The 144179-nt window shown below is 42.4% G+C and overlaps 3 protein-coding genes across 3 annotated transcripts; all 3 read right to left on the reverse strand.

Moving 5' to 3' along the window:
- Positions 1 to 16470: 16470 nt before the first annotated feature.
- Positions 16471 to 25442, reverse strand: RBP2 (retinol binding protein 2). The gene is made up of 4 exons (XM_033150237.1): positions 25287 to 25442; positions 23037 to 23215; positions 19842 to 19943; positions 16471 to 16612 (listed from the first exon to the last, which is right to left on the reverse strand). Exons 1-4 carry the CDS (start codon positions 25357 to 25359, stop codon positions 16559 to 16561), a joined length of 408 nt encoding a protein of 135 aa, XP_033006128.1. The 5' UTR covers positions 25360 to 25442; the 3' UTR covers positions 16471 to 16558.
- Positions 25443 to 50711: 25269 nt separating this feature from the next.
- On the reverse strand, positions 50712 to 87530 carry RBP1 (retinol binding protein 1). The gene is made up of 4 exons (XM_033150238.1): positions 87388 to 87530; positions 86183 to 86361; positions 60950 to 61051; positions 50712 to 51023 (listed from the first exon to the last, which is right to left on the reverse strand). The coding sequence occupies exons 1-4, from the start codon at positions 87458 to 87460 to the stop codon at positions 50970 to 50972; spliced, it is 408 nt and encodes a 135-aa protein (XP_033006129.1). The 5' UTR covers positions 87461 to 87530; the 3' UTR covers positions 50712 to 50969.
- Positions 87531 to 97495: 9965 nt separating this feature from the next.
- Positions 97496 to 119557, reverse strand: NMNAT3 (nicotinamide nucleotide adenylyltransferase 3). Its single transcript, XM_033150236.1, has 4 exons — positions 119419 to 119557; positions 108446 to 108629; positions 102771 to 102880; positions 97496 to 97955 (listed from the first exon to the last, which is right to left on the reverse strand). The coding sequence occupies exons 1-4, from the start codon at positions 119525 to 119527 to the stop codon at positions 97546 to 97548; spliced, it is 813 nt and encodes a 270-aa protein (XP_033006127.1). The 5' UTR covers positions 119528 to 119557; the 3' UTR covers positions 97496 to 97545.
- Positions 119558 to 144179: the final 24622 nt, after the last annotated feature.

Below are 144179 nucleotides of genomic sequence, written 5' to 3' on the forward strand. Positions count from 1 at the left end.
AGGGTGGAAGGTATTAAGTGAGGGTGAAAGGTTGTTTTCTCCTCCTCCAGAGAAGCGGACACGGAGCAATGGATTCAAACTACAAGAAAGAAGATTCCACCTAAACATTAGGAAGAACTTCCTGACAGTGAGAGCTGTTCGGTAGTGGAATTTGCTACCAAGGAGTGTGGTGGAGTCTCCTTCTTTGGAGGTCTTTAAGTGGAGGCTTGACAGCCATCTGTCAGGAATGCTTTGATGGTGTTTCCTGCTTGGCAGGGGGTTGGACTGGATGGCCCTTGTGGTCTCTTCCAACTCTATGATTCTATGATTCTAAGTTGTTCAAAAGCCGAAGATCAAGGATCTGATAGCACAGAGTGGAGCCCCCTTCACGTGAGAGCTGCCCCAGGTGAGAGAGGGAGTGTGGGAGCTCTTGCTAAGGCCATTTGCTTCAGTTGGTTAAAGTCCCCCTTTTTCCTCTCCCCATGCAATTGTTGAACAGATTCTTGGGCTGGGTATTGTTACAAGGGGTTGAGAGAGCCATTGCTGTTCTTGATACTATTGTTGTATCTTTAGTTTTAGATCTTACGTGGAAATTGTTTTCCATTTGGTTGTGTACTTTTTGATGTGTTTTATTGTTTTTGACTTCTGTTATGTTTGTAATTATGTAAATCTTGCCATGTTGTAATCCTCCTGAGCATAGTTTCAACTATGGAAAGGTGACATACAAATAAAATGATGATGATGATGAATCAGAAATTCTGCTTTTTGTCCCTGCTGCAGTATAGGCTTGTTTTACATTGGAATTGTGATTTATTTATTTTTTTAAAATGTTATTTATCACCTTGTTTATATGGATTTTTATTTTATTCCACTATTCCCTGCTTTAGGATTAAACGTTTTGAAAGTTTGTATGAGGAGTTTCCATTTCTTTCAATTCTATAGCAGTTTTAGCTTTCTGTGTGTTTTAAATTATGACTGTTTTTTTTAGTGATCATTTTATTGTTTTATCTTTTCTGTAAACCGCTTTGAGGGCTTTTTCTGCAATCAAGCAGTATGTGAATTTTATGAAATGAATGAATGAATGAATGAATGAATAATAATAAAATACTCAGTGAAGATCAGGTTATCAATACTTATAAATAAATAAAAACAATGAAAGTATCATCACCAGAATTCACTGCTTGTTGGTGGTCATGAAAATGATCATAGGAGCAGGTGGACTCTGACAAACAGTACTGTGTTCACATGTAAACCTGGGACAGAATGGGAACTGGGGGGCATGGACAATGAGTGGCCTAAACTCTTGGCAGTCTTTTTTGTGTGGGTAGATTTAGCTGCCATCATAGGTACACATATGATGATAAGTACACTTATCATCAGGGGTTTTGGGCTGGGTGTTCATTAGTATGCAGATGATACCCAGCTCTAGTGTGGTGTAGAGAGCCAGTGTGGTGTAGTGGTTAAGAGCGGCAGACTTGTAATCTGGGGAACCGGGTTCATGTCTCCGCTCTCCACATGCAGTTGCTGGGTGACCTTGGACTAGTCACACTTCTTTGAAGTCTCTCAGCCCCACTCACCTCACAGAGTTTTTGTTGTGGGGAGGAAGGGAAAGGAGAATGTTAGGCGCTTTGAGACTCCTTCGGGTAGTGAAAAGCGGGATATCAAATCCAAACTCTTCTTCTTCTTCTAACTCTCTTTTAAATCAGAACCAGTGAAGGCGGTGAAGATCCTGTGTTGTGCTGGAGGCGGTTGGAAGATGGATGGCGGCTCACAGATTGAGGTTGAATCCTGACAAGACAGAAGTACTGTTTTTGGGCGATGGGGCGAGCGGGTGTGGGGGACTCCCTGGTCCTGAATGTGCCCCTGAAGGACCAGGTCCGCAGCCTGGGATCATTTTGGACTCGCAGATGTCCATGGAGGCGCAGGTCAATTCTGTGTCCAGGGCAGCTGTCTACCAGCTCCATCTGGTACGCTGCGGGCTGAGACCCTACCTGCCCGCAGACTGTCTCGCCAGAGTGGTGCATGCTGTAGTTATCTCCCGCTTGGACTACTGCAATGCGCTCTACGTGGGGCTACCTTTGAAGGTGACTCAGAAACTGCAATCCAGAATGCGGCAGCTAGACTGGTGACTGGAAGTGGCCGCCGGGACCATATAACACCGGTCCTGAGAGACCTGCATTGGCTCCCAGTACATTTCCGAGCACAATCAAAGTGTTGGTGCTGACCTTTAAAGCCCTAAACGGTCTCAGTCCTGTATACCTGAAGGAGTGTCTCCACCCCCATCATTCTGCCCGGACACTGAGATTCAGCACCAAGGGCCTTCCGTCTGTTCCCTCACTGTAAGAAGTGAGGTTACAGGGAACCAGGCAGAGGGCCTTCTCGGTAGTGTGCCTGCCCTGTGGAATGCGCTTGCATCAGATGTCAAGGAAATAAGAACTATCCTACTTTTAAAAGACATCTGAAGGCAGCCCTGTTTAGGGAAGTTTTTAATGTTTAATGCTGTTTATTTTTTTAATATCGATTGGGAGCTGCCCAGAGTGGTGAAGAAACCCAGCCAGATGGGTGGAGTTGTATGTATGTATGTATGTATGTATGTATAAATATCATCATCATCAGCCCCAGCCATCATGGTCAATGATTAGAGTTGATGGGGCTGTAGCACAACAACCTCTGCAGAGACACAGCCACGGGTTCCCCATTCTTGAATTAAAGATTCAATGTCCTCTTATTATAGCCTTGGTCTTCTGTCTTTTATTTGTTATGTTCTGCCTGCTTTGATATATAACCACTGTGGCTCAATTGAATGGTGGACAGAATTTGCACACCCAAACTTTAACCCCAGTAGTCACTTGTGTTGGTCCAAATACTCTTGCATTTATCTACCGTAGATGTGTCGTGCATTTCTGAAAACATTTAAAGACTCAGTGAGTGGTGTGTTTCTGTGCACACCAACAGAGTAAATTTAAATCAGCCTCCTTAATTTCTGATACAGTTTGGGGCCATAATGCCATATGCATTTGTGTTATCAAGGTAGCATTTTAGAGTTACAGGACCATTTCATAGGATTTGCCCACAAACTAAAAGTACATATATTCTGCCACTAGGTGGCATATAGACTCTGTAAACTGTTCTAAAATGATCTCATCAGGAAACTTTCCTTGATTGGATTCACTTTTAAGTCATTCAAATTAGTTCAGTAAGTCCACTTATACTATTCATGTTTCTCGTCATTTTACTTGCTCTATAAAGCCTTCTTTAAACATAAAAAATGAGTTTTAATACTCTATGGGCAGAACTCAATACACTTCTTTTCTATTTAAAGAAACTTCATCACTGTAAATGGGTGTATTTTGATATAGTTAAAGTAGAATTAATACTTCCTAAGCCTCATCTTTCAAAACGTTTGCACACCCTTGCTCATAAGTGTGATACCAAACAACATTGCATCCTTTGCTTGCCCAATGTCCAGTTGTCTATGTAGAAATGACTCTTCAACAAAGCTGAGAGATGAATCCATGTATGGCAATTGCATTCCACAATCAAAATGCAAGTTGGAAAAATGAGAATAACTAGCCACATAGCTTCACTTTCAGCACCTTAACCAGCAGGAGATGAAGCTCTCCAAACTGCACCCCAAGCTTCTGCCACCATAAAGCTTGTATCCAGCATAACTCTGCCCACACAACATGGTCCATTCCATCTCCTTCCCCTAAAAAAGGTAAGGTAAAGGACCCCTGACAGTTAAGTCCAGTCGCAGACGACTCTGGGGTTGTGGCACTCATCTTGCTTTACAGGCCGAGGCGGCCACCGTTTGTCTGCAGACAGTTTTTCCGAGTCATGCGGTCAGCATGACTAAGCCGCTTCTGGCGCAACAGAACACTGAAACCAGAGCAGCGCACAGAAATGCCGTTTACCTACAACAGGAGCTCACCCCATTGTGGGGATTCGAACCGCCGACCTTCTGATCAGCAAGCCCAAGAGGCTCAGTGGTTTAGACCACAGCACCACCCACGTCCCTCCTCCTTCCCCTACACCCCCCCTAATGTATCTGGAGCTGATTTTAAAGCATGGAGGGGAAAGGTAAGGAAGAGGCGGTTCCATTGCACACATCTCTGTTGCATTAGTGGAGGTGGGAGGTTGGACAAAGCCTTAAGTCTTTTATATATTTATAAAGATACTGTCTTCATTAAAAAAAATCCCTGAATCTCGGGACCTTAGCAATACCCCATACACGGCATATTGTGATTGACACCTGGGTGGTCCCATCTACTCATCAAAGTTGGTCTACAGGAGAGTTGGGGACATACGGATTTGGCCTACCTGCCAGCCAGATGCATCTCTCCCCCCCCCACCCCCCATTGTACATCCTTGAATCGGAGCCTCTGAAAAGGGTGAAAAGTCGGTTTGAATCTGAAGCAATAATTCCTAGTTGAATGTTCTTTTATGTAAGCTACATTTGACATATAATATTCCCCCAAAGTATGGCTTGTTAACCCAAACTACTTTGAGACATTTGAGTATTAGCTTGGCTCAATAATTTCCTGTACACCTTCCAGACTCTTGTCTGTTATAGCACCCTTGAATTAGCTGACCTTTGCATTTACTGGCATTTATTGTGCAGATGACAACTTCCCTGTGTGCTCGTTTTAGCAGAGATTTTTGGCCAGTGAATATTTTGCACACCCTTTAGAATTTAGCATTTCTTCAACAAAGTATAATAAAAGTGCAACTATTCTTTCTTTCCTTTCCTTAAGATAGTTTGTCGCCCTCATCTCCTGGGAAGCATAGGAGTATGCTGAATTATCTTGTCTTCAATTGTTCTAAATAGAACCTGATTAATAAGAGGGAATTTCAAATAATTAAAGAAAAAAAAAACCCTTCTCTGCACATGAGATGTACCTGCAATCAGTGCTTAGAGATTAACTGCAGTCTATACTGTAATCAGAAATGGAAGGAGCCGGAGTTCATTAAATTGTGCTTCTTCCAGTTTGAATGGCAAAAATTTCTATCCTTATACATCAAGTTCCAAACAGAACAGAATAAACAGAAGTCCTTGTCATAGGCAGAAACCTGATTTTGTGTGTGTGTCTGTGTGCTACTTGAGGGGGACAAGAGACGCAGGCAGATTTTTAGGGGGGAAAGACAAAATCAGGAAGAAATGTGACTGCAGCCATTACAAATCCCGTGAGGTAAGCACATTGTGTGTGGTTTCTATCCCCTTTGAGCTTCCAACTTGTGGAATGTGACTGTCTGAACCAGAGAGCTTTCCCCCCCCCTCCCAATCCATGGAAGCTCCTGACACATTTTGGAGCACTGGAAAAATCAGGGTTCCAAAATGCACAGGTACAAAGAAGCATAGAAAACTGCCTTATCCCAAGACCTTATCTCAACTGCCTTAACCCAACAGCCCATCTAGTTCAGTATTTTATACACTGACTGGTTTTCTCCAGGTTTTCAGTCAGGAGTCTGTCCCAGCCCAATCTGGAGATGCCAGGAGTTGAAACTGGAGACCTTTTGCATGCTCTTCCCCTGAGCTCCATGAGCGCAAGAGGCTCTCCACTGCGGAGAGTCACCTTCCATAAGCTGAAAGGTGATAAAAAACATGCCTAGAGAGTGCAGTGAGCATCCTTGCCCCCATTGCTTCCCTTCACATGTTTATTTCCCAGCATTTGTAACACCTGCATAGGGGTTACAAGAAGCAGGAGATGTTGGAGCAGCAAGAGGAGAGCAGGAGGAGCATTACAGAAGCCAGGAACAGAAGGGAATAAAGACGAAACGATCAGCTGTACTCAGATCAGTTAAAAACAAACAAACGCAACAGTGCTGGAGAAAAGGCGCAGCGAGTGACAAGTTCTTGGTGGTGGCAATTTCACTGGTGAAGATGGGTGACAGCCATCTTTGAGAAGACGAAATAGAGACCTACATGGGTGGTGGATGTTGGACAAAGCTGAAAGGCAATGGGCACGCTGACTTCAGAGGTCCCTGAAACAAAGAACAGGAGTCTGAAGAAAGAAAGATGAAACTCTGGAGTGGAAGGGCAATAAGATATAAATGCATGGCCAGGTGGGCAAAATGAGGAAAAGTTTGGAATAACAGTACACTTGGGAAGGGGAAGGAAGGAAGGAAGGAAAAATGCCTGTGTGACTGGCCCATCAGGTTTTATGCACATCCTAGTCTTCCTTTGGACTCACATTTGGGGATTTATAATAGCGCATATTATCTGTATTCAAAGCAGTGGAGAGACCTATACCCCACAAGTCTCTTCTGCAGAAAACTGTTATGTTGTTTAGCGACTTCTGATTTGCTAACATTTTAACTAAATATTCATGTTTTCCATAGATTCAGTTCAGCCATCAAGAAAAGCAAATTGCTAATGCTTTTAGGGAACCCATTAGTGACAAACAGCAATCTATGTTTTTTAAGGAAGGGAAGCTGTTATTTTAGAGAGCGGAGGCTGTCTGTGCCATTTTTATCCTCTAACAGCAGAAATTCATTTTCCAGGTGTGTTTGCTGAATATTTTACCAGCATTTGCTTCTCAAAGAGGTCAGGGAACTTACAGGAGTAAAATGGCTTGCCATTTATTTTATTGTATATTTTTTTAAAAAAAACATGTAAGTTAAATGCCTGGATATCTTGGACTAATATCTTGCACTAGTAAGGAAAGAAATATTTTGCTGTGACTCATTAGTGGTTACTAGCCCCAGTGGCTATCCCTCTGAATGCTACTTGTTAGGAATTACTAGTGGGAAGAGTGCTGTCATACTCCTGCTTGTGGATTTCCCCTAGACATCTGGTTGGCCCCTGTGAGAGCAGGATGCCAAACTAGATTGGCCACAAACCTGATCCAGCAAACTATTACATTCTTATCAAGCAGAGTGTCTGTCACGCAATGAAAGCCACCTGTCAGGAATATCCTTGAAGAGATCAGAGGTGACCCTGAGGTATGCCAACCTAACTTATTTCAATAGCAGGTGATCATGAGTTCGGATCTCAGTTTAAGGGCAGGGTTACGTAAATGAACAAATGAATGAACAGTGGACCAAATTAATTATATAGACCTTTGGTCAATGAAGGCGAAAATGAGAGGTGAATTGAAACAAAGCCAGCAGGAGATGAGGACCGAAGTCCACAAGACAGCAGTGTAAGTAGAAGACACCAAACACATATGCAAAACGAATCTGATGCCCCCCCCCCAGATGCTTAGGGCTACAACTTCCATCAACCCATCAAACTGATTTTGACTACAATTCTCACCAGGTCCCATCAGCATAGCCATGCTTGCTGGAGCTGATGGGAGATGTAGGCCAAAACAGCTGGAAGGATGAACAGCTGGACGGATCAGCCAGCAGACTCTTTTTATGTTCATCCTTCCATCTAGTCCATGAGATTGGCAAAGGCCACCCTAAATCTTACAGTGTTTTCAATTACTATAAGCAAAGGGCTGGCAGTGCAAACAGAAGCTGGTTATAGTTGTTAAAGATTGACATTGGGTTTTGTGCAAGCAACCAAGAAATGGCATTTTTTTGGGGGGGACCACTGCTCTTGGCTGTGTTGTTGTCATACTAACTGATCAACTGGATACAACTAAAGTTTATCAGGCTTCCAGGTACCATAGTCTTTCTTAAGTCCAGCCAAGGAAGTTGTATTTCCTGACACAAGGAAAAAAAAACATGCTACCAAGTACTTTTCCTCCTGTGGCCATGCACTGGAGAGACATGTTTAATGTATTATCCAGATAGGTGAAATGAATAATGCATTGAAAGCCCTGGAGAGGAAATCCTATATCAGAGAGGCCCTCTAGTCACATTTTATTGCCGGATAATCTTTATCCCCATTGCTTCTCCAGGGAAAATAATATATACCTGGGAAGAGAAGCTTCGTTTACTTATTACTGTTCCCTTCTCTGAGTATTACACTTGCTAAGAAAAACAGATGGAAGAGTCTTGAGAAAAAAACAGCGGGGGGGGGGGGTAAGTATTAATGCTGAGTTGAGGTGTGCAAAAGGGGATTAACGGTTTAAATTGTGAAACTTGCTAAGGCAGGGGAACAAAAAAGATGGAAATGCGTTACAGAAGAGCAATTAAGGAAGACGGATAGATCAGATAGCCCTTGGCTGTAAAAACTGAAGACATTTTACACTGAATTGCTATCATAGGTGAAAAGAAGCACCCCAAAGGCAATACTATGGGATTAAACTGGTAAAGACCCTGTTTAACCTTCATGTCTCATTTTCATTTCCTCCAGTCAAAAATAGGGCTTCTGAGAACAGCATGCTTGACAGAGTTTACCCTAGTTGTTCATAAAGTCTTAAATGGGCAATTTTAGGTTGGACTAGGAGTATAAAGTATAACAAAATGGAAATGGCTAAATAAACAACAGAAAGCCTCATCCTGGGGTTGAAGAACCTTTTCTCCACTGAAGGCCACATTCCCTCAGGGCCAGAGTCACCCCACAGTCTTACTTTCTCTCTAAGGGACATCAACAAGTCACAATATTTCTCTCTCTCAAATCCACACCTTTCATTTAAAACACATGGCTTCCTTCAAAGAATCCTAGGAATTGTGGTTTATGCTTTGCAGAGCTGCAATTCCTAGCACCCTTTGCAAACTACAGTTGCTGGTGTTCTTTGGAGAAACCATGTACTTTAAGTGTATAGCATGTCTACAGTCCATGGGTGTGGACTGCTAATGGTCCTAAGGTCTTTCTCTTTTTGTCACATCCACCTCACCCATACACCCATACACCCACACACACCCCTCCAGCCATTCACAAGCAAATACATTTACACAGAAAGAGAGAGAGAGAGAGAGGGGAGAGAGAGAGAGTGCCTCAGAACATTAGCTGTATAAAAAGTTGCAGGATTTCAGCAGGACCATTACAGGATATGAACTGATTAGAAGTGAAGCAAGGTGATGACACCCACCCCACCCACCCCAAAAAATCTTACAGGCACAAGTAGTATTGAAAGTGAGGTCACATATGACTGCCCCAGTAGCATAATAGGCACAACTTATCATGGGTGCACAATAAAAAAGGACGTCTGGAGGAGGCCTGATTGTAAATTGTTAGCCGTAGTGATGTTCCACACATTAAATGAAGGCAAAGCCAGGTTTACTACCACAGCTGCTGTCAGCTCTCTGGCACACATATGCTACTCTCAACCCTGCCATGTGGGAATCCCTTGCGGACAAGCATAGTGCCTGGAGACAGACAGTCGGGTTTGTGAATCCATTGCAATGACCAGAGGAAGAATGACCGCCGGGAGGAGTGCAGGAGAAGAAACACCATCGTGCATCTGCAGCATCACAACCGGATGCCTTCAAATGCCCCAGCTGCAGCAAAACATGCCTCTCCTGCTTCAGTCTCTACAGCCACAGCAAGCGCTGCAACCCTTCTAACAGTTTGACTTCACCCCCAAAGGTGTCTCCTGAGATGGATGGATGCCAACAACTCCACACAGGTGTTTTTTGCATGGAATCCCATTTACACTTTTTAAAGTAAGCACATATTCTATTTTATGTGTACACCTTTAAAATTTGATGCTTCAAGCAACTTAGCTGTTGGCTGGATTGATTAGGCATCACAACCTCTGCCCTTCCACCTCTACTTTTTCACCTTCCCTTCCCTTCCAAACTCTGCAATATTTCTTTCCAGATGAATTACTGCCGTCTTAAACTGAATTTGGTGGAGACAGAGCCTTCCATCTTCCTTCTTCTTTCTTTGCCCTTCCTCTCCAGTTACATCCACTAATTCCATTATTTTCTTCAACTTTCAAGTGTACCACATAAAAATTTACATAAACTCTAATCAGAGGCATAGCTAGGGGGTGGGGTGCAGCACTTACTGTGGGGCCTGGCCTGCAGCATGCCCGAGCCACACATCTCTCCTGGGAGTAACATGATGGCTCGGGTGCCTGCAGGCTCCGCACTGCCCAAAATGGAAGCGTGGGGTTTGCGTCTGCCTGCCACTTCCCCCTCAGCCACCCTACAGCTGAGGGGAAGGAGGCGGAGGCAGACTCCGTGGAGGCTCTGAGCAGTGTGTCCTGCCCTGGCTTGGCCCGTCCCCTGGGGAACTTGCCCCACACCCATGGGTAGCTCATCCCACCACCGGGGCACAGGGTGTGAAACCGCCCCAGGTGCCCGAGCGTCTGGCTACGCCGCTATCTCTAATCCAGATCAATGTAACCTTCTACTGATTTCTATTTCAGTGTATCTGAAATAGACTTCTATTTCAGTGTATCTGAAGAAGTGTGCATGCACACGAAAGCTCATACCAAGAACAAACTTAGTTGGTCTCTAAGGTGCTACCAGAAGGATTTTTTTATTTTTTTTATTTTGTTTCTTCTCTTCTACTGATTGTTTTTTAGCATCTCTCCAGAATACATCCATTCCTTTCTAAACCTATTGCTTAAATTTTCATTCATGGCTATACTTTCCTCTTATCCAGAATGGCTGGCTATGGTCATATCTATAGTCTGAGCATGTCTATCACAAATCCTCTTCCCACATTGCAATGGATAGTGTGTTTGAGGGAGGCAAACAGCTTTGGTTGTTTCTGTTGTCCCAATTTATTTTATTTATTTTTCCCCTGTGGAACCACTGCTTTCCAGTTAGCTGTTGATAGCACAGCTTCTATGCCTGTGCACGTTCAGCATAACCTATGAAAAAGCCCGCAGAAGCTGCTTTGTTCTAAGCCAGACTGTTGGAACATATAGACCAGTATTCTGACTGGGTGTAGCTTTGCAAGCTTTCAGTGTACTTTGTTATTTGTAACTGGATATTCCTGGGATTGAATTCGGGATTTTTCGCAAGCAAAATGTTATTTCACAGTTGGCATTATTTTGTGACATCACAGGGCCCTATAGCTTTTCTGATTATTCCGCCATCTTCCCTCTCATGTATTAGTCTCTGAGTGTAATCAGTCACGGTGCAACACAAGATCTAATTATAGCAAGTAGGAAGTGGGGGAAATAATTGACAAAAATTTTGCAGCTCTCAAAATGCATGTCTGGTTAATTTTCCTTTAATCTCATTTTCACAAAATGATTCCACCTCATCTTCCAGTCTTCAGATCTGCATAACAAGTGCAATCAAGAAGACCAAAATTAATAACCATCCCCACCGCTACCCGTCCAATCACTCACAAATTAAATGTGAAAAGAGCCTCTTCTGCTGTGTATGTGTGGGAGCAGGGAGGAAGGAAGAGGACCCAACCCTGCATTAAAAACGTAAGTGCATCTGTTGTCCTATTAATCTCTCTGCATTACAGCTAAATGTGAACTTGCCAATTAGAGCAGAAACAAATATTGTAATTAAATTGCTTCCTCTCTCTGTGTGTATTAGAGTAGTCTTTCTCAAACTTTATGAACTGGGGCCCTCTTAAAAACTTTCCCGACTCCCTTGCCCCTGCCACCCAGCTCCCGACCATGTGAAAAAGATACAGACACCATCCTGGCATATAGTTGTGTGATGAATAGAAAGTGTATGTAAAGATCTGTGAAACATGAGAGGAAGAAGAACAAGTTCTCTCTGGTTATTCTCCTGAAACCATTCTGAAGGATATATCGTAATAAGAAAGCAGTCTCCACCACAAATCCACACCCAATTAGTGACGCAGAAGTGTAGTTTTTCTCATTCTAGAAGAGTTCATGCTCATCCTCAACATGCTGCTTTCAATCTGGATTGAGTCTAGATCCTGTTGTCCACATTGGTGGGTGTGCTTACTTGAATAAATGTACACACTGCAGGGTGATGCAGAATCGATTTGCAACAAGCTTTTGTTTTTGGAATGAAACCAATTTCTCAAGATGCACTTTTCAGGGGTAAAAATATATATACAATAGATCTAGATTTATGTGCGGATTGTGTAGGTGGGAAAGCAAGTACTCAGTCTCCATTGAAACTAGAATAAAATGTTGGGTGTCTGCTGCCCAATGTGAATTGATGGGGGTTGTCCGCCAGAAGTAATTCAATCCATGCAAAATCTTGAAAGCTGGGAAAGAAGGGATCCACAGCTGCTCTCTCTGTAGAACTTTGCACTTTGTAGAACATGGATTGCCAGTATTTTGGGACCAATGCACACATTTGCAAACCTAAGCTGGAATCCAACATGGCAGCCTGCTTTCACCCACCTGATGTGGCCTCACCACTCACCTGTGGTTGCTGACGCAGGGGTTGAAGACTTGTTATACAGTATAGACATTGTTCTCCATGCCATAGCCCAAGTCCATATGTTATTCTTGGAGCCTTATTTGCCCCTACGGGTTCCCATGGTTGCGCCCGGTGAGAAAACATGGAAGCAGAAAAGACCTGAGGCTGCTGGCTTCAGAGAGAGAAAGATTTATTTTCTGCATGCAGAGGTACCTCGGTGTTTAGATAGCCAAGCAAGTACAAAACTAGCCAATTTCCAGACAGTTCTTATAGACAGTTCTCTGCCTCTGCCTCTTGTACATCCTTGTCCATTTAAGGAACATTTCCTGTTGTACATTTCCTGTTGTACATATAAGGCAAAAGGACATATAAGGCAAAAGGACTTTTAGCCCTGAGTTGGTTCATGCGCACTCCAGCAAGGCCATCCTATCTCTGACCTAGGCAACAGTTCCTCTCTGTACAAGGACAGTTACTCTCTGTGTTATCTCCAGACACTTAGTAAGGCAAAGCTTGCAGATCAAAGTTCACAGCTTTTACAGAGATGTTTCATACAGAAAAGCTTAAAAAGTTCTTTTATACTTCTGGACTAACAATACATTCAGGTAAATATATACAGGTTAGCTAATTAACTCCTTCCATTCCTGCTATGAAATATAGGTTCCCCGCCTCTCAAATTTCTATAAGGCTTCACAGCCAAGCTCCCAGAACAATTAACAATAAGAAGAAAAATGTTTCCAGTGTACAGTAACAAGAAACTTGTGTTTAGAGCCCACAGGAGAACCAGAGCTGGATAAAAATGTGGCAAGATGGATGTCCCATTGGAGGCAATAGCTATAGACTGCAGCTGGGGAGGATCAGGGTGGAAAGTGGACTTCATTGAGTTGTATGTGGGTCATCTCCTGCATATACCATGCAAGGTGATGGATCAGATAAATGATAAGTGAAATGATACATTCACTATGTATCTATGCCACTGGGCAGAGGTTTATTCTTTACACAAATTGCCAGCATGGGGTTCTGATTTGGGTTGGGGCCTTAACATGGCATGAGTGCATGAGAGTGCATAAGAGACTTTAACTCCCGTGCCACCCTGAACAAGCCTCCTGCACCTGCAATTTGCATTGGTAAAAACTTTCCATTTGCTTAAATGGGAGCAAATGTTTGCAATGCATCTTGGGTTCCCCCAGCACTGATTAGCATACAGCAGAAGTGTTAAAAGTGTTAAAAGTCCATCATGCTCTATAGTCCTGATCAGGACTGCTGCCCTCCATGCTGGCAATTTTCTAACCAAACTTGCCCTTAAGGGCACAGATACGTAGATACCACATTGTGTAGTTTGGATCCCTGATTCACATAATATTGCACTATCAAGGTGTTAAGAGGCTCTGAGTGAATGCTCTCTGATTTATTGGTCAGAACTCACCCCCGCCTTCACCCACCTGAATGCTAATGTTTCTCCTGCTGCGAGGAAGATAGCGGACTTTGTGGTACCGGTAGTTTAGTAGGAAATGGAACATAATGAGCATTGTTGAAATCACCCAGTACTGTTGCAAATTGCAACATAATACATTACCTTACATGTGTTTCCTTTTCAGAACATGCAGGTCTAAAGGACTGAGTTCATGAATAAAATACATTATGATGAATTTGGAAGTTTAAAATTTGTGTGTGCATGGGGTATGTGATTTTGTTTTATTCTGCACCATTTTTCAAGCGGCTAGTTTCCTCCCTCCCTCCCCCTCTTTCTTTCTTTCTTTCTTTCTTTCTTTCTTTCTTTCTTTCTTTCTTTCTTTCTTTCTTTCTTTCTTTCTTTCTGTTCTTGTGTGATCTTGGCATGTATGCATTGCTGACAATGTCAAGAGGGCTTGATGCGAAACCTGTGTCTCATAGCCACAGCCGCATGTTTCACACAGTCTTGTTCTTTCTTTCTTTCTTTCTTTCTTTCTTTCTTTCTTTCTTTCTTTCTTTCTTTCTTCCTACAGTCTTGTCTTTCTTTCTTTCTTTCTTTCTTTCTTTCTTTCTTTCTTTCTTTATTTCTTAAGTCTTGTCTTTCTTTCTTTCTCTTTCTTTCTTTCTTTCTTTCTTCATTTCATTTCTTTCTGTTTTGTGTGATCTTGGCATGTATGCTGGCAATGTCAAGAGGGCCTGTGTGAAACATGTGGTCTCATAGCCACAGCCGCATTCTGTTTGTCACACAGTCTTGACGGTTTATATACTAGGCATTAGGATCAGAATTGTGCCCACTGACCCTATCCCGGCACCATTTTCCACACGTGGATCATTTCTGTGCATTGAGCTATCAAAAGGTTACAGCAGATATAAGAAACTACTGTACACAAGGGAACCTTGTGGGTGGGGCCACTGATATGCATCCTGCATAATTTTTGACGCTGTGGGTTCAGGTTGAGCTGTTGTTGCCCAAGCAACAGGAAAAAGGAAGCCTCCTTCCTGTCCAGGAGAAGTCAGTGACTATTGACTAACTAATGACTCACATATCAGTCAGAGGCCTAAAAACCACAAGCCGCCTACGCCGATGATGCAACATGCAGTTGAGCAGCCAACTGCACAGCACCCAGAATTTCCCAGTTTGAGCCCCGATAGCTCTTGACAGGGAAATAGGGTTTCTACAACTTAAAATGGCCTCGTGCCCAATTGATTGCTCACCCTACTATTTCTTTAGGTCCTGAAATAAAGTCTTGAAATAAACTTTCCCAAAGTGTCTGCAAGCAGAAAAGATGGAAGGATCTGTCCATTTCAGTTCTCATTCTTTCAATCTTAAATCCAGTTCTCCATGTCTCTGCAGCAGCTTGCATTAAACAACAACAACTTCATGAAAAATCACCAGTATTTTAGTGTGGATTTTCCCTAACAAACATCTTTTCGTATGCATTTTTGCAAGCCTCTCCCCCTAAAAAAGAAAGAAAGAAACTACTGTACAGATCTAGGGGCTTAATGTGCCCCTTCAGACCTCTCTGTATCACCCTTGTAATGCTCCAAAATCCACACACATTGTTGACCATGCTCTGCACTCTCATAATGTGCTTTTGCCTGGCTGTAATGTGTTCTTGGGCTGCTATCAGGACCAGGCTGCCCATGAGGCAGCTACCTCAGGAATCCCATGAGACTTCTGGTGGGATCTCTCAAGAGTTCCACAAGTTCTCATGAGCTCAACTGGAAGCTACTGCTGCATTACCTTGGTAAGCAAGGCTTCAGTGGTGGGGCAGCGGTGAAGCAGGGGCAGCAGGAGCAGCAGGGAAGTGGCACCTTCCCACCCACCTCAGGCAGCAAAGCAAGATAGGCCTGGGCCATGCCTGACTGTGTCCCATCCATCCCCTTGCTTTGCTGGATGGAGGATGAACAGGCATGTGTAAAACTTCTAACTCTGCATGACTGGAATGTGGCCTCCTGTACAAAGGTACATTACTGGTATGCAGCCCCTGGGAGGTTGTCCATGAGGGAATGTAGCCCTGGCTTGGAGAAAGGGTTCCCCACCACTGGGTTACAGACTCTTCGGCCACCACAGCAGAGCTTACACTCGCATTTTGTGAAAAGTGGAATTCGGCTCAAGAAGTCTTGAGACAGGCAATACAGTACTGACCCCTGACAAGAGTACCCATATGGTACATGTGCTTTAGGACACCTCTTGGCCACATCAGCCCTACCTGTAAATGTTATTGTGTAAATTTAGACAATATTAAGTATACACATCAAATTTAGTTCCTTTATTTAGCCTCGGACAGCAGTTGAGATATAGTTGAAGCCATGATACCCTCCCTGATGTGAAACACTCTGAGAGGCATGAGTTAAACCTCTTGCTAAGCCTGTTGAATATCTGTGGGGTGGGTTTTCAGAGACCCCTTTCTGAGGAACACAAACTAGAAACAAATTAGGTTTGTTCAGAGAACTTTCCTGATGGCTGCAATCTTCCTTTCCTAAATTTAAATTAGTGATCTAGCTATTAGTGGCTTTGAGTCTCATTCCCAGCCCACTGAGACATTTTGTTGCCTGAAACTAGAGTCCTGGTGACCCATAGCTAAGTGAGTTAGAAAAAGTACAGTGAACACAGGCTTTGTCCTCATCATCATTGAAATGTATATTAGACTGTCATGGAGTGATAGCCATTGTCAAGGTAAGTGTGCTTATTTCTTACATCGCTGCTGGAGGACATTTTGTCTTTGGTGCTGAAATGTTTTTGCCAAGGTTTACGTGGGGGGGACAATTAAGAAGAACAAGACATACATTATTTAACTTTGGAAAGCAAGAGCTCTTTAAAAAAAACAACGTAGGAGAGTGTTTGATGCTACTATAAGAAGCTTCCCACTCATTGAACTGAACAGCAGATCTCTGGCAGTGTCAAGGTTTTATTTATTTAATTCAGCAAAGAATATAATAATTACACAATGTGCAGCTGGATGGGATTCAGATACATTTAATTCTTCTTCTTAAAGACTTGATGGCACACCTGGTCTTCGCATGTCAGCTCCTACAACATTAAAAACCATCGGTAAGCACAGACAATTCCCTTCCAGACTTGCAGAGAAAACAGCCAAGCCACAGCATTAACCGTGAGGCTGGGCTATTAAAAGGGAAAAAGCAGCGTATTTTATATAACCAATCAGCCAGCAAGCACTACAGGTTGCAGTAATTAAATTCTGACACTTGAATTGACTTTTACAAAGGATAAAAATGGGGAAATGGATAGGAATTGCTCTGTAACTGTGGGATGTTGCATTGTCTATTATTAACCAACATACTGTAATTTATTAAACTCACTGAAGCAATAAGGAAATTGCAAAAGGAGAGAAGGAAAAGCTTTGAAGGTAACAGGAGGTAAGTATAACACTTTGTCAGTTGGCTTCCCAACACAATGTGGATCTTTGCTCAGAATGTTACACCAACCCTAACAAATCTGGCCAATGAGATTACTGGACAATTCTGAATTTGTTTCATAACAATATAAAGCAGGTCTGGCACAGAGCAGGATAAAATTCTGGTTTCTGCAGGGATGAAATCAACCCAGTGGTAATTTTATTCATCTTATTGACCTTCTTTTGCTAAAAGTGAAGCCAGAATTTTATGATCGTGAAAAGAATAGAAATGAGTAGGTAGCTTCCTATTGTAAGTCTGTGAAATTAATCCCTCATCCCTTTAGACTGGCCTCTCAGAGTTTGCAAATAGTCAGTTTTGTATTAAAGTGAGCTATGCAGGCTTGGATAGTGAAAATGTAAACAGAGGTAGAATGTTGCAAAAAATAGCAGCGGGATTTTTTTAATTCTAAACATAATTTGCAAAGGAGAGATTATATATATATATGAGAGAGAGGGGGGATTTTTTTCTTTTTTCAGTTAAGTTCATATGGATAAGCTACTACCCTATGGTTCTTCATCTGTAAAATGGGGATAATAATCTATTGTGCAAAGCTGTTATCAGGGTGAAAGGGAAAGTACCTCAAGCTAATGAATCATAATTTAATTTAATTTAATTTCGAATACCATCTCCTTCACCCCTGCGGTTGGGAGAAAATTGTGATGTGTCATGAGGTTCTGCAATGTTGATGAAGGCTGCCAAATTCTGTTTTTAAATGGAATCCATCAGCAGATTTTTCAGTCCACCTGTGATAAAACTTTGACTAAGGGACTAACTGGAATCTGGTGAGTGTCCACCATTTAGTATTGTTAAGCGTTTGTGGGTGCCTTGACTCCCCTAAATCCCTGTGTCTAGTAAGCATTGGATTATTAAGATGGACTATTAAGATGGGCTGCCAGACGTTGAATTTAACAGTGTCAAAATACAGGCCAAGGCAGTTTCTCTGTGCTCGGGAAATCACCTGGAAGAAAAGCTATTGTGGAGAACAAAAGAAAGGTAAGGGGTGATTAACAAAGCAGATACTCTGTGCCGGAGGGTAGATGAGCGTGAGCCCCTCCTTCCACTGAGAGACAAGGTGTCAGTCTGTTAAACACAGCAAGCTAAGCATAGGGACAAAAAGCCATGTTTGATCTCTTTGGATCCAGCAGTGGGAGAAACAGAACCCTCTTGGAGCGTAATGCATTGACCTCTCCATCATAGGCTCAGGTTGTACATGTGTGTAAACAAGCCATATATCATAAAGACGCCACAGTTTCTACTGTGCCTCATTTCCAAAGGAAACACAAACACTAGGTAAGTGTCTGCAGTACAGGAATCTTGCACCACTCGGAGATTGGGGTTACATGTAACAGAAGAGCCCTGGTGGATCAGACCAAAGGATAATCTAATGGAGTACCCTGTTGCCATATTAAACTACAGGTACTAGAACCATATCAAGCTACTAGAACTTATTGGAATGTACCGGAACTCAAGCGATCTGGTTACAAGGTTTGTTGAATCTGGATTCCAGAGGATGTTTCAAATGTTTTAGGGATCAGGGTGTGTAAAAGTGCTGCTTCTAAACTTGCTCCGGAACGGAACAGAATAGTGGGACTTAGAGGGAAGCGGAAGGGCATCCTTTGGGTGGGTGATTCAGAAGTCTACCTAAGAGGTTTGCAAGCCTATCTATCCCTCAGGACTCCCCTGAGCCCATAACTCCTTTTCATCCCCTTCCCTTCATCCCAGACAAAACTTCCAATTAGCTTGGCTTTGCACTTCCTTGAGTGTGTTTTGCCTGGCTAGAATGTGTCCTCGGACTTTGATAATGCTTCTTGTTGAGAGGTGTGTGTGTGTGTGTGTGTGTGTAAAGCCTACTGTAAAAAGATAAAATTAACATTTGCTGCTCCACGAGCTTCTGCTTCTCCCCCAGCCCCTAGCAGTGGCATATGGCCCCCAGAAGGTTTTCATATAAGGGTATGTGCCCCTTCAGCTGGAAAAAAAATCCCATTGCACTAATTTTCAATTAAATGTGTTTAGAATGGGGATATGGAAAGTGTTTGAGAAAATTATTAACTCATCAAGCCATCCTGTTCTACATGGAGAAGATGTGCAAAGCCATTAGGGATTATGCAGCTAGATCCATATCAGAGGAAGTAAACATGCAGGTTTATTTCCAAAAGCTATGTGTGTTTGTCTGCTGAAGATCTCCATCTCCTTTGCCTGTTCATTTACTTCACTGAGGCTTGTGCCTGTAAAGAGCTTTGAAAACTGAATTGGAATGCTTTGGTTCACCCAAGTCTGCCTGTTCACTTTCCCGATTGTTCTTTCGAGTCCTCTTAATATGTAAACTCTCATTTATTTTTTTCCATACTTCACTGACTGCTTATTTTCTTTACAGGCCCCTGTAGCCCCACTTAAGCTTACTACATGTCAGGCTTGGACTTCATTTACTAACCCAGCTGTATGAACTCAGCTTTTCCAGTGGCACTAAATTATATGCTTTAGAGATTGTATATACCGGATGCCTGATGGTTATTCTGAGAGCAATTTTCTGACCTGCTTTTCTGCATCATTCTTCTTACAACCCCCTAAGAACATCTTTTCTGTAGGTAAATAATACTCCTGATAGCTTCAAATTAGGTGGAAGCAAATATATGCCTTTGTTCATTATGGCAATGATATGCTAGGAAGGGAAGCCAGACTCAGAATAGTCAACATGGGCAGCGGCTCTCTGGGGTTCCCAGCCCCCTGGAGACACCAGGGATTGAACCTGGTACCTGCTGCATGGAAAACTACAGCCCTTTCCCCCCAAGTTACTGAATTTTCCTGCTATTGGTATATCTTTCATGAATGATTTTGGCTCTTACCAGATGCAGATTGTCTCCTTCAATCCAGTGTTTCCAGCCTCTGTTATTCTTTTCACCTTTCTGGACACAGATTAGTTTATCACCATCCCAGGTCACCAGCGTCTGCAGGGATCAAATGATAAAGTTCAGCAACATGGTAGAAACGTGTGTGGCTAAAAACAAATCGGAATAAACTGGAGTCAAGGTGACATAATGGCAGCATAGAGTTGGTGGGGGGGGGAGGGAGAGGGAACACATAACAATCAAATGCCACCGCCCTCCCCTCTCTCCCAGCTCCCCAAATTTAAGCAGAAAGCCTATAGTGTCACTAAAAGTGTTTTATGTTTTCAATTCCCAGCTATTTCTCCTGACACAATGATCCATAATATACGCACAAAAGAAGATAATTAAATAAAGTGAATTTATGACAGGATTTGTCTCCAGAAAGGGGAGCACAGATATGAAATTTGCATTATTCCGTTCTCCCTCAGCAGAAAGCCACAAACGCACTGTAAAGCACAGCAGCAGGAAAAGCCGTGGATCATTTTAACAGCTACAACATTAACACACATGCACACGCACCTCTGTTGTAGATGTGTGTGTGTGTGTGGGGGGTTATCGGGAGGGAAGAGATTGTTCACAGCAGCTTGGGTTCAAAGCTTTCGCATAGGAGCATCTTCTAATATGTAAATGGTCCCCAAATTTATTTTCAGGCTAACCAAAACAGGTGTTTACTGCTAGAATAATGCTGGGGAAAGGGGAACAGAAAGGAAATGGAAGGAATGGTTGAGTCAACCTTATCATGGTCAAACTACTATAAAAGACAGCGCTTTGTGTGTGAACTAGAGGCATCTTGGAGCCACTCCTCAGCTGGAAGTGCAATAAGAAGAATGGGGATGCCCTGATCACAGCTACTGTATTAGTGCAGGCACACACCAGAGGAGTTCTTTGAATTATAGTCTCTTTCTTCCATTTGAGTGCTGCTTCACTACAATTGTGATCGGGAGAAAAATATGACCTCTGTACATTCTGCGGCTGTCTGGCAACATCCCACATTCTCTGCGCTGAAAAGGACAGATTGCAAAAGAACAGCTCTCTTTAAAAATAATTAATTCCTGAGCCTCCTGCAAAAACAGCATTGTGTCGGTGGGGGAATATCGGGCAGAAATCATCTTGATAAGAAATCAGATAGAATTATAAAAGAAATAAGATGCCTTTTTCTACTCTCCGTCAGATAACAACAGTGACGATAGGAGAAAATTGAGGTTATTGAAAGTTCAGGGAACAGGCAGTTTTCTACCCGAGACAGGACTGGTAAAGGATAGCTTTGACAGAGGTATAAGGAGCATGCTGTGATGTCAGGGCGTGAAAAGGTCACAGATAATAGGAAAGATGTTGGCTACGAGCAGCATGCTCCTCCACATTATCTTGGGGAGGGGAGAGGAAATGATTTGGCTATTGTAATGCTTGCCATTCTATTTTAGCTTTGTAGATACCAAATGATGTAGGCACAGATTAGGTTACAATCAGGAATAAAATGTAATCAAATTGGAGGAGAGGGAAGCTACCCGCTGAAAAGCAGCTATATGGGAAAAGAGACCTCGCCTTGAGAGTTCCCTCACGGAGAGCTCAATTCAATGGATGGAAATGAATTTAAATAAAAATTGTCTCAGAATCAGACCAATATCTTCTGAGAGACAGATCAATGCAATTATCATCCCTCAAGGGAAATCCAGAGAGTCCCCCCCCCCCAAGGAGAGTGGTCAGATCTTATTGCTGGGAAAACAGTAGCAACAACAACAAAACACAGGAACTAACTTTTCCATAATAGCAGAGCCAGCCCACCCATGAGGCATACTGAGGCAGCTGCCTCAGGCTGTGGAATCCCGTGGGATGGTATTCCCTGCCTTGCCCCTGCCACCACCTGAGAAGTGAGGAGAGGTGATAATGGCTGCTTCTGGCAAGATCTCATGGAACTCGTGTGATCCTGGCAAGTGAGGCTTCAGAGGGAATGTTAGGGCAGCAGGGCGGCAGCACCTTCCCATTTCACCTCAGGTGGCAAAACTAGACGTTCCAACCCTGCATAATAGGTCAAGATAGACATAACTATCTCACAGCTTGGTAAATGATGAATAAACCTATGGGCATTTCTATTATTATTATTATTATTATTATTAACCAGTTACAATTTTGACAGCACTGCTTGTCTTCCATATTATAATTTTCTCCTTAGAACCAGAAGCAATGGAGGAACTAGGGAGAACTTCGGGTGAAGACATCCTCTCCCCTCTCTAAAACCGTGACTTGAAACACAGAGGGGTGTGTGTGTTTGACCTCACTGGATTTTAAGCCACTAAAGTGAACATACTCATACCCTCCAGCTGTGGAATGGTCCTTCCTACTCAGGAAGGGCCATTGGACTCCACTAGACAGGAAAGCATATAAAAGTCTTCCAAGAGCATTCATGCATGAGCCACAAGGTCTTCTTGGCTTTTGATGTGCAGGCACCTCAACGTTCTGGCTCAGCTCCTGGCTCACAAATTTGGCCCACCACTGACTATGATGCAGCCCTAACTAGGAAAACAGCTTGCATCAGGCTCATTTGACTCCTGGGACTCAGCTATACAGCTGCAAATAAAATGTTTTAAGTGTGTCTTAATTGTGATATACAATGTGACACTAGAGGACAATGGTGAGCTTTATGGAAAATTCAATGCATTTTTAAAAATGCTTTAAAAAAAAGCATTTTCAGAACGGTTTTAATGTGTGAATAGATTGGACTCTGGTTAAAAAGTTCTCCAGAAACAGGGAGCTACAGGGGGCTAGCATAAACTCACATGAAAAAAAAAATGTGCCGCCACAGGTAGAATGGTCATATGCAGTGGCTCAGCAGTTGCTTCCACCAGAAAGCGGGATTTGCTATAGCCTGTGAGGAGTCCAGAGGTGCCAGCGGGGGATATATAAGTATCTGGTGGAACCATGAGGAGCTGAAAAAATAATTCTGTCTTGCTGTCAACGAGCTGAAAAACTGTCATGATTTACATATGGAATAAATAGTTGCAACAGGAAAACATCCACGTTTTGAAATGCAAATAGCGGCTTCTTTATAAATAAACATTTCTTTAACATTTATAATTTGCTTTCAACCTGTTTTCTTGAATGTCAGGTGCTGGTGTTGACTGCTGTGTAAATGGAAAGCAAATCATAAGTTTCTACCTTCACCACTCGGTCGTCAAGCCCCTTGGTGTGCTCTTCAAATTCCTCTCCTATGGTGTAATTCACTTCATAGTTCCTGAAAGTGCTCAGCGTTTTCGTCTTGAAATGGTTTCCCTCTTGAATAATTTCTTTCGTTTGTGTCAGGTGGTTTGCAATCTTTCTCGTAGCAAGGCCAATGCCTGCAGACACACCAATAAATATGTTAACAATGGGCCTGATTAACTTCAAACATACATTTATAAACAATAAAGTAATGTCTGCCCAATAGGACTTTCTGCTTGGGGGGGGGGGAGAGTATTACATCCTGGGCCATATGATACTGCCAGTATACAACTACCGGTATCAGAGTCCATCAGTACTGTTTACATAATGGAACTTTCCATCTCTTCTTTCCGCATGTGTAGCCCATCTGCTTTGCAGGGTTGGAGAGTCCCCATAACAGATTTAGAGGGTGCAAAGGGGGAGAAGGGGGGAAGGTTCCTTTGCACAAGTGGCAATCCTTGTGCTGATGGAACACATTACAGTCGTACCTCAGAACATAGCTGTCAACTTTTTCCTTTTTTTAAGGGAAATTCCCTTATTCCGAATAGGATTCCTCGCAAGAAAAGGGGAAAGTTGACAGCTATGCCTCAGAAGTCAAATGGAATCCGTTCCAAAATGTTTGGAAACCAAGGCACTTTTGGAACTTCCTGCAGCCAATCAGAAGCCACGGAACTGGCTTTGGATGTTTGGGTTCCAAAGAACGTTCACAAACCGGAACACTCACTTCCGAGTTTGTGGCGTTTGGGAGCCAAACCGTTTGACTCGCAAGGCATTCATCAACCAAGGTACAGCTGTACTTAGCACTGCTGTGGAAAGATCACTCACCTGAATTGCACTTCTGCACAAGTTTAACTGTTTAACAGGATTGTAATCTAAGGCAGTTCTCTGAACACTTATCAAGAAGTAACTCACTTTGGCAGAAAGCTGGTAGATATATAGATATAGATATAGATATAGATATAGATATAGATATAGATATAGATATAGATATAGATATATTTAGGGTGTTATTCAACTAAATTTTACTTAGAGTAGACCACTTAAAATTAATGAACATGATTGTGTTAGGTCTATTATTTTCTGCTCTGAGTAAAACTTAGTTGAATACCATCCTCAGTGACTAACAGTGCAACCCTAAGTATGTCTACTCAGAAGTAAGGCCTGTTGAATTCAATGGGACTTATTCCCAGGTCCCTATAGGACTTTTTCTACACCGCAACTGTTCAATGCTATTTTTCTATTTTTATCTGACTAGCAATCTTGGCCATTGGACTGCTGGCTTGTGGCCAGATTCGCTGCATGAGCAAATATCGCCACAGAACAGGGTGTCCTGACTGCTGAGATGCTGCAGGGACATCCTGGCAGGATGACAGGTGGTAGTATAAACATTTAAGATCTAGGTGCAACATGCTGCTTACATTATTTTAACATGGTCTCAGTGACTGGTGGGGAGTGGGGGGGTCAGAAGTCCCTCTTGTACTTAGGAAGAATAGTGTGGCTAATGATCCATAAGTACAATTAAAACAACCTTCTTTGCTTGAACAACCCACCTGATGCTGACCAGGAGTTAAATAAAATACAGGGACAACTGTGGCACATTTAGGGCCATTTTTATGCTGTTAATGCAGAGATGGCCTAGCTGGGGAGGGGGAGATATTTTCCAGAGGCACCACCTGTCTTTCAGGTTGTTGATTATGGCACCAAATTGGGAGCACAGAGAGCTTCTTATAAACATTACCATACAAGATTCAAGCTGCAGCCCTATGCACACTTTCCTGGGAGCAAGACTTAGTCATCCTTACCTTACTACTCAGTAGATGTGCATAGGATTGTACTGTAAAGGTTTTCTGACCCATTTGCAGTTTTCTGACCCATTTGCAGTTTGCAAACCACCTGTGCCTTTCAGCTATAGAATGCCTGTTCAATGATCTCTCATATATAGCATAGGCGTTGAAATATGACCGACAAATTCTTTTGTACGGGAGAAAGAGAGAAGAAAACCTCCAAAGAGAAATGTTTTAGATAAAACGTACTTGCTAGGAAGCATATTCCACTGTATTCACTGGGCTTACTTCAATATATATCTGCTTAGAAATGGCTTGCTATAAAGGCAAAAGTTAATGTTGAATTAAATCTTATTCGCTTATTTTTATATTAAATGTAGAACAAAGTATCCCACCAATTCAAAATTCTCATTTTTATATTTACCTAAAGCAACCATGTAACCTTCGAAGTTGTCATTGGATACCATCACCCACGTTCCAGTGTAATCAACAGGCATTGTGGCTAGGATTTAAATCCAGGGATGGCTCAGATATGGAACTTGGAAAGGAGAAAGAGCTTACTGTAATTCTGTCCTTTTTATATTTCTTTGGGTGAAGTTTACAGTTTCCAAGATAATAAAGTCTAAGGGTCAGCGAGATAACCTAAACAGAACGTTCCCTGCATTACCAAGGTTCAAGAGGACAAAGCAGAGGCAGCAAACAGATTTCAGAGGTTAGAAGTCAGAGAGAAAATGATGTTGCAATGACCTTTGTAAAATATAAAAGAAGAGAAGAGAAACATTGATGGGAGCACAACTCTGGAAGATGGACTACATAATAGCATGTTATATGAACGTGATTGTGTGTATGTGTGTGCTTATTCAGAATTTCCTTAACTCCTGTTTACATTCTGTGGATGTTCTGGATGTATGAAGAATCCAACATTTACTTTTAATAGAAATGTTCATGATGCTGTGTCATCCAAACAGAAAGAAAGACACACAAATCACATAAAGGACAAGAAAAGATCTTCTGCAAGTTGAAGGCTGATTGTAACAAAGGCACAACCAGCCATTCCCTGCCTGTTTTGAGCTCCAAGTCACCACTTGTGCAAATGTTTAGTGCTGGGATAGTCAATGTGATGCCCTCCAGATGTTGTCAGACATGGTAGGAAATTAAAATGCTGGTTCCTGCCTGGGAATGATCAGCGCATTGATGCTGCCTGTTACTGCCACCACCAATGTAGGAGGTGGTCCATTCCTTCCCTAGGGTAGCTGGGGAAATGAACTACCGGTAGTAGGAGGGACGAAAGAGGCATCTGTACTGTTGAGCCCTAGCAGGGTGTTTGGGCTACAGCAGCTGTCCAAGGAGGCCTGGTGCTGAAATAGCCCCTACTACTGCTCACCAGCACCAATCCTAGGACATTATGGTCCAGACTGAAGTAGCAACCCCAATTATAGAAAAGCTAGATACAAATATATTGGTTGTATTTCCATTCTGCTTTCCACTGAAGTGAATCCCAATACAGCTTACAAGAGATAAATAACAACAGCTGCAGCACTGAACAAAAGCTGTTGCAATGCCTGGGCCATTATGAGCTGACCCCACTAAGTCAGATAATAAAATTAGGAACTCCACAAGAAAACAGTTATAAGTAATTGTAGTCTATACAAAAATATGAACAAAACAGCCAGAAAGTACCGTAGTCTAAAAGTTGCTGCCTTCACCCATACTCCACCACACCTGCTATCTCAAATATCAATTACTCCACTCAATTCAATGAAACACACTGCCCCACACAACTCTACCTGGCATGCTGCTGACTTATGACTGCAAATCGCTTGCTTATAAATTTGTGATTCCTCTGCTAGGCTTTTATGGACCCCTGTGTGAGCAGCTTGCAGTTCCTTTGGTGTGATAATGTTGGCGTTGTGGCCAGTGATCCACACAAACACAAGGTGTAATATTTGAATTTTAATGTCTCATGCATCTAGTCTTGTTCTTTACAGATCTGTAGTCAAAGAAGCTGGCCAAGTGACCCAATATCGCATGTTCAGGTGCTTTCTTGCCAAGTTGCTTTCCTTATTACTATAATAACTCCATCCAACAACAAAACCCTGGAAGCATTTGCTTTGTCACTTTACAGCAGGGCTCAGTAGCTTCCTTTCGGATGGAGATACCGCTGAGGTCAGCTTCAGGTTTCATTAAAGTGACTCCTTGCTATCACAGGTCTCCAGATACAATGCTATTTTCTTTCTGCTTGCAGCTGCAGACATACTGAAGGAGGGCAGGGGGAGCTTATCTCATATGATGTAGGCACTTGTCAGGAGGCCTCTGAAAACAAATTGTAACATACTAAAAGCAATACGGGGAGCTACTTTCATGGCATTTTGAAGTAAGCGAAGATGCAGGAGAACTTAATAAACCCCTGGGTAACTTTTTATTTCATTGAAACTAAGAAGAAGAAGAAGAAGAGTTTGGATTTGATATCCCGCTTTTCACTACCCGAAGGAGTCTCAAAGCGGCTAACATTCTCCTTTCCCTTCCTCCCCCACAACAAACACTCTGTGAGGTGAGTGGGGCTGAGAGACTTCAGAGAAGTGTGACTAGCCCAAGGTCACCCAGCAGCTGCATGTGGAGGAGCGGAGACACGAACTCGGTTCCCCAGATTACGAGTCTACCACTCTTAACCACAACACCACACTGGCTCTAAGTGATACTTGATTATGAATCCCATGACATTATGTGGAATTGCCCTGCTTTCCTTGGGGGCTTAAAGAAGTATTTGGCCCTGCTAACCAAAAGATCTGTTGCCAAATACATGGGAAGCAAAAAAAGTGGAGTTGAATGTCACCCTCTGAAGTCAGAGGAAATGTGGCATTCTCCTGCTGTCCCACACTTTCTCCATCCTAAATCCAGAGATTCCCTATGCAATTGGTGTAGCTTTCCTGTTCAGATTTTCAAAGCATAGGGAATCTCCAGATCTAGAAAACACAAAGTGTGGGACAGCAATAGTTGGAGGAGGCTGCTGCATGGACCAGGGGTAATGAAAAGGAGGCGTGGGCGTTCAGAATCCACATTAAGTTGAGATATGGATGGCCCTCTGTCATATTTATTAATGTCAGTGGGGCTACCCTGAGTAAAATTCAGTTGCATATACCACCCATGTGAAAGCTGGGCACACTGGATATGCTCAGCAAAGGGAAAGTTAGAGAGACACGTCAGTGTTTACACATACACGAAAACACGAAGCATCATTGCATATTTTACAGGCAAATTAACAAGTCGGAAAAATACCCTGACAATTAACATTAGCAAGAAAATGAGACAGAGCCAGTTGAAACGGGGGGATTTTAAAGCAAAGGCTGGATGAAATTCTTGCAAGGATGCTTTTGGGACGACGCTTTCTGCTTTTGCAAAAAGGCTTGTACTGTCCCAGAGTCCCATTCCAGTTTTTATTTTGCAGTTAGTTTCCTCACAAGTGAATCAGAAATTTTCATAGAGGGATTTTCTTCATTCATACCCTGTATGTAATTGTTCTTAATTGCTAATTTGTAGCTGTTTTCCTTCGAGGTGTGTGGGTTTCTTTTTCTTTTTCTTTTTTGTTTTTCAAAAAGATGAGCTCTATTTCAGGAATTCCCTACACATGTATTTACTCAACACTAGCACCAGCTCCTTTGTGCCTTCTGAAGCATAGGTATAATTAGACACATTGCATTATATTCCACCCAAGAACAATGTACACAGAGAATTACTGAAAATATGGAGTATTGACTTTAACAGACGGCTCTACTGAGATTTTACAGCAAAGGGTTGCAAGGGCCTACGAAGAGACACCGCAGCTCAAGGGTCAATACTATGATAGGCAATAATGCCTCCATCAGATTCAAAAGTCAGCCTAAATTGCACAGACCCCCCACAGACTCCAGAGGCTCTGTCATTGCAGATGCTGCTAACACAATATTATTTCAGGGCTTCACTGGAAATACTTTATTTTGCAGGTCATTGATCCAACAGAGTCCTAGTGGTGTGTTGGGGCAGTGAACTGACAACTAAAATGATCTGTGGGGTTGGTGCGGTCACAAGTTCACGTGCTACAAGACCTCCTTTGGCATTTTTGATAGAAAGCTCTTGCTGGGAAGCCATTTCTAAGTGGGGGGGGGGATTATTATTGCTGTGCATTTGTCTATATATGCTTACAAAGTTGCAGTGGGCAAGTTCCAGTCATTTCACTGAGTTTCATATATGCTCTGCACTTAGGATCTTCCCGTTACTCTTTAGACTGTCAAAAGAAGAAGAAGAAGAAGAAGAAGAAGAAGAAGAAGAAGAAGAAGAAGAAGAAGAAGAAGAAGCCACCTGCAAGCAAATTTGCAATTTTGTTGGTGATGATTCATTAACTCCTGCTTAAGTTCCTCACAGGGAACACTTGTTGATGTCAATGGGACCTCTCTATGTAGAAAAACTGCAGGCCGGGCCCTGTGGTTATTTTCCGTTTTCTAAGCATGGTGTTAAAATTTAACTCCAAATTCATAGCTTTATTATACTTCAGAGTCAGCTACAGCTATCTCAGTATAATAAATCATTGTTCATTAGATAGAGAAGGAGCACAGTGTCTGCACACGAGCAGTCGTGTGGTGTGGTGGTGCTGTTCCACTGCTCTCCTGACAACAGGGTCACTATGCTTCCAAGGCAGGGGAGGAGTGAGGTTGGGGCTAGATGAGCAATCTGGCAGAACCAACCTGCACCCCCTGCCAGTGTGTCCACGCAGCCCCAGCCTTGCCACCTTCCTTTCTTCCCTTTCCCCAGAGCATATCAGCTGTGGAGCAGAGGCATTGATCCTGTGGGGTGCAGAGTGCTTATCTACAAGTGCGCCTTCCCCACAAGGAAGCTGAATGTGAAGGAAGGCCTTGAAGCATTGAACCTTCCACTCTCGTGGGGGGAGGTCAAGATGCCGTATCCCCCTTCCCCACTCCCATCTGGACCCAAGACAGATCAGGGGAGCTGTGCCTAGCCCTAATGTACAGAATAACTTCTCAACCCTTGATTCTAGATTCAGGTAGGTAGCAGTCGAAATAAAATAATAATAATAATAAATTGTCCAGTAGCACCTTATAGACCAACTAAGTTTGTTCTGGTATAAGTTTATACCAGGACAAACTTAGTTAGCATATAAGGTGCTACTGGACAATTTTATTTTTTATTTTTATTTTTTATTTCCCCAATCCTTGTCCACCCTCAAATCTGGTTGCATGCAACTAGAGCAATGTGCAAACAGGCCATGAGCAGCTGAGCAACCTGTGCATGTTTGAAAAAGAACTGGTGGAGAACAAGCCAACTTAACAGAGGCAGCTGGAAAAAGAAGGCAGTTGCTGTCTGGACAGCAGATTCAGGCTTTAGCTTTAAGTTCTGCCAGTCTGGCATATTTTCCCGAGCGCTTGAGCCCCCTTTAAGAGAGAAAGCATAAAAATCCATTTTGAAATCAATCTTTTGAAAATAAAATGGCTGGCTTCCTGCCACCAGCGGCTACTAACTCATCTGATCAATGCCTCTGTGTCTCTAGTCAATTCCTTGCCATCCTTTCCCCATTGCCATTAATCCCTCTCTTGCTGACTTCAAACTTCATTCTCATGTAATACTTCGGAGGAAACAGAAGTAAAACTCAAATGAAGCAGTGCATCATTTGGGAAAAGGAAGATGCCATTTAGAAATAAATTGCATGTCCTGGTAACGATGGAGAGCAGGAATGAATAGCCCATTGGTCAGTTTTGGTTACAGACAACATGGTTTGTCCTGGCTGTACCAGTTTTTTATGACTGGTGTTTGCAAAACCTGGAGTACTGACAGGGGTTTATTAGCAGTCGTGGAGTTAGGTAATTTTAGACTCTGGACTTCATTGTCTTCCTCTCCCTTTGGATTGTAATGTGTTACTTGACTTACTTTAAAATGTGGTAATCCAGCATTGCTACATTTGAGGGTCTTCCTGCTCATTCTGGATGAATTCCGACCTGTCCTGGTGGCACAACATTCTTTTCTTCTTAATGATAGGCATAGGTAGCATGCAGCCTCTTTCTTTCATTGGCTCCTTCCATTGGTATTTTGTTGAAATTGTGTTCATGCAGACAGTGGGAAAGTGAGGAATCAAAGGCACGTTGTGCATTGCCATGGATCTGCATGTTGCACCGAGAGATGATCAAAGAGACTCCTTTGGGTGGAAGGAGGGGATAGAATCTTAATAAATAAAATGGAAGAGACAGTTGTAAAAAAAAACCCCACAGTCTTCTTGTGGGTTTGTACTGGTTTGATTCCTTGGCCAGACTGCCTCCAGATTAATATCTGATGCCACCATTAATAAATCCAAATAAAAACATCAAGCTTTCACGCACTGTTTGGATTCCCTCCCCACTTTTGCAGAAATCAGACATTAATATCTATATTGTTCTAATTGTATTTATTCTGTGGCAAAGTTTTCTAATTGCTGCTGCCAGTTTATATCTTCATCAGATAAAGGTTACAATATTCAGACATTGAACTGCACAACTGATGGATTGCTTTTGAACGGGAAGATTCCATAGAAAGCAATATGGTTCTTTCACCCTCCTCCTACCTCTATGACAAGCATAATTTAACTAAAAGGATATATATGCCATTAAGCTTTCTCATGCCTGACCAATGAGAATGCTGTAATGTCATTTATTACCAGTTCCCATCCATTACAGGAACGTTTTGGAGAATGGATTTTGTCAAACGCTTTACAGAAAAGTATTGCCTTAAAATAAAAAACCCCCACAAAAAACTCATCGGGAAATCATTGTAAAAGTGCACTAACATTCTAGGCTTCTGTGGATGTATTTCATATAAATAATATCTATTGGCATAAAATACACTTGCATAAGCTGAAAATACTAGACAGGGTTTTTTTGTTTTTGTTTTTTTACAATGACCCTATGCCAGCTTTCCCCAAACAGATACCCTTCAGGTGTTTTGGACTACAGCTCTCAGCATCCCTGACCAATAGCCATACTGGCTGGGGATGATTGGAACTGGGAGATCTGCAGGGCAGCAATTTGCGCAAGTCAGCCATATACTCTGGTCTTTGTAAGCATACCTCACAATAGTAGTCTGCATGAGGTCGTAAATGGCTTATGAACTCAGCTTCCTCCCATTGCAACCTAGCAGAATGCACCATCGTCATGCTCTGACCCAAAAGGCCAACAAGTCAAGAGAGATGTCTAGCTTTTTTCACATGCCCAGATTATGTAGAATCCACACTTGTGGAGGTCTTGCGCCAGCCCCAAACCCATGTAGCAGACTCAGCACATATCTCCTCCAGCATGCTTATGAATTGGGAGTGTGTGCAGGTTTGTCTGTGTAATCCTGTTTTCTGAAGTGCTTCCAGTTGTTCATGCAGAGCCTACTTGCACACATTTGTACGAACGTAGGGTCCAGCCAATGTGCCTAGGTCACAATAAAATGCATTGTGGATATGGCATGAGGGTGACAGTCTCCTCCCCTGCCCTACATGCATGGATTGCAAATAAGTTCTGAAAAGACACATGCATTTGGGAATCTGCTGTTCTGGGGTTCTTGAGAGGTTGCCCTCCATATGTTCACCTGTACATACCTAGGTCTTTTGAAACCTTACAATGAACATACATAGGTTGAGATTGTGGCTTGCTGTTGAAATACCTCACCTCCCCATTCACTGTGACTGGCACCCGCACAAGATATATTAAAAGCACATTTAGTGTGCATTTAAAGTGCATGGCTTCCCCCAAAGAATCCCAGGAACTGTAGTTTGTTAAGGGTGTTCAGAAGTTTTCCTCTGTGAGGGTTAAACTACAGTCCACAGGATTCTTTGGGAAGAGGTCATGGGCATTAAATGTGCTTTAAACATATGGTGTGACTGTGAGAGGCTCATGTGCAAAGGGCAATAACTACCATGATTCCAGAATTAATTGTACTACTCGTGTTTAGTAATGAAAACTCTACATCTAAAGTGTTGCGGTCATGTCTGGGCACTGCTGTCCAGAAGGATGGTGCAGCTGTAAACAAATGGGGATCGTTGATGGTAAATTGGAAATGCTGCATCAATGCCTTGATTCTTATTTCTGAAATGTGCACACTATCCAATAAAAGCCGTACCATTAAGGATAATGGAACTTAGTGTGAAGAAGACAATATGTTCATACACCACTTAAACCAGTTCTGAATAGATCCATCAGGATGGATTCCAGGTTCTGCAGCTGTGATTTTAAGATATGAAATAGACAGGGATGAATGGGTAACTGGCACATATATCCCAATCCTATTGATCAGGAATTGTTCCTCAATCGTGGCTTTGTGCCCTGTGATGAGGAACAGTTGGGACCACTTTGACCATCTCTAAGCAGCACCTGCAAAAGGAAATAAGAATGGTGCTGGCAATATGCTGGTAAACAGTCTTGTTCTCCCCTGCCATGCTGCCATGCTGCCAGGTTTTTGTTTTTTATGTTCCGTGAATTCTCCATTAATATTTTTCTGCAGCCACTGGCAAAGGAAGAGGGGGGCTGGGGGAGCGCACCGCCCCCGGCACCATGATCCATCATGGCTGCCCCCCCTCACTGGGCACCATGCCCCCGCAGGTGGCACACCACGCCCCCAAGATGCACGCCAGCCACACTCCTGTCTGTGCTCCGCCACTGTCTGCAGCCTGCTACCAGCCCCAAATTCTTCAGTAGTCTTGTTTGTTGTCCTGGGTGTTTCTGGATCAGTAGCGTAGTGGCAAATTCAGAAGTGCACAGTCCCTTCCTGATAGTAACAACCACACCCTCTTCTAACATTGCACAGCATTCTAAGATTGTAGAATAATCTTGAAATGATACAGCAATAATTATAAGGGGTGCATTGCAATTATCAATGCAGATCTCCATGTGTTTCCTTTCAGTTAGATCTACTATTTTCTGTGGAAATGATTTGGGGTGCTCTAATATGGTGGCGCTGTGGTCCAAACCACAGAGCCTAGGGCTTACCGATCAGAAGGTCGGAGGTTCGAATCCCCGCAACAGGGTGAGCTACTGTTGTTCAGTCCCAGCTCCTGCCAACCTAGCAGTTCGAAAGCACGTCAAAGTGCAAGTAGATAAATAGGTACCGCTCCGGCAGGAAGATAAACGGCGTTTCTGTGCACTGCTCTGGTTCACCAGTAGCGGCTTAGTCATGCTGGCCACATGACCCGGAAGCTGTCTGCGGACAAACGCCGGCTCCCTCGGCCTATAGAGCGAGATGAGCGCCGCAACCCCAGAGTCGTCCGCGACTGGACCTAATGGTCAGGGGTCCCTTTACCTTTACCTTTAATATGGTCTTTCAGAGTAATGTGAGCTCCTTGAAGTTCCATTGTACATAACACTACATACCAGTATCTTGAACCTGAAGCACTTTGTTTAGCTTTGGAGCATACAGAACAACATTCAAGTGTTTTTTCCATGCACCTTCCCCAGAGTGATCCTAGGAGTCAATCCTCAGTGACTGACTCACATCCTTTCACCCTGATTGGCCCTAATCAGCACAAAGGGTGAACAGAATCAATAGATAAAAGTTCCCCTTTCATGCTGATTGAGTGGCTCTAAGCCACTGGAAGCAGGGACCTGCCTGGGACCCTGCTGCAAAAATAGTAATAGGTCTTTGACTTCTCACAACTCCACAACTTGCCACCTCTATCCTGGACACTGGCCTACCTTGTCTGTGGCATGAATAAACCCACATTGATCCTTCAAAGATGTATTCTGTTCATGCACATAAATCAGGCATAGGCAAACTCAGCCCTCCAGATGTTTTGAGACTACAATTCCCATCATCCCTGGCCACTGATCGTGTTAGCTAGGGATGATGGGAGTTGTAGTCCCAAAACATCTGGAGGGCCGAGTTTGCCTATGCCTGACATAGATACACACATTCATTTATGTCCACACGAAGAGGGGAAATGGGGGTTATGGTCAATGGCAATGTCCCTGCTGCTGCATATTCTTGGATCTTGTTTCCATGAAATGTATGCACATAAAACCGAACATGTGCAGTCTCCTTTGTGCATGACGTTGGAAGATGGGCAATACAAACAGGAGCCAATGCTCATTTGGCTATACATGTATAGGCACCATGCAAGCGTAAGCCTAGAACGCACAGTGGGTATAAGTGGTGCCAGCAGATGTGACACCAATTAGTCCCCTCCATGTGTTTATTGCCTGTATAAAAGGTTCCAATACTTGCTTCAAAGCAAAACATGGCCACAGCGCTTATTCTCTTTTTGCTGCTACATTAACCAGAGTTTCCCTTTGCTGGACATGCTTTTTAATAGGTTGAAATGAATTCAGCACAATTACTTTAGTGGAATGAAGGTCAAAACTACAACTTAAGCTGGCAATCGCTTCACCTTGAATACCATCATTAAATGCTGCAATCAGTGTTGCCGGTGTCAAAGGGCAAAAAAAAAGATGTGGAGGAAAGCAAAGGAGTGCTCTAAATGATCCTGGGTCTCTTTTATGTCGCCAATCAGATTGGAAAGTCATTCATTCCTTTGTAGGTTTAAGCCGCTATCTTTCTTTGAATCCTGTTGCACCTTCCTCATGCCCAGTGAGTAAAGGTTAAGTTGCTACGTGGCAGCTCAACTATCTCAGGCGCTATTTCATTATTCTCAAGCCTCTGCAATGGTTCTTAGCGAAGGTGTGGCCTGTGTTGATAGAGAGGGCTTGTGCACCAAGTTCAGCTACTATGCAAAGATAACCACCCACCCATAAGGTGATTTAAATGATCCTCATAAATTGAGAAATTCCCTGTGTTGTGCTATGCCATGGTGTGGCAGGAGAGGAACGAACCATGTACGATCCTTACACATTCTGTTTAACTGGTTGCTTCTTGGCTTGCAGAAACTATACTTTGGCCTTTCACCCAAAGGGGCAAACTATGGGCCAGATCCAATGAACTAGTCCTACCAGTGGAAGCCTGCACATGGACTTGTGCTTGTTTAACAGAGATTTCCCTCCCTCTCCTCCCAGGTTGCCCACCAAAGTGGCTCAGAGTGGCGTTGGGGCTGGAGAACCCAGGAACAGCATGCAGTGGGAGGAGAGGTCAGGCAAGCGGAAATGGTTTGTGGATTGTGCCTATTCTACAAAGCAGAACTGCAGGTTGGGGTTTGATCCTGGCCGGGTTGCAAACCTGGTTTGCAGGGGAAGTGAAAAGCACATGTTGCTGAATTATGTAACTAAAACAACAGAAATGTACGAGGGAGGGAAAGCGGAAACCACAGGCAATGTCCAGCCATTGTTTGGTGTTGCATGGGAACTGAGATTTGAACTCCCTTACGGTATACAGAAATAATCCCATTGCCTTGCCAACATATCCGTAACTACAGCAAGTAAAGCAACATATTTACCGGTAGTACATTGGTAGCTGGAACAATCCCTGCTCTTGTATCGCCTTGAAAATAAAAGGTGTTTTCTTTGTGCTTTTAAAGACAGAATTGGGGTTATTGGCACAGCAACATGTTAGGCCATATTTCTCCAAGCACATGATCAATAAAACCAACCACTAAGGAAAAAAACAGGGCAATAAGGACAAAAACAGACACAATGCAACAAAACAGGGATATTCAAAACATGTCAAGCTATCCAGGAGATTTCAGAAAAAGTAGAAAGGGCATACAGGTCCTTTTAGATCAGCCTCAAATGTTGCTTAAATTCATTGACTCTTTCAGAAAATACACTTGATTAAAACAAAAATTAAAATTAACAAACTGTGACCAAAATGCAAAAGTCTCGTGGAACGTATGGTGTTGAAAAGAAACTGCAACAGCAATATTCTTCATACACAATGAATGACATTCACTCAGTTGTGGAAAAGGAATACCTCGCTATCTCTTCTGCCCTGCAGCACACCATGTTTCCCATAAGGCTCTCCTGAGCGTCAAACGCCTTAAGGAAAGGCCTGAGATATTGGGTGGTGCGGTTGCTGTGGGACTCAGGAATATCTGAGAATTAGTCAGATGTAACTTCCACATGTGGGATCCTCAGACCTTCAGGAGTGCCTTTATGGGGATAGAGGCCCAGAAGTTGCAGTGGGGAGGAGGTGGTTGGCAAGTCTTCTTCTCCATTGACCCTTGGTTCAGCACCAGATACTACCCCAGTGCTTTCTGATATTTCATCTTGAAAATATGCTGTGATGGGCCTTGTTAGAAAATGTGCCTGCCTCAATATTTCTGCTGCACACACTGAACCTAAAAATATATATGAAGCAATCTCCAGTTATACTGTACATGAAAACCCTGCATCTTAGCTCTGGCGCTCATTATGCATCAACACAGCAAGTGGAGAAACAGATGTCAGAAAAGCTTTCAAGCTGGCAGCAGCATCTCTCTCTCTTTTTCCTAGTTCCTTTGGCTGGAAACCTGACGCGAAGCTTCAGTATGCAAAAGGCTGCTGTGGCTTCATGCAGGTCTGTGATCCTCAGCTTGTCCAGTAGGAGGGCGCATCACACTTCAGGGCCGAGAAGGGGTAGGACATGATGTGAGGAGAAGGAGGGTGGAGGCATTCCTGTTTTCCCCATCTACACGCCGTTCGACTTAAGGCTCTTTAGCCCCAGGCAAGACACGGGACTTCGCTGACACCGATTCCTTCTTTGTTCCAATCACAGACAGCATTAACATTCTCTTCAAGCCCATCAGTCAAAAGCTCCCTGGAAATAAAACTACATCCGTTTCTTTGATTCTATAGACTAAACAGGTTTCTTTTATATCTTTAGCTTTGAAAGAGGGGGGGGGGGAGCGAACAATGACACAAGTTAAAGCATTAAGTATACAACGTGGCAGCCTCCCCGGAGAGCCGGTGATGCCAAAGTTGTGATGAGAGCTTTGGGGAGGGGAAAGAAGTTTCATTAATAATCTAAGAACCTGAAAATTATCCTTCGAGGAAACACGCTGTATCTCTTCAAGACCTACTGTTCTGGCAGTATGAATGGATCTGACGCTTCCCCCAGGAAATGCTTCTTCTTTTGTCTTGGACTTCAGGAACATGGAAGAGAAATCTTTCTTTTCCTCATAGCGACGGGTGTAGATCAATGCTTCAAAACATTGATCTCTCATTAGACAGCGTCTTGTCTATTTAACAGTCATTTCCCACAGAGGATTCAATAATTCTGTCAGCTACTGTGATCTGGGCATTCGGCGCCTTCTCAGCTTTGCCTCCTTTAATATCAAGAGTAATTACGATGACCTGTGACTTCTATTCCCCTACCTTTCAGGTGTCATTATCTTTTCTGAATGCCAGGCAAGATTGGCTTTGCTAACTATTGTGAATCCAGATGATCTGCACACAGGAAGGAAGACATTGTTTCTCCAGCACAGCAGTCCCAAACCATTTACTAAAGAGTCCAGATAAAGGCATTTTGCCTCGAACTGCGTGTGGCTCACCTTCCAGCAGCTGCTATTACGTGCTCCAAAATGCCTCGTTTTCGTTCCCATTGCACTTCCATGCAATTTAATTTCTATTAAGCTTAAAGTGGTTTGCATGGTTCTCCTTCTCTTCATTTATCTTAACAACAGCCCTGTGAGGTAGGTTAGGCTGAAAGAGTGATGGACTCAAGGTCACCTGGTGAGTTTTTATGGCTGTGTGGGGTTTTGGACCCTGGTCTCCCAGGAACAAGTCCATCACTCAAACCACTCAAACCACCACAACACACTGCCTCACCCACTATAATACACACCAGGGCCAGAGTACTTCCCAATAATACAGAAGTCTCAGCCTGGGTCATAAATGCCTCCATCTCCCATAGCCCCCATTTATGCAGCTTCCTTCTAGTGTGGCACCTGCTTCTGCTTTTTCCCACCGGAGCAACCAAGAAGGATCAGAAGTGATGGAACCTAGAACATGTACAGCACTGGGCTGTTTAAAGGCTTAAAGATCATATCCCCGACATCTCCAAGGAGGGCAGGGTATAGTCTTGTCTGAAGCACTGGGGCTGCACTACCAGCCAACTGAACTAAGAACATAAGACCCCTGCTGGATCAGGCCAATAGCCCATCCAGTCCAGCATCCTGTTCTCGTAGTGAGCAACCAGATTCCAATGGGGAACTCACAAACAGGACATGAGCACAAGAGCGCTCTCTGGACTTGTGGTTCCCCAAAACTGGTTTGCAGAGGAATATCGCCTCTCATACTGGAGGCAGTAGACTGTGATGGCCTGGGACGCAGGCTCGGACTCAGAACCAGAGGAGGCTCAGTCCATATTGGATCCTCTGCCGCAGGCATCATCTGAACCTAGTCTGGGGCCCATTCCCGAAGAGCCTCAGTCTGCTCAGGTTCCCCGGCAACAAGCACCAGCTGGGCCGAGTCAGGGGCCTGAGCCTGTCCTGGCTCCAGGTGCTGAGGATACCTCCTTGCTGTCAGCTGAGGCCATCAGAGGCTGAGGCGGCCCCTGGGTCTAGTAACCATCCGGCGTCTCCCGAGCTGCAGAGATTCAGGGCTGAGAGAAGGAGGGACCTGAGTACTCGCAGGAGGAGTGCTCACCTTCAGGCGAGACAGGGTGGTGAGTCATCAGGGGATCAGGAGCGGCCATTACCTCATCAGAGATAAAAGGACGGTCAGATCCCGCCCCAGGTTGCGGGAGCAACATTGCAGCTTGCCAGATACTACCTGTGTTCCTGTCCCTGACCCTGCCTGGATTCTTGCCCTGCACCCTGCCTCGACTTCATTGGACTGACCCCTCGTTGTCTCCTTGGACTTCGGACCGGACTTGGACCTCACCTCCTGCATTACCCTCGGGACCAGCACATAGATAGCCATCATGCCCTATAAGCCACCAATAGCCTTATCCACCATCAGTCCATTAGAAGGAGAGCTGGACATTGCAGGAGATGAATTAGCAATCTCATGCCAAATAATAACCTGAAATATTGTTTAGATACTGCTGAAGAAATATAGTACTGGGCCATTGTCATGGACTGGTTGGATGCAAAGGAATGGTGGAAGGAACCAGCTGGAGAGCCCCCAAGGGAAGAAGGTTCAGAGCCAGGGGATTGGTGGTGGGACGATGAGTGGTCAGAAGGAGAAGAGGGAGAAGACTTGGAGGAGAAGGTCTCAGAAGCTGAAGAGGCAACAGGGTTTAATGAGTAGGAGGAGTCTATGGCAGAGAGAAGTCCAGAAGCAGGAGAGGAGCAGGGCCAAGAGGCAGAGGTGAATGTGGCTAGTGAAGAAACCAGGGGGTCTCCCCCTCCTGCTGTGACCAGCTCCCCTCCCCTTTGGTCTCCCAGAACCAGGAGAAGCATGAAGAGGGGGGAGAAGTTAGCTTCTTGCAGGTGCAGTCTCAGATTGCTTGAGGAAAACTGGGGAGAGGAGAGGACTTAGGTGGCTGTAGGGAGGTGGATACCTTCAGTGTCAGCAGCTGCTTCATGGGGGCAATACCTGCCTGAGATGAGTTGCTGTGCTCATTAGGCCTGACACTCCTGTGCAGATCCTGCTTTTTGGTAATAAAGAGTTAACTCCAGAGTGCCCAGTGTGATTTACTGCTGGCTCGCTCCTGTCAGTTATTTATGCAAATCATTGTACCAGAGAGTTTGGAATGAAGCAGAGTGTTTTATTTTGCAGCTGTTGCCATCCACGATGATTCCATTTCTCCTGATTATTCTGGTAAAAAGTTGTGCTGCAGCAGTTAGCCTGGTTAAGCAAGCATAATCAAATCCAATTTAAATGGACCCTGATGATCAAACTAATGTGGACAACAGATGATTTTCCAAAACTAATCAATTTCTTCAAAGCTTGTGCTATCACTTATGCAGGGCAGAAAATCAATTTGTCTGGCCACGTTATTTTCCACTTCAGCTTTGTCTTCCCTCTTGTCAGTCTTCCCTCTTTGGCATCCTGCTAATATTTCCTGACATCATCTATTCTTTTACACCTCAGACATAGATCATTCGGAACAATACCCAGAATTGGTAGTGTTCCTTGCCTATTTCACATACTTCTTCATGGCTCAAGGCTTTGGCCACCAATCACAAAATGGCTACTGTGGAGCACAGAAAAGGAAGAGCATAAACAACAGGTTTAAAAAAAGTGGATCCTCTTGTATTTTGGATAATTTCAAATCGTATTTTCCTCAGGCCAACATCAAATTGCTGAACTCATCCGTTTCCATTGGCTGACCTGTAAAAATCACAGAACCAGCATTTGACAGCACCACCATGGCACAATACATAAATCCTCAGAATGAATCCTAAGGTTTTTTTGGGTTTTTTTTTTTTTTACAAGGCATCACCAACCCACCTCTAACAAATCAAGTCTGACATTAGTGTGTATGGATACCATTATGAAAGTCATTGTTCTAGTGTTAACCAGAAGCATCATGATTTTAAAAAAATGGAGCTGAGGCACAGATCCTCACATACCTTATTGTTTTTACATGAGATTAGAAGGGAGCAGGTGGTGCTGTGGTCTAAACCACTGAGCCTCTTGGGCTTGCTGATTGGAAGGTCGGCGGTTCGAATCCGTGTGACGGGGTGAACTCCCGTTGCTCTGTCCCAGCTTCTGCCAACCTAGTAGTTTGAAAGCACGCCAGTGCAAGTAGATAAATAGGTACCACTGCAGTGGGAAGGTAAATGGCATTTCCATGCACTCTGGCTTCCGTCATGGTGTCCCGTTATGCCAGAAGTGGTTTAGTCATGCTGGCCACATGACCCGGAAAGTTGTCTGTGGATAAACGCCAGCTCTCTCGGCCTAAAATGAGATGAGCACAGCACCCCACAGATTCCTTTGACAAGACTTAACTGTCCAGGGATCCTTTACCATTACCTTTTTACATGATATTGCCCTCAAACTACAAAACATGTCTATGGATCTGTGATTTGATGTGGATCCATGATGATCTGTGCCTTGTACCCATGTTATGGCATGTGCAGAAAAGGTCATTTTGACAGTACATTCCATAGAAAACCATGTTAGATTTAAATAGCTTGGGGATAAGATGAAACACTGGAGGATAATTCTCATCAGGTCAAGCAGTTGTCCTCCATCTCTATTCTCTGGAAATGACCACACAGGGATAAGTGGTACCACAATAACCCTGTGCTTCCAATCCACAAACCATGGTGCTTGTTGAGTGTATCCAAAGCTGCTGGAAGGTCAAGAAGATTTAAAAGGATTGCATTTCCACTCTCTCTTCTCTTAAAGGCCATAAAAGAAGCAAGGTGTCCAAGGAACTCTCAAGTACTGGGCCTGGACCTGGTGCTGAAACCAGATGGAGATGGGTCTAGATAATTCACTTACTCAAGTTTTCCTGAAGTTGAACTTCTAGCATCCTCTTAAGCACTATGCTCAGAAAAGAAATATTAAACTGCAATCCTACCCACGTCTGCTCAGAAGTAAGTCCTGTTGAATTCAACGGGACTTGCTCCTAGATAAATGGTGTTAGGAAGGCAGCTTTAGTGATATTACACAGGCCACACTCCCAAAATACACTTTGATGTTGGGCACGTGCAAAAACTAGACGATAATTCAAAATCTCATAATAATATAGAACATCTGATTTATGATTTGACAAGCAAACTGAATTATGACAGCCTCAGTTCACTCATAATCAGATAGTTCTTTCAGCTTTATTTATATATAATTTGATCCATAGGAGTACATATGCAAAATCAGGGCTTTTTTGGCTGGAACTTGCTGGAACTCAGTTCTGGCACCTTTCAGGTGGGCGCTATTGCCATTCTAAGAGAATAGGAGGCGTTCATAATAAGTTCCAGCACCTCTTTTTCTAGAAAAATAGCACTGTGTAAAACTATACTATTCTTAAACAGCAATTCAGAAAAAGTGCATTATGCTGCACCATACCCTATATATCCCTAACAAAATAATTAAGGGTTTACTAGATCTTGTACTATGCTGGTGTTTATTCTACACTAAACCAGTGCTTCTGAGAGGGGGGAAAAAGATTCTTATTTTTTTAAGGAAAATAACAAATCCAGGAATCTGAAGAAGTGTGCATGCACATGAAAGCTCATACCAAGAACAAACTTAGTTGGTATCTAAGGTGCTACTGGAAGGATTTTTTTAATTTTAATTTTGTTTTGACTATGGCAGACCAACGCGGCTACCTAACTGTAACTAAATCCAGGAATATAATTTTCAAGCAGCATCTTAAAGAAATATGAAGAAAGTCTGCCAGACACAGTTTGTAAAAATAATAAATTATATGGGGGAAACATATGTAAACAGGATAAATAAATCTATCCATCAAAAAGAGGCAACATCCCTGAATTACCTGTTGTCCTTTTCTCTGTCTTGCTTCTAAAAATAAGTAAATGTGTCGAGCAAAGGAGCTCTGCTTATTAAGAGTGGGTGTTTTTTTTTAACATCAAGCCCTGTATGGAATAACCGTACAGTAATTAAAACATTTTCTGCTTGAAACTCAGCAGTTAAAATTGACCAAATCCCAGGGAATCACCTTAGAAAAGTCTGGGAAGATTAAGGGGGCCATTCGGTGGGCAATTACTCTGTAGGTGCCCATTGATTCTATAAATCTTCCAAGAGCATAGTAAGAACTCTTTGCACTGAGCAGCTGAAAGTTTAAACTCTGTGTCCTGCTTTGTGGTACTTCCATCACCTGCTCAGTTACAGTTAGACCAATGCAGCAAAGAGTGGTCCATCATTTTTATGACATTTTAAGATTTCATTTTGGAATAGTTACTTTTTTTCTGTGTTTAGTATTATTTATTTTATTTGAAATTCCGCTAGGTTACCTATCAGAGCAAAAGAAAAAGCTCTCCCAAGGCATCTCCAAGAGGAGAGCGCAAAATATGGTCTGAAGCTCAACATCAAAAAAACTAAGATCATGGCCACGGGTCCCATCACCTCCTGGCAAATAGAAGGGGAAGAAATGGAGGCAGTGAGAGATTTCACTTTCTTGGGTTCCATGATCACTGCAGATGGTGACAGCAGTCACGAAATTAGAAGACGCCTGCTTCTTGGGAGAAAAGCAATGACAAACCTAGACAGCATCTTAAAATGCAAAGACATCACCTTGCCGACAAAGGTCCATATAGTTAAAGCTATGGTTTTCCCAGTAGTAATGTACGGAAGAGAGAGCTGGACCATAAAGAAGGCTGATCGCCGAAGAATTGATGTTTTTGAATTATGGTGCTGGAGGAGACTCTTGAGAGTCCCATGGACTGCAAGAAGATCAAACCTATCCATTCTCAAAGAAATCAGCCCTGAGTGCTCACTAGAAGGACAGATCCTGAAGTTGAGACTCCAGTACTTTGGCCACCTCATGAGAAGAGAAGACTCCCTGGAAAAGACCCTGATGTTGGGAAAGATGGAGGGCACAAGGAGAAGGGGACGACAGAGGATGAGATGGTTGGACAGTGTTCTTGAAGCTACTAACATGAGTTTGGCCAAACTGTGAGAGGCAGTGAAGGATAGGCGTGCCTGGCGTGCTCTGGTCCATGGGGTCACGAAGAGTCGGACACGACTGAACGACTGAACAACAACAAGGCATCTTACACAGCCATAGAATTAGAGAGCGTAATTTCATTAGCATAACATAGTACATAATACTTTGCTATTATTTTGTTTCCTGGTATACTTTCAGACATCAAGAAGTATAGAAGGACCAAGAGCTTGTGGTAGGCCTAATTATAGATATTTACTTGTTCTCTTTCAGAGCAATATCCAAACACCTTCTTAATACATCACTATTTGTTTAACAAAGAAAGGAGGTGGTGAGACTTCCTTATAGTGTTGGTCTCTGGTGTGGATTTTCTCATGTGTCTTAAGCTTTCCCTTCTGATGTAGCTTTTCTGACACCGCACATTTAAATAGCCCCCATCCAGTGTGGATTCTCTTATGCAGAGACTGGCCTCCATGGTGTTTCTGACTACAACCCCCATCAGCCCCAGTCAGCATAGCCAATGATCAGGGCTGGTGAGTGTTGTAGTGCAAAACATCTGAGCAGCATCATGTCTGCTATCTCTGCTGTTGTGTAAGGTCTCACTTCTCACTGAAGCTTTCTCCTGGATTTGGATCATTTGTATGGCCTTCCCCTTGCACAGGGGTGCCAACTTGCATAAAATATCGGGGTGGGGGGGAAAGCTAAGGCCCACCCTGTATAATCAAACACATGCATACCATTTGAATGACAATGTCCATCAACTTTGAGTGGCCTTGGACCCATCAAATATTTTATTGGAGTGGTGGTGAAGGGACCTCAGCTCCTAGGAGTTGTCTCTTACACTCCTGCAATTTCCCTTTTAAAGAGCTCTCCTATAATTGAAAATGTCCCCATGCTCTGAACATTCATATGCTTTCCCCCTTGGTCAGGATCTCTTATGTTCTCTACAGAGTGAGCTTCAATTGAAGCGTCTTCCAGAAAGGGATGTGCATTTGTGTGTAGCCTGGCTCCCATTTGATCAAATTTACCATCTATATTGGGAAAGTTGTTATCAGTCCTCTTCTCCAGATTCAGTAGGCCTACCAGCTCACTTTGTGTTGACTCACACACTACATTTATTTCTAGTCTGTAAGGATCTTGGTAGATAATGAGATATTGTACACTGTGTATATTAGGGGAGGAGGGGAGACATAGTTGATCTGCACAGGCAGTGAGAGAAGACTTGACAATATTTATTACTTCTTACATTTTTATGTTTTATGCTATAGAAATCTTCACCAGCCATAAATTGTTGAAAAGGTATGAATTAGCCAATTCAATCCCTGATTATAAAAGGGGGTCTATTCATTTAGCAAATGTTAAAGTTTATTGTGCCCAATTAGCATTCAGTTGGATCTGATAAAGTGAAAAGAAATCCTTAATTGGTCTTGCACAATGGCTTTTGCTCTATCATCATTATTCCATGGATTCAACCCTGTGTCACATTCTTTTTCCTTTTGAAAGCTGTGCCGAGGTAAATTAAAAAGAGATATTTTTCCTTCCTTATCATTTTACTAGGTTAAGCAACAGCAGTGCACAAATGGCCTCTTAAAATTCTTCACTTTGTTTGCAGGCAGAGAAATTGAGGAGAAAATTCCACTGAATTTCTCCAGGAGAAGGATACATTCTTTAACAGTTTCTAGGGGATGAAGATCAGTAGAAACTATTGCCTGCCACTCCCCCCACTCCAGTTAGCTATCAACCGAATTGTTAGTCTGGCCACCATTTTGCATACACCACAAGGTATAAATGAATGAATGAATGAATGAATATTTGGAGCAAGTTCTGCAAAATTGTCTTTTTTCTTGTGGTGGGGAGGTCAGGGAAGAGCAGTGTAGTAAGAAAAAGCTCAGAAATTTTCTCAGAAAAATGTCTTCAGAGAACTTTTGGCTCAGCTCTCGTATTATTATTATTATTATTATTATTATTATTATTATTATTATTATTATTATCAATGTGTGTTTCTGAGGTCCTAAACCCATTGTCCACAGAGTTTAAATGAACAGAAAACAATGTATTTCCGAGAAAACATAATTGCTTCATAATTTGCTGTGAGCCATGTGGTATTTCTCAATTTAGTGAACTTGCCTGAGGTTATCATAAAAGAACATCTGATTTTTTTTGTGCAGAGGCACATTTCAAATACAAAATACCAGTTACATTTTGGCACAGTATCCTACAGCAGGGATGAGCAACCTAAAGCCTCAAACCCCACCAGCCTCAAACAATATGGCCAGCTGTCAGGGATGATGGAAGTAGTAGTCCACCAATATCTGGAAGGCCACAGGATTCTCAATCCAACCTGCAAGGTGTAGAAGCAGTGATTGGGAAAGACTGGGACCCAACAGACAGTCATACTTGGATGTCATTGCCTTTTCATCGGCTTTTCAAGCATTGGCTTTTCAGCCCACATAATAATCATTGCTGGATATCTAGGCAGGTAAACCTATTGGTTGCTTTTAGCTGCATTTCTATTTCTGTGGGTTTTGAAAAGTCTTATAAAAAGTCTATTTTCAATAGGGGTTTGCAGAAAAATACAAAACAAAGGACAAAGCAGCTTAGATAATACCCTAAAAATCTGAATATAAACCATTAGCAAAAACCTTTTTCAAAATTCCATTTTCTTCACCGTTGAATCAGTACTTATGTTTTAGATAAGCCATTTAGCATTATTAACTACAATGCTAATCTTGCCCCTGTGTCAAATGTCCCCAAGGGGAGAATTTGTGTGTCTGATTACAGTAATAAGAAGCTTCAACAATTGGATTTACTTGGCTAGCTGCTAATTGAACTACTTATACCTTTCCACCATAGAGTTTGCGAATGGGATTGGAGAAAATTGGAAGCAATTCTTCCACCCCAAAATCCCAACTCCACAGAAGGCCATTAGTTAAGTGATAGGCTCTGCTTTTCGGTAGCTCTCACAGGATGCACTAAGCAATTTTTAAAGTATCTCAACTCCAGCAAAAAGCTGCAGAAGGCTAGATGCAAAGGAGGGCACGGTTCCTGTACTTTCAACAGTTGTGTAGAGGAGAGAATTTTGGCAGGTGCACTTTCACAGAATCATAGAATTCTAGAGTTGGAAGGGACCCCTGAAATGCAGGAATCCTGCCCACAGCCATCCTTGGGTGGGCTCGAACCACCAACCTTCTTTGTCATGCAGGATTGAGAAGGGCCAAAATTCCCTTATCCACAAACCTATTATGCGTACATGAACCCAAACTTCATTGAAATTAGTCACCTAAAGCAAAGCAGCTACCATTAACCGATGGGCCAGCAGGGTTGTAGGTATTGCACAAATCCAAATAACAATCTGTGTTTTATTTAAATGAGTCACCTGGGTAGCTTAGTACTGCTGAATATGGAAAAACAATCCCATGTTTGTTTGCTTGTGTGTGTGTGTGTGTGTGTGTATACCATCAACTAACCATTATGGAAATACTTTTTCTTGATCAGCCTGATGGAATAGTTTTTAGGAGGCATTCACAGCGGTGGCTGCAGCGGTAGCGAGGTCGGGTTTCTTCTTTCCTCCTCCGGCCTCCAGATCGCTGGCGTGTCGCGGGGTAGACCCGGATGTATTTTGTGTTGATGTCAAATGAGTCTGGCCAACTCGGGGGACAACCAATAACAGTTCTGCAGAGGACCTCGGTAATTCAGCTGGACTGTAAGGGGTTGGGCCTAAGTTATTCAGGGCTTTGTGAATTGATAGTGCTAATTGGCTAGTCACATATACATTGAGCCAGAAAAAGAATCCATCAGTGTGTTGTGTAGTGGTTAGAGTATGGGACTAGGATCTGGGAGGCCAGGGTTCGAATCCTCACTTGGCCTTGAAGCCTACTGAGTGACCTTGGGCCAGTCACTGCCTCTCAGCCTAACAGACTCCCTGGGGAATTAAATGAGGGTGGGGAGAACATGTATGCCACCTTGAGCTCTTTGGAGAAAAAAATGGGAATATAAACTAACTAAATAAATAAATAAAGTTGCATGTTTCTCCCACTTTACCTAAGAGGAGCTTAGTGTGAGGCAGGTTAAGCCAAGCAATAGTGACTTAAGAGCCATTCACTCAGAAAGATGGGGCATGTCACAACTGGCATTGAATGATTTAATACCTCAGCTACTAACTGCAAGTTGCTCTCTGACTACACAGCTAATTGTAGCAGTGAGAGTCAGGGATGCCATGTTCCTGCTTCCCCACCTCTACCTCCCGCCGCTATAAGCACTGCCTGAGGTGGCCAACTCCCTTTGGCTAATTATATCGCCATCCCTGTGTGACAACAATTCAAACACACATTGATAAATTAAAACAAACAAACAAAAAAATATTGCCAAGCAGTTCTATATGTTTCCTTTCATAGGCTGAAATGGCAGCTGCAGAAAAGAAAAAAATGAACCAGCATTTAAAGAAAGATTTAAAAAACAAATGGCTAAAATCTCGGCACTAATAATACACACATTCCAGGCTGCCTGAGCTCTCTCTTGGGTGTCTGAAAACAGCTTTTAGAAGAGGCATGTATTGTATAAGGAATCCATAAAGTGGCAATTTAGTGACCACCTCCAGTTGTTAAGATACCCATTCACCTCAAGGGGGGGCAGGCATGAGTGGTATGTCAGTATCACTCATAATCTATAGCTGAAGTTCTGGGCCTGCTGGGGTCAGTGATAATGCTTCTAGTGGCTTCATCTCTTTCGCTAGAATAGTCTCTTTGGAATTACTGTAAAGCAAATGTCTGCCTATCAACTTGGACCTTCAGGGTCTCTGCTCTCTCTTCCCTTGATGAAATTTCTTTTGAGCACCTGTAGTGCTTTAGCACTGGCATACAAATTACTAATTGGGTTCAGTACATTAACACAGTGGCAATGAATTAGCATAGGGATTACAAATGTTTAATTTTTTTAATGGATATCATTATCTATTGTGCTACTCACACTCTTGGGACTCTCACTTTGTTTAGAACAAAAAACATTTTCAGCATGTCTCAGTAAGTATTAGAAATGAAGGCTCATACCTTAAATAGCACATAGTTAGGTGTTTTTCTTCAATCTATCCTCCAAAGTTCTTACCATCATGCTCCAACAGGGTCTGAAGTCATACATTTCCACCCACGCTTGGAATGAAAAGAAAATTATCCACCATTGCACAGCTAATTTATGCTCCAGATCAAATGAACTGGATGTTCATGCCAGTATATCTGGGGGAACTTTTATTTACAATCAATATTTTCACTTTCAGATCTGCAAACGTATCTTTGCTCTGAGTTCTTTCTACATGGGAGGTAAAGTACTGTCATTTTTGGAGCAGGACCTTTTAGGTAAGTATCATAGAATACTTTCCCCAAGGAAGTCTGTTAGGCTTCCTCCTTATTTAGATTTGGGATCAAACTACATTTTATGTGGCTGATCTGTGATTGAATCTCCTGTTGTTGTTTTTATTGTTCTTTTAAAACTGCTGCAGTTTTAAAAATTGATCAGAGAAGCAGAACTTAAATCAGGAGATGTGCAACTACCCTGTTTTCCTAATTACAGCTTCAGGAAGTGGGGAAATGGGTGGAGGAAGGATGAAGAAAATAATAATAAGTCTCAAGCAAATATCATGTCCAGCTTTCCCACTTGAAATTTTTTAACTGGTGTCACATGCCAGTGGGTACTCTTAGAAGATAGGGTCCCATGCTGTGTACCCATTACTGTTCACTCTGGCCCCAGTGGACCCCCACCCCTGTATTCTGAATCCATGTATGTGCAACATTACCCTTTATCCACAGGTATCCACAGGGAAGATCAGCCTGGCTCAGACTGCATATAAATACCTCCTCATTCCATTCTGTCCCTGGATAAATAATCCCCTTCCTCTGCATTTTCCATCCACTCTCCAGTCTCTCTCTCTCTTTTAATTGATGTGAGCCATTTGGGAGACAGTTATTGACTGGAGAGTGGGATACACAAAATAGAATAAATCAATAAACCATCCTGGGAAATCTTGTCCCATCTTGTTTTTTTTAATTGATCTATAAGTTGTTCTTGGAGTCCCATCTGAAGTGATGGGTGAAACAGGCTTCAATAACTAAAGAATAAATAAGTGCCTTGATTTTATCCCCAATGCATATGCAGGAAAATGGCGGTCCATTGCAATGAACACATAAGCAAAACCCCATTAGGAGAAACTCTGCCAACAGCAGCAACTGCCCTCATCATCATAGTCTGGGGTCCACCTAAACCAGCTCCTCAAATCTAACAGTTCCAGAGAAAAGGCTTGATCACTCTTTATGTAGTTCTGCCATTTAAGATAAGCAAGTCTGGACTCAGCATTGTATTTTATGCACAGTTCTGGTACAATATGCTTAGCAGTCAAAGTGAGTATCAAACTTCACAGAAAACCCTTTTTAAAAAAACAAAAAAAATCTGCATATTTATATGAAAATGAAATCACACATAATTCAGGTTTCATCAGCTTTAATCTGAACTTCTACATGATGATGATGATGCTCATTCAGACTCAACTATTGCTTTAAAAAATATCATATAAGCAACAAAATCCACTACAGAGCTCCAATTAGACATGACTAGATGTTGGCCATGGGCTCCTTTCTAGGTGTTAAGGGATAACAAGATTTTTGTGCAGTAATAGGGTTGTAAGTTTGGCAACTGGTCCATCCATTCTATTCGACCCTCTTGGCCTCTGGGTTCAGGTTCATCACTGTACCTTCTTAAATACTTGCTTACATTTGACGCCACATGCTCTTATTTCCTGAAAAAGAAAAGTTAATACTTAAATGCTACTTCTTCAAACACCTTGTTCTTCATACACAAACACTGATGTCTTCCTCAGAATCGAACAGTAAGCATAGTCAAACAGAAATAGCTGAATGATTACACTGGGAGTGTGTGGCCCTTTCACAAACATAAAAGCTTATCTGGGGACATTTTAAAATGTTTTCTCAGTATGAATGAAGATATTACCTATCCAGATAACAAGACACTTCATTCTACTCTTTTATATCTATGTGGCTCATCCTCCCTCCTTTCTCTCATTGCACCTCGGTAGGCTGAGAAGGGCCTTTGGAGATGGCAATGTGGGCTGGGTAGGAACATATGGGAGAGGCTTTTCATCAGGTACTGGGGTTCCAAGCTGGTTTTTAAACTTAAAATCAGCACCTCGGTCCTGAAAACAAAAGCAGAACCCAGTGCAGGCAGGCAAAGAGCAGCACAGTATGATCAAACCAGAAGTGGATTTAGGGGAGTGCCACCATTTCACCTGCACTGGGCACCGGAATTATGTTGTAGAATGGAAGATGAGAGGTTTTTGGGGGGCGCGCACTGCATTTTGGTGTCACACAGGGCACCACTGAAATTTGAGACCCCAAGGTCTGCCACTGATCAAACGGCTGTTAACAACCCAGCAGCCATTTTGTGCACCAGTTAAAAGTTTCCAGCATATACACTCCAAAGCCCTTTAGACTAAAGGAAGCATTCTGGAGGTGTTTCAAGAATCTCTTAACCTTCAACCTGAGTAGTCCCCATAGAGAATAGGATATTTGCACCTAAAAGGAGAGGTGTGGGGAAGGAATTGAGATACCTTTGATTTATTAGAAAAGATCAAACTAGTATTTTTAAGGGAGATACCTTTGGACAAAGTTAACGCTATTTTAAAAGATAACACTGTTTTTTTTTTTTAAATGACCTGGATGCTATGGGCATAATTTTCTCAGTCTAAAGAAAAACTTTTGATATCACTTCACAGAAAATATTAATCTAGTTGAGAAAAATCCATTCCTGGGGTGAGTGACCTAAAGCAGGTGAGTGATCTGAATGGAACTGGAAGAGGGAAGAAAGTGCACTTTAGATTTCAAAAAGTACCAGAAAGTGGGACAGACTGAATGGAAGTGATTCAACAAATGAAAAAATACTGGCACACATTCTGTTCATTTTTTGTGTCAATGGATTTGATAAAGGAGTAAATGTAGCCAGGATGTGTGATCTCACAACAAAGGGCCATCTATTGAAGAGAAAGGGAGATCACAATTCAGAAGAAACTCAGGAACGACTTGACAGCAGCAGAGAAATAAAGCCTAAAGTGGAATGGGAGTTAACATAAGATGTGTGTGTTTTAATTAATTAAAAAATGCTGACTTGGAAAATAATCTGCCTGGAAAGAATGGTGAATAAATGCCAAAAGCTTATGGCAGATCACTTAATAGATGTTATAAAAGGATTAATTAATTAACATTTGGAATATTGTCTGAAGTTCAATAGGACCATAAAATTATTACTGAAGCATCATATAACCATTTTTATGGCGCCCGAATGCCCTACATATTCAGATACTCTCAAAGATACAAGCATGTGAAAATTCTTAAGACAATCATAACCTTTGGGATTTAGTGTCAGGAGTATAACGTATTCCTGGACACAGCAGAGTTAGACGCAGCCTTTCTGGAAGCTTCTGGCTGTTGTGAAATTGACTAGACAGCTCAACGCAGGAACTCAGCAACTCACTGGATAACTATATGCAGTATTTATTGATTGAAGCAACTAGCATCCATAAGTTACTATTTACAGACTTTACAAAATAAAAGAAACAAAACATAAAATCTTTTCCTCTCTCTGTCTCTCTCTCTCTCATCAACCTAACGCCACACACCAGCACCTACCACACCCTCTCAGTGAAAGCTGAGTTCTTTAAGTACTCCACTGACCAATCACAGGTGCTTGCTAATGGTCAGAGAGAGAGCAATCTGGGCTTTCTGCCAACTACTAATTGCTTATAGATAACAGCTGCATTTCCTTTCTGCAGTAGGTCACTGAAATCTCTAACACCCCCTCACAGCTGTTTATCGTAGCAATTAACTCCTGTGCATATACAGAGTTCTTTTAACTCACTTCATCAAGCAAACCCAAACTTTTACACATTTGTTTGTTCTTCACTTTGTTCAATGGCTTTGTTAACACATCTGCAACATTCTGATCACTTGGTACATAGATACATGAAATTAAATTGTTCTGTACACTGCATCTTACATTTTGGTATTTCACTGACACATGTTTTGAACGTGACTTAAAACTTTCAGTATTACTCAAAGCAATGCACGCTTGATTATCAATGCAAACTTGTATTGGCTTTTCACAATTTACATTCAGATCTGTTAACAATTGCTTGAAATACGTCAATTCGGAACATAACGCACTTAACGACGCGAATTCTGATTCTGTCGAAGAAACACTCACTATACTCTGTTTTCTTGACTTCCAGCCAATTAAAGCCCCTCCAAACATAATGACCAAACCTGTAACAGATTTTCTATCCGGTAAATTTCCCCAGTCACTATCTGAATAACAATGTAACAGTTCATCTCCTGCAGAACTAAGTTTTAACACATGGCCAATTGTTTGTTTCAAATACCTTAGCAAAAATTTCACTGCTTTCCAGGCATTAAGCGATGGCTTTGATACCTGCCTGCTAAGTATTCCCACTGTGTAACTTATATCAGGTCTTGACCATTGACTCAGAAACATTAAACTTCCAATTGCTGACTGATATAACTCAGGATGTTCAAACATAGGACTTTCATCTGTGTGAAGTGATTTAATGAATCCTAGTTCCATAGGAATAGCAGATCCTTTACAGTCTTGCATGTTATATGTTGCCAGAAGCTGTTTAATTTTGCTCTGCTGACTGATTAAACAACTCCCATCCTTTGCCCAGCACACTTCCAGACCTAAATAAGACTTAATTGAACCAAGATCTTTCACTTTAAACTTTTTGGATAGTTGTGCAGCAAATGCTTTAGTTTGTTTGTCTGACTTACTCATGTGTAATAAGTCATCAACATACACAAGGCAATACTCTTGTTTGTCACCAGTTCCACGCACGTAGACACAGTTATCAGCTACACTTTGTCGAAATCGGAATGAAATTAAAGCTGCATGTAAACATTTATTCCAAGATCTCGCGGCCTGCCGGAGACCATAAAGAGCTTTATTGAGTTTTAACACTCCGTTACCCGTCTCATACCCGGGTGGCTCAGCAAGATAAATGTCTTCATTCAAAGGTGCATGTAAATATGCGGTTTGTACATCAAAATGGTTGACTTTAAGCTTTCGCTTCGCTGCTATGGCTAGCAGTAACCTGACACTCTCACTTTTAGCTGTAGGTGCAAAGGTTTCATCAAAGTCTAAACCAGGCTTTTGAGAAAAACCTTGCGCTACTAAGCGAGCCTTGTATTTGTATCCTCCTGTAACCAAAGGTTTAAGTTTGTACACCCACTTGCACCCAATCACCTTCACTCCCTTAGGTGTTGCCACAGGTGTAAACACCTCATGCTCATTAAGAGATGCCATTTCTTCATTCATGGCTTGTTTCCACAAATCTGCCTGTTGTTGTGGTAATGCCAAAACTTCCTGGAAACTTTGAGGCTCTATCGTTACATTACATACACTGCCTGTGCTAGAACAATAACGATTCGGAGGCACTCCTTTGTTTTCTCGCTTTGACCTCCTAGGAGTAAAAGTTTCCTCTGTTTCATCTTCCCCCTCAGACGTTCGCCCCCCTTGCTGTTGCTTAGGAACAGGCGACGACTGATCTGCCTCTTGCTTTGGAGATAATGACTCAGCACTTTTCTTCCCCACAGTTTCTGAACTCTGAGTCTCTTTTTCACTGTTAAACCTTTGGGAATCAAACCAAACCTCTGTGTTTGCATGCAATTTCTCCCAGCCAGCGTGCTCACAAAACTTGGCATTTCTAGATATCACAATTCCATTAGTACCTTCAGCAAATCTGTAACCCTTTGAAAACTCTTGGTAGCCTACAAAAATTAATTGCTTAGATTTAGGCTCCCCTTTCTTTCTCATTTGCTTTGGAATCTGTACCCACGCTTTAGAACCAAAAACATGTAGATGATCTATCTTAGGTTTCTTTCCAAACAATTTGAAATAAGGAGTAGTACCAATAGTCTGATGGAACAGCCTATTCTGAATATAACACGAAGTTAACATACTTTCAGCCCAGTAAGACATAGGTAACCCAGCATCCTCAAGCATTGAATGCATCATGTCCTGTAATGATCTATTTTTGCGTTCCGCCACACCATTTTCCTGTGGACAAAAAACATTACTTTTTCGATGCCCAATACCATGTTTCTGCAACCAATCTCTGAAAGCATTAGACATGAATTCACCTCCACGATCGCTCTGAATTCTTTTCACTTTAACAGAAAAAAACCTCTCCACTGATGCTACCCAGCTTTTGAATTTGGTAAATACATCTCCCTTGTGTTTCATGGGATAGGCCCAAGAAAAACGTGTTGCATCGTCCACAATTGTTAGAGAAAAACGTGCTCCACCCCTGCTTACAGCAAAAGGACCAATTACATCCAAATGGACAAGCTGTAGTGGTGAGTCACTTACTCTATCACTTCTGGGAAATGGAACTCTGCAAATTTTGACTTTCTTACATACATTGCAGTCCAAATACTTATTGCAACTCTCTAGCTTACATCCATCAGCTAACTCAGGCATTTTCAAAACACTTTTCCATCCAGCATGGCCTAGCTTCCTATGCAGTAAATGTAAACAGTTGTTATGCATAGCTTTGTTGTTTAACACAGGTTGAGAATTACTGACCACTGCTGCGACTGAAGAACCAGCTTTAAGTTTAAACAAACCACCTTCTGGCTTAGCAGTGCCAAGAACCTCACCATTCTTTTTAATAATACAGCTGTTGTTTTCAAAATGAACTTTAAACCCAGCTTTAAGCAAACAATCAACTGACATTAAATTGCTTCTTAGTGATGGTACATACAGCACATTCTCCAGGCACTCACGCAGACAAGGAACATATACAGAACCCCCTGAATGTACCTCAGAAGTTCTCCCATCAGCTAAAGCTACCTGACTGCTTTGTGTTTGGCCCTTAGAAACAAAAACTTTCTCTGAATTTACTATGTGCCGAGAAGCTCCTGAATCTACCACCCAGACAGTCTGTTTCTCATCAGCACACTTAACCACGGCAGTCACAAGTTGCGCTGACTTGGTGCGTTTGAAGAATTTCTTCTGTCTTTGCTGCTGCTCCTGACGCTGCTGCTGCTCCTGACGCTGCTGCTGCTCCTGTCGCTGCTGCTTGGCCGCCTCTGGACACCATTTTCTCAAATGCCGCGTTGACCCACAGCGATAGCACCGACACACAGCATAAGCGGACTCTTCACCAGACGCCGGACACGGACGTTGTTGTTGCTTCCCTTCTGGAACGCTGCTTGCATTCTTTACAAGCCGACCGCTTGCCGAAGCCTCTGAAATTAACGACCTGTCCTCCCGCTTCTGCCATTCTTCCAGCAAACGCCCAGTTACGTAATTAACAGTCAAATCTTCTTCTTTCATCGCTTCAAATGTCATGACTAGATTGTCCCAGCTTTCAGGAAGAGAGCTCAAAATTATAGACACTTTCTCCTGCTGGTCTAATACACAGTCTCTTTCTTGAAGCGCTACAAATTTCATCTGCAAACTGTGCAAATGATCTTGCATTGTAACTCCAGGCTGCAACATTGCTTTATACAACGCCTTGCGAAGAAACAGTTTGGAACCTGCTGTCTCACGCACATGAAGGTCTTTCAACGCCTTCCACACGCCTTTTGCCGACTTAATCCCTCTCACATGCGGTAACTGAGAGTCTTCCAGCCCCAAGACTATGGTGGCCCTTGCTCTTTGGTCTCTGTCCTGATCTTCATCATCAGGCTTTGCAGGTGGCTTATTTACTGCCAGCCAGAGATGGTCCCTCTGTAACACAGCCTGCATACGCTCAGACCAAAGCAAGTAGTTGTGGTCATTCAGACGCTCAAACGCCATCTGAAACGGTTGAGAAGCCATCTGAGAGCAATGTTTCCTAACAACCCAGGAACCAGCTACTCACAGCTTCCGAGAGAGAACACAGGAATCCACAGCATCCAGCAATGACACCCTGCAGCTGTTGTCTGTCTTGTGCAGTTCCACGCGTCCACAGCTTCACCAGCTTCAGCCAATCACCAGCCACAGTCTGGGACTCCCATAACCTCTTAAGACAATCATAACCTTTGGGATTTAGTGTCAGGAGTATAACGTATTCCTGGACACAGCAGAGTTAGACGCAGCCTTTCTGGAAGCTTCTGGCTGTTGTGAAATTGACTAGACAGCTCAACGCAGGAACTCAGCAACTCACTGGATAACTATATGCAGTATTTATTGATTGAAGCAACTAGCATCCATAAGTTACTATTTACAGACTTTACAAAATAAAAGAAACAAAACATAAAATCTTTTCCTCTCTCTGTCTCTCTCTCTCTCATCAACCTAACGCCACACACCAGCACCTACCACACCCTCTCAGTGAAAGCTGAGTTCTTTAAGTACTCCACTGACCAATCACAGGTGCTTGCTAATGGTCAGAGAGAGAGCAATCTGGGCTTTCTGCCAACTACTAATTGCTTATAGATAACAGCTGCATTTCCTTTCTGCAGTAGGTCACTGAAATCTCTAACAAAAATGAGATATCCAAATACATTAATGACACAACAGGGGTATTTATTTATTTTTGAGGAGGGGAGGAAAGATGAATGATGCTTTCAGAAGCAGGTAAGAGAAGTGATAATTTAAGCTGTCACAAAGCATAAATAAAATACAAACAATGGAGGATTAGGATATGGCAGTTTAGAAATATCTATATCTATCTATCTATCTATCTATCATCTATCTATCTATCTATCTATCTATCTATCTATCTATCTATCTATCTATATCTACTGTATCTATCTATCTATCCCCCCAGTCAAACCCCTGATGTGCATAACTAGTTGAAAGTAGATGTGAATTTGGTCACTAACTAATGCTGTAGTCCACTTATGTTTGAGTAAACTCCATTAACTCAAAGGGATTGAATTCTGACACACATATAGGACTGTAACATAGTTCTCTTAGAGGTACTCTTGGAGAGTAGAGTAAGGCTTGGAAACCCAAGGATCTAAGTGGCTTGCCGGTAAATCATGTTACCAGAGACTCCACTCTCAACACAGCACTCTTTCTAGTTACTGCTCCTTAACTATGGTCTCATGAGGAAGTTACAGCTCTGGTGGCGGAAAATTATTTGCCAAGTAGACACATTATGTGACCCACGAGAGCAGCACAATAAGAACAATGTGGAACAGTGATGGGAGAAAATCAGGCCAAATCTTTATTGTCTGCAGCAGGCAGAGCAAGGGTTAGCATGGTGTTGGGTCCAAGGATCAGTTCATCATTCTACAAGCCCCATGTTGATGGAATGGATCTGCCAGGTTTGGACCTCCCCAAACCTGTTCTGTGCAAGTCAGCCAGTGTTGAACCTTGCCATGGTGCAAGCCAAGCAAGCAAGGTCTCACTGGGCGACCAAGGTGCAGATTTCTACCAGGCAGATACCCCAACCTGAGCTTGGGAGTGCCATGATGAATTATGTCCTTAGGCTCCTTATGGGGACCCCCCTGTATTATGTTGATCCTGCGCAATGCCATTTCCACCCTCATACAAACAATGTTCTTCGCCTAACAAAGGAAGGCCATAATTTCACTGAGGGAAAGGTGGGGGGAAATCCCTCAACCATGTACCAATCAAGTTGAGAGAAATATCCCTTTCCAACCCTGTCAACCAGCGACCCAGAATTGCTCAGTGAAGGCTCTAACCCGAGGGTGGGCAGGCAGGGAGCTCTCCAGGCAAAATGGCCCTGAGTTCCAGGGGAAGCAGCCTTATTAAGGCATTCCCCTCTCCTTTGCAAGGGCTTATGGGACAGCTTTTCCCCATGATCCCACCACACAAACAAGATACTGGGCAAAACCTTGCCCCGTATTTTGCTGCAATCTATGGGTCACAGCACCGCCAGGCAAAGGTGTCCTGTGCTTATGGGGCATGGAGCAAAGCCTACAGTAGGCAAGGTAAAGTGAGGCTCCCTAAGTGAGTGCAGCACCATATTACAAACAAATGGAGACACTCAAGGCATTTCTCTATTCTTTGTTTAGGAATCCCCTCGGCAATAGAATAGCTCTGTTTTGTGAACATAGGACACACCAGTTATTTCCCTCCGTGTAGTGATAATGGCTGCAGCCCTGGCAATGCTTTAATTAAAACAAACTTTGCCAGAGGATTATCATGCAGATTCTTTCAGGTATGAATTCTACAGAAAATTAGCAGGAGAAATTATGTGTGACGTTATTATCACCATACAGTTTTATAATACTATAACGGTTGGTCTAAACTTCCTGTTAAATGTGTGTGTGCACTGACATTTTAAAGTGTCTTATCTTTTACTTTTAAAACAACAGCTTCATGGGGGCTCAATCAAGATGGGAACCACAGGAAAGGTCAACTCTTCACTGTGCTCCTGGTAAAAATGGTCACTGCTAGCTGTTACTCACCCTGAGTAGAAAGCTGCCATTGGCCTGATCATTACAATACATTATTATCAATATCTAGTTTGCCCCTAAGGATTAGAAATTAATTTCACTTAAGTCCCATATAATTAGGAAAATGTAAATATATGGGGGCAGCAGGAATAAGTGCACTAGCTCTGTGTCCTCTGTTGCAACCGTCTGAAGTGTGTGTGTGGACCCTGTGCACTTTATAACCCCAAAATGTGTGATATCAAAGGCTCCCTGCTTCAGGCAGCTACTTTACCAGGTGACTGAAAAAGCAGCAGAGGCAGCAGAGATATCCTGCTTCTCCAGCTGCCCTCCCTAATTGCAATGCCTGCACAGAGCCTCTCTTGGAAGCATATGCCATTAGAATCAATAGGACCGGCTTCAAATTAAATATTCCTAGGATTAGAGTGTTGGTGTTGAAATTGTTGTCTCATTTTACAGATGGCGAAGAAGTTGAGAGTTATGCAATAAAGGCTGCAGTGAGATTCAGAGACAAGTCTCTAAGTTCCAACCCAACTATCTCTCTCTCATTTACTTCCGTTCGTCCTGTTGGTTTTGATGGAAATTCAAACTTGAAAGCTCCATCCATCTACAATCTCAATGGCTCACCTGGATGTTTACCAAGTTAGCATCCTAAACAAATGGTGAAGTGCATTTAGTAGGCAGTAAGTTCTCAGGGATGGGTTTGTAGCCCCCTGTGGGAAGAGGACTTTCAAGAGGGCTATAAACAACACACTTGAAAAAGCAGTAGCAATAAACTTTATTAGGTCCTACTATCTCAGAAAGTCAGAAATAATGGTTAGAAAGAAAATAATACTTTCAAAACGGAATTGCTCTCTTTCATTTCCCAAGCTACAAAAATTATAGCCTTAAAAATAAAATAAAATAAAATAGCTCCTTCCCTCCACTTATGACCTGTGGTTTGGGATGCAAAAATCTTCCCCAGCCACTCACCGTTTTGTATCACAGAGTGAGTCAAGGGCACTTCTGTTACATGCTTTCTCTTGTTTAAACAGATCAAAGCAATTTGACGGTCAATATAAAGATTTGCTGAATTTAGAATGCTGCTATTTATGACAGGGACACAAAAGAGATTATTGCCTTAGAAGTAAATCAAACACAATGCCAATGCTTAATTACTCCAGAGTTAGCCAGCATAATGCACAAGCAAATTGCGGATTATTGCATTTAGCCATATGAACAAATAAAGACTTTGGGGAGTGGAGAGAGGTGAGGGAAATATATTCGAAACATTGCATGTCCTTACCAAGTGCATTTCATCCCCTTCAATCCACTGGGTCCAGCCACGGCCTTCTTTTTCTCCTTTCTGTACACAAAGAAGTTTATCTCCGTCCCACATCACACAGGTCTAGTAAAATGCATTAAAAAAAGTATGATGGTAACTTTTAAATTCATCAGCTAAAACCCAGTTGGGGTCAATTTCCTTTAGGAAGCAAAACTCAATACTGAATGGAGGAGCAATATTGTTGTTGTTGTTGTTGTTGCAGCTGCAGCTTCTTCCAAAAGAAGACAACTGCAGTTTTTCCAAATGAACCAATAACGAGGGAAATAAACTGGTGTAGCCTTCAGACTACCGGTAAGTGAGAAATTCATCAGAGCCTAACTCACTCATCCCAGTGGAACTTGCTATAGGATTTCTCCCTTAGAGTTCTTTGCAGAATAACACCTGGAGTCCAATGGAATGGGAAACATATCACCCTGAACAGACTATAATTTAATCTATTTATGTGATTTTTATGTTGTATAGATTATTTTATTTTGCATTTTTTAAAAACCTTAGTAGAGTTGGTTAACTATTTAAGAGGGGACCATCTTTGGTTGGGAGATATAGTGGAAGGTGAGCAGGGAAAACTAAGGGGAACTGTTGGATGTTGAAATGTGAAAATCTCGAATAAATTGTTAAAAATACCTATCTATTTGGTTCCTCCGATTTCTCTGGTTTTTTTTTTACACAGTAGATATACTCGGGTTAAAAGAAGGGGCATTTTAAAAACAATCCACAGTGAGAAAAACACATTGTAAAAGCTAAGGTACGATAAACTCCACTATAGTTCAGCTCCTGTCTTTATGCATAACCCGTTGACTCGATAGGCTGTGGAAAGGATAGACTTGGTCAACAAATGATGTGCTGAATTATAGAATCCACACAGCTTATGCTAATCGGTGCTAGTTTAACAGAAGTCAGCAGAATTACACATGCATTTAGCACAGATGTAGCCAGAAAAAAGTTGTGCCTGTCTAATGCCCAGTTCAAAAGTGGGAAATAACTAGATTCATTACAAGCACTTTGATCATTCCTCACTACCACGGATTTTGTTGACAAGGCACAAGCAGTTTTTCAACCAGCAGGAGGAGCCGCTGTTCAGCATTTTCAATCTTTGGCTACAAAGCCAATTGACCTTGGGAAAATGCAGCGGTTTTTATAGTTCCTTTTTACCAATCTTTCTTTCAAGTGATTTAGCGTGGCTTCAGAAAGACAGAAGGCAAGGGACTTCTTAACCCAGCATTCTCATAATCGATGATTTCCAGTAACCCATTTCCCCCCACCCCACCCCATCTTTGGGAAGCAATATAACTGTAGCAAGGGGTGTTTTTTTGGCTCTTTTATTAATACCAGACAGTTCAAATAAGGCACGCACCATGCTAAAGGCAACACGGTCTCCATTCACTTCAGTAATACTTGCACAGGGCTGTACAAACACTGCTAAACACAGGACCTGCGCCTGACTGAATATTCCCCGTGTCCTTCCCCACTCCTTCCCAAACACAAGACATTGGATTCAGACCAGCCAGTCCCCAAATATATAGATAGAAATACTTATTCCTGTGATAACATAAACTATAAGCCTGCAGCCTATGATCTGGCTAATTAGTTCAACAGGAAGTGGTGAGTGAAGATCTACACCAGGAGCAAAGGCGAAATAAAGATGTACCGGTAGTAGCAGCAGCACCTCCTATGAGACCAACAGTGTATCCTATTGACCAAGAGGCCACTGCAGAAATGGCATTGGGTGGGCAGATCTGGCCTCCAAGGGGTGTGCTGCAGTTGTTGTTGTTGCTGCCACCACAGCAGCAGCAGAGGATAATTCCGTGGAGGCTAGATCTGCTGCCCCTGCTGCCTGAGGTGGTCACCTCCCATTGCTTCCCTATATTGGGTGGGCCGGCCCTGCAGGGTGAGGTGATTCAAGTGGGAGAAGGGCTGCCCAACCATTGGTTGGTGAACTTCCATGGAATCAACTGTGTGGGGTGGTGATGGAAGAGGAGAACATGCCTTGGGATCGAAGCACCTGAACTTCCTGCTGAATCTATTTTAATGCTGCTGCTTTAATAAGACTGAAATTATTTCAAAACCAATGTTTTGATTTTTAGATGCATTTGTATTATTGGTTAGTGTCTTTGGTTAGTTCCTCAAAAGGTTTTTTAGCTAGCTAAATGTGGACATCTTTTTTCTTATTCTTCCGATTAATGGAGGAGATTGATCTCTGATAGGCTTAGTAGGAGAATTTAAATTAAGAGGCAGGCTGTCCTCATTGTGTTAGCTGGGTATAATGTGGGTATAACATACAGTGGTACCTCTAGTTGCGGACACGAAAAGTCTGCAACTAGAGAGGTGCTTCTGTGCAAGCGCAGAGCGCGATAGAGCGCTTCTGTGCATGCGCAAAGTACGCAGACTGCTACTGTGCACGCACGGCGAAACCCGGAAGTATACACTTCTGGGTTTGCCGCGTTCGCAAGCTGAAAAGACGCAACATGAACTTAACGCAACACAACGTATGACTGTACAGTGGTACCTCGGGTTACAGATGCTTCAGGTTACAGACTCCGCTAACCCAGAAATAGTACTTCAGGTTAAGAACTTTGCTTCAGGATGAGAACAGAAATCGCACGGTGGTGGCACAGCAGCAGCGGGAGGCCCCATTAGCTAAAGTGGTACTTCAGGTTAAGAACAGTTTCAGGTTAAGAACGGACCTCCAGAACGAATTAAGTTCTTAACCCGAGGTACCACTGCATTAGGATTTATAGAAGGTTTTAAATGGATTTGGCATACTTTTACCATCTGGCCTGAAGGAGTGGCTGGAACCGATGGTGACCTGCTGTGACTTATTTGCAAAATGTTTTGAGAATAAAATTGCTTGCTATTATACCAGGTGCCTAGCACTTTCCCTTTCCTTTTGATTCCTTTGATTCCTTCTTACAAATGTTTCATCTCTTCCACATTCACATTACCTCTATAAACATAGATCTGACAGCCTGAATTTGCTGAGGCAACATGTACACCCACCCAAAGTCAGATGCGTATAATATTTTAACACCACCTAAATTTCCTGAGACCTCTTTCACCAACTGCAGGAAAGTGAGGAAACATGAGTGCCTTTGTTTCTTAACACTTCTACTGTAATGTGCAACAGGAAAACACATATATTTAAGCTATTTCTATACTGGGAGTTCACGCTTCCCTCCCCAGTCCCATGGAGGAGATGTGCAATATGCTCCTTTGTACATTACAGTGGATGCATGAAAAGCACAAGCCATTGACACCCTGTAATTGCAAAAGAGCCCTGGACTTTTGCAGCGTTGTAATGTTACTGAAGTTCACTAATGAATTCAGAAACATTTAAATCTCAGATTAAATATGTTTAGGGAAGGCAGTCTTCCTTTTGCAATCCACATATCCTGGAGCTCTACTGGAGTTTACGCATAGAAAACAAAACGTTTTGGTTACCCCACGCCCAGGAAACTTCATTATTCTTTGCTAACTAGAATGTTTTGCATGGTGGCTCCTAGCTCGAAGATGCGCATTTTCTTTAAAATGTAATTTAGTTTCATAGCTTCTAGTACTAATACTGCTGGTTCCATTTCCAATTGCGCATGAAACATAATAAATCTTCCCTGTTGAAATTCACTCTCTTAAAATAAACATGCTTCTTTAAATTATTGTAAGTGTTTCCCAGTGGCGCTCAGCATCAACAACATAAGCGACCAGAACGCTGCCTATGGGAAAAGAACAGGCAAGGATAACTGTGCACAGCAGGCAGAGAGAATTCCCTAGAAGGCAACATGTGTTCACCCTGGAGATAACACCTGTCTTGAAAGCTGAACAACTCTCCCCGTTTCTAAACTTTGAGCGGATACACTTCTCATCCCTTAAGAGTATACCACTTAGAAAACAAAACAGCTTGTTAACAAAAGACACCATGGGAGTGAAATATCAACTAGTACTTGGTGCGGCTTGTCAGGATGCTAGATATAAATTCTCTGATGGAAGACAGATCTCACAACACCTTTAGCTACAGTTTCCCGATAGAATTATCTGCTGCATGGGCACTGCAGTTATCCCTGGCCAAGGGTGATTTCTTTGCCCGCTGTGGGTTTTACATTAAAACGTGTTGAAAACCAAACAGTTAAAGGCAAACCAAGGCAGTAGCAGCCATGGGAGGAACTCTGTATGTGAACACACCACCACCACCACCACCACCACAACAACAACAACAACACAAAAACAACAAGAATTGGCCCCAACAAATTGGTGGTATCTCAGCTCAGGTGTTCCTGGATGAAAAGGATTATTTTAGATCCATTTCCATTTGGATTCAGGCCTGGTTATGAAATTAAGACAGCCGTTGTTGCCTTGGTTCATCTAGTTGATGCATTTTATCCCTCTTGATGCACTGTTTTTGACTGTTCCATTGTCTTAAACTTCTTTCTTACTGCTGCTAGCCACCTTGAGCATCATTTGGTAGGATACAAAGCTAACAAACAAATTTGGAAGGAGACATTACCAGAGACCTATGGTGTGTTCTGTGTATGTGTATAACATTTAGGTTTATTTGCAAATATAAAGCTGAGCATAGATTAAGACACACAGCACAGCACTTCCGCAAGCAGCAATTTCCCTGCCCCTGCATCAGTTCTCCACAGAGAGGCACTCCTTCCTTCACAGATGCTTGCAGCTAGAGGTGAAGGAATCTTGTCAGTTTCCGTTTCACATTTGCTTTGACTACTGCAATGCCCTTTACATAGGGCTTCCCTTGAATTTTGCCTGAAAGCTGCAGCTAGTGCAAAACATTACTGAATGGTTGCTGTTTGGGGCAACCTCTCACCAACATCTCCGTTGAAAGGGGTGCACTGACTGCCAATTTGCTACCATGCTAGATTCAAGGTATTGCTATTGATGTATCAAGCTCGATGCAGTTCTGCAGCAGGGTACCTAGAAGCTGTTCCCCTTACAGTACATTCCATCACATGCACATGGTGGTGGTGCTACACAACAAAGTGGGAAAGCATGCTGTGACTACTTGAAGCGTGCATTTTAACTGTTTTATAGCCTGGTTCTGTACACTTCTTGCATATTCTCTGAATGTAGAGTGGTTTATGAATTCTAAAGAAATATACCCCCCCCATAACCTGTAGGAGAATTTCAGTCTAGCTTAGCCCAGTCTGCTTCCTTTCATACAGATCTTGTGTAACAAATGTGCACATGGGTTTTCATGCAGACTTACTGAGATCCACCCCTCCACCCACTTGAAGAAAAATCAGCCACACATATTGAGGCATTAGCTAGAAATAACCCTAACAAAAGACAGTTATGACCATGAACTGCCGGCCATGCCCACATAATACATAATGTTAGGGTACTGTATGCACTTTCCAAGCACTTAATCAGCTTAACTTAACTAATGTGACTAAACTAAGAATTTGATGGTGTAGGACCGTTTGTGTTTGATTGATTTCAGTTAAAGCTAACATTGGTGTTGACAGAGAGTCGTGCATGCTGTTACATATCTCGTCTTCCATTTTAAAACAGTATGCAGAAAAGTAACTGGAAAAAGGACACACACGGTTCTTTTTTAAGATCAGACTGGTCAGAAATAAGCATTTTTGTGTTTTTATATTGAAAACCACCCTGTAAGCCTTGGATGAAGTATATTTCAGGAAGTTTTTAATGTCTGATGCTGTATTTTGTTGGAAGCAGTCCAGAGTGGCTGGGGCAATCCAGTCAGATGGGTGGGGTAAAATGAATGAATGTGATCATTCTGAAGTTTGACATGTGCCTATGCATGCACACGGAAGTATCCATTTTCTGCCAAGTTTCCTTACAACCATTTCCTCAAAATACATGCATGGAGAGTCAATGTTGGAAATGCTAAGGACAGGCTGCGAATGCTGTGCGATCTGTTAGCACATTTCCTTGCTTTCCTCACTTCTCGAATTTCAACTAAATGCCAAATCATTGCAAGTTATGAGCAGGGTAGGAATGGATTGTAGTGGATTGTCTGCAACCCATATTGCTTTGGCATTCACTACAGGGAAGAAAAAGAAAGTCCACTTGTATCTCACTATTGTGGAGGAACAAATCAATTTTATGGCATGCCTGTTTGTCTCAACGGCTTGTGGGCTGCGTGTGACAAGGTCTATAATTCTATCATGAGGATGCTAAAAGATGCACCTGGGCTAGAAAGACCACATTAGCTAGTCCAGGTATGATCAAGGATCAAGATACAGACCGTGTACATGAAAAAGGCTCACAATAATAATTTTCTGCCTCTCTTTTTTTGGCATATCAGCATTCTGAGGCATCCCTCCCTTTTATATTGTTTGGGTTCATCGGTGAACTGTAGCATGGTGACTCTCTTAAAAGCCTTTGGAAACATGACAGTCTGAATGAAGAATAGGTTTGAAAAAACATGTAATTGGATAAAAAAGCAGAATGCTTCAAAACACTTTTCAGACACATTTTGCAGCCTGCAGCAGATATGGAGGGGGGGGGGACTCTTAATAGTATACATGCCATACATGATTTAATCTTTAAAGCCTTAAACAGTGTATGATCTGGGGATCCTTGGTGGCACCTAAAATCACAGACTTCTCAGACATGTTCACTTGGTGCCTTCTTTGCCATTTTTTTGAAGGTGCCAGATGAAATCTACCCTGTTCTTTAAGCTGGTATCGTTTTTAGGCTGTAATTCAGGGGTGGGAGCCTGATTTGGACAATGCATTGGATCCTTTCCTTCCCTTCTCTACCCCTCATGGGCCAAATTTGACAGGTGAGTTGGGCTACCTACTTATGAATCATCTGATGTCCGGGAATAATAGACAGGACTTCAAAGCCCTACACAGGGCTTGCAAAGAGGAAATTTGGTTCTGCAGCAAATCCAGCCAACCTGATGTCAGATGTATGCTGTCAGATATATGGTAGGGGGCATGGTTTGGGGGCAAATGGCCTCACAAGCTGAACTTGACGGTGACCCATGGGCTGGAGATTCCTCATCCTTGCTATATTTCCATGCACCCTTACTTGAGCCATTAAATGCAACAGGGCTGACTTCACATTTATTTGTTGCTTTTTTAAAACTGGGAATTTGCTCGCTGATCATACCGTTTTATTTGTCAAGTCATTTATTGAGTTGCATTTTTATATACTGGAAATGACTGGAGGCCATCTTCTTGATGAAAGGAGGGGTGTACCATGCTATCAATCAATAAACAACCAAGACAAGGCTTATGAGAAGATACAAATTTGATGAACTACTGCATAAAGCATGCAGTTCCAATTTGCTGAGCAGACTGCTAGGCTAGTGCTGTGCTGTCTCCCTTGGGGTTTTTCAAAAAGATATTTGCTCCCTGTGAAAGAAATCTTTTTCCTGCATCTTTTATGGGGAGTAATAGAACTTTGCTCCCCCCCCCAAAAAAAACCCACCACCCAAAACATGAGTGTTTGTGTGTGTTGCATTTATCTTTTAAACTTGACAAGGTGGCCAAAGGGGTCTTTCTTTAACTTTTCCAAGTTACCACTAGTACCTATAGGGTAGAGACGTAAAAACACATAAAAATCTGTTTGAAATTTATATACAACATGACTGAAGTACAGTGTATGTATGTAACTCAGCCACTAGCCCCATGTGGTATCAATGAGAATTGTGACATATAATACTAATGATGAACTTCCCTCCAAACACAGAGTACATGTATAACTCATCCCCCCCTTTATTTTAATGGTAGCAATTTGTTTTACCTGCTTTTCTGTCAATCTAATAGGAATATAATTAGTGGAATCTGTGACTCCTTTATACAACTCCTTTGTAGGCGTAGATGCTTTTACTGCCCATTGCATGGCTGTCTCCGGGCTCCTGACAGTAAGTAAATTGTCACCAGCTTATGTATGCTTGAAAACACCAGCTCCATGCAAATTACAGCAGTTATGATATTGCTTTCAATGCAGGTTAACTTTTAATTTCAGCAATTAGTAAAAACAAAACAAAGCTGCTGTCTAGATCATTTGTATTCCCCTTAGTGCAACTTGACTAGGCCAGTAAGCTAAAGCCATATTGACTTAAGGTCAGGAATATGGATGTTTGCAGCTTACCGAAGTATTCATCAAAATAATTGCTTTATCAGAAAACAATGTATTTTTGCCTTATGATCTACATGCAAGAGCACTGGAAACATTTATTTACAGAGCATCAATGCCTTATTCGCAGGTTAAGTACCACACCTGATCTATTTGACTGCTTAAAATATTGCATTTCTGGCTGAAAGACAACAATATGGAACAAAGCAGTATGTCTTCTTGAGAGATAACAAAAGTCTACTCCCCTTAGCAGGTTTCATTTTGTACCATCCAAGCTTCTATCAAAAACCTGTTATTGGTTTCCCTTCCCATAGGGAAGTGCTGTATCTTTTTGAGCGTTTCTTCTTAGCAACATCCACTAATAGCATCTCGATTTCATAATGAAGCCAATCGGTTTAACTGATTTCATGTACCTCCACATTGTCAATGTTTGTGTTCCATTTCTGGACTGTTTGATGCAAAATCCTGCACCTTCGCTAAAACTACTTTACTAGGTTTGCCCTCCTATTACAATATGTAATGGGTCCAAGTGACACCAAAAGGTTTATCATGTTTCTATGATTGAGATGATTTTGGCCAAACTGCGGGAGGCAGTGGAGGATAGGGGTGCCTGGCGTGCTCTGGTCCATGGGGTCATGAAGAGTCGGACACGACTGAACGACTGAACAACAACAAATGATTGAGATGGTTCACTACAATGACAACTATTATACACTACCATCATCTCTACCCAAGCTGGATATGCATAAGTGGGAACCTAAGAATGATTACTGTATGATTTACTTGTTGGGTTGCATCTCCCCATATGAACCAACCTGGATCCTGCAATCATGATCTGAGGCCCTTCTTCACAATTTCTCAGAAGACACCATTTCTCCACAAGAGTTCTGTTCTGGAAAATGGCAATACGAGAATGGTCATTTTCTTTCTTTCTTTCTTTCTTTCTTTCTTTCTTTCTTTCTTTCTTTTTCTTTCTTTCTTTCTTTCATGTGTGTTGCTTTTAATTAAAAACATTATTAGAAATACAAGGTTTGTAGAGAAGTTTGGTTTTCTGAGAAGTTGTTGCATTAATCCCGAAGCAGCAGCTGGGAATAAGAATGGCTCTCCCCCTTAATGAGGGAGCCCAGTTCTACTGGGGAGCTTGCCTAGCACCACCAGATCTCTGCTCCCTTTTCCATCCCATCCCATGAGGGAACTCTCACAGGAGGTACCAGACCACAGTTGAACAGAGATGGTGGTGAAGCCCAGAAGCAGATGCTTGATCCTCCCAAGCTCTGTTGCTCAGTGAGCAAGTGAGAGAGAGACAAGGAGAGCTTTGGCATCTTGTGCATGCTGTGCGTGTCTTGTTTGTCCCATGGAGATGCCATAGAACAACACACAAATAGACAGTGTGGCTAGTCTTCTGCTTTTTTTTGGGGGGGGGGAAAGGGTAACTAGCTTGACATTAACGTGAACTCTTTGCAACACCAGAAGTAACTCAAGCCCCTCTCCAAAGAAGGAAACCAAAACCCAGCCCTGCACCTCCAATCCATAGCCTCTGGAATGGGAACAATTTCTTATTTCTGATTATCTCTGGCTGATCCTCATCTGGGTAAACTGGCTCCTCCTGGAGCTTCCAGATCTCTGGGGGAAGGTCCTTCAGTTTCTCCAGTGGAAAGCAGTGGAAAGAGGTGTCGTTAAATATGTCCAAGTACTGAGGGTGAGAAGGAAGGGCTTTTTCATCTGTTGCTACTGAAACCTTTGCAATGTAACTGTAGTCCTTTTGGAATATCCTGCTCAGCACCCTCTCTTAAATGCCCTTGAAGCTGTTCTCTAAGATGACCGTTTTGGAAAGGGCCTCTATGGACCAGTTGCTCCAGAGCAGGTTGTTATAGAGAGCTTTCCCGCAGTGGACCATGTAGAAGATGGTAGGATCATGGATGCAGCGTTTTCCCTCCTTGAGCTCCTCAAGCAGCACCAGGAGGAAGGCCAGCTGGTATTGTGCTTGGATGCAAGAGGAGAAGTTCCTAATGCCATAACACACACACTGCAAAACCTGAGCTCTGCTGCGGCTGGGCTCCTCCTGCAGCTGGGAGCTGGGCTCAAGAACTGACTCAGCTGGTGGTGTGAGCTTCAGCTTCTCGGAGGCAGAGAGGGCTTTCTCCATGGAAGGCCTGGTTGCCCCCTTCCCTGCTCCTGGGTGTTTGGGGAGGGATTTTAAGATGGTTCTGAGGCTTGAATTCCAGAAATCTGAGCTCTGCAGTTCTGAAGACACCTCCTACAGCCACAGTCTCTGCCTTTCTCCCACCTCGTCGGGGCTCTCAGCCTCTCTATCCTGCTCCTCTCTCCGCTGCTGGTGCCTCCGCCTCCTGCTCCCACCCCAGAATGGTCCTTTACTGAAGTGGCTCCCCATTTGTGGAATGTTCTCCCTAGAGAGGCTTGCCTGGAACCTTCATTACATATTTTTAGGAGCCAGGTGAAAAGGTTTCTCTATAAACTGAACATCTTATGGCATTTTAAATATCCTTATGGGAGGGAGTTATTGGTTTGTTTTTATTTTTTTATCTTATTATGCATTCTCATTTTGTATTTTTATGTTGTGAGCCACCCTGTTATCTTCAGATGAAGGAAGATATACAAATTTCAACAACAACAATTACTACTTTCCTCTTGCCTTCCTGTAGTCATTAAACTCTGTCTAAATGTCAATTGCCATGCTACCTATTCACAGCTAGATAAGAAAATTCCTTTTTTGTTGACATACCTGTAATATCTCTTGGTGAAATTATAGCAAGGGAAGTCTCATAAGCCAGTACAAAATCAGCTTGCTTAAAATCCTTGATCTCAGGGGCAAGTTACATCATGGAACAGTAATTACTTTTTGTTTAGGTTCGTTTATATGCCATTCACGTATCACCTACTTTCCTTAAGCACACATCTTAATATCTGAGAAAGAGTTTAACTTTAGTTAAAGATAATTTTTACAAAAATTTAAGTTTGTGATGGATTTCTTAGCTTTATACGCTGTGAGCAGGCCTACAAAAATTCTCCTCGCAAGTTTACAGTTTTGCACAATTCACAATTGTTAGGAGTTTAAATGCTGAAACACCACCATTTTCAAACTGCACTGGCTTCTGATCCCAATCCTGGATGTCTCATTTTGGCTCCCATGCTCAAAGATGCATTTTTTCTTTTGTCCCACACTGGGGTGCAAGTCAGTTGGCTCACACCAGAGTGTGGGACCAAAAAAACAGAAGTAAAGCTTACTTTGCCCTGCATGTTACCACTCTTCCTCCTTCTGCTGTGGCTTTCCACCACTGTACCTCCAGAAGTGTTGTTGGCATCCAGAAGTACATTGGCTTGCTGTGGTGGGTGAAGGTGTGATGGAGTGAGCCAAGTGGAGGAGCATGAGTGAGAGGTGATGCAGCCTGCGTTGAGGCCATGTCCCAATTTCCCTCACTCCAGTGTTGGAAGATATCCATTTGAAACAGTTAATTCTACTTTTTAACATATCCCCATTTGCTCTTAATAATGGTCACCCACTTCCTAATGCAAAACAATGTTCCGCATCAACTACAACACTAAGCGGGTGGTGGTGGTGAATGACAGAAACTGCTAAACAATAAAAATGTTGACAAATATGAAGAGAACATTCCACAAGGCAGACTTCTGAGAAAAAAAGTAAAACATCAGATGTCATAAAAACAAAATATTCTGAGAAATTTCAGGTTATCTGTAGGGTCTTTTAGACCCTTAACCTATGAATTCCATAGAGATGTTGCTTTCAGTAATGAAGATTTGTCTCGATGGAATGGCATAAATGGGCGCATTTTATCTTCCAGCAACAGTGTACATGCTTTCAAATGTGCATGGAAACTGTAGCGGAAATTCAGTCTCCTATTCAACAGAAATGCAAAGATAACCAAACAGTTATGTTCATAATTGCTCAAGTGCAGCTGCCCTCATGAGTACTCCAAAACACAGCCATGGGACTGAATGACCTGAACTGCAATACTACTGAATTGAGTTGGTAAGAAAAGCAATTTCTTCATATGTTCTATTTTCTAATATTATGGTTAATTTTTTCCCTACCTCCCTGAGCCTTATTTAGCATTTGTACTCTGAGGCAAATCTAAAGGCTCTGAATAAGTGACGGGACAGGTCTTAAACAGTCGAAAGGTGTTTCCAGAGCAAATTCTACAATAATGCCAATGCCGCATCTCTCCCCCCCCCCAGCAGTTCTTGAGGTAACACCCTCACTGCTGTTTATGGCAAACAAAATAAATAAAAATCAAGTCAACAGTAAAGCTTAACATTGGAGAATGCATTCTTCCAACACAGCTATTGATTTGCCTTAATTTAATAACATCCTCTATCTTGAAGGGTCAGAGAAAGTAACAGCGCCAAAACAAAATACTAAAATGCAACGTCAGAATTAAAACACCCTCATGGCTGTTAAAAGTCAGGCAAATATGAACGTATTGCAGCACTTCTGGTTAATGTTCAGGCTCAGACTCTGGTGAATCTCCAGGGGAAAGGAGAACTGTTAGCACTGAAAGGAAACAACATTTTTTTATTAAGAAAAAATCCCAATATGGCCAGTTTTATGGTTTTCTGTTCCTTGTGCACAGGCTATTTTGCTCTGGTAGAATTCCCTGTGTTCACACCCTTTGTTGTTGTTGTTGTTGTTCTGTTGTTCAGTCGTTCCCGACTCTTCGTGACCCCATGGACCAGAGCACGCCAAGCATGCCTATCCTTCACTGCCTCTCGCAGTTTGGCCAAACTCATGTTAGTAGCTTCAAGAACACTGTCCAAACATCTCATCCTCTGCCGTCCCCTTCTCCTTGTGCCCTCCATCTTTCCCAACATCAGGGTCTTTTCCAGGGAGTCTTCTCTTCTCATGAGGTGGCCAAAGTACTGGAGCCTCAACTTCAGGATCTGTCCTTCTAGTGAGCACTCAGGGCTGATTTCTTTAAGAATGGATAGGTTTGATCTTCTTGCAGTCCATGGGACTCTCAAGAGTCTCCTCCAGCACCACAATTCAAAAGCATCAATTCTTCGGTGATCAGCCTTCTTTATGGTCCAGCTCTCTTTGTGGTCACACCCTTTACTTAGCCATAAAGTAGCCAAGTTTGCAGGTTTAATCCCCATACAGGCCACCTGCATAATCCTGCATTGCAAGGGGTTAGACTAGATGGCCCTTGGGACTCCTTCCAACTCTACCATACAATTTTAAGACTCTATGATTCTAAGTTAATTTTCCCTCTCCCCCCCCCCCCAACTTGTCATCATCACCACAGGCATGCTGCTCTAGAAACCACTAATTATACCTGTAGTAGAAGTCTGGCAGTTATGTGTTGCTTTATCACAGTAGATGCTGTGGCATAAATTCTAGCACCCAGAAATACTTCTGTACTCCCTACAGATTGCCAAAACTTTCTGCACAACTTTAATAGGTCAATTAAATGCAGCCACTTGGAAAACACAAGTGTGGGAGATATGCCACATGGCACCCTATTTACACAAGTTGCTCTGCATGCGTTTGCAAACTAAATATAAGGAGGGGTCCAGATAGGGAAGGCACATAACACTTTATACGCACTAATTCTGCCAGCTGGGATTGCCAGCAATGTTATCTGCTTGCTGTATTTTCCAATAAGCTTGGGAAACAAGGCTAGATTGTTGCTGCATCAAGTCACGGACTTGAGCTTGAAAGTAACTTGTTCTTTAAATTAGGGAAGAAAGCAGTGGAGAAGTTAAACCTCAGCCATTGATAAAGGATCGATACCCAGGGGTGGGTGGGAAGGCAGAAATCCCATTGTATGGTGAAGCAGATAATTAATTATAAGACAAATGCATCATATAAAATTGTATGCTAGGCCGAGCAGTTCATGTGCGTCTCAAATTAGCTATTCTATTGAATGCCGTTTTCCTTTACTCTTTATCCTTTGCATAAATTGCTTTTCCTTATTCTAATGAAATAGTTGAGGCATTTTTAAAACATGGATTGCTTACTGTGCAGGCTTGAGAGGAATAAAGAGCCAGATTATAGTGCTTAGCTGGTGTGAGCAAGGGCAGGGATCAATTTTTAAGCCCATTGTCATTTAATTTATTTGTAATGGTTCATGATTTACCCAGCACATGTATTAGTGCCTATACAAAAATGGCATTATTATTTATACATATTTAAAATCCATCCACTTCTCATTAAAGGCAGGAAGGAAGCAATAGCTTTGCGTACCAAGTTTTCAAGCAATTTATTCTCTTCTCACAGTTTGGATATAAACTCGGAGTTTTCAGCGATTCAAGATTAAATTAATCTAGTCACTGTGTACAAGCCAAAACAGCTTTGGGTCTCATTTTTAGTTGACACACCACCATAGGCAATAAGCTTAGAGGCCTCATCAATTCAGGGGAAGAGCTGCTCTTCAACTAAATTTAATATTTCTACACCATCCTGCATTGTATAAACCAGGAGAGTCATCTCATGTCCTCATTCTGGAATCTAGCATAGAACATTTCCCAGGATTATGTGTGTTCAGGTCCCACAGAGCTTTTTTCAAGTACAAAACAGGATAGGGATATGCTCTTGTAACTCCAGGCCATAGAATTCAGGCCTTGTGACTGTGCTTGTAGACACAGCAAAGCACAACAGCCTTCCTGATGTGAATTCTGACTTCAGGGATGCAGCAATGGAGGCAACTGCCCATGCTCATAGACCAAAACAACAGCACCATCCTTGGAAACAGGTTTTTATTTCCCTGCCTGACACAGCCCCATCCATAATAGCTAGCTTCTAATGATTAAAAATAAGAGACAAAAGTAAGTTAAGAAGATGTGTCAAGACACTAAAGGAGTTTAAATGAGAAGCTCTGAACTAGTACAGTACCAAAGTTTTGTTCATTATCATTTCAGCAGACAGCAGGAATTGCTGAGGGCATCAGAACTTTAAACAGCTATTGCTTCACCATGAAGGGTAAGGAACATGTTTCCTGACATCTGTGACATCATGATCACAATCTCATTGCCATACAGAAGGAGGCTGACTGGCTTAGAGGGGCAATGTGGCAGGGTGGAGAGGAACAAGGAAAAGGAAAGTCATTCCTCAAATGCATTCTTGTCTCAGGCTTAGTGGATTTTGTCTTCAGCAGTAAGGAGTATGGCACTTGTGCATTAAAAAAGTTCATACCCCGTTTCCACTTACTTTTACAAGAAACCAATATTCACAACACTGACAGTAAATATGAGCTTTACTCCTTTTTGGAAAGAAGTTTGCCCATATCAAGCTGGGAGACAAGTGAAACAAAAAAATCTGGTTTTGTGTAAATGGACATAAAGGTTGTTTTTTAAAAAAAACAACAACAACAACCCCAACCCCCAAAGCCACAGAATTAAGTTGCAGGAGACTCAGAGGAAAATGTGATTCACTCCCAAGTCTATTGATAAGGAACCTGGCCAGAGGCATTTTGGCCTGCCTAATGATTTCTTTAAAAACTCCCAGAGGAGATTCCAACATTTATCTATGCAGCTTATTCCAGTGCTGATTAGATGAACTGCCATAATAGTTAGGATATTGTTCTTAACGGATAGAGCAGGCACCCCCAAACTGTGGCTCTCCAGATGTTTTGTCCTACAACTCCCATGGTCCCTAGCTAACAGGACCAGTGGTCAGGGATGATGGGAATTGTAGTCCAAAACATCTGGAGGGCTGAAGTTTGGGGATGCCTGGGATAGAGGAAAAGCATTTTCAGCATGATAGTCATTCTCAGCTCCAATAAAGACTTCTGTTTTCCATCAACCAAAGCCACTGCTTTGCTTAGGCTAACTCCAGGCTCTTTCATTCACCAGTTTCTGCTATACCATAGTGTGCTAGTAAGCTACTGGGTGGGCATTTTCAAACTGCACATTTAAGGCCTATGTTTATTGTTGCAGTCACTTAGAAATAACCTTAACATAGTCATGATACTAAAACAGGTGGGGGAGTGGGACTCATGAAGACCTGTTGGATCAGGCCAATGGCCCATCTAGTCTAGCATCCTGTTCTCACAGCAGCCAACCTGATGCCTTTGCGAAACCCACAAGTAGGATTTGAGCATTAGAGCACTCTTCTCTCCTGCAGTTTCCAGCAACTAGTATTCCGAATCATCACCACCTTTGACCATGGAGACAGAGCATGGCCACCACAATTAGTAGCCTTTACCTCCGTGCTGTTATCTAATCCTCTTTCAAATCCATGAGGTTTCAGAGGCTGACAACTATGCTTAAAACTTAATAAATTGAACAATAAAGGCTAACTCTAACACAACAGCTCCCGTTCTGAGTTTACTAAAGCCAGCTGATTATATATATATTGTTCCAGTCACACAGAGGGTACCCTCACCAGCCCTACAAGATCCTCAAGGTTGCAGACTCTAGCTTGGAGCTCTCCAGGCAAAAGTGGCTTTATATTGGTACATGGTGTCCACCGGGAAGCAGTTTTCGGTGACATCCACGTGGGGTCTATAACCCTATGAACTCCTTACTGAGGTGGTCCCCTCAAAAAGAAAATAAAGAAAACAAGAGCAGTACTCTTCTCCGGAATGGGACTTGCTTCTTCCAAGACAGAAAGAGCATTTAGTTATGCTTGCTGATGTAGAACAGATTAGCAATTACTAATTCCTCTTACTCAATGCTGTAACACTGTGCACAAGGCTGTGGCTACATACTTGTGATAATAAGCTTCTTGCTTTATGCAACATCACAAAAGGCTGCGGTTTTGATCCCAGGCCCATGGAATTCATAAAGAAGTCTACCAAGGATGCAGGTGAGGGCCCAGAAAAAGAAAAGCAGGTGGGTAGCTGAGCAGGGAAGCTGTTGCAGTGATTGCATTGTTTGCCTTGCATGATCTGCTGTTACCTCTCACTTTCCGTAAGCAGCTTGTCCAGCTTTCACGAGAAAAAAAAGCATGTCTTTTGACTGGCATTAGAGTTTGTGTAACAGCACTGCTGATCAAACGCCAAGAGACTGAGCCAGGGTCTTAGGTGCCTGTACTGTACCATCGTGTTAACATATTTATATTGATCCTCAGTGACTACTCCCGTATCTTAAGAGCCTGCAGACACCATTTTAATGGGTAAAGTTGATGTCGGGTGAATGGATACACACCAACCATCATCACCACAGTTGCAAACTTTCTTTTTCATTCAACTTAAAAGCATTACTTCATTAAGAGATGAATTTATTCTTAAAAAGAAATTAGAATTTTAAACCACATTTTAATCCAAAGGCATTCCTTGAAGAAGGAGGGAAGCAGTCAAGTAAGAAACCACTATCCCTTAACTCAGATGACACATATGGGGCATTATCCTGAGCCCTAAAAAACATGTTCACATGAAGAGGTAATTGGGAATTAAAATTGCTTGGTTTAACTGGTTAATCAATCCTTCTTATCAGTTAGAAGCTAGGCATGGTGCAGACAGAATGGTTCATGCTTCCTCCATACCATTGGTGGCAATGTCTAACAGTGTGCAGATGGCTGGGACATGGTTGCTGATGGCTATGGGAAATTTCTCCACATTAGCACACAAGCTAACCCTGCATGCATCAATATCCCCTTAAGCAACTATATATAGCACAGGTGGGTTTCCTGCAGCCTCCAATCTCATTTTATGCACCCACCGACTACTACTGAAGCTGCCCTGTTCTTCCACCCCATCCAGGTTTCTTCCCTCCTGTTAGTTTTTTACACTTTATTTTCCCCCACTGCTGTTAGAAGTAACCACCCACCTCTTTCTATGTGGTTTCAAAACAACTGGAATGGGCGGTATTGTATTTCACAAAATAAATGGCTTTTTGAAAACATTCTTGGCTTGGAAAAGGAAGGCCCTCCTGCATAGTTGCCCGAAGATGAATTGGAAGGCTTCTGTGCGCTCTTGCTCTCTCTGTGTATAGCACATTATGGTCAGAAATAAATTACTTTCATTTGTTTTCCAGAAAAGTATCTGTATCTGTGGGGTTGATTTCTGATTAGACCTGCATAAAAGGGGGAATTTAATCTGAAATAGCCATGGTAAAAATGGAGGCAGAGTGGCATTCTAGATGTGTGAATCCAGATCATTTGTTTCTAACTCCACCCATAACTAGCTTCTGGCTCTGCCCATTACCAACATGCAGCCCTCGTCAGATTATTCCTGAGGGAATGTGGCCCAACGTAAGAAAAAAGGTTGACCATAACAAACCTTTTCAAGCACAGTAGATCAACAGAATAATAGAATCATAGATTTGTAGAGTTGGAAGGGACAGGGTCATCTAGATCAATCCTCTTCTATACAGGAATCTCAACTAAAGCATCCATGGCTGATGGCTATCCAACCTCTGCTTAAAAACATCCACCACATTTCCTGTTACCATCAGAAAGTTATTCTTGATGTTTAGTCAGAATCTCCTTTCTTGTAACTTGAATCCATTGGTTCAGGTCCTACCCTCCGGAGCAGCAAAAAGCAATAAAATCTAAAAGGGCATGAGTATGCACTAAGGGTGTTTTCCAAACCAATCTTATCCCAAAATAGCAACAATCAATCTCAGATTGTGAAATTAAAGATGATTTGGTGCTCTTATGTAACAAACCTGCCCCGCCCCCAGATCGGACTACTTGCAATAAGGAAAGTGATGGGGAAATGTACTGGAAAGAATGGAATGACAACCTGCTTGATACAACATCGTATAACCTCCCCAGAAATAAATCAGAATGAATGCTCGATAAAGAGCCAACATTGCACAAAGCTTGCAGGGGTGGTTAGACAAACAAATCAGGATGGATGCTGCATAAACAGGTCATCTGGAAGCAACCAAACTTACTCAGCAAGCGCAGCAACCAAGGATTTCCACTTTTTTAAAAAATGTAATGGCACAATGGCATGTTCTACATAGGAGAAATATGCCATTGTGCCATTACCACCCTCCAAACACCCTCGTGCCATTACCACCCTCCAAACAAAATAAAGATGAATTTTTTAATCCCATGATTCAGTTGGACAACCTTCATACCCAAATTCTCTTAAAAGTTAATGAGCCTCACTTCATGCTGTTTTACTCTAATGGTTTCACAAAGTCAGCCATGATATACTAAGGACTGTAACTGGCGTTTCATTTTCCCTATGCTTCCTCTATCAGTGATCAAGTTGTATTGTGGTATTCCTATTTTTTGTCATGCACATTTTCAAAATGACATTTCATGTTCAAAAAGACCAGACATTTAATTGACTTATTTTTTTTAAAAAATGTTGGGCTAGTTACAAACCCGTATCTTCCCTTGCAAGCTCTTGCTATAGTTACTTCATGCTGGTTCTGCACAGTAGCTGCATTTTCTCTTCTAATTCATCTTTCCCAAAACTGATTTCTGATAAGTGATGAGGACTTATCTATGACACAATGGCTGGAAGCAATTAGGAGTCGTGTTATTGCTTTCCTGTCTAAGGAAATGGCTGGATAATATTGTCCTCATTAAGGGCCTAGCCACACTACCATTGGATCTGTGGTGGTCATGGCAAGTGACTGAAAAGGCCGCATGTAGTGCTTTCAACTCACAGCGAGCTGGTTGTATCCACCATGGGCAATATCACAGCACATGATTCAACACTCATGATGAATCAAAACCTAAGCACAGCATTATATCCATGGACACAATGTACAGGCTTTTTCTATGGCCACCCTGTGCCTTCATAGTCATGTGACTAGATCCTAAATCCCAGTAGATTGTAGTCTTGCTAATAATTCCTGTTTTGAGCTAGTGGTAGATTTTCACAGTTACCTGCACCTGGTACAATCACCACTGTTTCTTGTTTGCTAGTCGTGTTTACTTACTATGGCCCCAACCAACTGTGTATTTCAGAAAGCATGGTGGTAAATGCTACCTGCCTAGGACCCAAGCAGCAAAGTGACATGTAGTGATAATTATAATTTTGCCACACTATTATGCTACACTGCAAGAGGGAGAGAAAGAGTTGGGTGTGTATCAGTGAGGCCACTACCCAAAGTACTTGCTTCCATACTTTTAAATATTAGCAAGTATGAGCTGTTGCATTAGCAGAAAACAGCTCTGAGGATCCCTTTGCTTTCTGATTCTGCACAGGAGATGACTTTGTGTGTCAGCACTGGACATGTTTGGCAACTGTGTAGTTCAAGGAGACACCTTGGGGAATTGGAAGTTAAACCACAAAGCCTAGGGCTTGCCGATCAGAAGGTCGGTGGTTCGAATCCCCGTGATGGGGTGAGCTCCCTTTGCTCAGTCCCAGCTCCTGCCAACCTAGCAGTTCGAAAGCATGTCAAAGTGCAAGTAGATAAATAGGTACCGCTCTGGTGGGAAGGTAAATGGCATTTCCGTGCACTGCTCTGGTTTCGCCAGAAGCGGCTTATCAGTAGTCATGCTGGCCACATGACCCAGAAGCGGTACACCGGCTCCCTCGGCCAATAAAGCGAGATGAGCACCGCAACCCCAGAGTCGTCCACGACTGGACCTAATGGCCAGGGGTCCCTTTACCTTTATATACCTTTGCATATAGGAAATTAACCAAGTCTGGAACTAGGAGGGGTGATGGTATAAGCTCAACGCCCTTTCAAAATGAACATGACTGTATGTGTTGTGGGTTTACATTAAGGAGGACTAAACTGAGCACAAAGGTTATGCACCAAAGTTCAAGCAAGTGCTACTTCTGCTTTTGAGCCAGGACTCTTGATTTTATATGTGACTCTCAGTACATTTCCTCAAGTGATTCCTTAACCACAGTACCTCCCTTGTGGCAGAGCTGCAGGCCTAGGACCTCTGTTCATCAAGTCAAGGATGGAAACAGCTTGGGTTTCAACCGTTCAGAGAGAAAACAGAAAGTAATGAACAAAATTAAGTGACAACCTATTTTAGCGGCTGTATCAAAGGAAAGACTGGGTTAGTCAGTTCCAATTTGGCAGGAAGCTGTACTTTGGTGATGTGAAGCAACTGTATCACCAGAAAACATGGGCATTAAATCTCACAGAAGGCAACTTGATTTTGTTCCTGTGGAGTACATTACTTCTTGTGCTTAACAAAATACCTTTAATCTTTGTTCTAAGGGAATGCGCAGTCCCCATGGAAGCAAGCCTAACCACTGCTTAGCCATCTTTTGCTTGCTGAAAAACGTTGCTTTTTCACAAGAGCTGCCACTGATTGGGGGAGGCGCAGAGGCTGCTCCCACTGCTTACCTATGGTTTGTGAGAGTCTTAAAATGCAGACACTGGTTATTGTACTACTAAGGGCTCCACCCCTGCTCACTTTGCTCGCCAACCCCAAATACCCCCCAGCAATTCCCAGCCCATCACAGCTCCTTCAACCCCTTAATTCTTCTTCAGCCCCTAACCCCACATAGCACCTTTAATCTTTCCCCTCATAGCTCCTTCAATCCCTACCCCTTTACAGCTCCTTACACGCCCAAAGTGGTGGGTGGTGAAGCTCTGTTGCTTTCCTGGTTTCTTGGGTCCCTGTCGCTTATCAAAAAGGAGAGGTGTGAAGTGTGTAGCAGACCTCTGAGTCTGCCCTCTTCCTCCTCAGTATGCACCAAGTTACTTCTCCCTTTTGAGTGGGGGTGGGGGTGGGTCGGGAACTGTGCCAGGGCTCCCAATAACCTTAATCTGACCTATTCCTGCCTCTCCTTAGCTGAATGTTTCCCAAATGAGGGCCATATGCCCCACGGGATATTTCAAGGGGTCCACAAGTGAAAGTCATGTCAATGGGTGGGTGGGGGGCACAGAGTAAAGCTAGGGAGCCACAGAGGGAAGTGAGAAGAGAATAAAAAAAATAGAAGTCCTGATTGGCTGGCTATCTGCTTGGCCAATCACAAGTGGGTAAGGGGGCAGCATACTAGGGCCTAACACTGCTGTTTGCCACGTGCATTTTCTTCAAGGACTCCTGGTTTGTTTCCAGAAGGAAAGGGCAATTAGGATCGGGGCCTTTGGATGTTGCCAAGGGGCGTAGGCCCGTTAGCAGCCTCAGCCCAGCTCTGCAAGGTGTGAGGTGAAATCCACCCCATTGCCTAGTTGAGTGGGGTTGTCTGGTGCTGCTGGCTTGCATCTAGTAAATTACTGTCTACTCAGAAGAAAGTCGCATTAAGTTCAGTGGACCTTACTCCCAGGTAAGGACCTGTGGGGCTATAGTGTTCTATCTATGCAGCCAGGTATCTTCCAGATGACAAGGTCTCCAGATCAGTGAGGACCACTTGCTTTTTAAAATTTCCCCATATATACAGAACTCCCCGTGAAGCTTTTGGACTGCTATCTGTAGCTTTCCCCCTCTGTGTCAAATAACTGGAGTCAAATAAGTGTTGTTTACTTTTTATAATACATCGAAGGTGGATCTCTCTTGGGAGATTCTGGATTCTCCTACCTTGGAGGTTTCTAAGCAGAGGTTGGATGGCCATCTGTCATGGATGCATTAGCCAAGTTTCCTATGTTGCAGGGGGTTGCACTAGAAAGATGACCCTTAGGGTCCCTTCCAGCTGTATGTTTCTACGTTTTTCTGCTTCAACAATATTTCATTATGTTCCTATCATTTTATGTAATTGTATCTTGTATAAATTATAAAAATATAAATAAAACGTGTTCTGTTTACAAACAAAGTATTTAAATAGCTGCCTTTCTACCAGTAGGCCGGGGGGGGGCATGGGCATAGCCAGGATATTTGTTAAGGGGGCAGGCTTTTTAGGGTGGGGCAGAACCTCAGATTTGTATTGGTTTTTTCTTATTGGGGGGCACCTGTCCCCCTGGCTACGTCCATGGGGAGGGGGCAGTCAGAAAAAGGCTGGGAAACACAACATTAGCTTTATCTTCAGTTTATTTGACCATATGTGCCTTATTTTACTGGGAAGCAGAAGATATAATAGGTTGTCTAAGCTTCAAAACTGTGCAACGGCTGTCTTTTACAGAAAAGAATTCCAATACTATAGAATTTATTCATCTTTCATTGTGTAATGCTTAATGGATGAAACGAAAGTAGCTAGTTTCAGATCCCATTCATGCCAAAAATAACTCAGCTCAACACTAATGGATCTAAGGCACTCTAGATTACCAATCAAAGAGACACAATGTAGCTAATATAAGCAATGGCAAATCATATTCAGCCCTTGCTTCTATTAGCCACATTGTGTGTGGGTTCTGTATCTGGGTTTTCAAACTGTTTAAAGCAGTGGTTCCCAATTGGGAGTCTGCGTAACCCACCTAGGGGGTCCATGGCACCATCCACATAACAAAAACCACCACAGAGATGTCAAAATGTTCATAAGTAGGGGGTCCATGGATTGGATTTTGAAAAAACAGGGGGTTCACAGTACTTAGCAAATTGGGAGCCACTGGTTAAAAAAAATTCTTAAAAGCCATTTGATTTTAACTTCTGCGTGGACTAGCGCCCCTACACAGGCTTTTGTGGTCAATCATTCTTTGCTTTGTATAAAATGTACAGATAAGCCACTTGAAGCATGACCATCGGAATCTGCACCTTCTGGCATATCAGATGAAGACCCAGTGAAGAATTGCACTAATTGGCCATTGCTTGACTGTTTTTAAGTGAATGCTGTTTCCTCAAATATGCCCATGCCAAGACCTTAAGAAATAACTAAGCTTTCTTACCTAAATCTATCCTGCATTTAACACCACTGGATTTTGAGCTCCCAGCTTTGAACTTTAACCAGTGGGATAGAGATGTGCAGAACCTATGGCATCTAAAAAATAGAGCTGAAAGCCCCAATAAAACCAGATTCTCCAACAGACTGAACTGCAGCATCACATTAGCCCTCTTCAGATGATCAGTTACAAACATGTGAATAGGCTTTCAAGAACATTGGCTGGCCTTAAATCCTAGACACTGACACATGTACCCATATCAATGCATGACTGGCATTAATCTGAATGCGCCCACCCTCAGATGAAAAAATGTTCCTGTGCCCGTGGAAGGAGCAGCACACACACAATCCCTCTTTAGAACAACATAATGACCAGAGCGGAAGCAGGGAAGAGGGAAACTGTGAGAAACCAGAATTGATCCACCTGTTCCTATTTCCAAATGACAGATGAGGGCTATTGCCAAAACAAGCATTTTCTCTGTACTTTGCATTCTTGTTTGGTAGCCAAATAGTTGAACCCACCTAGTTGGGCAGGCGACACATGCCCCCTTTCCTTGTATTTCAAAATTCTTCCATTTTTCCATTGTCATGGAACAAAGAGGAAATTTCTGCTGTTCCAAGGCTATAGCAGGGTGCACCTCACTATGAATGTGAGAGTCTATTGTTTTAATTTCTCTCTTTTTAAAAATGCCTCCCTCTATCAGACATTTTCTGATTTGAGAACCTTTACTCTTTTAGCAGTATCTTGCTCTCAGAGTAAAGGAAAGGACATCAGTCAGGCTATGACTCAGCTAAGCAGCTTGGTATTAGTGAGACTGTGCTGCTAATTGGTATTCCTCCTTATGAGCCACACAGTATTGTTTCCTTGTCAAAAGCTAAGAGCTCACAGGGGATAATTCTTGGTGCTGTCTACTTCTGTTAAGGATGATGCTTCTGTTTCTGGTATAAATAGCTGTTTAAAGCATGTGCTGTCTCTCTGGGCTTATTCGGAATTGTTAGCAAAAGGTGGGCAAGAGGCAGCAATTGCCTTGCTTCTGCAACTCGACACAAGACGAGTGGGATCATACTGTGCCAGCAGCACCATTTCAACAAGCAAGTCTAACAGAAATGCAATAAAGCATATGTGTTGACCAAAATAGGGTTGGAAACTACTTACTTTATAAAACAAAACAGAGACACTCACCCCCAACCGAGTATCAAATGAAATACAATTCAAGTTTTATAGTGCTTAGTGCAACCCTATGCATGCAGGACACGATTCCAACTATGTTCAATAGGACTTGCTCCCAGGAAATGTGTATGGGAGGACTGCAGCTTGAATAAAAGACAGTGACTTAATGTCCAGCAACACATTTATCATATGTAAAGTCTGTACTGAGTCTGAGACTCTGCTTAAATACAGCTGTCAAACACAGTTTCCAAGGTGGGGGGAGGGGGACCACAGCAAAATGTCTGTGACCATCATAATGCAGGGTTTGGAAGCTTTTTCTTTTTCTTTTGGTCATGAAACAGTTGCTGTTGTCATTCTTACCATGCATTTGCGATCATCCAACCCTGTTAAATCCTCCTCAAATTCCTTCCCTATATCAAAATCCATGATGTAGTTTTTAAAAGTGCTTAGTGTCTTAATGATCATGTGATCGCCATCTTGAATGATCTCTTTGTCCGGTTTGAGCATATTAGCTATTTTTCTCACAGCAATATTTACATCTGAAGGGAAGAGAGACCAGAAAAGAGTTCTGTAAAGATCAAACCTCTGGAGAAGCTTTGAAGATTTTCTTTAAAAAAATAAACTTGTAGTTCTATACAACGTGAGGAAGTTTTAATACTTATCCCCACACACAATGAAATGATAATATTGTCAACATACCTTATATAGATACTTTTGCCTAAGATTTGGACCAAGCAATTTGGATTTTGTTGAATTTACGTATCAACTCATCTGTGTATGTGCTTCACCTGATGGTATGACGACTATTATGCATAATCTTGTTTATATTTACTTTGACTATATGCCTGTCCAGAACCCTTCCTCCTTCGCCATTCCTTAAGCTCACATCCACATTTTAAAGCACTGTCACACCACTTCAACAAATATGGGTTCCCACAAAGAATCCTGGGAACCATAGTTTGCTATGGGTGCTGGGGTTTGCAGCTCTGTGAGGGGTTCTCTTAACAACTCTCAACAACCTTAACAAACTACAGTTCCTGGGATTCTTTGGGATAAGCCATGTCTAGTGTGGATGTGTGAAAGTTGTTATAAAACTTTAAAAATACATTCAACTGAAAACTATTACTTAAGAAGTGCTACTACAGGTATAATATACCTGTTCAATGAGTTTCCTAATCAAATTTGTAGTTCAGGCTCTGCTACTCTTGTTCTGTCCCTAAGACTGTACACTTCCTGAGGTAAAAGGCTTGCTGTAACACCAGCAACATATGGTAACTTCTGGATAATTAATTTTGATAATTCAGAAGTGTTTATTTATGCTTATATAGACTTAACTTCTGGATTTTATTTCTTGCTCTTCCTATTGTTGAGGTACTTAAAAAAAGACATGGCAATATTAATAAAGAAACTCAGTAAAACCAAAATATTTTCATACAAAAGCCATATACATTGAAGTGGGACAACTTTTATGCGATTGATACTACAGAAGAATCAGATTCACCCCAAGCGTAGAAGGTATGAAGCTATGGTTGTATAATAAATTAAAATAAATAAAAGAATCTTACCTAATGCTTTCAAATACTCCTCAAAGTTGTCATTGCTGAGCATTTTCCAATAGCCATTGAAATCGGCAGGCATGGTTGGTGCTTGTGTCCTCGTCAATATCAAAGCCTTTCAACTTGTGTGTTAATTCTGCAACATACAGCTCAGAGCCAAGTCTGAACTTTGCTGAGGCCAAGTCTGAACTCTGGTTTCTTTTATCTGTTCTTACGGCCATGCAGCTATGCTAGTCCCTTTAAGCCGATTAGCGTCGAAGTGTTACCTTTAAATCCCCCCAAATATCTGAACCTTTTAGCTTGCTAATGACAGCAGGATGGCTTGATTTAAATGGACGAGGTCATTGCCCTTCTATACAAATGGCTGCATGGCCACCGATTTTAGCTGAGTTTCGATTTTAACTTCTTTCCCTTCCATACGGCTAAGAAAAGAAGATGGCTTCTCCTGATACACCAATGGCACATCTTAGCACTGTATGCAGTGGACATACTAGGCAATTCAAGAAGCGACAAATTATAGTCTCTGGATCATCTGAGATCATTGCCCTCTTGTCTTCCAACCCTGTACTCCAAAGAGGTATGAAAGTTCTACCACAAAAAAGGAACTGCATTCTGAATTGCTAAATTCAGAGCAATAGGTGTTGGGAAGTAGAACTAGATGGTTATTAGATGGCGGAAAAAGAGCCAGTCATTACTCATTGAGCCTTGTAGTATTGGACTTGCACCCTGATTCCAGTTATCACCCAGCATCTCCAGCAGGACAGAATGTTTTATTAATCAGCTGAGATAATGCATCATTTTTGCAGCCTGAGAAATAAGCAGTCCTTCACAGAAACCTATTAACTTCAGTGCAAGTAAGCGGGTGTGTGTGTGCACGCACACACACACACACACACACACCGTGCACTACTGCATTATTCAACAATACATTGTTGCTCGAAAGGAATCACTTGAGACCGTAAAGTCTTCTCATCGCTTAGGAATACAGCAGGGAAATTTCAAACAAGCCGCAGAACAAATAGTTTTCAGTGTAGCATGAGCTCAAGGTTAAATTAATTGGGTTAAGAATTCCAGGACATTAGCTGGCTGCTGTGCCTCTGGATAAAGGCTGGCTCCTTCTCCCATGGGGTGCAAGGTGGCAGGTTGTAATAATCCAGATTCTCATATGTATTTGATGATGCTTAGCTCAGAGTCACACAGTACTTATTTCATATACCTAAAAAATCTGAAAATAACAACCCATCTTCAAACTCTCCCCATCAACATCTGATAGGCATCCTGCTGAAAACAACGATGACCAATATCTAAGAAATTCTGAAAGCCAAGGGGTGGTGGGAGAGATCCCCAGAGAAGCCTGCTCTACTTTAAAATCCTGAGTAACAAAGCTTAAGTAATTTGTGGCGCAAGGGGAAAATCTGGCAAGAGAAAATCTCCAGTGGCAGGTGATTTTTAAATTTAAAACACACAAAGAAAGTGAGAACAGAGGAGCTGCAGCATCTTGTGATAGGAGAGAAAACAACTTAATATGGGGTTGGATCTCTATGCCAATGCTTCCCATTTATGGATTTGTGGGCCATATACCATTAGCTGCAAGAGTTTGGCTTCTTTGCAATGGTGTTTGTGAATAACATAAACTTGCTTACTTGTGTTAATTTACTAGTGGGGGGCTGAAGCTTTGATGTACCAGAGTGGACTGTCCTGGAACAGAGATGCAGGCAGGGTGCCCCTAGGAGGAAGATCACCCAGTGCAAGAGATGAACCCTTGGAGAAATGTGGCACAAAAAAGCAGGACTGCCAGGAGCCAGGCTGTGTCAATTTCATCCCCTCACCTCAGGCCACAAGAGCAAGTAGAGTGGTTGCATACCTCAGAACACAGCAAGGTGGCAGTGGAAGATACAGTGTACAGAATGATTCCTGCTGCTCCCCAGAGAAGGAAGAGATGTGTGGTGGCAGCAGCTGACTCCCTATGGAGGGGGACAGAGGCAGCAGTGTGCAAAGGCATGACGCATGGTTTCAGTTGTCTTTACACGAATGTACAGAGTATGGGAAACAAGCAAAAAGAACTTGAGTTCTTAATACAGGATGGCAAATATCACTTAATAGGCATTACTGAAACCTGGTGGCTTGAGACTCATGATAGGAATGTAGAATTTGAGGGGTACAACCTGCTCAAGAGATACTGATAAAACAAAAAGGGGGGAGAAACAGCATTATATGTGAAGGATGTGCACACTTGTGAAGAGATCCATGACCTGGAGCTTAGAAGGCAGATTGAAAGAATTTAAGTTCCAACATATTCCTCAATTGCCTCTCTAAAATTTCATTTCCCAGAAGGTAGAAGAAGCAACAAAGGGGGGGGGTCATTTCTCTTGGGCCTGGTCCTCATCAACAAGGAGGAACTGACAGATGATGTGAAAGTATAGGGAACACTGGGATGAAGTGATCATGTTCTCTTAGGTTTCATTATACACAGGCAAGGGAAAACTGAGTGTAGTCAGAAATGCACTCTTGAGTTTTATGAAGTCTGATTTCAAAAGCTTAAGGAGCTATAGGGTAAGATCCCATGGTCAGAAATACTCAAAGAGAAGGAAGTCCAAGATGGATGGGAGTTTTTAAAAGGTGAAATATTTTAGGCAGACAATTCCAACAATAAAGAAAAGTGGGAGGTACCTAAAGAAACCAGTGTGGTTGCATAAGGAGCCACACCACAGATGGGCTGTGGTGTAAGAAGGGAATGTATAAGAAATGGAAGGGGAAATCATGAAGGAAGACTATACATGAGTAGCCAACAGTTGCTAGGAGTAGATCAGGCAGGCCAAAGCTCAGAATGACTGGCAGCCCCCAAACAATTCTATGACTATCTTATTGTGAGCAACAGCAACACCTAAATGCTTTAGAATCCCCATGCAATATAAAAATGAACAAAACAAGTTAAACATAAGCAGGGTTTAATATTCTTTTGTTGGAAAATATGCAGTTTCCTAAATAGCATTCTCCCTGCCTTGGTATCTTGCTCCAGGAACTTACCGTTCATTCTGATTCATCTTCTAGAACAATTCACTATCGTACATATAATATTCAACTTTTACACAGTAGCAAGTATTTTTACAGTAATAGGTACAGCATAACACTGTACACTGCCCCTTAAACAATGGTATCATTGATATTTCAATGTCATATTATATACACTAATAGTGTTATCAATTACCAAAGTGTCAGTCCTGATGTAGACAAAGAGGCACCAACTGCACACAAGACAAAGGCACACCAACATTTGGAGGGGGGAACCAGAAAGTTTCAAAAAGTACAAAGTAAGTAAATACTTAAATGGGGGAACAGAAAAAGAACCCAGTGATACCTGAGCATGCCCAGTAGCCATGGAATACTGACTGCTGAATAAGGGTGGGAAAGGAAACCAGAAGAGAGAAGGAAATGGAATGGTGTACCCAGAAAGAGGGCAGACCGTCAGCCAGCCACGAATAGATGCGCTTTTCCAATTCAGAGTAGAATGTATGGTACTTGATAAACATACTCTCAGAATTTAATCTTCATAACAACACAGTGAAGTACTGTATATTCTGGCGTATAAGACTACTTTTTAATCCAGGAAAATCTTCTCAAAAGTCGGGGGTCGTTTTATACGCCGGGTGGAGAATCTGTGGTCGAGTATATCTCAAACTCTATATTTTAACTGGAAAAGTTGGGGGTCGTCTTATACGCCCAGTCGTTTTATATGCCGGAAAATACGGTAGGTTAGGCTGAGAGCGAGCAGCTGGCTAAAAGTTAATCGCTCATTCCATGAACTTTACAGCTGAGCAGGAGTTTGAATTCAGGCACCCCTTGTCTAAAGTCCAACATGCTATCCATTATCATTATATTGTAAGTTCTACCTAAAAAGGGGTCAGAAATTGAATCAATGAAAAGATTGCCATATGGCACCCCAGTTTTGATTTGTCCTCCTTTCAATTTTCCTTGCTTTATTTTCAGCCCCACCCCCAAGCAGGGTAAGGACAAGGGAGTAATGGATAATCACATTGATTATCAAGTTCTAAAAGACACAGAAGTACCGGTCGGTGTATTGAAACCGGTTTCCAGAAATTTCATTTCATTTGCAAGTTATATTTGTACCATTTCATTTGCAAGTTATAAACATTCTTCCAAAAGTCACATGCAAAATAGGTATTTTATTAAGATGTATGCAAAGCAATGTTTTACATATGGTATTCTGCAACCACCAATTATTTCAGAATCATAGCAGACCCACAAAAGAAATTCAAAGAGGGAGTGTGGTGAGGGAGTGGATGCGTCAATACCTGTCCCCCCCCCCAAGCACCATCCCTTATCATCTCACATTCAGCAGGAAGGCTTGAATGGGAGTTTTTTTACATGCTAAATGTACTTAGAATCCTGCTTGTGCAGTGTTATTGGTCACAGAAATACTGTGTAAGCGTACTCAGCCAAACATGTGAAGAAACCCCCTTCAGACAATCCTGCATCTGGGGTAGAACCAATGGGGCTGTCTCTTTATTCTAAACAAAATCGAAAATTCTTTCTAGTAGCACCTTAGAGACCAACTGAGTTTGTTCCTGGTATGAGCTTTCGTGTGCATGCACACTTCTTCAGATACACTGAAACAGAAGTCACCAGATCCTTAAATATAGTGGGGGAGTGGGGAGGGGTATTACTCAGAAGGGTGGTGGGAATGGGTGATAGGCTGATAAGTGTGGAAAACCTGTTGACGACTCTAAACGGCTGCAGTTAGTCTTGCAGGGAAATGCAAGGGGTGAGATGGCTAAAGATGGCTTTGTTATGTATAATGAGATAAGAATCCAATGTCTTTGTTCAAACCAGGTTTCTCCATGGTTTTAAGTTTGGTGATTAGTTGCAATTCAGCCACTTCTCTTTCCAGTCTATTTCTGAAATTTCTTTGTATTAAGACAGCTACTTTGAGATCTTTTATAGAATGTCCTGGGAGATTGAAGTGTTCTCCTACTGGTTTCTCTGTCTTGTGATTCCTGATATCAGATTTATGTCCATTTATCCTTTGGCGTAGGGTTTGGCCTGTTTGTCCAATATAGAGAGCTGAAGGGCACTGTTGGCATTTGATTGCATACACAATGTTGGAAGATGAGCAATTAAATAGTCCTGAGATGGTGTGTTTGATGTTGTTGGGACCAGTAATGGTGTTATCCGGGTTTATGTGGCAGCAAAGTTGGCATCTGGGTTTATTGCAGGCTCTGGTACCAGTGTCCATGTTGAGTCCTGTTTTTGTATTATTGTGGGTGAGGAGCTGTTTGAGATTGGGTGGCTGTTTGTATGCGATGAAGGGTCTTCCTCCCAGAGCTTGAGAAAGAGAACTGTCATTGTCTAGGAGAGGTTGTAGATCTCTGATGATGCGTTGTACTGTTTTAACTTGGGAGCTGTATGTGATGACTAGTGGTGTTCTGTTATTTTCTTTTTTGGGTCTGTCTTGCAGCAAGTTCTCTCTGGGTATCAGTCTGGCTCTGTCGATCTGTTGCTTAACTTCATCAGGTGGATATTTTAGTTCTAAAAAGGTTTGCTGTAGATCTCTTAGGTGAGAGTCTCTGTCTGTAGAGTTGGAACAGATGTGGCTGTAACGTAGGGCCTGGCTATATACAATGGATTGTTTGGTATGTTTGGGATGGTAGCTAGAAGCATGTAGATATGTTTGTCGGTCAGTTGGTTTACCGTATAAGGTGGTGTCTATGTGTCCATCCTGTATTTTTATAGTAGTGTCCAAAAAGTGTATTTCTTGCATAGATTGGTTCATAGTTAGGTTGATGGTGGGGTGAAAGTCATTGAATGTCTTGTGGAAGGTGTCCAGGGTCTGTTGACCATGTGTCCAGATAATAAAAATATCATCAATGTAACGCAGGTACAAGAGAGGTTTGAGTGGGTAGGAGTTTAGGAAACGTTGTTCTAAATCTGCCATGAAGATGTTGGCATACTGTGGGGCCATGCGGGTGCCCATTGCTGTGCCGTTGATCTGAAGGAACAGGTCCTCACCAAATTTGAAGTTGTTGTGGGTAAGGACAAAATGACAGAGTTTCGTAGCAAAGTCTGCTGTGGTTTTATCTGAAATGGTGTTCCTTATAGCTTGTAAACCATCGTTGTGTGGGATGTTGGTATACAGAGATTCCACATCCATAGTGACTAGAATAGTATTGTTAGGAAGGTTATTCAAAGATTGTATTTTTCTCAGAAAATCTGTGGTGTCACGTACGTAGCTGGGAGCACTGATGGCATATGGTTTCAGAACAGAGTCCATATAACCGGAAACCCCCACTGTAATGGTGCCAATACCTGAGATGATGGGGCGTCCTGGATTTCCTGGTTTGTGTATTTTGGGTAGAAGATAGAAAGTTCCTGGTCGAGGTTCTGCTGGTGTGTTCATGAGGATCTGTTCTTGGATGTGTGGGGGTAGCTCCTTAACAATCTTGTTCAGTTCTTTTTTGTATTCTTCCGTGGGGTCTGAGTCCAATTTTATGTAAAAGGTGGTATTGGAAAGTTGTCTGTGAGCCTCCTGGATGTAATCAGTTTTGTTCATGATGACGACAGCTCCACCCTTGTCCGCCTCTTTAATTATAATGTCTGGGTTGTTCCTGAGATTATCTATGGCTCTCCTTTCAGCATGGTTTAGATTTTGTTGTAAGTGATGGTGTTTTCTGGTCACATCTGTTTGGATTCTGCGGCGGAAGCAATCGATGTACAGATCTAGTGTGGTATTGCGTCCATCAGGAGGGGTCCATGTGGAGTCCCTTTTAGTGTAACATTTTTTCGGTGGTGGTTGGTGGTCAATGTTCTGTTCATTAATGTGTTTGGAGGGTGGTGGATGTTCCCCAGTAGGTTGAGAGATGTTGTGTTGTGAAGATGTTGTTTGTTCTTTGTCTTGTTCTTGTGTATGTTGGAAGTACTCCTTCAGGCGTAAACGGCGGAAAAATGCTTCCAAGTCCCCATAGAACTGAATCATCTGTGGGGATTTGGCAGGGCAGAATGATAGTCCACGTGAAAGGATAGATTCCTCAGCTGGGCTGAGAGTTTGCTGTGAGAGATTGACGATATTGTTGATCTTCTTGTTTTGATTGGTAGCCTGTAGGTTGGAAAGGTTAGAAAGTTTTTTGTTTTTCTGTTTTTTCAGTAACTCCAGTTGAGAGTGATAAATGGTTTGCTTTTCCTTGTGGAACTCCTGCCAAGCTGGGTGGATCCTAATAGAGTTGTCCAGTACAGAGAGTTCCTCCTTTATTTTCTTCTGTTTGGAGTACAGAACGCCGATCAGATGTTTGAGCAGCTTCTTGGAGAGAGTGTGGCACAGTTTCTTGGAATGTTCAGTAGGATAAGTTGATTGCAGGGGGTTCTTAATTCTAAGACCCTTGGGTAGGATGTCCAGGTTTTTGCATTTGGTTAGAAAGGAGATGTCTGTCTGTATCTGTGCCAGTTTCTTTGTGAGATTTATGGACTTCCATTTCATGCGGCTCAATGTGGTGCCTTCCATAGTTCCAGTTACAGGTGGGTAGCCGTGTTGGTCTGCCATAGTCAAAACAAAATCGAAAATTCTTTCTAGTAGCACCTTAGAGACCAACTGAGTTTGTTCCTGGTATGAGCTTTCGTGTGCATGCACACTTCTTCAGATACACTGAAACAGAAGTCACCAGATCCTTAAATATAGTGGGGGAGTGGGGAGGGGTATTACTCAGAAGGGTGGTGGGAATGGGTGATAGGCTGATAAGTGTGGAAAACCTGTTGACGACTCTAAACGGCTGCAGTTAGTCTTGCAGGGAAATGCAAGGGGTGAGATGGCTAAAGATGGCTTTGTTATGTATAATGAGATAAGAATCCAATGTCTTTGTTCAAACCAGGTTTCTCCATGGTTTTAAGTTTGGTGATTAGTTGCAATTCAGCCACTTCTCTTTCCAGTCTATTTCTGAAATTTCTTTGTATTAAGACAGCTACTTTGAGATCTTTTATAGAATGTCCTGGGAGATTGAAGTGTTCTCCTACTGGTTTCTCTGTCTTGTGATTCCTGATATCAGATTTATGTCCATTTATCCTTTGGCGTAGGGTTTGGCCTGTTTGTCCAATATAGAGAGCTGAAGGGCACTGTTGGCATTTGATTGCATACACAATGTTGGAAGATGAGCAATTAAATAGTCCTGAGATGGTGTGTTTGATGTTGTTGGGACCAGTAATGGTGTTATCCGGGTTTATGTGGCAGCAATAAACCCGGATAACACCATTCTAACATACATTGTCTGAACTGCTGAGTAGGGCAGAGGAAAGAAGCATCTTTCAGAATTCTGACTTGTATTCTTCTCTCTTTGTAATGAGGTTGCTGAAGACATTTTTATAGATGATTCCCTGTGTTTGAGGCAGGCTAGACTTATGTCACTGGCACGAACCATGTACAGACAATGCTCCGTTGAAATATTGCCCTGAAGTAATGGAACTCACAACTACGTCTTCTGGGTTGGCTGGTGTTAAAATGAAATATGCTGGATCCTCTCTTTTGTTAAAAGCTGAGCAGGTGTGCCCCATGGCAGAAAACTGCATTGCTGTAGTACTGCAAATCTGTTGTGCCTGACTGGAAGGAGTTGCCCTTCCATTGTGCTTAGATTCAGCTCCATGACCTGCTTAATTTCTGCCTGTTGAACTTTGTAACCAAGAACTAGTCTCTGGGTATGTCTTTTGCTTCCTACCTCCCACACCTCCCCCCCCTTTTGTGTCATGTATTTTAGATTGTAAATTCACACCTGATCTTTGTTCAATGGATTGCAAGTTATTTCTGAACTTTGTAAGCCACTCTGGGAACCTTCTTCAGCACAACGGCAGAGTTAAAAGATCTTATATAGCTTCCACCCCCTGAATTTATTAGAAGAGCTTGTGAAACACCCATACAGATGTAAAGATGTCAGCTACAGAAAAATAGACGTTTTCTCTCTTTGCGTCTTTAGAAACACAAATGCTACAGTGCTAAAATACAATTTACAAGAAATATTATAAGTCCATTTATGAAGTGAGGGTGGAGGAAGGCATCCTTGCAAATCCAGTGCTGATAAGTGGGACTGCAGGCAACGTCTTGACAATTTTGCAGTAAAGTCATTGAAAGCATTGTGGTGAAAGGCTTACAAAAATAGTTCATAACTTCCAAAAAGAAAGGAAAGAAAAGAAAAACCTCAAACAAAGTCCAGACATAGAATGATAGAATCATAGAGTTGGAAAGGACCACAAGGGTCACTGAGTCCAACGCCCTGCAACGCAGGAATCTTTTGTCCACCATGGGGCTCAAACCCATGACCCTGAGTTTAAGAGTTTCATGCTCTATTGAATGAGTTACCAAAAAAAAAAAAAGATGATTATAACATCACAATCCCACACCACACAACGTTGGAAGTAAATCTTACGGAAATCAATGGGGCTGACTTACAAGTGAATTGTCTAGGATCACGTGATATGGGAGCTTGTTTTGATTCACTGTCAATAGTGATACTTAAAATGATAAAGTTCTTCGCATAACAGATGGCAAGGCAGAAACCAAATGCAGCAGGCAGTCCTTGTTTTAGATTTCCAGTGCCTATAAATAGACTCCAGTGCTTGCAAGAATCATCAGGTGGAACGAGGACTCTTTTCTTCATTCATTTCAACAAGAGGAAAGACCTGGATCTACATCCTTATTAAGTGTGCAAAACTGTCCCCAACACTGAAGGTCAGTGAGGAAGTCCCTTTGTGAACAGAGATAGGTTCTTTCATCAGTTCTTCACCACAGCTTTTGACTGGCACAGAAAGATTATTCCATAAAATGGATTACTCTCATATTATCACAATCAAGCTTACTTTCCTTTACACACATATTGTTTAGGATTGTCACCCTGAGAAGTGGGTAACTTAGGGCTCTACCACACATCTACCTGCCCTGCTGCTTTCCCCCAGGAAAACCCACTGCTTACAGCTGAACTGGAGCACATGTCAGTCGGGTTTTCTCTGAATTGGCATTTGCCCTGGTTTAGTGCTAAATAGCGGCTTTTTTGAGGGAAAGGGGGGGGAGCAAATGCAATACTGTTCGGACCCATGCCTAAAAACCATAGGAAAAGTGGAAACCCATGATTTCTAGGCACAGGATAAGGGGAAGTGAGGACAAGCCCCATATTACCATCAGTCATTAAGAGGGCTGACGACAGAACAATATCGCTTAAGAGGCTGCAGCAAATCCCCTTCATTCCTTTGTTCAGTCTCATCCGTGTATATATTGTATTGCTTAATATAGGAAATAACAGAATCTGGAATGAGGTATTTCACACTTTGCCCTTTGCGCAAGGCATGCCTTACGTTTGTGGCACTGATTTCATTTTGAACCCACTCTCTAACCAAGTGGATATTGTGCTGGTACCTGTTTAAAAGTGCTGACTGAGAGATAAACTGAGAAGGATAGCTGCCAACGCGGCTAATACAAACCAACCCAAATTTCCCCACTATTTCTAAAATGTGTTCTTCCTTCCAGAGGTTAGGTGTTTGAAACGTCTTCAGAACATCAGCTCCGCACAGAAGTTTTAACTCGGGGACAACTGCAAGAACATAATATCATTTGCATTATTGTCTTTTGCTGAAACATCCCCTTTAGATGAACATTTATACTTGTAGTAGTTTATATGAACACACACACTTAAAATTCAACCAGCAGCCCGCTATAATCTACTGAAGCTAAGGCTGCTTACACAATAAACCTTTAAAGCACATTATTTCCTCCAAAGAATCCTGGGCACTGTAGTTTGCCTCTCACAGAGTTATAATTCCCAGCAACTCTTAAGAAACCGCAGTGCCCAGGATTCTTTGAAAGAATGTGCTTTAATGGTGTAGTGTGCATTTGTAAAATCCTCCATAAAGTGTACTATTTCAAATGGCAAATGGACATCATATGCCTTTGCCCACACGGACCCACCTGTTCCTGCAGTCATCCTCAGAACCCCTCCTGCTAGTGCACACATTCATCCAGCAACAACCAAGAACAAAGCCTTCTCTGCTGTGCCACCAACACTTGGGAGCAGCCTCCCCACTGAAATAAGGCATACTCCAACACTGTTACACTTCTGAGGCATGTTAGAAACACCTTTCTTTTCTAGCTTCTTCACTGCCTTGTCTATCATTTTTTTTTTTTTTTGGTGTGTGCTTCTAACACATTCTGTCTCCTTTCATCTTCTTCATAAAGTAAATAAATGCAGTCTTTTCAGGATCTTTCTTCAGATAAGCTTCTACAAGAACTTAATAATAATTGCTGCCCTGGCTGACTCTTTTCTCACTCCAGCAATATCCTTCTTTAAAGGATATGAATGCAGTTCTCCAGAAAACCAGTGAAACTTTAAGCCCACTTATTATACATCTTAAATTGCTTTTCAAATAAGCATATGCACACTAAGGAATATCTCTACAATAGCAAAATACAGATTACTAATTATTACTATTAATAATTTTATTTTGAAATTTTGGAGCAAGCATTTTGTTCAAGTTTAAGGACTGATCCACAGAAGCAGCTACAAATATGGATAGGCCCAATTTGGAATGCAAGAAGTAACAGATTCTTTGGGTTTCCAACAGAAGTTTCCATGTAGCGATGCATAACCATCTCTGAGCTCATGCTGAAAGTGGTCAATAATTTATCAGTTTTGGAAATGAACACATTAAGACCTGAAGGACACTGGCTCTACCACCTTCCCATGCCCAAAGAGGTGCAGATACCTTTGGGCAGGGCAGACACAGAGGTGGCTGCTTCAGGAGCTCCAGTAGGAAAAAAATGATGTTATGCGCACCACTCCCACTGGGTTGCACAATCCTTCCCATTTGCAAGCACCCTTGATTAAATTCTTTGAAAGAATGGGAAACTCACAGTTTCCAGCAAATATTCAGAGGTATATTCATGCAAATATGCATTCGTTCATTCACTATCTCACTCATTGCAACACACAGTTACACACAGGACTCAGCTTTACAGCTGCAAATAAAACATTTTAAATGTGTTGTAAAGTGCAATATACAAATGTGACACTAGATGGCGACAGTGAGGTATGCCAAATTCAATAAATTTATCAAAACGTTTTTTAGAAGGCATTTCACAGCATTTTTTTTATATGTGTGTAGAATCCACCAGTTTCCTTCTCTTGTGTTGATACTTTAGTTATGACAAACCATCATTTCGTCAGTGATTGTACAGAGAAAAAGATTGTGGTTCCCATATACATATGTGGGCAGCCAACTTCCCCACCCACACATATAGTGTGCCTTGTAGCCTTACAGGGGCAATGTACCCCCCCCCCCAAAAAAAGGCTGCCCCCTGTTCCATGGGAATTGCAAGTGGGAAAGGAACTGTTGCACTTAGGTCCTCCTTGTGAGATGATAGACATAGATAAATGATGATAGATAGATAGATAGATAGATAGATAGATAGATAGATAGATAGATAGGTAGATAGATGATAGGGTGAAGGATAGGTGTGTGTTTGGAAAAATCCAAACTATAAAGCATATTCTGAGGCTTTGGGTAGAGATTTATCTAGCAGGTTCCCTCTGAATAAAGATACAACCAACATCAAATGCCAACATGGTCAAGCAACATACAACAGACTATCATCCATCATTCCCGACATTAAAAAGTCTATTTTTTAAAAAATTGTGAGAACAGCGTAAGGCTCTCTCTTCAGAAAGGCATAAAATCTTGAAACCAGAATTGAACAACTAAATGGCTTTTTAAAGAAGGTTGCTGATAGAATCAAGTCTAGAGGGACGAAAAACAGGAATATATTTTCCTTGGACTTTTGAGGGCTACTGTTAAATAATGATCTTGCAGTTTCACAACTGATAATGGTTTTTCTAAACTGAGATTCCAGTAAGAGTGATTCAGTTTCTGTTGCATACCTGAACCTTTTTTCTTTTTGGTAAGCTTCTGAATGGAATATATGAATCAATACTGGTAGCAAAAAAGTTATTATAATACTCCATAATACCCTGCCAGAAAGGAAAACCGAGTTAGCTAAAGGAGAAACTGCCATCAGCACAAAGAAAGCAGCTAGCTTTAACAGCCTGCAAGATCTCATTAAGAGACAAAACTCTCAAACCAAAACAGGTAGGAAACCAACCAGGTTATCTACCCAAGTTCAATTTGAAATGAAATGAAGATCAAGGATCTCTTATAAAAAGGAAAAGACCACTCTGTATGTGATGCTAAACTCAGTGACCCTTATCAGAGATGTGAAGACCTACTAAAAATAAGTTACACAGAAGCAGAAAGCGTTTTAAACTGATAGCAGCCCTTGTAAATATCTCAGAGGACCTTTCAAAAGGAAATAGCAAATAACTGAGATGTTCTCAAAAATGGCAGACTGCTGTTATACTAGCAAGAAAGTAGAGATGTCAGAGAAGCCAGGCTCATTGAGAACTCATTAAAGTCCATCTCAAAGGAGATGCAAGCTTCACAAGGGTCTGAGTTCTTCTCCAGCTCAGACTGAAATCCAAGCTGGAGAAGAATTATCATATTTCCTGGTTGACAAATGTTTTGCAGTCACAAGAGTGTTCTCTCTTAGCTGAAGAAAGCTTCGGTACGCTACAGATCATCCAACCCACTCCCTGGAAACTCCTTTAAGGAGTCCTGAAGGATGGGGGTTTTTTTTGCCAGCCAGACATTGCACAACCTGCTGGATGTTGTCCTTTCAATGTACACTGCAGGAGTAAAAACTAAGGCGTGGAAGCTTATTTCCCATGAGTGCTCCATCTGCACCCTATTTACCCTGCAGTCTCTTTCCTTCCCCCTATTTAATGTAATGGTGTGACATTGAATAGAGGGTGATTTAAGGAGAGAAAATGGGGATTGTTTTTTCTTTGCTGCAAAATTAGTATTGTTATTGTTAGTATTGGTCAGAATAGACCCAATGAAGTTGATGGAGGCTAACTTAGGTGCAGGTGTAGGACCTTGCTGAATGCAAGCCTAAGAATAAAAAATGATCCGAGATCTTCAAAAAAAAATATTATTCAGCTAAATCTCTGCATGCTTGGCGCAGCTTGCCTTTCTCTACAAAAAGCTCTTCCTTAAGGGTTTTTTTGGTATTTTTTAGTGTAGAAAATATAATTTAGAAATAGATAAGTAAAAGGGGTGTTGCATATGCTGGGTTGGATCCAGGGCTCCCTCCATTTGTGGAAGGGACTTCCTTATGTTAGAGGAACGTCAGCATAATTCATGGTTGTGGAATAACCTCCTCTCCAAGGTGAGTCTTGCACCAACATTGTAGGCATTTTGACAACTGGTCAAAGTATTTGGTTGAGTGGATGCCTTCCATTATTCTGCATTGCTTTTCTGTACTCCTGATAACTTTGCTGTTGGTTAGTTTTGTGGTTTTATTTTACGATTTTAATGATACTGATTAATGATTATTTTATGATTTTAATGGTACTGGGACTATTTGGAGAAGGGCAGTCTGCAAATACAAATCATCCATGGGACAACTGGGATAACAATAGTTACTAACACATTGTGCAAGGTACATATGGAAATTTTTAGCATCAGGCAAGCCTGTCAACAGCATGGGAAGGATTAAACCTAGCTTGGGAGAGATAAGCTAAAATCATTCACTGCTTGCAGGTGGTTGAAGAACATCTGTTGGGGTCTTGACTATGCATTACTAAATAGGAATTAAAAGCTCATTTAGGAGTACATGCAGGGAAGAGCGAGCACAACTTGGGAGGAAGAGAAAAGGGCTAGAAAGGGAGCTAATCAGGAATTAAAACAAAAAAGCATAGTTGTGGTTTTAAATCGAAATTTCTTCATTACTGGAATCCATAGCCTTTTCCAGGTCTTCAGGGAAAGTAGGTCATGACACAACCTACGCACATTCATTAGTGTACTGCTGCACAGGCTTTCAAACCACATTTGAGACGTTTTCTTTCATTTGTTTGTGAAACATGAATGCACATGGTGATGCAATGGCACTGCTGTGTGGCAGGCTGTACCTCTGCACACTGACATGTACAACTAAACACACAGAAATCTATTTCCCTCTGATTGCAAATCCTGTAAAGTTGTCAGCTGCTTGGAGAGAGCCTCCCACATGTAGAGCTGTATGTGCAATGGATGCAAGGGCAATCTTGACACATGCTAACGAACCACAGGTAGTTGGTAGGGCAGAACCAGCCACCATACCACCAATTCCTGTGTCCACAACTGGGAAGCTGCATCAGATACATCTCCGACAGCATTAGTTTCCCGACTTTTGACCCCTGGCTCCAGCCACAAGCATAAATAAATGCACTATTTTCCTACTTAGGCATGGGTATTAATCTGATAAAGGTGCAAGGCATTATCATGTACACAAGGAACACTTACCAAAAGCATTAACAAACCTGTGAGTGATGAAGAAAACGATGCTCCGGCAGCCTTTTCTATGGGCCAATTGTTTTCTCCGGGCAGTTCCTTGATATGGTGTGATTTAAGCAGTTCTTTGTAATGGTGCCTGTGTTAAAATAAAAGGCTCTGTGTAAGGTAATCCTCTCAGAGATACACAAAGCGATTATCTTGCACTTTCAGTTTCTAAAACTCAATCGGCTTTTGTGTACTTCAGGGCTTAATTAGATGGCTGGAGAACTTGCCATATTAAATTCTGTGCATTGCAAGATTTGTGTCAATGGCGGCTCACATTCTTGTCCTAACTTGAACATCTTCGATTGACCATTATTTCTTTTTAATGTTGCTTTTACTCCTCTAGGAGATATAACGCATGTAAAATGGTATCTTTTGTTGGACTTCAGCTTTATAACACACAATAAAATGTAATAAAGATTTCAGGCATTTACAGAATAAGCTGCAAAATGGTCACATAAAAAAATCGCTCCAATTTCAAAAAGAGGAAAACAACAAAAAAGGTCATTGACTAGGCTCAAAGTTCTTCTTTGAGAATGTCCTATAGAATGTTTTAGTTTTTATTCTTTTAAATGGGAGACACCAACAACATAACAAGAACTGCTTAGTTAGATCCACAGTTGTTTGGATCCAGGCTGGAAATGAAACCAGGAAGAGCTTTCTAAAAGGTGAGAACATAGAAATATGGAAGGGAACAAACGGAGTAACTCAGCACAGCAAAGTTTTGTCAGGAGACAGGTAAAGCAGATGCCGTGCTCAGGGGCATGAGGCAAAGGTGGCCTGAAGCCAACAGTGACATCAAAGCTTCTTAGTTGCCCAGACCAGTGACAAGCCTGACCCAGATCCGATCTACAAGGATCAAAGTGTCTCCCATGTGGCCTATTTGCGTCAAGAGGTTTCCTTGCTGATGTGACTGGTCTCCTTTGGGGAAGGTTGGATTGGGACATGCTGAATCGTCTCCTCACATTTACCAGTTGATACCAGTTCAAGACCCACCATGGAGTTGAATACTGAAAAATTCAAACACAAGCCTGCAGCTAGATTCCAGGAGCAGCTTTCTTCCACAATCAGAACCTATACTATTCAGTGTTGGTTTGTTTGCTCTAAACTGAACCCACTACTCTACAGGCATCCAATTGTAAGGAATGTAAAGTGATCGCAATGAATATGGTTGCCAAAACTGGTAAACAACTGTAGAGCTACACTCTAAGCAAGCTGCAAGCAATGAGCAAAACTTATTCAGAGGCCTACAAAGGTTAAGAACAAGCTCAATTCACCTCCATATGAACTTCCTCACACCTGAATAAGCAGCAGTGTTGTAGCTGTTTAAAATGTTAAAGACAGGAAGAAGGATTTCCCTCCTCTTGCATTCCTCTACTGGGAGATGTGCCAAAGCTTGACACCTTAAGGCTGCAATCCTATCTATATCTACACTCTCCTGGGAGTAAGTCCTACTAAGCTTGTAGATGGGGGAACTATTTCCAAGTAAACATGTATAGGGCTGTGCTGTAAGTTAGTTAGATACATCACAACTAATGTTGATTTGTTTTAACTGATGTTAATGTTGTATTTTTAAATTGTTGATATCCACTCTGGCACCTTATGGTGAAAGCAAATAAGAAATCCCAAGAAACAAACAAACAACAACAACAACAACAACACAGTGTTAATTAAGAATAAGAAAAAAGCACCAGCTTTGGAGATGCAGTTTGCCAGTTGTAATTCTCAGAGTTTGATTCAGCTAGATATACGATCAGTGTCAGGAGTGCTGCATAGGAAGAGTCCAGCCAAGCCAAGATACAATATGAGCTGAGGATTACAGAAAGCACCAACCTATGTGACAAATATACATTCATTTTGTACAGAGATTTCTTACTACAGTTTGATTATATTTTGCACTTTTGGCAAGCAGTATGTCAATCTACTCATATTGCTTAGCTTTTAAAGCATAAAGAACATACTTGCAAACTTGAATAGAAGGTGTTTTTTTCTTTTCTCCTGACAATTCTCAACACCTCTTCCCGAAGTCTGGTGTTGATGCTTTCCAGATGCAGCATCACTAGACATTTTACTTATTTATAGAAGTCCTCAAAGATTAAGCAAAGCAGCTTGTGACAACTGCCTAGCAGAATCTGTTAAGCATTAATTGAATATTGTAATTTTACAGGACAAGGAAGAAGGCATGCATGAACTCTCAAATCGGGAAATGCAGGAGAAATGGGAAGAGAGTTGGATCAAAAGATAATTAAGCAACATTTCTTTTCCTGTATGTTTTGTAGAATCAACAGCAATTCCTCCTTGTCAAGACTGAGGAAGGAGCAGGCCCGTCTTAGAGGGATCTGCCGCCCTGGCGCAGCGATCCCTCGGCGCCCCCAGCCTGCCGCCTCTCCGCCCGCCTCCCTCCCGCGCTGGCCGCCCCTCGGGAGGGGGGTGGGCGAGCGGGGGATGAGAGGCGTGGCATTGGAGCGGGCGCCCGCGCTCCGGCGGATGAGGGGCGGGCGGACGGGCGCTCGCACACCGGCGGGAGGGCGGGCTGCAAGCCGGCGGGGGGGCGGGCTGCAAGCCGGTCGCCCTCGCCTCCCAGAGCCCCAGCTGGAGTGCTGGAAGGCCGCGCAAAGCCCCGCGCCGCTTCAGCACTCCAGCTGGGGCTCCGGGAGGCGAGGGCGGGCGGCTTACAGCCCGCCCGCCCGCCGGCGCGCGAGTGCCTGCCTGCCCATGGGGGCGGGGGCGGGTTGGGGGGGGAGCCCGGTATGCCGGCGGGCTCACGGGGGCACCCCTGGGGTGCCCTGCGCCCTGGCGCGCCGCGCCACCGGCCTCTATGCATGAGACGGCTCTGGGAAGGAGCATTAACAACAACAACAACAACAATAATAATAATAAACAAAATTTAATTTAGATTCCAGCACTGCAGGGGGCTGGATTAGATGACCCTTGTGGTGCTTTCCAACTCTACAATTCTATGATAAAGCAAGATGCAATGACATTATTGGAGAACTAGGATGTGATTTGTGACAGACATGACAGACATGTCAAGGCATGGAGACAGGAACAAGAGTATGTGCCTGTGTAGAGAAAAATTAAGTGGGAATAACAGAATAGTCCTTGCACTGTAAACTAGCATAAGGATCAGTACAATAGAATGGTAAGCATGTTTTCAGTGCCTTCAGAAGCAAAAAGTACAAGCGCCTAAAAGAAGGACTGTGCCTCCTAGCTCCATGGGAGAAAAAAAGTAGAGAGACCTCTGAAATGAACTCTGGGAAAGAGAATTTTGGATTCTTTGGTGAATCAGTTCTGCAGGACTATGACAAGAATACCCCAAAACTACAGAATGAGAAAATATCGAAGTGACATTTGTTGCAATGAAGTACAACGTACCCAAGACTACCAAAATTAAGCCTACAGAAGCCAGACATTAGCATACAACAAGGTTCACTATTTTAATCTGATGCATATCAAAAGATGTCAGATGACTGAAGCAAGCAAGCCAAAACTCAAGAAAGCACCCAGATTTTCGGGGGGCGAGGACAGAGGGAAGGAACTCCAGGATCCCCAGCTGAGTTAACCTGCAGAAAAAAACCTTCCTTGTCTCACAAGTGAAAGACCGACAGACATTTGATCTGCATAGGTGTTTTATTGAAATGTAAGACAAAAACACTGAAGCATACAAAGGATACAGGCCTTCCTGTGATCAAATGAGCTTTGACACAGCCCTCCAGTTTTCTGCCTGCCATGCCACAGCAATGAAAAATGCATTCAGACACCCATTCTAAGCCATCTTTGTTAATGATGACAATGCCAGACAAAGTTTTCCTTATATGAAGCAAAAACAAAAAAACAAACCCAAGGTGGGTATTCTAAGGACTTCAGATTGTTCAACATACAGCCTTAGAAAGCACAAGAGACTTGGCATGAGGAGCAGAATATAAATTTAATCACAGGAAAGCGAACAGCATCTGTCTGGAAGGAGGAAAAAAAATACTACAAGGATATTTGGATGAAGCAGACATCAGGAAGTCATGGCTGTAAATGAACCTCAGACAACGAAACAGAAAGCTGGGAGGTACCATTTAATCACCATTTATCTCACAGGTGCAGATCCCTTCATATGTTAGTAGAGGGGTTCACACAGAGAAAGGGACAACGGTTTTGTGCAGTTGGCCCTGCTTCCAACATCAGTTTACCCCAGACCCATCCCCAACATCCTAGGCATGGATGGGTATAGCTGGGCAAGCTGAGTACATAGTTCTTCTCTACACACAAAGGCTTCCCTAGGAACTGAAGTCTGCACCATCAGGACCTCCGGGATGCCCATATATGCCTAAAGGGCAAGGTCTATGTGCATAGGCTTCCCCAGTTCAGATGCTTATGAGTTTTACAACCTGTTGTAGATTGGGAGGGGAAAACTCTCTTTAGAGGAGGTACATTGACAATGTATTCCTATGCACAGGGGGATGTTTACTCCCAGGTTAAGTGTGAGTACGCTCCACTAAACAGAATGGCAATTCTGGAATAAACATACAGAGAACTGATATGTAACACACACTCTAATAAAAGTGATTGGTAGAAACATCTATACAGCCTTCCTGTTGGAAAGGAACACTGCATTACGAGGAGGGTAACTGGACTCACCTTTGAAGTCCACCCATTTGGTTAAACAGTGTTAGTTTTCAAACACCAAGGGATATTTTCACTCAATGTTTACAGTGGCTTAGATCAGGCATGTCCAAAGTCTGTTTTGGGGGCCTAATCCAGCCCGCTGGTCAGTTTAATCTGGCCCCTGTGGCAGTTTATTTCCTGGGGTAAAATCCTTTAAAAAAAAACCTCAACCACTTCAACCCTAAATAAACTCAACAACTTCAATCTTAAAAAAAGGTCAACAACTTTGGTTGGCCCTCACGGCCCTTCACTACATCAAATCTGGCCCTCGTTGAAAAAAGTTTAGACACCACTGGCTTAAATAAAAGTTACCTAGTACATGTGATTAGTTGCTGCCCACTAACATGTTTGATGCAAAAGAAGAGCTTCTACAAAAAATAATAACCTAAGTTTATTTCGACAGGTATGACTCAAAGATTATGAGAAAATATTTCTCCCCTACCTACTCTGAGCTACAGGCCCAATTTGTTGGCTTTGAAGAACATATATGTTTAGCTAGCAATAATCTAAAATAGCAAAATATTTATTTAGCTTTTCCTGTAATGCCATGATTGGAACTGTATACAGTGATTAGAGTATTCTTCACTCAGGTAGGTTATTGTTGTAATGAAATACACATAACAAGATAACACAGGCTCCAGACGTTCCATTTAACCCTCTGCACTGTGTATGTGTGTGTGAAACCATCCAGTGGCCTGGTGGGCTTCAGTACCCCTTTAAAAGCTCTTGGCTCCTTCCCTGGGAGATCAGCCACTTCTTCATTGTAAAGCAGCCTGCCAGCTTTACATTTCCCGTAGTCCTTCTCAAGACATTTTTGGTACAATGAAAGCCCAGATTTGTAAAAATGTAGCATAAGACCCCACTCACTTTTTTTCCTTAGCTCATTCTGCCCTTGGCGTATAATTTCATAGTGCTGCCAAAAGATTCCTAAAATACAGCTTATCTGAGATACCCCATGATTCTTTTGATCATCCAATGCAGAAGCAACACACATCATCATTACCTGAGAACCACTACAGTCTCACTCCATTGCCTTTGCTCACTCTCCCAAGGGTCCACTCTGATCCAGTCGGAGGTCTCCAGTGCAAGTTGAGCCATGGCTACGCGATGCTTTGCTGCTGCCAAACCTTGCTTTCCATAGTCATCATTAACTGGTGAAATTATACCTCCAATCACTCGGTACTTTCCTTGGCACAGGGAGAAAACAGAAGGGGGGGGGGACACAGTCCTTGTATATCTGTTTTGTAATGGTGATAAATGAGGAAATGAAAATTATGTAAACAATAAAAAGCATTGTTCCCTCTCCTTGGCGATTAAACTGTTCTAAGTTACATTACTGAAGCGTCAACTCCATTAGATAGTACTAAAAGGAAAAGTGGATGTGTGTAAAACCTTCTGCAAATAGAAACATTTTTCATTTATAATGCATAGGATTAGACAGACTGAAGATAAGGCTAATGAATTTTTAGTTCTAGCAACTGTACCAGAACAATTTCAAGATAGCGCAGTTGATGAATGTTTTAATTGACCAGTGTTTATTTCTTAGTATCTGATGCATACTAGCTAACAAGATTATCATGCCTTATCCACATGCTGAAGAAATAATGCCTTGTTTCTGTAGACGTTTTCTGCCACTCTGCTTAATAGTGCACAGCAAAGCAAATCAGGATAGTCAAGGGAGAAAATGGTTAATAAGAAAGGTTTTTCAGACCAAGACCAGAATGCTATGAAAGAAAGAAAAAAGACATCTTTAATTGGGCTTATCTGCGACAAAGATCTCCATCCATATGATTGACCACGTTAATTAAAATGGAAACAGAAGCCCTTATTCTTCAACAGTGCAATCAAATCTTTGATGTAATAAGATTTTCAAGGCAGGCCCTTAATGTCCTCAATTGAGGTTGGGGAAAGTCAATATGCTGTTTTCCTAAAAGTTATCAAATTTATCCAAGTATAAACAGCAAAGGAAGCCTGCAGGAAGACAAGCTTTCATCCATCTGTTTCCCAACACTCTGCGGTGGATGAAAATGTCTAGCTAAATAAACGATCACAAATATTTTCATGGATTAACTTTGGCAACAACATCAACCTACAACTAATCAAATATACAGCATTACTTATTGTGAACATGTGAAGCTGCATGACCTATCTAAGTTCAACCACTGGTCCATCTAGTGCAGCGTTGTCTGCTGACTGATAACAGCTCTTCAGATCTTGAGGGGTCCTTCATGAGATGCCGGGGACTCGGTCTGGGACCAAATTAATGCAAGATGTGCATATCACCACTCAGCCAACAGTACCTCCCCCATTGCCTTCTTTATGTGCTCCACAGTTCCATCACTGCAGTTCTACGCTTTATTGGTTTTTCTAGTTTGCACTTTCTTACAGCTATTGGATGGTACTCAGCAAAATAACTGCACCAGTCAAGGATTAGTGTTAGCACAACGGGGTTTGCCCCTTTCCTCCCCATGTGGTCCCCAGATCTGCTCTGGGTAGTTGGGAGAACAGCTGAAACAGATTTAGGGGGTACATCGGGGGAGGAGAGTAGGAGAACATTCTATTGTTCAAGAAGAAATATTTGCACTGTTGGAATCCACCTCAGTGCTACTGAACACAACCCATTATCATCTGACTTCCTTTCTAGCTGGAGCTGCACATTTTAGGCTAGAGCAGCCTATGAATTTTAAAGCTCCTCTTGCTATAATTTAACCAGCTGTAAATTTTGCCAGTATCCAGGAAAAGATCCCCCAAAAATATTATTGCCTAATGTGAGCCCTCACCCTATAATAAAGTAGCAAAATCCTTATCTATTTTCTTGGCATGAGTCAAATGATTGCTCTGACATTTTCCAAAATTTCAGGGTTACCAGATGCTTGGGAATGTTTTCTAGCATATTTTTGTAGAGGCTATGCACGAACTAGCCATGATAGATGATTTTTCTAATCTTCTTTTTAGTAGGTTCCAGTAATGGGCACTCTAGACTTTGCCAGAGTAATTTATAGCCTCACTTCAGATCTACACTTTAATAGAAAGTGCAAACCTTTCTATTAAAGTAAAAAACAAAACAAAACTGAAATGAGGTCATAAAGTGGCATCATGTTTATTGCTGACCAATTACTCCAGGTCATGCTCGCTACAATTAAAGTTAAGAAGTAGTTCCCCTACTTGTAGCCTGAGGTAGAAAAATAAAAGCACGCCTGACTTGTATGTTCATTCTGCAGCCATTCTAAATGTAAGGTTAGCTGTCTTGAATGTGAAAGAATGTGTAAAAAAATTAAAAGCTGCCTCTTCCAGACCAAGGGCTCATTCAAACATTCCTGCAGTAGCATCAACACCAGTTTTCAAAGTCCCCTCAATACCTTCTAAGAGGACATCTATAGCCAGGCGAAATCTTAGATCAGAGTTTATTCCTACCTACAGCATGAAAAACCCAACTAGAGTCATTGTGGTCGTAGAGATGTGAGGAAATCGCCCAGATTCCAAAGCAGACTCACATGATTCAATCTAGTCCACTCCTGAATGGGATTGGATCATGCATCCTCATCAGATCTGCAATCATGCAGAACCTTCCACAAGGCAATATGTGGACTGATGCAATGCCTGGTCTCTTTCATTTACATTTTTTTTTAAGCAATCTAGTTGGCTAGCGCGTGGTGCTCCTTGCCACCATGTGTTCTGTACTGAAATACTGCAAGTCTGCCTGAGACTTTAACATGGGAATAGGCATGCCACATCCAACTCCAAGCAATGGATCATCAAGAAGACTTGCAATATTTCAATATGGCGGTGCAGCTGTGCAAAACACTACACATGTGCATTCTGGTTAGTGACTGAAATAAACGGATTCATTCATACACATGAGCTGCTCTAGTCAACTGGACTCTCTTTTTTAAAGTTGTAAAAGAGCAGGGCTGCAGCACTCGGACCACGTCACAATAATTTTTATTTTTCATCACAAATGTTGCCTTTGTGCTTCCCTGTGGATTTTTAAGGATTTTCTCTTAAAAGACCACACAGAAATGCAATGTGCTTATTCCTGTTTTCATGTAAAACTCAGATGGACTGGCTTTCAATGGGTCTTTCCAACCCTACTTTATATTTTAAAGTCAACTAATCTAACTCACCCACCCCAAACTTATCCACTTATCCAAATTCTGCAACACAGTTTTCCTCAAAAAAAGTAGAATTAAAAAAAATAATTTTTATGGTGAGAAATGTACATTATAGAGGAAAATGCACTGAAAAGCATACAAAATATATACTAATGGAATGGAAAGCATACTAAATGTGTACAAAGTGTTTAAAATGTAAATACACATTTCTCATGCTTTTTTTGAATCCACAAAAAAACGAGAGGAGATCTATACAAACCTGGCATGGAAATGCAAATAGGTCAAACTGTCAATCCCTTGGCTGCATTTACACAGCAGTTTATTTTAATTTCCGCATTATATCTGAGCTTTCACATAACATAAAAGCCACTTCTGAATCTATAGCGGAATATAGCGTATGTTTAGCACTCATTTCCATATTATTTGCAAATAGGGTTCCCCTAATGAGCAATAGTACTATATCCCACTATAGTTTCAGAAGTGGCTTTTTCGTTGTATGAAAGTTCAGATATATACTGCAGAACTTAACAGGGGAATGTCATGAAAATGGAAGAAAGCGCCATCTGAATGCAGGCCTGCTGGTTTGTGGGTGGGGGTGATCAGACCATAGTTGAGGGCATGCTATGCAGGGAAGGATTTGCAAGCCTTGCCTGGGCAATCTGGTAACTGCCTGCATTCCCAGATGAGTCGCTGAGAGCAAGACAACAGCAAGTCATATCAGCTGTAAAGGATCCTTTTCGGTGACGCAGCCACACACTTGCATTTGGCCAGGGCAGCCAGTCTGCACCTATGAACCTGACCCTGCCTCTGCCTCTGTCACTTTACTGCTTTGGGGATACAGCGTAATGATCACATCATCTCCAGGAAAGCATTCGAAGAAGAGATATCATTCCTGTGGATTACAGCTGGTGCAGGGCCAGCAATGCAGTTATACTCTTTACTCTTCCTCTCCCTGCATATAAGAGCTGGATCATGTTTTATGCGCATAATGGATACAAAGATTGAAAACACTGAGGGTTTTAGATATAATTCCTATAGGTGTTTGCAGGAGGAGAGGGTAATATTTCTCACTATTATATGGCTCTGTTTGGTTATCAAAGCTACCCCAAGAATAGGAATGTAAAGTAACAATAAACTTATATATTTATTTTATGTCTTTCAGCACCTTCTAAGCTCTGAAGGTTTGAAAAAGGCACTGTTGCCACCTTAAATAGAATTATCACAGATTACACTCTAACCTTTTCTCCAGATTACATGGAAATACCTTATCATGCAGTATTTAATTTCCCCAAGTTTCATTCTGAAATGGAAAATCAAAGTTAAACTCATGCCAGCAACTGCTGTGACATTAATTAAATCTGACACTAACCTGGCACCTGGGATCAAGCATTTTATTCTTTCAGTTGCATAGCTGTTGGTTTAAATATGTTGCAAATCCCTGGCAAAAAGGTGGAGGGAAGGAGGTGTATTACATAGGATGCAGTCCCCTTGCTTTTATCAAGTATCTGGGATCCTCATATGCATTCAGCACCTGTTAATGAGGATTAAAGGGCAATTTCTCATACCGCTGCTATTATTATTATTATTATTATTATTATTATTATTATTATTATTATTATTATTATATCTTGCTGCTGGAAAGGACCTTACATTTGCTGGCAAGAAGTGGACAGATATCTGTTCCAAGTAGAAGTGACAGTCTTCAGGAAGAATACACAGCTGGACAGCTGGATATGCAATGGGATTTTGCAATGTACATCACATCACCTTGTGACTACTCCCGAAGAAGACAACACACAAATGAAGAAAGCCATTATGCTTGGGCCACAAGGACCATGCCCAAATGGCTTGTTCTGCACTAGGACAAAGATGGCCCCTTAGGATACATCCACATGGCCAGCCACTGGTCATTTTCGCCAGATGGCCATGGACCATTCATGCAGATACCCAGCCCATTGTGATTTACAGAAAACCAGGGCAATGAACCATTCTCTATGCAACTTTTCTGCATCCTGTGATCTTTTACTGTTGATACTCCAATTGAGTTACTACCTACCTCCTGCATGGAGCTTGTACCTCCTTCAAGGGAGACAACCTGCCTGCAGTTGGTCTATACAAAAGTCCTGTGCTACCCTTTCCTGTTTACTAACCTGTCCCATCTCCTTTATCATAGAAGCTTCTTAAAATAAGATTCTAACACTGAAAATGCTGTTGCAACTAACCCAAACACTCAATTTCTTTTAGCAGATATTTAAAGTTGATTATTACCCAATCCTAGTATCCTACATAATTTCCCTCCTTTTTTAAACATGACTACTCGTATCCTTTAAGGTTCCAGAACCTTATTAGTTAATTAGTGTTCAGCATTCTAATCTATTCTCAGTTGGTATGTGACCAGGAATATGTCAAACCAGAACATCCTTGTATTCAAGAAATGTTAATGATAACACTTAAACCTTCAAATTAGATTAAATGATCCTTAGAGAGACTCATAACTTGTGATCAGTGAAAATGGCACACAATGTTGCACAGTAATCTTTGGGTGAAATCCACCCAAGCGGAAGGTGGTCTTTTTGCCCCACAGTAAATGAAATGGATGAGTACTTTATTTTCTATCTAATATATTGACTGTACATAATTAAGTTAATGTAACACAACTGTTACATGGTCTACTATTCATTTGGAAAAGAAGAGCATAGTGGAACTTACTTGCTTATGCCATGGTGGTAATTAAGTAATACTGAACATCATCACAACACCTTCAGAGTCTCCATAGCTTCCTAGACCCAATACATTTCCTGGAACACCTATGGAAACTTTGGTCACCCACTTGTCTTCAGGGGCATTTTCTTTCTGATCCCTACAAATCAATGGAGAAATCTGGCTTTTTCTTTTTTTCGTCCCAGCAATAGTATCCATATGAGATGTCTTAAGACCACTTCCTTATATAGGAAGCATTAGTGTGAAACTGAACTTTTGGAGATGAGCAGCAACCCTACAATGGAAACAGCATATGGAATACAATGCCATGATCATCATACTTTGCAATAGACCATGTTTCAAAACAAAATTGAATGTGTAAGCCTATCCACCTCCTGCCAAGAGTGTGAAATAAGAGCAAACCTGCCTAGACACTGTGAATGGGAGGGACTGACTATAAAGTAAAACTAATAGTATTCAAAATTTATGAGCAGAAAGAGCATATGTGCTTCAAAAAAAAAAAAAACCTTTAAAAAACCCTGATCAAATTATGTGCCACTGTGAAACAAGTAGGCTGAAAGAGGAATTATGCTGGTATGTTTGCATAGGTGAGGTATGCATTCCTTCTGAAATAATGAGATTGTAGGGTTATGGGACTTTAAAAAATAGCATGCTGTCAGATCTGAGTGTTACAGCCTGATCTAAGACTTGCTGAGCCAGCTAATAAAGCTTCAGACCAACCACTGCTCAAGTGCAAACTATCCCTCAAGACAAACACACGTTCAAGTGGTGTGATTCAGGTACGACTGATGTGCAGGCATAAAGATTTACGAGTGAATATGTTTTGGTAAATAATGTTTGTTCCATTTGGTAAGAAACTGACCACAACTGCCTTTTTGCCAGCTTATTTTTGAGGTTTCCTCTGGTCCACACAAAGACAGATGAGGAAGAAATGAATTTATGAAGAGAGGCATACTCCACATGTTTCATGATAGAAGAAAAGAAAATAATGAGAAAATGACAGAGCAAGCTTCATATTATTATAATACAAGCCAGCAATATTACAGATTCTTGGTCTGAAATGGAATTTTAAACCATCAGCACCTTGTTCTTGGATTTATTAAAGCATATCTGCCGAACAGGTGGCAAAACCATGGGATGTGTTGATTTGACTGCTACACATGTTCATTTGCAAGTTCATTAGATTTATCAGAACAGTAAAAATTGCATATCCATTATTTTCAGTGAAGGAGTAGCAAGCAGCATGGGAGATCTAGCAGCTAATATTAGAGGGAAGAGCTGTAAGCTCAGTGGTAGAGCCCTTGCTTTGATGCAAAAGGTTCCAGGTTCAATCACGGGCATCTTCAGTTCAGGTTGGAAAAGGGATCCATCTTAAACCCTAGAGAATCTCTGCTAGTCATGTTTCGGCAATACTGAGTTAAATGGCACAATGCCTAATATGGTGTATGCGAGTATTGTAGCCTCCTAATGTTGGAGACCAAGTCCACTGCTGGTTTATATTTTTCTCATCTTCCTTTGGCTCTTTTCTCAATTCCTTCTAGTTCAGACCAAACGATCCATCTAGTCCAGCAGTTCGTTTCTAATAATTGCCTGCCAAATGTTAATATGGTATACATCTCCAATATTCATCTTAGCCAAGAAGTATCTGCTTATGGGTAGATAAGGATTATACAAAAGGTTCACCTAAGCCCACAATCTGATGCTTTTTTTTATATGCTGGCCTCCTGCCCCACTGGTGGCCAAAAATGAATAAATTCAAGAAAGCAGAGAAATAAAACCACACATGCTGTTATTATCTAACCCAGAGCACTAGGTGAGTGGTCTTGTATTTTTCATCTTCCCTCAGGCCTACATCTTACATTCCTTTCATTATGCAGACTGAAGCACTCTATAAAGAAGATTTCATTAAAGGTAAAATACATAGAAAAGATAGATCATTTCTGACCATCTTTAAACTGTAGGAAGCAATGGAAGATAATAAGAACACAGAGGAACATGAGCATCTGAGAGCATTAGCACTAACAGATTGCAAAAAAGATATTTGGCACCATCAGCACGGTACTAAAAGGCACTTGTAGAACAAGGAATTGAATCGCATTATGAGACGAAATATCTAGCCATGCATGACAAGGCATGAAAAGTTAAATAAGGTTTCACATGAGTACTAATAAAATACAAAGGGGTGCATTACTCTCATAGCTATTCACTGGTGTATAGTCACATCCATTGTATTTAGGAAGTGACTTCATAAAATTTGCCCACTGGTGTGAATAGAGAGAGAAATTCACTTAACATACACAGCCAAAGTTGCTTGGCAGGGATGAATAGGATGCTGTGCTTGGAATGGCAAAAATGAAAAAGAAAAGAAAGAGTTTGTGCTGAGACACCAACAAGTGTATAAAAAGTTGCCAAAGGAAACTCCTAAAGGGGTGGTCCCAATCCACAACACTACAAGTTCATATCTGCACAATTAGGGATTCAATAGGGTTCAACAGACTCAGTTGTACTGAGTGGAGGGGAAGGGACACACGGGAGTAGTAGAGACATACAGATTTCCCTTTCCCTCTAATGTCCCATCATTTTGGCTACTTGTATGCCTGTGCATGTGCAAGTTAAACAGGTGGTGCTGAACTGGTGCTGGAACACTGCTCTATTGATCCCTATAAAAACTTGCAATGTACGGGCATTGCGCTCACAGAATCTGTTTATCATACTTATTGTGTCCCTTATATTCATAGCTATATGTATGCTAAACTATGAAGAAATGGATTTCAAGAACTGGCTGGAATACTGTGAAAACGGGTTCACTGGATTTGATGCAGACCAAGTTAGTTGCACTAAGGCCAATTGAAATAATTGGGTAAAGTAAGGTATGCCTAACTTAAGCTGCAACAGTGTTAATGAGACTCAAGTACAACTAATGTGATCTGGATCCAGCGCATGGATTCTGACTTGATGACCAGAGCTCTTTTTGTTACAAAGAAGTGTCTTCATTTAGGGCAATTTAAGAACCTGTCTTGAGCAAAGAACAGTGTATGTTTGTACTGCCACGACACTGAAGAAAGTGATGTTGGCCTAAGCTCCACACAATGCACATTCCCACAAATGCCACAGTGCTATTACCAGGACCAGTTCCTGTGTGCTTTCAAATATGCAGGGTCAGAGGGCCACAGCCAAAGACTCCTGATCAACCAAGGGTCAAACTACATGTAACATTAATTGAATACACGAGCAATTAATGAGCACTTCTGCAGATTTGTTCACTATACAGTGGTACCTCGGGTTAAGAACTTAATTTGTTCTGGAGGTCCATTCTTAACCTGAAACTGTTCTTAACCTGAAGCACCACTTTAGCTAATGGGACCTCCCGTTGCCGCTGCGCCGCCAGAGCACAATTTCTGTTCTTATCCTGAAACAAAGTTCTTAACCTGAAGCGTTATTTCTGGGTTAGCAGAGTCTGTAACCTAAAGCATATGTAACCTGAGGTACCACTGTATAAATAGCAGCCTAGGGTATAAGCCTTGGGCCTCAGTACCAACGGTGTCACTGGAGGCTTCCCTAAAATGCTAATAGCTTCAGAAAGAGGATTTTTTTGTCAGGACTGTAAGAGGGAAAGTGTTAAAATGCTCCTCACCACCACACACAGGCTGGAGGTTGATCAGGCTTCCCTATGATGCCATTTACCTAAACAAAACACACATACTCATGTCTAGTTTGGTTCTAAATGTCCTTCATAAGGGCAGGGATGGCTTTCTGTTCCTCTTGTTTTGCTCAGCAACATTCATTTATTTTACAGCTGTCATTATTTCACCAGTTTTGCAGGCTAACTGTCTCCATTTCCCTTAAAACAACTTACCAGAAAGCTAAACTCAGACCTGTAGAAAACCATACGCCATTGATAGCCTATACAATTCAAACATTGAACAGAACATAATTGTTAGAGACTGCAGTTGTTAGAGATCCAATTACTATGGGTTGGATAACATGAAAAAATATAGAAAAATATAACTGCTTGGTCATATCTATGAAAATGTAACAGCAAGCAACTGTATAGCAGGGGAAAGTTTTGATATTTGTCAGTTCTAAGATTATACCTTAAATTCACCAAAGAAAAAACGGAAGCCAATTATTGTTAAAATTTGCTAACCTCTGTTTTCCTTCTCTCCGTTGGATGAAGTCTGTCAACTTTAACCACTTCACTCACTTTAGCAAGCCGTTCCTTCCCTGATGTTGAGGAAGTACCGCCCCAATTTTCTACTAAAATATCTTTGACTGCTACTAATAGATCCCTACCCATTTTTCTCTTTTGCATTGTAGCATCGCAAGGGTAAATTGGGCTAAATATCAATATTCACAGCTTGCCTTGTCACCGGTCATTGAAACTGTATTTGAGTTCTGGTTCTGTAACTTGCTCGTGCAAGTGTTATGATGCACTAATATTGCTCTGGTATTTTTGTTTCACCCGAGCATCGGAAATCTGCAATCTGCTAAATACTCCTGAACTGTTTCTTGATGCTTTCCAAGCATCCATGTCCAGCACTCCATCTGTCAATGATTCTGAGCCTTTAAATAAATAGCTACCTACTTATACGTACCTTGAGGCTTTTCTGGTGCCTGAATGAACATGAGTTAGATGATCCAGAGAGCTATCCTGGTCATTTGAATGAAACACCAAAGCTGCTGAAACACAGCTCTTTTGCAAGTTCTGTTTTGAAGAAGCAGTTGTACACCTTGGTGAATATGCCCCCTTTCCCCATTCCCCACCCCCCTAGTGTAAACTGTAAACCTTTAGACTAAATAGTAAGACTATCATACATACATAAAGTGTTTCTTTGCTCCTCAAGAAAAATGGGGCAAGGAGAGAAGGGGAGTAAGACCCCTTTAACCAAGTTTAAATCTGCAACTATTCTACTAAACAGCTGACATAACTTCACCGTTGTGGTGTGAAAATCCCATTTTATATCTCCATATTTTGAGCCTTATTTTAAGAGGTGATAAAGGTGCAAAAATTCTGTTCAGCATGCTGTAAAATATCCAAGTCTTGAACTTTAATTAACAGGAATAAAAATGTGTTGCAATGATGTGAAATGCTGCCAATTTTCCGAGATTCCAATGGTTCCACATTCCAACTCAGCACACTGACCTGTTTGATGAAGGTGATCTCTTGCTAGTTCAAAAAGACGCATATGCATGTTTGTTATGGGGTTAAAAGAGCCACAGGCAAGAAGGGTGAGGGGTGTCAGATGCTTCATCTAGGCAAGAATCTTCTGCAGCAACACACCCTAAAGGGGTGAGGGGAGAAATAGCAATTATATTAGCTCATACAGCTAACAGCCTTCTAAAAATTTTCTCAAAATGAACAATGAATCATCATTCTATTTTTAAAAAAGCAACTCACTGAAACATTAAAGCAGAATAACAATGAATGAATATCCTAATGTTGAAATCTACATCTTATTGAAATACAAATCAGAGCCCTGGGGAGGACTATACTATAGCTACATCAGATTTATTTAGTTTTGAAATGTATGCCTTCTCCCCCCACTATATTGTCCCATAGGATCTTCAGGGTGGATAAAATCACAAAGAAAATACAATGAAGTCAAAATATTGTGTGCAAATGTTTCAGAGTAATACTGCACACACACAGCTATGTTGGGTATCAGCACTTTTCCTATTATCATTGTCGTCTGCATTGATAGGACCTTCATCAATATGGAATGCTCTCCTTTTACCAGTGCTACATTTCTAGCTCATCATGTGATAAACAACAGCACCTATTTCCATTACAGCGTAACTACAATTATGCATTAAGGCTGCTTAGTTACTCCAAGAAAAAAGCTGCCATTTTTGCGCAGTGGCTGTTCCCCTGGGAGGATAGGAGCTTCAACAATTTGGGAGAATTTTCATCAGGACCACTGGGCTTGTTACATCCACACAAACCCTTCCAATGTGCAATGGTTTCTCCATCCTATACCCGTTTTGTTTTGAAAACAGAAGCTAACTCATGAAATGTGATCACCCCGTCTCACATTGTCAGCTTGGCCCTAAGACCTCAAGACAGCGTTTTCAATTCTGTGACTTCTGTATAATCTGAAAAGAGATTAAAATCTGTGAGGGCAGAGAAGCAGATCTGGATATTTTGTTCATAACTCAGATTGAGTCTGCTCCTCTCTCAGCCTTTGTCCTGCAAACATTCATCTTGACTCCAAACAGTTTGTCACTTCGAAAAAACAAATATTCATGACATTATCTCAGACCTGTTATTCTGAAGGGACAACCACTGTCTATATGAGAATGAACTCCAAATGCTTCTGCTTCAGACCCGTTGAGCTATTTATGCCTTTCAAACCTAACTCTTCTTGTTGCTCAAGTAGTGACTCCCCACACGATCGTGGCAAATCGCGGTGCATGGGTCTCACATATTAAAAATGACACCAAGTGGTAATGCCAGTATATAGATTTCCAGCAGCTTCCATGTAGCTTCCATGGGATACCAAGCCAGAGGCCAAAGTGAATTTAGGGGCTGTTGCCTCTCTGGCCTACCTATGACCAGAACCTCTTGATAGGTGCTTGGCTGTCTGGAACTTCTATCACTAGCAGAGTCACAAGTGGCATCACTACAAAATGTTACAGTGTGGAGTGCTGCTCTTCAGTATTCCGACCACTCGACTCTTATCTGGTTTCCATTCCACCAATCCCCAGGCAGTTTGCATTTTGTGGCCACTGAGTATGCTTCAGTGCTCATTGGACTTTGGGGGGTTTCCCCTCTTAGGGTGGTCTTTCCTAAGATTTTTTTTTTTTTTACTTCTGCAAACTTTGGAGTTCACCAAGGCAGCCTTTACCTCCTTCTTGTGCATAGGTGGTGGGTGTTTTGCCTACATTACATCAGAAAAAAAGAGAACCATGATACTGGAGAATACTTACTGCCTGGATGACTGGAACATGCAAGTTAAGTCACACTGTATAAAAACAAGACATTCACATGCCCTGCACCCAACAGTCCCAATGAATCCAAGTACTTTGTTCTCAATGTAGTTGATCTGCTATGACTGCACTCATCCAAAAAAAACCACTACAACACTCAATAAATAAGTGAATGCACACACTATCTCTCACAGAGAAAATTAATGGAAATCTAATTAAGAATACAGGATGCTGGGAAGCAGCAGCTTTTACTGTGTGACTGTAACAGCAAACAGTGTACATTAGGGGGCCATTAACAAAGGTCCTGAAAACAGACCCTTTTGCTTAAAGGCAAGAGAAGCATTCTCAAGTAGGCAAAACCTGCTTAGATGTCATCTTAAGAACCAATTTGCACCTTTTCAAAGACACTTACAGCACCCTGAAATAAAATCTGCATACACAGTTTAGTCACTGAAGAGACCTCGCTGAATTTGTTCCTCATTAATTGCCCCTTGTTAAGTAGACAAGTCAGTAACTGTGTCACAGAAAATGAAGGAGAGGAAAAGCAGGGCAAGAAACACTTGTATGTAAAGGGGTGGGGTGTGAATAGAGAGAGAAAGAGAAAAGGAAAAGTAGAGTGCAGCTGGTCAAGAAACTTGTAAGTGGGAAAGGCAGAAAAAGGAGAGCATATCTCCCTTCAAATACCCTCATGAAGTAGGCTTCACTGGGCATAGGGTTGTGCTTTTGTCCTCAGCATGCCCAATGTCATGCAGCTCCTTTACCCCATTTCCTGACATCCACATGTTGAGCATGGATGTCTGCATTGAGTAAGCCTATGCAGAGATCCCTGGGAGTCAGCCAGAGAGTCAACAGCTGCTAATGTAGGGGCTTCCCTTGCACTTGATCCAGAAGCTGCAGTTAGTGCAGAATGCTGCAGGACAGCTGCTGACAGGAGTGGGACCCAGTCAGCACAGAACGCCTTTGCTTAGAGATCTCCACTGGTTGCCAATTTGCTACTGGGCCAAGTTCAAGGTGTTCCTATCTGTACATAAAGCCTTTAACAGTCTGGGACATGTTTACGTATGAGATTGCCTTACCCCATTTATTCCCAGTTGATTGTTTCCATCTGCAGAACTGGCCCTGTTGCAGGTGCCACATAATACTTGCTCTACAGTTGTAAGAAATCATTCTTTCAATGTGGAAGAACCTATGTGATGTGGATGGAAGGCCTGGCAAGAGAACCAGTGAGATAACAGTGGGAGACAAAGCAGCCCCAGCATCAATATTCAGATTTATGTGTCCAATATCTGACTTTCAAGTGGGCAGTCCTGATTTAAGTGGAAATCATTGACATCTTTTTTTTTACCCTTACTCAAATAAAAGATATTGTGAAACCATCTTCCAGGTCTCTGTATCTTCTGGAATCAGAAATGTAGAGTTGGAAGGGATCCTGATGGTCATCTAGTCCAGCCCCCTGCAGTGCAGGAATCTTAACGAAATCCTATGTACATGACTGGTGGCCTTCCAGCCTCTGCTGAAAAACTTCCAAGGAGGGAAAGTCCACCACCTCTCGTGGGAGTCTGTCGAACAGCTCTTACTGTTAGAAAGTTCCTAATATTTAAAAGGAAGCTGCTTTCTTTAAAAAGAAAAAAATGACCTGATGGGTTGGTGCTTCTATTCTAAAGCCTGTTTTAGAACAATCTGCAGGAGGCTGTGCACAGCTATAAAGCTATCCCTCCAGCTCAGAAAAGGGCAGTGAAGGCAACTGGAGCTCCCAACTCCCAACAGGTGCAGGGGCAAACTATTGTGACTACACTGTTCTACTCTAGCTCAGAGCCAGAGAAGATTTTAAAACGGCCTTGGTCCTGTATACCTGAAGGAGCGTCTCCACCTCCATCATTCAGCCCGGACACTGAGATCCAGTGCCAAGGGCCTTCTGGCGGTTCCCTCACTGCGAGAAGCAAAGCTACAGGGAACCAGACAGAGGGCCTTCTCAGTAGTGGCGCCCGCCCTGTGGAATGCCCTCCCTTCAGATGTCAAAGAGATAGACAACTACCAGACATTTAGAGGACATCTGAAGGCAGCCCTGTTTAGGGAAGCTTTTAATGTGTGGTATTTTAATGTATTTTATTTTTGTTGGAAGCCACCCAGAGTGGCTGGGGAAATCCAGCCAGATGGGCGGGGTACAAATAATAATAATAATAATAACGGTATTATTATTATTATTATTATTATTTAAAATGGCTATTTGCACCCAATAAGCACAGAGCTAAAAAGCAGGCTTCCATCTACATTTGTGGCTGGGGAAGGGGCAAGAGTCATTCCCACTCTGGTTTAAGGATTCATCTTGCTCACCAGAGCTTCGCTGACGTCTCACCACGGCAAGAGGGACAAGTGAGAATTTGCAGACCCAGTGAGGAATTATTTCAAAACTCATGACCTGAACTACTTAATTTTCAAATAGCTGTTGTACTTTCAAATGCTGAAAGCAGTTTCTTGCCACACTGCTTACAGACTGTTTTTGGTTTATTTGTAGTGCAGTTATCTTATAAAGAGGATACAGTGGTACCCCGCAAGACGAATGCCTCGCTAGACGAAAAACTCGCAAAACGAAAGGGTTTTGCGAGTTTTTAGTTGACTCGCAAGACGAATTCGTCTATGCCTGTTTTTCGCAAGACGAATTCGTCTGGCGAGGTACCACTGTAAGCTGGCTTACCTTTTCGCTCTGGTCGGGAGGGGTGATGTCCGCGTCCGCCATTTTGGATCGACTGTGCATGCGCAGTCGATCCAAAAGGGCAGACGCGGACAACATCCCTCCCGACCGCAGCGAAAAGGTAAGCTCCGCTGCCGGTCGGGAGGGGGCCGTGGGATCGTGCCCAATGTCGGGCATCATCCCACGGCCCTCTCCCTCCTTCCCGGAGCCCCGCCGCTGCGTTTTAAGACTGCAACAATCGTTGCAGTCTTAAAACTCGGCGGCGCGGAGCTCCGCTGCCGGTCGGGAGGGGGCCGTGGGATCGTGCCCAATGTCGGGCATCATCCCACGGCCCTCTCCCTCCTTCCCGGAACCCCGCCGCTGCGTTTTAAGACTGCAACGATTGTTGCAGTCTTAAAACTCGGCGGCGCGGAGCTCCGGTGCCGGTCGGGAGGGGGCCGTGGGATCGTGCCCAATGTCGGGCATCATCCCACGGCCCTCTCCCTCCTTCCCGGAACCCCGCCGCTGCGTTTTAAGACTGCAACGATTGTTGCAGTCTTAAAACGCAGCACCGCGGAGCTCCGGTGCCGGTCGGGAGGGGGCCGTGGCATCATGCCCGATGTCGGGCATGATGCCACGGCCCCCTCCCTCCCTCCCGGAGCCGCGGAGCTGCGTTTTAAGACTGCAGCGATCGCTGCAGTCTTAAAACACAGCACCGCGGAGCTCCGGTGCCGGGAGGGAGGGGGCCGTGGGATCGTGCCCAATGTCGGGCATCATCCCACGGCCCTCTCCCTCCTTCCCGGAGCCCCGCCGCTGCGTTTTAAGACTGCAACAATCGCTGCAGTCTTAAAACACAGCACCGCGGAGCTCCGGTGCCGGGAGGGAGGGGGCCGTGGGATCGTGCCCAATGTCGGGCATCATCCCACGGCCCTCTCCCTCCTTCCCGGAGCCCCGCCGCTGCGTTTTAAGACTGCAACAATCGTTGCAGTCTTAAAACTCGGCGGCGCGGAGCTCCGGTGCCGGTCGGGAGGGGGCCGTGGCATCATGCCCGATGTCGGGCATCATCCCATGGCCCTCTCCCTCCCTCCCGGAGCCGCGGAGCTGCGTTTTAAGACTGCAGCGATCGCTGCAGTCTTAAAACACAGCACCGCGGAGCTCCGGTGCCGGTCGGGAGGGGGCCGTGGCATCATGCCCGATGTCGGGCATGATGCCACGGCCCCCTCCCTCCCTCCCGGAGCCGCGGCGCCGTGTTTTAAGACTGAAGCGAGCGAACAGCAGCGCTGCTGTTCGCTCACTGCAGTCTTAAAACGCGGCTTGGCTTGGCTCCGGTGCCGGTCGGGAGGGGCCCCCGGACTTTTTTTCCCATAGGAACGCATTAATTAAATTTTAATGCGTTCCTATGGGAAAAGGTGCCTCGCAAGACGAAATTTCCGCAAGACGAAGAGTCTTGCGGAACGAATTAATTTCGTCTTGCGAGGCACCACTGTACAGAGATCTGCCCTTAAGCATTAACTTGAAACCCAGGGTTTGAACTTCTCTTACAAAGGCTTCTAGTAAAAATGGGGTATTTGGAATTCCAGATACAAACCAACCCTCAGGAAATCTATTTTAAGAACAGAGATTATTTTATTTTAAAATCAAGATGCACAAGTACAGCATCAGAAAGGAGGAAGGCACACAGCTGTAAGGTTTACTGCTTCAAAGCAATGATTTGGAAATACTTAATTCTCTTTGATCGTTGCAGCACATCAATAATGTGTCTGCAATGACAATGGAAATGAAAGAAATGTCTCTAGCTAAAAATAGTTGACTCTGCTCACTAAGTACATAAACTTATGTACCTACATTGTCGGGGTTTGGTTGCTGGAGCTCCTCGTGCACGGCCTTAGACTGGTTATGCACGAGGTACCAGTTGCGGGGAAAGCGGCCAGCGTTCCGCGTGCTTTTGAGCACGGTCGCCGGCCAAGCCTCACAGTCTGAAGGATGATGAGTAAGCCAATTGAAGACTCTGGTGGAGTGTGAGTTCCTAATTGCCTTCTTTAATGAACAGTTGCCTCGTGAAAATAAATATATACCCTGACTCTGAATATGCGGACCAAATTAAAGAAATTAAAATTTTTACTTTACTCCCCCCTTTAACCCCAAAGGAAGACAGACACCGGTTGTATCTTTAGTGGCTTCGGCAGAACCCGCATAGGCTCGTCCCCTAAGCTAAATTCCCCTAAGCTTAAAGACCCTGCGCGCCCAATCTTCCGCGAGGCTAACTAAATAAACTAAAACCGAAATATCTTCCGCGGGCCTAACCCTAGGCTAACCTAAAAGAAAACCTAACTAAAACTAAAACCGAATGATCTTCCGCGATCTAACTCTAACTAAAGAAAAACCCATCCAACCCGTCCAGCCCGCTCCTAGCCCCTTAAACTAAACTTGACTTCAACTAAAACCCAACTAAAAGAACATGAACGAACTCCTCTAAAAGAACGTGCGGTCTCCTGCCTAAGCGGGGTGCCTCTGCCTTTTATTAGGGAACAAACGTGACATCATCATTAGTACTTTAACCAATAAAATCACTGTTGCTGCCCTCCAAAAAGGCGGGAAGCAAGTTTAACGCTCATTAACAACTTTGAACATGACCGGATCTACAAAATAAAGGCGGATTAATCTCATAAGTGAACCACATTATTCATTCATGCTTTCACTTTCGCTTTTACGCGCAATTATACCAAAAGTAGACCTCGAAAAACTTATAAAATAACCAAATAAATGTGAATCCATGGCGGATCCGTGAAACGTATTCCGACATATCATCTTTCTTTTTTTGTTTTAAATTAAATTATTTTTGATTTAGTTATATAAAAAAAGAAGGTTAGAGATATCATAAGCATTTATCTGACATAAACATTACCATTTGCTTCGATATAAACCTTGACATGAAAAGGCAAAGCGTCAACAGTGCCGACAGTGTCCACATCAAGACTGTGATATAAACACTAGCAACACCATCAACATCCACCCTTTTCATAGGAGGAAATACTTGTATAATAATGTAGCAATAAAGTCATGAAAATAACAAACCACTAGCCGAACATAAAAAGTGATCGATCCGATACACTGTAAACCTTTTAGGCATATATAAATACTTCAATACATAGTGTAACACAACAAATCGTCTTATAAGCATGTATACTTTCGCGTGCAGCGTAAAACAACAAATTACTCCCCAAACACAAGAGAGGACCTGATACAGGTCCAAAATTAAAAATAACGGATAACGACTGCCCAAACATAAGAGAGGTCCCGATCCGGGACCCAAAATTAAAGTATAACTAGAGCTGGGGCTACATGGCCTACCCAGACCCCTCCCCCATTTTTTTTTAATTTTTTATTTGGAAAACTGAGGAAAATGGATAAGGAAACATAAAAGGTGTGTGGCACTGAGGCTACAGAATCGAGGGAACTTTCAGGAAGACAGATTCTGGACTTACCACAGCGACCACAGGTAACGGGGAACTAGGGTCCGATTCCAGAAAGGGGATTTAAGGCACCTAAGTACAAGTGGTTTGCGCCACTAGAGGGGATTTAAGCTACCTATATAAAGGTGTCCCAGCCAGGATGAGGATTTAAACCATCTACGCAAGGGTTTCCAGCGAAACGATATTGGAATTAAACCAGCTACATAAGGGTCTCCCATTAACAGCAGGAAACAAGGTGAAGGGAAAAGCTGGGAACCTGGTTTACTGCCAAAAGGTAGCATATAGAGGGGGAATCTTTAAAATAAATAGGGGTACCAAAAGGGTAGGACGCCACCAGACTTGACATATATATCTTGAACAAATCCGAGAATGACCAATTCTTTGACCAAAAGGCATATAAATGTTACCACATTTTGAACTACAACTTTTGTAAGCACAACGTGGAGATTTAGGATTATTGAAATAAAACATATATGTATAAATATATCTATGACTAGAACTGCACAAAGATGATGCTTTGACCTTACATAAACATTTCCATATCATCAAAATTGTGACACTCTAAATGGAAACCATTTCAGAAAAGCTTTGCATATATAAACATCCATATCATTAATTATCAAGCTATAAGGAAAACACATGTAACATGCGAGGCGGATATTTCAAGAAGCATACAAAGGTAAATATGCAATTTTTACAAGTACAATATAAAGTACAAGACAGGTTTAGAACTGCAAAATGGTGTTGGAGAGGAGGATGAAGACGATGAATGAGTTGCCGGTCGTCTTCTTCTCCGACTACACACGACCATGTAGAAGAAATAGTCCTGGAACTCAGGAAAAGTTCATGGAGCTCAGGAAAGTACTGAAACATCGAGCTCTGAAGAAACAACGATACCTGTAGAAGAAAGGAGGTTAAGCAAGCAAATCAAGGTGATCCGCTAGTGAATGCAGGTATGAGAATAACTGGAACAAATCTAGGCAGCCAGGAACCAAGGGGCTGCCCAGAGGCAAACAAAAGGCATAGGTTGAGGATAGTTGAAGAGTTGCTGCATTTGACACTGGAAACTAGTGCAGTCAAACAACGAGGTGGATATTCTCAACTTGGTTCCTTAGCTCTCCAAGGGCGCACACATCTGGCAGGCACCCAAACAGCCTTTTCTTCAAGGGCAACTGCAGCATATCCACGACCCCAAGTGATGAGTGGAACTGGTCCTCGCCATTCAATGTCAGGCAAGAGGCGATAAGAGACCAAAGGTCGAGGAAGCTGTTCCTCTTTCTTGAAGTGGAGATCCACTGGGGAATGAGGCTTGTTATGTGGAAAGAGAAGAAAATTTAAGGTGAACAGCACCTTTGCAACTGCCAAAGGGATCTCCGAGGCTGGAAGGTGACGTCCTGCAGTCTGTTTATGGAGCAGAGTTTTGAAAGTGAGGTGTGTCCTTTCAATGAGAGCTTGGCCTGTTGAATTAAACGGAATCCCATGAGATAGGGAAATGTTCCATTGCACACAAAAGTCACTAAAGGCCTGAGAAGCATAGGCCGGGCCATTATCTGTTTTAATGGCTTGAGGTTTTCCCATAACCGAAAAGGTTCTCATGCAGTGCTGTATGACGTGCCTCGTAGTTTCTCCCTTCAGTGCTGTAGCCCAAATGAAACCTGAAAAGGTGTCCACTGTGACATGCAACTTAGACATTGGAGCAAGGGCTGGGACATGTGTCACATCCATCTGCCACAGCTGATTCGCCTCCGTGCCTCGAGGATTTACAGCGTCAAATGGCAAGCAGATAGGAGACTTGGAGCACGAAGGGCAGCATGAAATAATGTCCCTTGCTTGTGACATTGGAATGTTGAAGGTCTTGTGTAGAACCTTTGCTGATTGGTGGAAAGTTTCATGGCTTGTCACAGGATTGTCGAACAAGGAGAAAGCTAGAGTTCTGAGGGCAGCGTCTGCTACTGCATTTCCTTCCACCAGGAATCCTGGAAGGTTAGAATGAGAGCGCAAGTGTGCAGCAAAAAAGGGAAATGAACGTCTCTGTAGTAGTTCTTGAAGCTGCGCGAACAGATTAAAGAGATTTTCGTCCATGGACGGAGACAGATAAGCAACTGGAAGCGATGATAACAGTCTATATACATACTGAGAATCTACAACGAGGTTGAATGCTTCTGTAGTGAAAGTTTGAAAAGCAAGAATCACTGCTGCTAGTTCCGATCTTTGTGCTGAAAGTTGTTTCTCTGTAAACACAGTTTTCCATTGTCCATCCTCCTTCCATGCAAGGACACCATAGGAAGAGGAGCCATCTGTGAACAGAGTTTTTGCAGTGGGAATAGGTTGAAGCACCAACATGGATGAAAGGTGATAGTTTACTTGTTGCAACAAAGTGAATCTTTTGTCCTTAGGAGGATTATACAAGAAAGAACCGACAAAATCTGCAATAGCAATTTGGAAACTATCTGAAAACTGAATCAAAGTTAGTACTTGTTCTTGAGAGAAAGGAAGGTAGATGGAAAGCAGATCATTTCCACTCAGGCGAATTGCACGGCCTCTGCACTTAACAAGGAGATCAGCAACAGCGTCCATACTGGGGTACACATTCCTTTGAGGCGTGTGCGAAAGATGAATCCATTCCACGATCGCCACCTTTGAGGAAGTATCCGGAACGTATAAGGCTGCTGTCGGCAATCTTGGTGTAGTGAAGATAGCACATGAAAGAGCGCAGTTGGCTGTTGGCACACGATCTACAGCTATTTGGTGCAGTTTTGTGTTTACCCCTTGTAAAGCAAGACGCATCTCAGAAGTGCATGGAATAACATCTGAAGGAGATGTATGTCCCTTAAGAGCAGAAAACAATGGCGAGAGTTCAGATGTTGGAACTGCTAGAGACTTTCGAGCCCAGTTTATCTGTCCCAAGAGATGCTGCAATTGTGTTAAAGTAAAGGATTCTGGAATGACTATGCTCGGCATCTCTGGCAGGGCTGTATCTTGAAGCAGTCTGTGACCCAAGTAATGAAATGGAGCAGTGCGCTGTACCTTTTCTGGGGCAATACAAAGCCCAAAAGAGTTCAGGATGCGCGTAAGATGCTCAATATGATGCTCTGAGACCTTTTCTCCATGGATCAAGATGTCATCCATGTAATGACAAACTTCTAAGGCTGGATATTGTGCTCTGAAAGGCTGTAATGCTTTATCTACAAAGTTCTGGCAGAGAGTCGGCGAATTCACCATTCCTTGAGGGAGTACCTTCCAAGAGTATCTGGAAGCTGGTCTGGTGTTATTGAACACAGGTAGAGTGAAAGCGAACTTTTCTTGATCTGCAGGTGCCAGTGGAATGGTAAAGAAACAGTCTTTAAGATCGATGATTGCAAGCTGATGGTTTCTAGGAATGAGGTTAGGGTTAGGAAGTCCACATTGAAGGGGACCCATTGGAACAATTCTTTCGTTGATCTTTCTCAGGTCTTGAAGCAAACGCCATTTTCCACTTTTCTTCTTGATGACGAAGATTGGAGTGTTCCAAGGGCTATTAGAGGGTTGCACACGATCCTGGTGTAGCAGCTCTTTGATTAGGGCCTCTGCTGCAGCGAGCTTTTCTGACGTCAGCGCCCATTGGTCGACCCATACAGGGGGTCCTTCCTTCCATGTGAGTGGAAGAGCATGTACTGGCGCTGATGCAAAGGCCCACATCAAAAATGTGTATGGACAACAGTTCTTGCTTTAGACAATAAGTCTCTACCCCAAAGGGTGATAGGCACATCCATAACAAGTGGACGGAGCTGCACCATGGAGCCTGAGTCTGACTGGAAGGTAATCGGATGCACGCTCTGGTGGGCGGGTTCGAAACCTCCGACTCCGAAGACTTCCTGGGTGACAGTCGTTGCCCACTGGTCAGGCCAATCCTTTCTGGCAATCACTGTGACATCTGCGCCTGTATCAAGAAGACCCTTGATCTTTCGTCCACCCATTTCTAAGACGAGATGAGGGCGTTCTTCTGTAATCTTGATTAGCGCCATTGCTGTCTGAGGAGGCAAAGAGTCTACAGGAGCTGTAGGTGTAGAAGTAAGCAAATAGAGTCTGGCAATTTCCAAACCTTTTGTTAGGACACAAGGAACAGTTGAAAATCCTGGAATCAGCAACTGCGATGAATCTGTGATTCGAACTAGGCCTGCAGTCAGTGTGACTGTGGCAGGGAGGCGATCCATCCTAGGCAGGATAAGGCAAATTGAGGTGTCTGGGAATGGACCACGAATGGATGTTGGCAATTGCTGAGCAAACCATGGATTTGAAAAGTAACAGTCCTCTGTTAAGAAGAGTGGTATACCTGGGACAGAAGATTCTTCTTGTTCTTCGTTGGCAGTGTTTGAAGATATCTTTTTGGCTTCGGGTTTTTTGCACTGCTGAAGTTGGCAACTCTGAAGCTGCTTGGCGTTGAGTTGGCAAACTTGGGGTTCTTCCGTTGGTAAGAGTTGCTGATGCTGTTGAACCTGTTGGCATTCAGTCAGTTGTGCATCAAACTGGCAGGATGGAACTTCTTCTTTGACACAAGACAGTTGAAGTGGTTGTCCATGATAATTGTTTGATTGTGGCGGGTTGAGCTTAAAAGCTGGAGGTGACACAAAGGTGTGGACATTGTTAACTGGAGTGATGTTTAAGCTTCCACAAGAGGGAGCTGTCTCACTCACTTGCATTCTTTGGCCACATGGAAAGTGATCATCAGCTGGGTTGCAACTTGAACACTGCTGTTTCATCAAGGGCAAATGTCCTTCAATGACAGATTGACCTTGATTTGAAGGTGAGTAAAGCTCAGGTGCTGCAAGGTTGACCTCAGTAGGATGTCTTCTCAACGTTGAAGGCAATTCTGCGATCAAAGACTTGACTGTGATTGCTTGCTGTGAAGCAGGATCAACATCAGCAGGAACTGAAGGGCGGTCAGCAGAAGGTGAACTGAATGCTGTGTTCTCTACTGGAACCCTTTGAATAGGTAAGGCAGATGATGAAACCTCTGGAACCTGAATGCTTGATGAGGTCACATCTTTTCTCTGGACATCTGAAGAGTGGATATCTCTCTGGATCACTCTTTTTTCCTGATGACCTGGATAAGGAGTAGCGTTGTTCACCTTTCTGGGATGGTTGACCTTCATGATGTTCTTGAACTTGCACCCTATTGTTTTACCGGGGCCGGGGCGCGGCCCGCAGAACCGTTTCCCTGAACTGGAGATGAGGTAGGTGATGTGTTTTGTGGATTCAAGCGACAATCATTCGCCCAATGAAATCCTTTCTGACAGATGGGACATCTCTCTGGCGGCTTGGCAGAAGGCCTTGGCGTTGTTGTGCACTGCGACCGGAAATGCCCATCGCCTCCACACCCATAGCACTTCTTGACTGGCGTAGAGCTGTCTTGACGTGGCATCTGTACCGCAGCTGCCAAGAGCTGTGCTTTGTAGGAGTGGGTACCGACATTCTGGCAGACGCGTAGCATCTCAGTCAATGTGGCATCTGGACGAGCTGCAACTGCTGTTAGGGCATTCTTGCAGTCATCATTGGCATTTTCAAAGGCAAGTTGTTTTGTCAGCATGTTTCTGGCATGACGATCTTCTATCTGACGTTCCACTGCAACAATCAGGCGATCCACGAAGTCCCCATAAGGTTCTTTTGGACCTTGCCTAACTGCAGCGAATCCTGACACTGAGCTAGCATCTGTGCGATTGGGTAGTCTGCGCCAAGCTTTGACTACAATGTCTGCTATGGTGACAAGTGCAGCATCAGGTATGGCTAGCTGTTGATTGAGATTGGAGTAATGTCCTGATCCTGTGAGCATATCTTCTGTGGCAAGTGGCGTTGCGCGTCTGGCTGCTACTTCTTTCCACTCTTGAAGGCACAGAAGAGCATCTGTAGGCGACAGGAAGGTGCGAAGAATCAACTTCCAATCAGATGGCAGAATTCTACTAGTGGACAGTCCTTCAAGTAAACTTCTAGTATAAGGAGCTTGAAGTCCATTTTCGCGTATGGCTTTTCGCAGTTCACGTAGTGTCTCGAAAGGAATAGCTTGATATCTTGCAGGTTGTCCTCCATTAGCACGAATCACTGGAAAGATGTGCATTGGATCAGCACTAAAATCTATTTGTCCCAAAGCTGCTTCCAAAGCTTGGGTTCTGCAGATGGGCTGCATTGCTGTAGGGTCTGTAGGTGGCATCAGTGAGTTTAAATCTTCTTGATGCTTTCCAAATGATGAGCCACTAGATGGTGCTAAAGAGTCTTTGACATCTGGATGCCTTGAAGATGGCTGACTATGAAGACAAGATGGCTGACTTGAAGTTGGATGAGGACAAGATGGCTGACTTGAAGTTGGATGAAGACAAGATGGCTGACTTGAAGTTGGAGCATAAGGTTGTTGGCTCTGTACTGCAAGTCCTGGCATCTGGATCATCATTGTTTGGCTTTGCTCTTGTCTTGGAATCTGCATTGGCATTGGAGGTGCTGAAGGGTTGGTAAATTGCTGTTGTGCTGCTTGCATTGAAGCTTGGATTGCTGTTGATTGGAAATCAGCTTGCTGCAAAACTGGAGCTGCTGGCTTGAGCGCGGCCTGCAGGGCAGCAGGGTTTGCTGGCAAAAAGGCTGCTTGCTGCTGCTGCTGCTGGATCGCTGGCAAAAGCGCGGCTTGCGATGGAGGAAGCGGGACCGTTGCTTGGAGCGAGGTCCGCGGCTGCTGCTGACTTGAAATCGCTGGCTGGTAAAAGGCCTGCGATGGCTGCTGAGCGACTGGCGGTGGGGCAGTCCGCGGCGGGGCTTGAAAGGCCGACGGCGTCTGCTGCACCGGCACAGGCGACAATGAACCTGGCAACGACAAATTGGACAAGGGCGAGTGCGTGTACGACAACGGGGCCTGAACTGGCTGCTGCGAGGGGGCCGAAAATGGCACAACCGCAAGCGGCAGCACAGGGGCACTATTAAAAGCAGTATTTCCCAAATTCACTGTTCCATTAAGCAAAACATTTCTTGGAGCGATTTGTTGAAAGCAGTTTCTTACTTTGCTCCATACTAATTGTACAGGAATTCCGATTTTCGGGTTGGCCATAAATTCTAACCCGATCCTTTCCCATGAGGCTAAATCTTTCGTTCCTTCCTTAGGGACCCAGGGACAAATTTCCCCAATGGTTTTAACTAAAAGCTCTACTTCTGATTCAGAGACAGGGTGACCATTTCTTTTCAAAAGGTACAATAAATCTTCACAAAATTTTACTTGAGCAGTTGAGAGTGAGGAGCCCATTTTTTTAAACACTTTTCCAAAACTTTTCCTCCCCCACCCGTAGGCTTCTACTAGGGGACACCGGTTCTACCCGTAGGCTTTAACCGAAAAACCCTGGCACCCGTAGGCTTTAGCCAGAAAACCTCCGCCCCCACCCGTGGGCTTCTACTAGGGGCTACCGGCCCTACCCGTAGGCTTTGACCGAAAAAACCTGGCACCCGTAGGCTTTAGCCAGAAAACCTTTCCCTCCCACCCGTAGGCTTTTTCGGGAGACACCGGCCCTACCCGTAGGCTTTGACCGAAAAAACCTGGCACCCGTAGGCTTTTGCCAGACCCTGGCACCCGTAGGCTTTTGCCAGAACCCTTCCCACCCGTAGGCTTTAGGGAAGACCTTACTCTGCCCGTAGGCTTACACTAAACTCCTTGCCGCTCTACCCGGGGACCCCTTGGGGCAAAATATACGCGCGCGACTTCTATTTACAGTACTTTGGGCAAGCGGTGGATTCGCGCTACTGCAGCGAAATCCTGGATAAACCGGGCCGTTATACCTCACCTCTCAATGTCTGTTTCCGAGCCACTTCCGATATGTTGCCTTTAACCGGAGTCTTCGTGGAAGCGATTTTTGACTACGCTTTGCCTCAGAGAGGGCACCACTTGTCGGGGTTTGGTTGCTGGAGCTCCTCGTGCACGGCCTTAGACTGGTTATGCACGAGGTACCAGTTGCGGGGAAAGCGGCCAGCGTTCCGCGTGCTTTTGAGCACGGTCGCCGGCCAAGCCTCACAGTCTGAAGGATGATGAGTAAGCCAATTGAAGACTCTGGTGGAGTGTGAGTTCCTAATTGCCTTCTTTAATGAACAGTTGCCTCGTGAAAATAAATATATACCCTGACTCTGAATATGCGGACCAAATTAAAGAAATTAAAATTTTTACTTTACTCCCCCCTTTAACCCCAAAGGAAGACAGACACCGGTTGTATCTTTAGTGGCTTCGGCAGAACCCGCATAGGCTCGTCCCCTAAGCTAAATTCCCCTAAGCTTAAAGACCCTGCGCGCCCAATCTTCCGCGAGGCTAACTAAATAAACTAAAACCGAAATATCTTCCGCGGGCCTAACCCTAGGCTAACCTAAAAGAAAACCTAACTAAAACTAAAACCGAATGATCTTCCGCGATCTAACTCTAACTAAAGAAAAACCCATCCAACCCGTCCAGCCCGCTCCTAGCCCCTTAAACTAAACTTGACTTCAACTAAAACCCAACTAAAAGAACATGAACGAACTCCTCTAAAAGAACGTGCGGTCTCCTGCCTAAGCGGGGTGCCTCTGCCTTTTATTAGGGAACAAACGTGACATCATCATTAGTACTTTAACCAATAAAATCACTGTTGCTGCCCTCCAAAAAGGCGGGAAGCAAGTTTAACGCTCATTAACAACTTTGAACATGACCGGATCTACAAAATAAAGGCGGATTAATCTCATAAGTGAACCACATTATTCATTCATGCTTTCACTTTCGCTTTTACGCGCAATTATACCAAAAGTAGACCTCGAAAAACTTATAAAATAACCAAATAAATGTGAATCCATGGCGGATCCGTGAAACGTATTCCGACATACATGGCTCCAGAAATCCTACGAAGGAATGCCACAAGCACAGCATGCCTTATACCAGGGGTATTAGCCTGTGCCCCTCTCCATGTAGCTGGACTAGAAGTCAACCACCGTTGACCACTACCCATGTCAGCCTGGGTTGATCAGAGCTGGAATCAAAGAACATCTGGAGGGCCATATGCCAGCCAGCTGTGCCTTACATACATCTCCCAGCTACATCGATTGTACTCCATTCGCAAGTTCTTGCATGCTGAAGTCTTTCATCTGAACCAAAGCCCACACTCCACCCTGAATCAGAAGGCCAAACAAGATGTGACAAGGCAGTCATGTATCTTGGTGTCTGCCCATTTCATACATAAAGCAGAGCTGGGTAGGGACCTATTCTTCACATGAAAAGGACCGTATAAGGGAGGAAAGCCAAACTCATCACCCTGCTCCCTTAAACTATTGCACTTTAAGCTGCTTCTTCCCAGCCGAGATCACTTCTGGTGGAACACGGCAGGTAAGGTGGAGGAGTGAGTTTTGTTCCCCCACAGGCATTTTACTGCAAAGAAGATTCTTCAACTTTATATGCAAACGGAGCAGATGCATGGATGGCTGCTCTGCTTTATCTAGTTTGACCCTGAGCACAGTTGCATTTTCAAGGACCTTTATTAACAAAACAAAGTGAACTGTTAAAACGGGAGACTGTGAAATGTGTAACCATAGATTAAAACATGGTATACTGTATACAAAGTCCAGTTTCTTATATAACACAGGAACAGTTGAAATTAAAAAGGGGGAGCTTTACATGCTAATACTATGCCTATGAAGTCGGTATGATTTAAATATGATTGACTAGATTGTATAAAGTTTAAATATTCCTTACAATTCCAGATTATTTACCATTTAAGCAACACAAGTGTGAGTAGACCGGAACACACCTAACACACCACCTTCAAATAAGGTCTGTTTAAATCAGAATTCCCAATATATCCAAACCAGAGAACACTGGTTTTACTAACTGGGTACTCAGTCAGTTCTTAAACCAGTTTCCTCCTAGCTTACATCCTTGTTCATAAGGCAACATGGCCTGTTACAGACAGAACAGGAAGCAGCCCTGGAGTGAAACCAGCACTCAAGGTGAAGAGACTAGGTAAAGATATGTGCACACAAGTTTGACACCCATTCTCATTTTGCTAAACTAGGGACAGGGAGATCATACGGACAACTAAAAAAAAACTGAGCCAGCCTAACTACACATGCAATCAAGTTCCATAGCTGTGGAGACACCATAGAGAAGGTTTTGTTCCGTGAGCCCACTAACTTGTCTTTCAAGGCGAGAACCTAAAAAGCAGGGCTTCTGAAGTGAATCTTAAGGCACAGGTAAGTTGATATGGGCGCAGGGAATGCTAAAATAATCTGATTTCAGTGCTTCAAAGGTCATCACAAGCGTTTTAAATTTGGGGCCAGAAACACAATGGTACAATATAGGTTGCTTCAACTGCCTGGCTCCAACAAACAACCTCAAGGCTGAATTTTGTACCAGATGAAGTTCCAAAACCATGGACAGCATTGCAGTACTCCAGCTTGAACATTACATGGGTAACTGAAGGAAGATCCATTCTCTTCACACAGGTGAACCAGCTGAAGCTGGTTAAGAAGGACCCCTGGACCACCACCGTCAGCTTCAACCTCGCCAACTGACATCAAACCCAACAGCATTCCTGAACTGTGAACTTCCAAACACAAAATCACCATCTGCATAATTATTACCCTAAAAAATAATGGCATTGAACTGGTGATTGAGTCAAAGTTCAAATTAGGAGTCATTCGGGAATATGAATTGCAAGCCTTCATCCTTCCACATTTGGTCACAGGCTTCTGCTTCTTAGCACTGGGGCTCACCCACCACCAAAATAGCAAGGAAGCAATCCTTAAAACGTTTGGAAGAATATGTATGTTTATTTACAAACACACTCCAGTTTAATGCATGTAGAACACTTCTTCGTCAGAGGCAGCTGGAACACATTCAGAAACTACCATTCAAACATATTGTAGAATTTTACACTTTAAATATATATATATATATATATATATATATATATATATATATATATAATGCATTAAGCGTATGCCATTTAAAAAGTTGTTTTTCTTAAAGAATGCCCATGATAACTTGGTTTACATGTACACATTGAACAATATTCTTCAAGGACTCTTACAATTCAGTCCTATACATATTTACTCAGAGGCCCCATTGAGATTAGTGGGGCTTCCACACAAGTAACTGAGAAAGCATTGCAGCATAACAACCCACTATTCTATGAATGTTCACAATTATAGGGTGAATGAAACAACTAATGTACCATAACAGTTAATAACTATTATATAGTTAACTCATTTTTTCTGTTATAAATAAATTGTAGCGTTCACTTCTACTTTTTATGTATTTCAGTTATTTGCCGTTCATGACTTCCCAAAGTGGCTTACATTAAAAAGAAACATTAAAGCATATAATTCAAATTACAATAAAAACAGTCAATTTAAATAACCCTAACAGAATAACATTCAGTGAACACTACCAAAATCCACAGCTGCAGCCTATAAAAAAACCCACACATTTCAGTTAAAGAGAAGAAACCTTTTTAATTTCTTGCAAGATTAATATAAGAAAACAAACAAGCAAAACACACCTAGCCTTAAAGGTCACTTCCTCATCTTGAATGAGGAGTTCCTTAGGATAGCAACCAATATAGCTGCCTACTTGTAGAAATCAAGGAGAGTTGTCCATTGTCAACATAAAACTAGGGGTTTAGGCTATCGTCAGCCAACATGTAACATGTTTTCAGATTCTACTATTATGACCTGGATAATGCTCCAAGTTCATGGTGTTTTCAACACTTCAATGAGTCCAAATTTCACAGGTCAGCAAAGTGTCCCCTGGCCAAACACATGGCCAAACATCCCATTCTCAAACTACTTTCAACTAGTTTGAGAAAAGGTGTGTTTGTGTGGGAATCAAATGTAAGAAAATGTACACAAGTTCTTCCTGCATCACTTCTATTCCTACAAGGTATCAATAATAAATGATGTTACCTCAGAAGGTTCTGCTGAAAAGAGTCAGTAATTGGAGACATTTATGATTAATTACGAGAATCTACAATATAGTGATGAGCTTGCATTTTAATTTATGAGCTTCCTGAGTGTGCTGTAAAAATTAGTAAAATGAAGGGCAAGAAACACACAGATACAGTGGGCTGAAAGGAAGCAATGTGATGGGGAGGGGCAGAAAGCCTTTACAATGGTACCTCGGGTTACAAACACTTCGGGTTACAGACTCCACTAACCCGGAAGTAGTACCTCAGGTTAAGAACTTTACCTCAGGATGAGAACAGAAATTGTGCGGCAGTAGCGCAGCGGCAGGCCCCATCAGCTAAAGTGGTACCTCAGGTTAAGAATGGACCTCCAGAATTAATTAAGTTTGTAACCAGAGGTGCCACAGTATTCTCTACATAATAATAATAAACCACTGGGGTTCTTATATCAATAGACCGTTCAGCACTGCAGACTTCTTCATAGATCCTTTGCTAGAGACTATCTTTTACAAGCACATTGTAGCCCTCAGAATTTTCCATTTGCAAGAACTGTCTAGCTTAAAGGGATAACAATATGTAGATGCTGAAGGAAACCTCTCCATACCCAGCAATACTGATTTCATAATATATTATGACTTGGTTAGAGCCTTTTTTATTTAATCAATTTATTTAATAAAATGTGTCAATTTCCAATAGAATCAGAAAAATCAGGAAGACAGTAACCATTATGCTCAAATACTCAGCATGTAGAGCTGAACTGCAGACCCCATTACGTGGTATAATTAATCAGGAGTTTCCTGGTGTGCCCATTTTGTTCTCTGAAACAAGCTCCTTAACATTTCCAAAAGCAAAGAACATACCATCTGCTATTTTACTTAGTTTGAAGTAGATATGTATGAGATTACATTGAAAATAAGAGAAAAAGTAAATGACCACATACAAAAGTTTCCCCAAAATAATTAGTTTTTGAATTTGACATTGAGATTTCCAAAACTTCTCAGGGGGAGGGGGAATACAGCGCCTCAATTCTAGAAGTGTTTACACACATTTTACATTGGCAACTTTTTGATTAGAATTCTATACCATAGCTGCAAATTGCTTGTTTCCTACTAGCTATTATTTGTAATTTGTTCCTCATGAAGAGCATAAATTAGCTAGGTCTGAACTGTTAACTGCCAATATTAAATAAACACCTGCAGAGGAAGGAAATGGCTGTATATGGTGTATTAATAAATACAGTCTACTTTGTATATATGTAGTTATATATTATTACCACACAATGTAATGAAAAAAGACTACTGCAACAGGGGAGACAAAATTTAATTTTTCCTTAATATGTATTTCATAATAATAAGACACTACTCAGCGGTGGACAATACATTATATGCATGTTTTGTGTGCGTGCTTTAAATAAAAAGGAACCAGGAATTAATAGTACTTAACCTCTTCCTTACTCGTTTTCTCCTCTAAATTATATCTACACACTACTGCCACCATGGCTCTTTTCCACCCTGCAGAATTCTAGGTGTGAGCTTAGCTTTATAAACACACACCTGAAATCTGGTGGAAGCAAAACCAGCTAGGTTTTTTTACATGGGGGGAGCTGCAGAGGAAAGGGTTAAGCAGCATGCAATTTCTTTCTTTCTTTCTTTCTTTCTTTCTTTCTTTCTTTCTTTCTTTCTTTCTTTCTCTCTCTCTCTCTCTCTCTCCTCTCTCTCTCTCTCTCTCTCTCTCTCTCTCTCTCTCTCTCTCTCTCACACACACACACACACACACACTTTTCCAGCACAAGAGATGCTATACCTCCAGAAAGTATCCCATTTCCAGTGCTGCTGTGAGCAAAGGAAAATGATGACTGAGAAGGCCTATCTTGAAAACTGCATATGTTGACAGAACCAGAATGACTTCCATCACTTAAATTAATTGGAATTATAATCCATTTGCATGGGCCATCATTCCCAATAAAATCTGCCCCATGTAACATACCACATTAACTATATTCACAAGCCTGTATAAAAAAGTGTTAGACAAAATGACATTTTCAAGCGTCTTGTGAAAAACACAATATATTTTAAAGACGTACGGAAAAATTAAAAAATGCAACCAGCCAAGAGTTTCATCCACAGAGTATTAATCAGGCCATACTGAAAGAATTCAAACCGTTTACAAATGATATATAGCAGAGTAATTTTAATACCTTTGGGGTTAAAAATGAGTGATTTAACAGCATACATCACAATACCGTTGTAGCACAAGAATAATAATAGTCTCTCCAGATGTAACTTTCATTGTAAAGGCTATAAATACTCAAATTGTTGGTATTTAGACCCAGGATTATTCTTACCACCAACAGTAACCTCAATAGTTGTAAGTGCATTCATCTACTGAACCAACAACATCACTTTCCATCCTTAAAATGTACTAGCCCAACTGACTTCAGAATGTAGAATTAAGCTATGAGCCTTTGAAAAACATATGGGCATATGTTAAATTTCCCATTCAAGCACTAACTTCACAAACAAAAATGCATAGATAATTCAGGTCATTATTTGAGGCAAGGAAGCTGCAATGCAACCTCTGGATTAAGAGTAAACACACATAACTCCAACAATTAATTATGACCCCCCAGGATCAGATGGTAAAATATTTTTAATAGCTTGTAAGGATAAGGATGGATAAATAAGTGTTTTGTTTGTGTGTATTTTGTTTTGTATTTTTGTAGTGTTTGTATTTGTATTTTGTGTATATTTAGTGTTGTTAAAATCCAATAAATTCTTATTAAAAAAAAAATACTTCGCATACTGTATCAACCTTGCAGCACAATCCTGTGCTTGTTTACTATCGGTATTACATCCAGGTAAGTGTGGCCAAGAGTATACTGCAAAAGGTCTATCAATGACAAGTGTGCAATGATTGGGCCCCTGACTGTATGTTCAGTAATGTGTGGGCTTGTTTGCAATCCGATTAGTGAGCAGAAGCTCTTAAACCGGATGGGTTCAGACACCATAAGCGTATATGTAAAGTTATACAGTATTTTGCTTCTCTGTGTATCACTTGACATTGAACTGCACTTTCCATTTTGAGCTCACCACTTGGGTGAGATCCTTTCCCAGCTCCTCACAGTCTGTTCTCACCACCCTGAACTGTCATCACAGAACTTGACTGCCTCCTCAGGTGATTTATGGAGACGTTAAAAAAGACTGGTCCCAAGAGAGATCCTGGGGTTATCCTGCCTGCCTCCCTCTTGCGAGAAATGCGCATTCATCCCAACTGCTTGCTGTTCTTTAACCAGTTACTGACTCACGAGACACTCTCCTTTTATCCCATGCCTGCTGCTATGTTCATTCAGGTGCCTTTGATGTGGGTCGTTATATAGGCCTATATAAAAAGCTTTTTTACAAAAAGGTCTGAAGTAGTGCACAAGCACGGAAGTGCACAAGCTGCTTCCAACACCTAAATGACTAATAAAACTGAACTGGGGACTCAAGCGGAATCCCCTTTTTTGCACCAGCCGAGCAACTTGGCCCCCTACCCACCCAATGACAAAGTTTCACTTTTGCATAGGAAACCTTTCTGTGTTCACGGGCCAGAAGCAGCAAGCCAGTTACTGTACTTCTTGGCTGTTCCCTTTTCTGGAAAGCTGGCAACGGGAGACGGGAATCCTACAATAAAATTAGTGGCTGTACAGCCCACCCCCGGACGTTTTACGGTCTATGAGTGCTGCACCAACGACAAACAGTCCCCAGCTGCGGCCCTTCAGACTACTAGCTGGATCCTGCTTACTCCATTCACCACAGACGAGGATATTGTGAACTAAAAAGTTGTTTATTGAGTACAAAGCTTGTGGTTGCTGATAAATAAAAGGTTGTTCAAGAAGCTTATAACAGTTGTCCTATACCGGCCTAATACCTCTAAATGTTACCGGCCTAATACCTCTAATAGTAAACTAAATAGCAATAACAATGCGTTTCACAATCACTTTATCCTCTCTGCTAACATCCACCTAAGACTCTAAACTCCCAGCTCTATCTCTTGACTCACACTTCAACTCCCCGCACTTAACTGCCTCACTGCCCACTGGGAGGGGTGTTTTATACCCAGGCTAAGCCCGCCCCTGAGGGTTCTAACTGTCAGAAAAAATTAACCCCTACCTGGCATTGGGCTAGTTCTCCACATACCTCCCTCCTTTTTAGGTTTGTATCAGAGGAGTTACTAGCCAAAGTATCCCTCTGATACAAACAACATTTTTAAACATTAACATAAACAATACATTTTATAACTCTTACCTATATTACCTATCTATAACATAAACAGTTACATCTTCAGTAAAAGTACATATGGTTGTGAACATTATATACATGCAATATTACATAGTACCAGTGACATGCAATATCGTTGTGGTGATGTCTTGTCTTCGGATCAGCCGTGGCTCCCTGGTTTTCGAGACAACGCATCAGCCACAATGTTCAGGGTTCCTTTTACTGATTTGATGGTGAAATCAAAGTCTTGCAAGATTAATGCCCACCTCATTAACTTGCTGTTGGTCTTCATGGATCGTAGCCAGATCAGCGGTGAGTGATCCGTACAAAGTTCAAATGTTCGTCCCCACAGATACGGCTTTAAACGTTGCAGAGCCCAGATGATGGCCAAACACTCTTTCTCGATCGTCGACAGATGTTTCTCCCGAGGCAACAACTTTTTGCTGAGGTAGACGACCGGATGTAGTTCGTCCTCAGCTCCCGGCTGGCATAACACAGCGCCAAGTCCATCATTAGACGCGTCAGTGTAGACCGTAAATGGCTTGCCAAAATCAGGTGTAGCTAGTATTGGTTGGGATATCAGTGCGTTCTTCAGCTTGTCAAAAGCAGTTTGACAGGCTGCTGTCCACGTGATGGGGTCTGTTATTTTTTTC

The sequence above is a fragment of the Lacerta agilis genome, chromosome 5, assembly GCF_009819535.1.
Source record: "Lacerta agilis isolate rLacAgi1 chromosome 5, rLacAgi1.pri, whole genome shotgun sequence".
Taxonomy (NCBI): Eukaryota; Metazoa; Chordata; class Lepidosauria; order Squamata; family Lacertidae; genus Lacerta; species Lacerta agilis.

Coding starts and splice junctions, on each gene's coding strand:
- RBP2 (XM_033150237.1), bottom strand. CDS start 25,359: ATGCCTGTTGATTACACTGGAACGTGGGTGATGGTATCCAATGACAAC. Junction 19,944..23,036: donor TTGACGACCGAGTGGTGAAG/GTAGAAACTTAT, acceptor TGATCCCTGCAG/ACGCTGGTGACCTGGGATGG. Junction 16,613..19,841: donor AAGGAGACAATCTGCATCTG/GTAAGAGCCAAA, acceptor TTAATGTTGTAG/GAGCTGACATGCGAAGACCA.
- RBP1 (XM_033150238.1), bottom strand. CDS start 87,460: ATGCCTGCCGATTTCAATGGCTATTGGAAAATGCTCAGCAATGACAAC. Junction 61,052..86,182: donor TGGATGATCGCAAATGCATG/GTAAGAATGACA, acceptor GCATTTTACTAG/ACCTGTGTGATGTGGGACGG. Junction 51,024..60,949: donor AAGGGGATGAAATGCACTTG/GTAAGGACATGC, acceptor TTTCTTTTTCAG/GAAATAAGAGCATGTGGCGT.
- NMNAT3 (XM_033150236.1), bottom strand. CDS start 119,527: ATGAAGCATCTGACACCCCTCACCCTTCTTGCCTGTGGCTCTTTTAAC. Junction 108,630..119,418: donor AGATCACCTTCATCAAACAG/GTCAGTGTGCTG, acceptor CCCTGTGCCAAG/GAAAGTACCGAGTGATTGGA. Junction 97,956..102,770: donor GTTTTCTTCATCACTCACAG/GTTTGTTAATGC, acceptor ATGTTCTTGCAG/TTGTCCCCGAGTTAAAACTT.